Source organism: Anolis carolinensis, chromosome 1 (assembly GCF_035594765.1).
Source record: "Anolis carolinensis isolate JA03-04 chromosome 1, rAnoCar3.1.pri, whole genome shotgun sequence".
Taxonomy (NCBI): Eukaryota; Metazoa; Chordata; class Lepidosauria; order Squamata; family Dactyloidae; genus Anolis; species Anolis carolinensis.
This window is the reverse complement of record NC_085841.1, coordinates 104,618,576-104,762,754: the sequence shown is the minus strand read 5'-3', so window position 1 is coordinate 104,762,754 and position 144,179 is coordinate 104,618,576.

The window sequence follows — 144,179 nt, the reverse complement described above, 5'->3', positions numbered from 1 at the left end:
TGGCTAGTGTTGTATGCCCATTATCAGAATGGGCAGCAGTAGAGGAAGAATGGTGAAATAGTAGTCCCTTTTCAGCATCAGCATCATTTAATTACTTATTAATCACCCTCCATCCAAGATGCTCTAGGCGATTTACAAGCTAAATTGTAAAGGATAAAAATACATACATACAAATATTGATAAAATTAACATAGATCAAAAGCTCTAGTTAAAAGCCAGGTCTTAAGTGCTAGGGTAAAAGGCCCTAACTCACGCATGGCTCTCATGATGGGAGGAGAGACGGTCCCTATGGTACAATGGGCCCTGGCCATAAAGAATTTTAAAGGTCAGAACTAGCATCTTATATAGACCACGGTAATCAGTTGGAAGCCAATGCAAATGCTGCAGCACTGGTGTTATATGGCATTTCATGGGTGTTCTTGTGAGTAGCCTGGCTGCCGCATTCTGAACAATACGGAGCTTTCGGGTCATAGACATCGGAAGGCCAACATACAGGGGGTTGCAATAGTCCAGCCTAGATGTGACCATGGCATGGATGACTGTTGCCAGATCCTCATCAGATAGATAGGGTGCCAATTGCCTCGCTTGTCATAGGTGGAAAAAGGCCTGTTTGCTGGCAGCAGCGACCTTTTCCATTACAGCCCTGTGTGATCTCAAAATTCACTTTGGAGAGTGGAGAACTTTCTCAAACTAATTTACAATATGAGGAAGAACTTCATCAGACTGTGAGGGGAAAGATCATTACACAAATTACAATTCTGGATGACTCTCCGTGTAAAAAAGCATTACATTTGAGTCACCAATGACTCTGTTGTACCCCAGCCTGAGGTTGGGCCTATTCAACCTGTGATTGTTCCTGCTACTGACTCTGGGATTGCCCCTGATTTGTCAAAGGACTCTGGGTTTGAGCCTGAGATTCCTATGCAGCTAGAGTTGGGGAAAACTGCTGTCCCAGGACAGCCAGAGTTTGGTTTGGAGGATTCTGGGAACAGGCACACAATGGTTTCAAGCTGACAGCTTGAACCACATTCCTTGAAGGAGTCAAGGTTGGACCTTCTTTTGCCAGATGGGGATTTTAGTTGTGATAAGTCTAATGAGCTTGTCCAATGAAAGCTATTTATCAGAAGAGAAGAGAAAGGGAGGGCTTTCGGCACAGCCGTAGATTGTTATTGATAAAGAATAATGAACAGACTTCCCACAGAAAGAGGCCTTGAGTTTACCTTTAAGAGCAACTGTTTTCTGAGAGAGATTCAGAGGTGGTAACTTTGCTCATTGAAAGAGAGACCCCTGCTTTATGCTCCATGTTCCTGTGAACTTCCATGTCAATTCATTCGTGCCTTGAGTCTTATTTCAGTCTTGTCCTTGCCTTTGGGGATTTTGGGGTATTCAGTTCATGTTCCAGTAGTTTGCATTTTGGATTCCTGCTCCAGTCAAGATCTTGCCTTGTGTTCCAACATTGATCTTGTTCCTTGGATTATTCTTTGAGTTTTGTCTCCTGCATTCCAGTTTGATCCTGTGGCTTGGACTAATTTTGATATCTTGTCTGGACTCTGATCTTCTGTGTGACCTTTATAGACTCTTGCTTCAAGATTCTCAAGTATTTTGTTCCTTGTGGACTTAACCCTTATTTCATTAACTTTGAACTTTGATTTGCTACTGCTTGCATGTAATCTTCAATAAACAGCTTGCGTTGCTTATATTCTGGGGCTGCAGTGTGGTTTTGAGGTGCCTCTGCAGCCTAGGGGTGCAACAGACTCTTGCAGAAAACAAGGGGTGGTTCTACATTGACTACTTATCCTGGGGTTTAATTTGGCATACTGCACACTGGATTGATCCCAGGATAGTTTGGACTGCAACCTCCTCTGCCAACTGCTGAGGAGGTGGGTGACCAGGAGATCTCCTGGAGAGACGTTGGCCAGAGCTCCAGAGTGATGTGTGGGGAGGAGGAATCCCCCCTTCCTTTCTGATTGTCTCATTGTTCTGACCAACATCAGGTGATGAGTGACCAATACAACCCATGTCTTACCCACTGGCCTCCATAATGAAGAAACCATGATTCTTGGTCTTCCAATCCCAGGGAACACAAGATGGCTATATAAACAGTTGCGGCCAGTGCCACTTTGGCAGAATCTCAAGCAAACACAAAGTTGTGGTTTGCTTGACATTCTGGGATAGAATTCAGAGTAACACATGAATTTAGATGGTGCAGCTCAAGGCTGTGTTAAATAGCTTTGAGCCTGCATTAACTCACATCATCTCCATGCATTTTTAGCTGCCATGAGACTGATTTGGTGGCCCTTTGTGTCAAGTGGACAGTGTAGGTGTGCTCCAGATAACTACTTTGTTTGTGTACCATCTTTTGTCTGTACCTGAGAGAATTATTGGAAATCTGATTTTTCTAACCCATGGAAAGTTCTTGCTCCTGCCATGAGTTAAGAAATACCCTGTGTGAAGATTAAAAGCTTCTTCATCAAGCTTCCTTTCCCATCCTAGAAACTGGCGACCTTCATGGCTGGCTACAGTTATGCTTTTCATTCAGTTTCACATTGCATGGGACTAAACATTTTAAAAGCTTTTAAAAATCTTACACCACAGAATTTCCACAATTCAAAATATTCATAACCCTATCAATGTTGAATGCTCACGGCCAATAATAATAATAATAATAATAATAATAATAATAATAATAATAATAATAATAATAAATAATAAAACTTTATTTATACCCCGCCACCATCTCCCCAACGGGGACTCGGGGCGGCTTACATGGGGCCATGCCCAGGACAATACAATATAGCAAAATATAAAAACAACATATCATAATACAATTACAACAATACAATAAATAATCATGTACAGTACAACACAAAATCAAAAAAGCAATATAACAGGGCGGGCCGCATGAACACTCAGTAATAAAGCAGAATCCCATTTAATTTGGACTTCTCATGGTCATGCTTGCTTTGAAAATAGCAGGAGGGAGTTCTGCCATTTGTAAACTCTTGATCTGTGTAGCCTAGCTATGCTATTTTAAGCTGGGGGTTTTAAAGCTCTAAATCAGGAATAAAATGAAAATGGCATTTAACGTTAATAACAAAGTCAATATGACTTTACACTTTCAATAGATGGCCAGCATTCTATGAAAGAGCTTTTCGATGGAGGCAAAAGGAATTTGCATCTACATTTGTATCTACATCATTTGCATCTACATTTTGAAGATAAGACTGGAATAGATGAGAAAAGCCAGTGAAATTTCTTATTATGTCAAAGTGACACAGGAACTCCCTTCAACAGAATCAGTGGGGGTAGTAAAAATATAGATGCCTCATGGAAAAAAAAATCCAACATAAAATGGATTAACTATTTCTTTCATTATTGAAAATCTGTGTCATTTTACACAGAAATAAGACTTATTTAACAAGTAGCTGGGATGTGAAAATCTCTCCCTCTTATTCTCTTGTGAGTTTCAACTGCATTTTTATACACCTTCTATCTGGATTTCAAGGCTGTGTTTTTTTCACAAGGGAACTCATGTAAGTATTATGTGCTCCCTTCCCCTTCCTGCATTTTCTAATGTAGACTTCTTTGCATGCATTTTGCTTTAGTTAAAATATGTTTGTGCACAGTTTGAAAATACAAAACCTTCATTTTATCATATTTCTTAACTGTATGTTGGGTTTTGCAAACATTATTCTAAATGAAAGGAATCACAAATCTTATAAAAGTACACATTCCCAAGCATAGTTTTGTTCCAGTCTGTGGTTAGTAGTTGCTGAATTGATATTTCCATAAGAAAATGGTTCAACAAATTTCTTTTTCAAATCTACTTAATCAAATAACTATCCAAGTAAATGAATATGGCAACTCGAATCTTCTCTTGTATGCATATAAATGACAAACAAAACTAAAAGGGATATAATGAAAGTATGAATGGGCAGAATGAAAACTGACTAAGGAGAATGTTGTTGAGTTATTTATTGATCCAGTAGATGGTCTTAATGAAATATCTCAGTACTTCAGTTTGGTTTCCACATCAGAAAAAATGGGGTCTTAATTAATTAGAGAAATCAAATATGTATGTTAACACATTGGAAGAAATCTGATTATGAAATCAAGAGCATGACCTATATACTGTCCCACCTGACCAAAATGAAACCTACATCTAAAAACCTATCTATGCTGCCATATAATTGAGCTTGAAACTGCATTATATGGTCAGTATAGACTGATATAATATAATTCATGTTACAACGGCTGTGAAGGCGGAAGAAGTCTTCAACAGACTGAGAAGTCACTCTCGTTGTGTTAACCACACCACTGCTGGAACCTCACTCAGTGAAGACTGTGTGTTGACTGGCCGTGCACCGACCTCCACACATTAAAAAAAATCACGCACTTCCAACAAAAATAAAAACAAACCTACAAAAGTCCCATGGCAATCAGCGAGTGGTGACGGGGGCAGGACTGTGAAATCTGGAAGCCTCTAGTCACAGACTGGCACATGGGCGGTGGATATGGACTCAGTCATTCTACCTCAAGGACCGAGGCAGTTGAGTAGTCCAGCAGCTGTATCCATGACTGAGCAGCCCTTTTTAGGATCCGCTCTGCTCACCCCACATGGAGAAAGGGCTAGAAAAGGTGCCCTAAACATAGTCTGCCTCTCTTATCTCTGACTGGACTGCCGCGTCCAGAGGGATCACCACTCTGCGGCCAAAAAATTAAAATGAACTTTGGAACATGGAACGTACGGACACTGTTGGATAACACTGACAGCGAACGCCCTGAATGCAGGACTGCTCTCATTGCAAGGGAGCTGGAACGCTTTAACATTGACATAGCAGCCCTTCAGGAGACCTGGAGAGCAGGACAGGGACAGCTGAAGGAAGAAAAAGGAGGCTACACCTTCTTCTGGAAGGGACTGCCTGAAGAAGAGCGAAGAATACACAGTTGGCTTTGCTATCAGAAATGACCTGGTGAAGCACCTGACTGAAGCACCCACTGGCATCAACGAACGACTCTCAACCCTTTGAATTAACCTTGCCAAAAACCAACAGGCAACCATCATATGCGCCTATGCACCAACTCTAGATGCTGACGAAGACATCAAGGAAAATTTTTATTGCCAGCTGGACACCATCCTATCAGAGATACCTAAGAAGGACAAAATCATCCTCCTGGGGGACTTTAATGCCAGAGTCGGATGGGACTCCGATCTGTGGCCAGGGATCATAGGAAAAGACAGGGTTGGAAACAGCAACTCGAATGGCATCTTGCTTCTCACCAAATGTGGAGAGCACAACCTTGTCATCACCAACATGCTCTTCCGCCAGAAAAACAAGCTCAAGACATCATGGAAGCACCCCCGGTCAAAGCATTGACACCTCTTGGACTATGTAATTACACGTGCAAGAGACCGCTGTGATGTGCTTCTCACAAGAGCCATGACAGGTGCTGATGACTGCTGGACAGACCACAGGTTAATCCGATCCATGATGGCTATCAAGATCGTCCCCAAACGCAGACTCCAAGGAAGAAAAACAAGGCGTAAAATGAACACCCAAGCCCTTCAGGAGCCCTCCAAACGAGCCCTTCTCCAAACAACACTCAAAGATCATCTACCCACAGAACACTCCGAAAATGTTGAGGAACATTGGAACAAACTGAAGACCTCCATCATCACAGCCTGCGAAGAAACCATTGGATACCAAACTAAGAAACATCAAGACTGGTTTGACGATAACGACCAAGAGATCCAACAGCTAATTGATAACAAAAGGAAAGCCTTCCAAACATGGCAGAGAGACACCAACTGTGCTGCCAAGAAAAATATCTATGCCAGTACAAAAGCTGAGGTCCAAAGAAGGACCAGAGAACGCAAGAACATCTGGTGGACAAAGAAGGCTGAAGAAATCCAACAGTTTGCAGATACCCATGATGCTCAGGGATTTTTCAAAGCCACAAAGATCATTTATGGACCAAGAAGCCATGGCATACAGCCTCTACGCTCATCAGATGGAACCAAAATTCTAAAGGACAAAACATCAATTGCACTATGTTGGAAAGAGCACTACCAGAACCTGCTGAATCGCAGCTCCAATGTGGCCGAAGAGACCCTCTCACAAATCCCGCAACAACAAATCAGGGATGAGCTTGCAGCACTGCCTAGTTTGGAAAAGGTTAGCAATGCCATCAGCCAACAAAAAAACAACAAAGCCAGCGGACCTGATGGGATCCCTGCTGAAATCTTCAAAACGGGTGGACTTGAGCTGATACAACAACTCCACCAGCTCATTGAAAAGGTGTGGGTGACTGAGAAAATCCCAGCAGACTTCAAGGATGCCACCATCATCACCCTTTTCAAGAAAGGGGACAGAACAGACTGCGGGAACTATCGCGGTATCTCCCTTCTAACCTCCGCTGGGAAAATCCTCGCAAGAATCCTTGCAAACCGCCTTCTCCCTGTTTCAGAAGACCCCCTCCCAGAATCCCAGAACGGCTTCCGTCCCTCCAGAAGAACAGTGGACATGATCTTCACTGCACGACAGCTCCAAGAAAAATATAGGGAACAAAACCAACCTTTGTACATGGCATTCATTGACCTTATTTTCCATCTTCATCGCTATGATACTTCACCTTGTTGATGGGAAGCTTCCCACCGGTGTGGAAATCATCTATTGGACAGGTGGCAAGCTATTTAACCTCAGCAAACTGCGAGCCAAAACCAAGGTCACCACAACATCTGTTATAGAACTCCAATATGCCGATGACAACATAGTCTGTGCACATTCAGAAGAAGACATACAAGCCACTCTAGTAAACACCTTTGCAGAAGCATACGAAAAGCTCGGCCTCTCATTGAACATCGAGAAAACCAAAGTGCTTTTTCAACACGCACTAGCTAATCCCTCTGCAATGCCAGGAATACAGCTTAGAGGTGTAACATTAGAAAACGTTGACCATTTCCGTTGACCTTGGCAGCCACCTCTCCACAAAAGTCAACATTGACACTGAAATACAGCACCGCCTGAGCTCTGCGAGTGCAGCATTTTTCAGAATGAAGCAGAGAGTGTTTGATGATCAGGACATCCTTAGAGAGACCAAGGTGCTTGTTTATAAAGCCATTGTCCTCCCAACCCTGCTCTACGCCTGCGAAACGTGGACGGTATACAGATATCACACCAAACTCCTGGAGCGTTTCCATCAGCGTTGCCTCAGAAAAATCCTGCAAATCTCTTGGGAAGACAGGCAGACAAATATCAGCGTGCTGGAAGAAGCAAAGACCACCAGCATTGAAGCGATGCTCCTACGCCATCAACTTCGCTGGACTGGCCACGTTGTCCAAATGCCCAATCACCATCTCCCAAAGCAGTTGCTCTACTCTGAACTCAAGAATGGGAAACGTAATGTTGGTGGGCAGGAAAAGAGATTTAAAGATGGGCTTAAAGCCAACCTTAAAAACTGTGGCATAGACACTGAGAACTGGGAAGCCCTGGCCCTTGAGCGCTCTAATTGGAGGTCAGCTGTGACCAGCAGTGCTGTGGAGTTCGAAGAGGCACAAATGGAGGGCTTAAAGGAGGAACGTGCCAAGAGAAAGGCCCGTCAAGCCAACCCTGACCAGGACCGCCTTCCACCTGGAAACCGATGTCCTCATTGTGGGAAAACATGCAGATCAAGAATAGGTCTCTTCAGCAACCTACAGACGCACTCCCAAGACCCTGTAACTGAAGGACCATCATCCTCGGCCTACGAGGGATCGCCTAACAAAAATAACAATATAATGCCCTTCAACCCCCAGATAGTCCATGGGAGGAGGACTGGTCTGAACTAAAAAAAAATGGTGAATTGGGCAGCTTGGTTTTGATATCTGGTCTATACTATGTTTAGACTATTGTTTGCATCTCTTTAAATACCTGGTTTTAATTGGCCATGTTTAACTCATAAGAGATTTAATATGCTTTTAGTCTTTTAAAACCTTCAGAAATTTAAATATATAAAGTATATTAATAAATAAATGCACAAGCTCTGGTCTCGGATTTTCCTTTCCTTTTCTTCTCATGGCTGCAAAGCACTCAAAATATTCATTTTCCATTTTCAAAGAACTGTGCTTATGCATTATGTTGCAATGCAAACAAATTGTTTCAGTCTTAAATACTAGACTAAAATATGTTTAATTTCAAAATATGAATTTAGTATGCCTCTTGTTTCATTTCATAAGTGTTTCTAAACTATCTTGAGGGGTTTGTTTTGTTTCAAATTCAAAACATAAAAAATTCATTGATATTTTGTTTTGTTAATCTGCTTATTTGTGCCAATGGGAACACTTCTGGGGCTTTTGTTAAAAGACTATCAGGATGAAACCTGCTACACTTGTAAGACACATTTACCATTTTAGGTCCCCTCCCAAGTTTCAGAATGTTTCACTCATCCACTGATTTTTTCAACTTTTTGTACGTTTACACGAATAACTTTTTTTAAAAAATCCTTCAAGAGCTATTACCTTGAATTTATTTTTAATGCTGCAACATTACCAGGGCATAATTCCTCCAAATTTTCAAAAAGATTCACAAATCTACTGATTTTTTAGGGATTTTTTTTCCAATTTCAACACCTTGGCTGAATCCTTAGTAAATTGAAAGCCCCCCCCCCAAAAAAAATGAATCCTAGTAAATGGGGAAAAGGGGTGAGGGAGAAATTTGCTGCCTCCACCATGGAAGAGGCTCTTTTTGAAAATAGTCCCTCTGGGACTACTTTCGGAGGGGAGGGTGGAGCTAGGTGAGGTCAAGTGGTGTGGAGGATGGATGTCTGGGGTCATAGCCTGCAGGTCTACCATAGTTCATGTGAGTATATGGGGCCTAATGCCCCAGACGACCTCCACATGTTTTAGGATTCCCTTCTATTTGGGACCTAAAGGGAGAGACTTTCACTCACTTGGTTTCTTTGAAGGCATTATTTTATTTTTATTTTTCCTCTCACACATTATAGCTCCCTCATTCTCTCCCACCCCCCGGCTGCTGGACGGCAGAGGGAAAGGGTGGAGGCATCCAGGGAGGCTTTTTTCTTGAGCATTTGTATGTACACATGGCAGAGTGCTTGGAAACTGGGCTTTCCACCCCTTTGTTTCTTGGGGCTTCATGGGAGCTGGTAGTGCCACATGGCAGCTGGTGGGCGGGGCTGGATGCGGAGGTCTCACTTCTTCCCACGGTACAGTTTCTCCATCCCTTCATGGCCCTCACAGCTCCCCCCTCCCCGCATCCATCCTGGCAGTGGGGGTGGGGGCTGCTAAGACAGCCCTTTGTTCCCTTTGCAACACTACTTTATCCAGCAAGCCCGAAAGAGGGGAATGCACAGGGGCCTCACTGGCACCTATGCCCACGCACAGCCAGGCACAGAGGTCGAGTCAACCCACTTCAAGTGGTAGCACAGGTACTTCAGGGTTGTCAGCCATCGATGATGAGCAAAACCAATATTGGGGAACGGAGAAATGGCCAGTGGCCCCGCCTCCTATGCGAGCGGTGCGTTTGGGGTCACACCTCAATAAAAAACAGTAGATAAGATATTGAGGAATGAATAAGTAGACATATTTTCCCTCTACTTTAAGGACATGGACAAGAAGGAAAAAGATGAGCTAGATGAGGGCAATGACTGCTTCCTGGCCCGCATTCAGACGGGCATCCCTGCAGCTATAGAGAGCTTGGTGGGGGATAGGGATGAGGCAGACACCTGCCCCTATCTGTGGCGTAAACAGAAATGATATTGAATTCGGAACACAGGCTAGGTGCCCACTTGGAGAGGCTACGAAATATAAACTGGCCACATGATGTAAATAAGTAAGGGGCCGGGCGAAACAGGGGGCCCAGGTATTGGGAAGCAGAAATTGATAATCAGAAATTATCCTCACCAAGTTTATTGCCAAGTTCACTGTCAAGTTCACTGTCAACTTCACGGTGAGTTGTATTTGTTATGATCACATTTTGCAGAATGATTGGGTTAGTAGAGATCTAGTGAATTAATTAGGTAAGGCTAATAAAAGTTGCCCTTAGTTAATCCAATCATGTGTGTGGCTTCTTCATTCTGCGGGGGTGGCATGGCAAAAGCTGGGGTGAGGGAGGAATTTGCTGCCTCCACCGCGAAAGAGGCTCTTTTTGAAAATAGTCTCTCTGGGACTACTTTTGGAGGGGAGGGTGGAGCCAGGTGAGGCCCACCACCCTCCTCAATCTTGGTTCAAGTGGCATCCCGACTCTCCTGCCCATTAACAGTACAACTGAGGTGGTCGCCCCTGGGGGGCCGGGTAGGAATTTTTTTCCTCTCCATCTTGGGGGGGGGGGGGGGTTCACCAACCCTGTACTGTTCCAGCAGGGCAGATTGGGAGGAGAGGGGACACTAAATAGGCTTTCCTGTAAACAGAAATGATATTGAATTTGGATCACAGGCTAGGTGCCCACTTGGAGAGGATAGGAAATATAAACTGGCCACATGATGTAAATAAATAAGGGGCCGGGCGAAACAGGGGGCCCAGGAATTGGGAAGCAGAAATTGATAATCAGAAATTATCCTCACCAAGTTTATTGCCAAGTTCACTGTCAAGTTCACGGTGAGTTGTATTTGTTCTGATCACATTTTGCACAATGATTGGTTTAGTAGAGATCTAGTGAATTAATTAGGTAACACTAATAAAAGTTGTCCTTAGTTAATCCAATCATGTGTGTGGCCTCTTCATTCTGCGGGGTTGGCGCGGCAAAACCACACACTAAAAGAACATGATCCTAAAGAGCTCCTAAGCTGTCGCTAGCTGGCTGGTTGGCTGCAGCTGGTTGGCTGTAGCTGCTAAACTGCTAGGCTAAAAAGCTAGCAGCTGCATGCAAAAGCATTGGAGAATGGACCAAAAATAAGCTCCTAATACCTCAATTGATCTCCCTCTCAGAATGATGAGAGAAGAGGCAGTGTGGCTGCTGACTGGCTGTGGCTGCAATGGAGAAATGCCAGCTGTCAGGGCTCCACCTCCTCTCTTCCCCTCTTCCTCAGCCCTGATAAGCTGGGTAGAGTATGTGACAGAGCATGTTTGGATGCACTTTCTAGGAGAGTTTGCTTGTGCTCAAAAACAAGCTGAGTCATGGAGACATACAAACACCAACAAACTTCTGAACTTGTTGGAGGTGTGTGTTTTGATTTGTCTGTGTTTGGCGGGGGGCAGTTCTGGGTTCCTAAATCACATCGTAAGTACAAATTTGCCAAAATACTTACAACTCATGTCTAAATTTTTGCACAGCTTTATTAAATACCATTGAGATCATGGGTAGATCTAAATGTCTTTGACATTCAGAAAAATCCAATTTGATGTGGGTTTGAGAAATGCATTCCAGAAATGAGGTTGGGATAGTGCCAAAATAATATGGAAAGGACCAGATGTCATCCTCAGCAATGTGGACACTTTCTCACCAAGCATTTATAAGGCAGAGTTCAACTATGTGTATATCTATTCCAGGATAAGCCCCAGTTTTCAGGCTTTCAAAGAACAATCACAGTGGTGTGAAATAGCTTTTTGGAAAACAAAGCAGAGCTCAGTTCAGTGGTGTTCTTTTGCAATCTATAAGCCAAATCTCAGATCTCTGCAATAGTCTCCCATGATTTAATTGGTCTTATATCTCTATCACTGAAATGACAAAAGAAGAAACTGGCAGTCAGATGTGGAATGCATAGAGCAAATATGTCCAAAGAGATTCCACTTAATCATGAGGAAAAGCCTCCTGAGGATAAGAGCTGTTAAACAGTGGAATATGCCTTGGAGTGTGGTGGAGTTCCCTTCTCTGGAGCTTGTTAAATAGAAGCTGGATGACCATCTGTTGGGAGTGCTTTGAATGTGTGTTCCTGCATGGCCATAAATTGGATTGGATAACCCTTGGAGTCTTTCCCAGCTCTATGATTCTATGATGTAGCAGTTAACCATCTTTGATTTAACGACAAGCAGCTATCTAAAAAAGGAATAGCTCCCATTTTCATTTTCATTTCTATTTGTAGGAGAAAAGGGGGACCAGAGTGACACAAAGCTCAATGAAGATGTCTTGGTACTATACCTTCTATCAGTAAAGGATTTAGATGAGGATGAACAAACTGAACCTTAATCCATACAAAACAGAGATACTCCTGGTCAATCAAAAGGCAAATTAGGAAATATGGATTCAGTTTACTGGATGGAGTGACTTTCCCCTTGAAATCCCATCTTCGTAGCTTGTGATTCCTTGGGTCAACCTTGAATCTGGATGCCCAGCTTGAACTCCCTTATTACTAGTTGCTCATTTGCTTCTCAGCAGAATTAAAAAGACTAATGAAAACCTATGCAGCTTAAATCCAAATAATTGGAAATACCTTATTTCTAATATAACTCTGCTCAAGTATTATGTTTCTTTGGGTGATGTTTTCTCTTGGTCCCACCAATGTTACAGGTTTGTCTCGTGAGAACATGTTGCCTTGAAGAGTAGTAGAGTATTCTACTCTGGAGATTTTGAAATAGAGATTGGATGGCCTTCTGTCAGGAGTACTTAGATTGTGTATTCTAGCATTTCATTAGGTTGGACGGCATGCTTCTTGTGGTCTCTTCCAACTCTATGATTCTAACATTGGAGACAGCTGCTGTCTCCAGGTTGTAAAATTCTATCCCACAAGAGATTAGCCTAAGCCTATCTCTGTTCTTCTTTCTCCAAAAGATAAAGACCCCCCTTTTTTTTGGAACAGGCATTTCTTGAGTAATCAGTGATGTAGAAAGTTACTTCTAAATTACTGTTGTGACTGCGCCTTCGGGGACTGTGAATGATAGTGGTGGGATCAGGAGAGGAAGGAAAAACCCTCGTGAGGAGGGCTCATTGGAGGATTTGCACAGGAAGAGGATCAGGGAGGTTGATGGGGAATCCTCTGAGGAGGATTCAGATGGGGAGTCTGTAGAAGAAATGGATGCTGGGGAACAGGTGGTGACAGAGGATGTGGGCACTGACTGGGCACGGGCACCAGAGATGCCTGGGGAGGAATCGGGACCCATGGATACTGCTGACACTGGGGAAGCTTGGGTATCTTCAGAAGCAGACCCCACATGGTCTGCTTAGAGGAGTGAGGATGGGACCACAGGTGTGGATGGAGCTGGGCGTGGGCAGGATTGTTGGGACTCTGATGAAGAATTCGGAACGCCTGACCCAAGGGCGTTAGCTGTGTGGAGTTCTGATTGGGATTAAGAAGTTTGAACACCTGCTTTTTGGGCATTGGTGGTTTAGATGCCCAGGGAGACCTGGATAAATAGGGAATGGTTGGCCACTTTACTTTGCGTGTGGCAAGGTGTTGCTGGGCGCCACTGGGACTCCTGTATGTGTTATTGAAGACTGGACTGGGACTTTGCTTCAGATCTGCTGTTCACCTTCATCGTGTTGGCTCTCTGTGCCATCCCGTTTTGTGAACCTTGATGACTACAACCCCTGGACCATGGCCTGGAACTCGACTCTGCTTCTGCCTTTGCTCCTAAACGCTACTCGGCATCACTCTCTAATTTGTGTCAACCTATGGCTCTCGACTCCTGGCTTGCCTCCCGACCCTGTCACTGCTTCCTTTCCTGACCCTGGACCGACCTGACGACGTCTCTTAACTTCGCTCCTTGGGCTCCTGGTGTTGCCTGCACTCTTGAAGCAGATTATCGCTGCTCTTCCTGCTTTGACTCCAGACCGATTTGACGATGCCTCCTTGCTCTGCCCCTTTAATTCCACAGCCTGGTGTTTGCCTCCGCAGCGGCTTGGAGTCGCTTCCCTTTCGCGCCAGCTTTCCTGGGTCTGGCGGTTGCTTAGCAACAGCCTCCAATATTGCTTACTGAGTTGCTCAGTAGAGAACTCTTTCGCCCAATTTGGGTTCCTGTTTGGGTTTTCTGAGCTGCTATCGCTAGTTTGTGACTTTGGGAATTTTTTGGAGCCTCTAAACCTTTTGCTTTGCTTTGATAGTTTATTTTAAGTCTGCTCAGAACTTATGAGCTAATTTGAAGAACTTTAAATTTAATCCGGATTATTTCCCTGAATGATCCAGTTTACTTATCAATTCGCAATTTTGGCATAGTTTTTGTTTGAACTGCTTAATAACACTGAAAGCTAAGTGTTTTAAGCCTTTTTTAGGTTTGTGACTTGTTTTTTGGGCTATTTCTTGAATAAACTCTATTTTGCTCTCTAGTTGGCGTCTGACTCTTGACAATTACTGTTATTTTTATTTATTTTTAATTATTAGCTTTTTCAGATGTGCTTTATTTTAGTGTATGCTATGAGTGTATGTTGTCAGAGTATATTGATTTAAAATACTTTTTATATAAACAAAGAAATGCTGAACTACAGTTTAGTATGCATTCAAATGAAACTTGTAAGTAAATATTTTCTATGTTTCATTGTTTAAATTATCCTACAATTAACTGGCTTTAATGTAAATTCTTATAAAGGTATTGGGTGAAAGAGGAAACAATGCCACTATGGTCATATGGTATTTAATGTTGCTTACATTATGGAAAATTTTATTCCCTGACAATCAATCGTCTAAAACATTGGGAAACAACTTAATGCACATTGGGAATAAAATATTATAAGAGATGACTATATGGATAAAATCAAGACATTTCTTGTTCTGTCTCAAGCACTTAAGAGTTACTTACAATAATGTGATTGGGGGTTTGACAGCTGTTATTCCATAAGTCAGAGAATGGTATTTGCACTCTTCATTAGCATTGCATCCTTCATCTCCTCTTCAGAAGCAAGAGAAGAAGGTGAATGAGGAGATCTCAGAAAGTTTTTCAAATTAATTTTCAAGAAACTGACATGCTTAGCATCTTTAAGAAGGGGGTCTTTTCATTATGAACACTGTCAAAAGTAGCTGTAACGATGCAGTTAGAATACACAATCAATAGGCAGCAACTGGAGGACAGAACAGAAATATCTGGGAAACCATTCACAGCTGCTTGGCATTCTCCTTCATAAAAGAGATGTTTAAGATAAATTTTCAGTCTGGAATATTGCCAAATGTTGCATATTTCCTTTTAAAGCAAACGTTCGGAAGAACTTTCTGATGGTAAGAGTTCAGCAATGGAACATGTTGTATCAAAGTGAAGTGGAGTCTTCTCCTCTAGAGGTTTTTAAACCATAGCTAGATATGTTGTCGAAGGCTTTCATGGCCAGAATCACAGGGTTATTGTATGTCTTTCGGGCTGTGTGGCCATGTTCCAGAAGCATTCTCTCCTGACGTTTCGCCCACATCTATGGCAGGCATCCTCAGAGGTTGTGAGGTTGTCTGAGGATGCCTGCCATAGATGTGGGCGAAACGTCAGGAGAGAATGCTTCTGGAACATGGCCACACAGCCCGAAAGACATACAACAACCCATAGCTAGATAGTAGGCATGGGCGAATCTTCGGAAAACCTCATTTATCGTAATAAATTTATTATTCAAAATAGATCCAAAAGGGGTTTCCGAGGTGGTTTGGTACTTCAGAATTAACCTTCCAATTCGAACTGTTGGTGCCCATGCCTCTAAATACCTTTGGATAACCTTCGGATATATGGGAAAGTGTTCTAATGCAACCAATCTTTGTTATTCAGGAGAGAAATCCCCATTCCCGTTTGGGAGTGGTTGCTTTCTATGGGTCTCTTAAACTGGCTTCAGGAGTGGAGGGAGCCTGGATTTTGTCTTCCCACGCTCAAACCCAGGCTTGCAAAAGTGGAGGGAGGATCTCCCTTGCAAACCACTTCGTCTTCCTGCGCTTAAACCGGGGCTTGCAGAAGGGAGAGAGCCTGATAATTGCAGTGCTTTAATTTTGCAGGATCTCCCTTGCAAAACCCCTCCTGCCTTTGCCAGAAACGTTAAGTGAGGAAAGGGGGGAAAGGAGGGGGGATCAATCCGAATGTGCTGGCAAAACACCAAACTAGAACTCTCCACCCAATGGGCAGGGAAAGCAAACTATCACCCTGCTAAGGATTTTCCACAATTCCCCCCTATTATTTTAAATTACCCTGATAATAATAATAATAATAATAATAATAATAATAATAATAATAATAATAATATTGGCACCCCACTTTTCTCTCTAGATTTGAGACGGAAAGGGACTTAAGTTATATATATATATATTATTATTCTGGGAAGGGAAAAGATTGCATTTTAAATCTATGTTTTAGTAGTATTCCTGTGTATGTGACATGTATAAGCCCCATCAACTCCTGAGCGCAGGAAGAAACCCACTTCTAGATCATCTTCTTATCCCAGATTATATGACAGTGGGGACATATATTCTCCTCCTCCTCCTCCTCATTTGCAAGATCAGGCTGGATCTACAGTGGCCTATATCCCAGAATCTTATCCCAGATTATCTGATTTAAACTGGATTATATGAGACCCCACTGCCATATAATCTGGGATAAGAAGAAAGGTGATGGATCTTAGCACACAGCTGTGAATCCTGGGGGAGTTTTGGGAGGGTTGACCCAAGACTTTTGGGAATTCTAGTTCACCCACATCGTTATACATTTTCTCATGGGAGCATTCATAAAAAACAAAAGACTGAGGTTTTTTCCCAAGACATAGTGTAACATTAGAAGCGGGCTAAGCCTCATAGGGAAGAAAGCCACTCGTGAGGGGCTAAGCCTCAAAGGCAGAAGCAGTGGGCTCCTTTTTGGGACAGCATGGTGTAGTGTAGTGTTTTGAGAGTTGGACTACTATTGTGGCTTCATTCCCCACTCAGCCATGATTGTCATACACTCTCAGCCCCAGTAAACCCAATGAAACAGGAAATAACACTTTCAAACCAGGAACAAATTTCCTTATTCAGAGGCTGGTGGCCATCTATCAGGAGTGATTTGATGGTGTTCTATGATTTCTGTTCCTGGTTGATAAATGTCATTTCCTAATTGGTTCTGTCATAAAAACAGCAAGTGACATCGTCCTATAAAAATAGCACATTATGGTTTGTTGAGTCTCTCTCCACCAATTTAACAAGGTTTCAGCCACAAAAGCAAAGTTTCTGAAGTAGAACAATTACTTTCAAAGTAAAGACAACCCAATGAAACAGGAAATAAGACTTTCAAACCAGGAACAGATTTCTGCAATTATTAAAAAATGGTTTATGATAAGAGCTATGAAAATTCACCAAACATCAGAGGATAAGGAAAACGTTCTGAAATTTGGTGTGCTAACAGTGGTAAATGTGTTCTACCACTGTAGCAAATTTCATTAGGATAGCTCAAAACATGAGGGAGAGAGAGGTCCCTCAATTTTCCCCATTGACAATAATGTTTTCTTTTATGCGCATGCACATCTGCCATTAACGAAGTACATACGAAGCTTCGGAAACTTTGGAAAGTTTTGAAATTTTTTGCTTCAAAATTCAGAAATGACTTTAGAAATGAAGCGCCAGCGCCCCCTACTTTAGAAGCGAGTATTGAACCATTTTTTTCATGGATCGCACATGCCTACTAGATAGCCTTCTGTATATTCCTGCATAGCTGGGAGTTAAACTGAATGGTCCTTATGGTTTCTTCCAACTCTATTATTCTTGGTTTACTATCTTTCTTGTATTTGGCAAAGAATTTTGTGATTCTTTTTATAACATCCTGCTTTTTCATTAGATTGCTTTGGTAAGGCTCCTAATATAAAAACTATATTTAAAATAGTGTCTTCTAAGGTGAATTTTGCCAAAGTACAATACAGAGCTCTCTGACTTTTTAAAGAAACTTGGATGAAGTTCTTCTGTTCTTCTGCAGGAAAACTGTTGATCTGTTCCTTCACCCATGCAGCATAACATATGACCTTATAAAAACTCAGACAGGACTTCCTCTGCCTATACCACCTTACATCTTTCACAACTGCCCTTCTTCCCCACCTAACATAGAAGACCATGTTATGCATACGGGTCAATGATGTGACCGCAAGCTTTGAGTCCCACCAAACATGTACATTTTATATTCAGAAGGAAGACTTTGTGCATAGAAGTAAAATATGTATCTGGTACACAGCAAGTCTATGAAGCTGATATGCTTGTCTGCCACACACTATTGAGCTACCTACGTGAGTACAGAGAAAGACAGAAAGAGTGCTCATCAAGCAGAAAAGAGGATACATTCTGACTCAGATAAAATTGTTATGCTTTTGATCCACACAAACTGAAATGTATATTAAATATGAATTGTAATTTTATATTTCTATTAAATATGAATCACATACAAAGACCATGATGGATCTTTTCTGTACATGTTATCATTACAGCCGACAGTGTTCTCACTGAGTCTTTTTTAATGAATGTATCTGCTGAGTAGCTAAGGATGTAGGCAAAATAAGGGATTGAGACCCCAATTAAGAAATGTGTCTACATGACAATTAAGTTTAACCATCAAGGTTTAGCATGGCAGTGACTTTAAACTTCCATTGAACATTTTAAAATACAATTTGGTGGAAAGGTATGGGGAGAGTTTCCAAAGGAATACAAAGAGAAAATACAAAGTTCTAGATGTGAACAATTTTCAGTTTCCTTCCATCTACAGTGGAGATAGCAACTGAACTCAGAAGAATGGGAGAAATCTAAAGTGATGGTAGATGCTAATCAAAATGTTCCAGGTCATTGACCATGCAAGACTCTCTTCACTATCACATAAGAGTTTGGTGCCATCTAGAAAAGCAGGTTGGCTCAAATCTATGTGAAATTAGACAGTTTTACATATTTCATGGGGACCGTTCAGAATCATAGTCAAGCTCCTACTGACTACATTTGGAAAAAAATATTTTGCTCAGCTATTTGCAAAACTGGCTACATATTCCTGCTATCTGGAAAAGGGGGGAATTCATTGATTCAAACACCTTTATTTAAAATATTTCTTTATAGCTACATCACTAGGCTTTCCACCTTTTTAAAGGATAGCCGTATTATACCTTTATCTTATCTTATATTACAATGAGTCACCAATGCAAAGATGGTAGTTAATCATTGTATCAAAGTTGGAGAGAGAAGATGGAAAATGAAAAATAGACAATACAAGGGAGAAATTAAAACATAAGATTTTATGCTGGAAATGAAGAAAAAAAATCAGAGTACATTGATGAGTCATGCCACTTACCAAGCACAACTGTTTTAATATCATCAAATGCAAGCAAATAATGTGCTTGTCTGAAAAATTGTATGCTTTTGTTTGGATTACTAAACCAGTTCTTTTGCCTAGGTCTATGGCTGAGAAACATGATCCATATTCATGGAAACCACACCCTATAGCTTTGGAGAGATTTGTTGTTGAGCCAATGAGATGTGAATTGTAGTCCTTAAGTCTCTGAATCCCATGTAATCATTAAATGAAACTGAAGTTTGAGGTCCTAAATTTTAATGCACAGACTGATTGCTCTTGGGTTTTTATTGCTTTTAACAGTTAAGAAGTGAGAGGGAATTTATCATGAAGGACAAAGTGTGTGTCTCTTAATGAAGTGTTGTCTTGGGACAAAGATATCTACAAACAGATGGATTAGTTCACTATGCACTAAATTTAAAATGCACTGAACCTACTGAGCTGCATGATTTGGCTTGTTCTGTACATCTACACTTTGCAAAGGTCACACACAAAAGAGCTTAGCTGTTTAATTAGCAAGAACAACAAACTGAAAGAATTACTGATAAAATTACAATTTCATAAAATATTCTATTTTCTTCAAGATGAGAAGAAAATCTAAATATATTATATTTAGTATGTTGAAGAACCAAATGCACAACTGTCACAATGGAGAATTGACCTGACAATTTACAGAAGATTAAAAGTAGTAGCAATAGAAGTATATTATTTTAAAATTTGAAATGAACAGTTGAAGGTGAAATTTGGAATGAATTTATTGGTTTTTGCTCAGGTAGGTAAAAGGTAAAGGTTTCCCCTGACATTAAGTCCAGTTGTATCCGATTCTGAGGGTTGGTGCTCATCTCCATTTCTAAGCCGAAGAGCCGGCGTTGTCCATATACACCTCCAAGGTCATATGGCCAGCATGACTGTATGGAGCACTGTTACCTTCCTGCCGGAGCGGTACTTATTGATCTACTCACATTTGCATGTTTTCAAACTGCTAGGTTGGCAGAAGCTGGGGCTAACAGTGGGTGCTCACTCCGCTCCCCAGATTTGAACCTGCAACCTTTTGGTCCACAAGTTCAGTAGCTCAGCATGTTAACACACTGTGCCACCGGAGGCACAGTGTAAACCATCAAAAATTTGAAAGAAAGACAAAACATTTTGACCAAATGAATGAAAATTGTCAGGGGAATCGCTAAATATCTCTTACCAAATACTACATAAACACCCTGGTTGTGAAATACACCCTGACAGATTGTTCATGCTGTAACTATCAATGTTAATGGGATGGGAGGCATAATTAAATAAGAAATAAATGTTATGCTCTGTGACAAACTCAATAGTTGTTTAAATCTCTGCTTTCTTTTCACTTTATTTGAATGAAAAACACCCAGAATTCTTGTTATGCAAATTTTCCTGAGCTTTCTGCAGCAGACCAAATGCACTTATCATTTTTAATTGTATACAAGACACTTACATTTCCAGTGTGCATATCTATAGTGATGAAAAAGCACTCTGAATGTAATTTTATTTACTGTTTGTCAAAGTTCTTACTGTGTGTATCTATATTAGAAAATAGAAATCAATGAGATGTAAGCTTCCTCCACAATTGCATTCTTAGAAAAACTGACCTAATTGTCTTTTCTAAGTTAAGATACAAGGTGGAATACAATTAACTTTCAATTTTCATACTTCTACTAGCTAAACCCAGACACACTTCGCTGTGGCTCAGTATTATATTTAATGAATGTGTAAATTACTAATAGTATTGTTGCAAACAGATTCACTGAGAAAACACATCATTCAATTCAATTCCCTGCTTTGCGTTGCTGTGTCTATGTGGAATGAAAGGAAAGGAAAGGAAAAGAGGAGGGGGGTATAAAAATCATTTTTCATTGTAAAGCTAGCAGATTGACTACATTTTTGGTTTGTTTGTTTTCTGCATAATCATTTAGTTCAGATGGTTTACCAACTCTGGAGCATGCAACATATAATTGCCCGGGAGGGAAGCCTTTGTTTCAAATTTCTAACCACACACTTGCAAATATTGCCCCTGTGCTTGATTTATAGTCACTGTGAATGCAAGGCATATTGGTAATTGTGTTCGTTTCTACTTGAACGCCATGTCGGTTGGAATGAGTGGGATTCCCTGGGCAATCATCCCCAACTCTTGCGTGTATGCAGAGTTGGCTATGTTGAGTTTGTGTGCCAAGTTTGGTCCAGATCCATTGTCAGCTGGGTCCAATGCATTCTGGATAAGGGTGAACTACAACTCCCATAATCAAGGTCAATTCCAACATACCATAGCAGTATGTTCAGTTGGTCATGGAGGCTCTCTGTGCCAAGTTTGGTCCCAGTCCATTGTCGGTGGTGGTCACAATTTCTCTGGGTGCAGTTAAACTATAACTCCTGGAAATCAAAGTCAATATCCTCCTAACTTATTCAGTATTTTCTGTAGGTCATGGGGAGTCTGTGTGCTTTGTTTTGTCCTGATCTGTCATTTGTGTGGGTCTCTATGGTCTGTTGAAGTTGGAGCTGAATTGAGTGAAGGACTCTATGTGTATGTAGAGTTGACCATGTTGGGTCTGTGTGCCAAGTTTGGTCCAGATCCGTTGTCGGCTGGGTTTAGTGTATTCTGGGTAGGGGGGAACTATAACTCTCATAATCAAGGTCAATTCTAACATACCACAGCAGTATGTTCAGTTGGTCATGGGGGTTCTCTGTGCCAAATTTGGTTCCAGTCCATTGTTAGTGGGGGGTCACAATTTCTCTGGTTGCTGGTGAACTATGACTCCTGTAAATCAAGGTCTGTTTCCCTCAAAAAATTCCAGTATTTTCTGTTTTTCATGGGGCATTTGTGTACCTAGTTTTGTCCTGGTCTGACATTTATGTGGGTCTCTGTGGTCTGTTGAATTTGGAGCTGAATCAGGTGAAGGTACTGCAAATCCCATCATTCATAGTCCATCCTCCTCCTATTGGCACCAGGAAGTGAAGTAGGTAATGGGGTGTCTGTGTGCTGAATCTGGTCCATGTCTGACATTCGTGGGGGTCGCAGTTGTCTGTGGAAGCCTTTTCGGGCGAAGGTACTGCAAATCCCATTATCTGTGGTCTGTCCTCCTCTAACTGCACCAGGATGTAAATTGGTTCATGGGAGGCTCTGTGTGCCAGGTTTGGTCCTGATCTGTCATTGGTGCAAATTGCAGTGGACTGTGGAAGCTGGAGTAGTACTGATTAGCCCATCATTTGTGGTTCTACCTCCCTCAGATTCATTTGTCTCTAAAAACATGCACATATTGGAATGCAACACTGTATCAAACATTCAAGTTAATTGGCTGACTACTTTTCGAGTTCTGCATGCACAAACAAACGCAGGCTGTATTTTTATATACTTTTTTATGAAGTTCTCCAAGAAGAGGTAAGCACTGTGAGAAGTAAGGTGGGGGAGTGGATCTTGGAAGGAACAATACTTATTTTACACATCTCCACACAAAAGTCAATAAATTGTTTTTTCCTCTTCTTGTTTGAGATAAGGAACTCTCTTGGGACTCTTTAATTCTGGGAAGTGAAAAGCGGAGCCTGTGGGTCCCATATACCTCAAGCCTGTTCCTTGTTATCAGGGAGTTAATTTTTGTCTCCAAATTCCTTCAAGTTGATGGGATGTTTCACCACATTTCAACCACAATATAACAATTCCAGGAAATCATTCATGAAAGATTAGAACATTTGTTTCTTTTGTCCTAGGAAATTGCCTATTGAGTTTCCCCTAGATTCAGAAAATTCAAAAAGTTGCATGAAAGGAATAACTTTTTTAAAAGTAGGAACTTGCAAGGAGTGAAGTTTATATTGCCACTATCCTCACAAACATTAGTGAATATGTACATAAGAGATTCAAACATTTCCATTTGTATTCTTTTTAAAAAAGAAAAATGTTTGAGCTATTATCCACCTGACTTTGTAAGAGAATATGTGTTGTATGTTTAATGTCTGAATGTCTTAACTGTTATATACAACAGAGAAACTATTTTATCATCTCCTCTTAAATTGTCACAAAAATGATGCAATTTAGCATGACTGATTATTCAATGCAAATTGTCTCCTTGGCCCTGGGTATGCTGTCAGCCATGACAGATCTATGACAATGCTGTAGAAGACAAGGAATAATTGAGGCCACAAACATAAATACACTTATTAGAGAGAAGGCCTGAATGAGAAATGCATTCAGTTCACAAACTCAATGCAAATTTTCCAGACCTCAAAATCGAGGCTTTTCTGAAGTTTGTAGTGCAGTCCCTAAAACAGATTAAAATACAAAAATGTATAACTTTAAATAAGTCCAAGAGAGTAAAGTCTATTTATCTGTCTATCTATAAAACTGTGTACACTTTATTCTGTGAAGTATGCATGAAAAAATTGTACATTTGAAAAAGTGTTCATCATATATTTGAAAAAGCACATACATTTAATACCTCACACTTTAAGTCACTTTGGGGCCCCTAAATTAATTAATAAACCACTTTTTTCCTATTATGAATGTTGTAGTTGAGTCAGTAAGTAATGTTGCAAGCAGTAGTAGCAGTACCAGTAGGGGAAGAAAGGGTAATCGCGAGCAGGTGTCAGATGAAGATCAGCAAAGGGAATGGATCCGGGATATACTTATGGCACCTACTGATGAAGACAAATTCAAAGGGTTTTCAAGTGGCAGGGAGTCAATCAGCGAGGAAGGAAATGTGGTGGATGGGAATAGAGGCACAAAAAGGGTTACTTGGGAGCAGGAATCGGCTGAAGAAGGGGAGAGGAAGAAGATCCGGGATATATTTCTACTCCTACAGATGATGAATCGTTTATGGGTTTCTCTGGGAATGATGGGTCTGGGAGTGATGAGGATGGGGAGAACACAATGGATTGGACTAGGGTACAAGAGATTGGGAACATATGTGCAGAACCAACTTCTAGCAACACGTTTGTGGGGTTTTCAGGATGTGAGGATTGGCAAACGGGAGGTACATCCGAGTCGTGGGGAAACCTAAGTCTTGACAGGAGATGGAGGAACTGGAGGGATGGAAACAGGGGATCGTGTGTGAAGACAAGGACAGCTGTTATAGATGATGATGGGGTGGAGGCCAGCTCATCATCGGACAATGATATGTAAGTTAAAAGTAGGCTCTGAAATGGGGAATCTTGGCAGAAGGCAAAGTGTTGGTTTTGTATCGTGTGTATTTTGTCGCTGCCTGTTCTCGTGTTGGGTTTTGGTTTTGGGTTCTGCAGCTTGGAGTTCTGTTTCCTGAGAATTCTTGACATTTGGACTGGCTTATCGTGAGTGTGGCTTTCTCCCTTCCTGGACTCTTGGATTGATTAGACAATGGCTCTGTTTGACCACCTTAGTGACGATGTTTGGATTGGCTTATCGTGAATGTGGCTCTCGTCCTTCCTGGACCCTTGGATTACCTCAACTATGGCTCTGTTTGACCACCTGGGAAACGACGTTTGTTTGGACTCCTTTTACGGTGCCTCTGTGTGATGTCTCATGGGCCATGTAGTCCCCTTCCTAGTATTATTGTGGCGGACGAAGAGAAAAACTTGGGTTTCCCACCGTTTCAGCCAGAATTGGAGCCCCTGCACCTGCAAGATGTTTGCCCACAAGAAGTCAGCCAAAGAAGCCTTGAGCAGAAATCTCCCCCGTTCTCTCGCCGGGATAATTATAATCGAGATAGAGGCGCTAGGGAAGCGAATTGCCGAAGCGCCAGAATCGCTGCCAGACAATTAGCTGATTAAGCCTGTTTCCCTTGGGAAATCTTAAGGAGTCATGCATCTGGACACAGTATGGGTTTCACTTCTTGTTCCCCAGGGAAAGTGTTCCTTGGCGGGAAAACGAGATCCTATATAGGTGTTTACCCGCAAGGAAATCCTTGCGGAGTCAATTCGTCAGCTTCAGGAGTGAGGTCGTGTGTGGACTACGCTACTCCAGTTCCTTGTTTCCAGGACCTTGCCACGGACCTTGTTCTAGTTCCAAGCCTGCCTTGTCCCCGGACCTCGCCACGGACCTCGTTCTTGCTTCTTGCCTCTTGTTGCCACGTATCAAGTCTTGTTTGCCAATAATCTAGCTTGCTTCCAGCCTTGTTGTCAAGCTCCATTGGACTAAAGGACCCTGTCATTTCCCCACACTTTGCTTGGCAAAGTGTGTGTTTCGGTTATTGGATTATAACTTTGGACTCTAATATCACATATTGGACATTGTTTTCCTGGACTAAATTTGACCGTTCCTGAAAGGTCTACTTCTGAACTATATTCTTCACTTGTTTTTATTGACTTTATATATTCCTTTAATAAAGATATTAGATAGAATCTGGCCTCTGCGCATGGTTATTGGTGCTCTGCAGCCTGGGTCCTGACAGTTTGACTCCGCCACCCTAAGCACCAATTACCTTAGGTCAGGATGTCTACAGGAACCGGGGTGGAAGCCCAACCACTCAGCTACACCATTTCCAAGGATGAATTAGACAGAATCCGTGATACACTCCATACGCAGGAGGGAGAAATACGGGGCTTGAAGGAACGCGGAGCCCGTCTCCCTGCCCTAGCGCTACCAACCAAGTTTTCTGGAGAAGCCTCCAAGGTTCATGTTTTCCGTCGCCAATGCCAGGCGTACATAGAAGCCCGTCAAGCCGAGTTTCCCCAAGAAGACGTCAAGGTGGCGTGGATTTACAGTCTCCTAGAAGGGCCAGCGGCCAATTGGGCGACAGCGCTATTTGATGCGGGCTCCATGCACCTAAGTTCCGTGCAAAACTTCCTGAATCACCTTAAGGCGACATGGGGGATCGAGGACAATGTAGAGGCGGCCGGCCATAAACTCCGGCGCCTTTTCCAAGGGGACAGGCCGTTGTCCCAGTACATAGCCGAGTTCCGAGTGCTGGCCCAAAACACCGGTTGGAATGATATAGCCCTCAGAGGACAGTTTCGTGAGGGTCTCAACATCGAGATGCAGGAAGAAATCTCCAAGGTGGAGCCTCCAAACTCTCTTGAGAGACTTATCGACCAATGTTTACGAGCCGAAGTCCTGCTTGCCAACAAAAAACAGTGGCTCCGAGGCCAGAGTGGAAGAGCAGGAGTAAAACCTCCCGCTCCCGCCAGTATTCAGCCACGTCCAGTGTGGAGACCCCCACCCCCAGCCCCATACCCCAGAGGAAGCGAGGAGGAGCCGATGCAGTTGGGCAATGTGCGTCCCAGATTAGATGTTGCCGAAAAGGCCCGCCGCCAACTTTTAAACCTTTGTTGGTACTGCGGGAACGGGGGCCACTTCGCCAGAGAATGTCCAGCCAAGAGAAAGCCCGCTGCTCGCTTGGCGGCGGCGTCCTCCACGGAGACGGAGACGGCCGAGGCGGCTGGCGCAAAGCCGGCGGGGGAAGCCAGCGACCGGGCGTAGAGAGGCTCGCCAACCCGGTCAAGAACCCCACTCAAGAGCCGCAAACCGGGGTCCTATTTCTCCTAGTGGTCACGTTGTGGTCAGCGAAAAAAGGACCCATCATGATCCATGCCATGATAGACTCAGGAGCAACAAACAATTTCATCGATAGAGAGTATGCCAACTCTCTGGGATTACAATATCACGATTTCAAGAACGCCCGGGTGGTGCAGGCTATCGATGGCCGTCCCCTAAAGACGGGTCCAGTAAGTCAATGGACCGAACCCACCAGGATGTGGATAAGGGAACACCTGGAAGAGATTTCCTTCTTTGTTACCGAGGTGCCCCACTTCCCTGTGATTTTGGGAATTCCATGGCTGACGCTCCACGACCCAAACATCTCCTGGACCAACAGAGAACTACAGTTTGCTTCAAAATATTGCCAAAACCATTGTCTAGTAGCCAAGGTCTGCCATGCCACAGACGCTGAGCCCATCATCACCTTACCCAAGAAATATTCAGACTTTTGGGATGTTTTCAATGAAAAGAAAGCCGAGAAACTACCCCCACATAGACCATATGACTGTGCCATTGACTTGGTGGAGGGGGCCCCGATCCCGCGGGGACACCTCTACTCCCTGACTGAACCAGAGCAAGAAGCTCTCAGGGAGTTCATAGAGTCAAATCTTCGCAAGGGATTCATCAGACCCTCTCAATCCCCAGCTGCCTCCCCGGTGATGTTTGTGAAAAAGAAGTAAGGGGACCTACGCTTGGTTGTGGACTATAGAGCATTGAACAATATCATGAAGCGGAACCGCTATCCCCTGCCTTTGATCTCGGACCTATTAGACCGGCTTCGAGGGGCCAAGGTTTACACCAAACTGGATCTCCGGGGGGCTTACAATCTAGTTCGCATCAGGGAGGGGGACGAGTGGAAAACCGCCTTCCAGACTAAATTCGGATTATTCGAGTCCCTAGTCATGAATTTCGGTTTATCCGGAGCTCCCGCAACGTTCCAGCATTTTGTCAATGATATTTTCCAGGATTATCTAGATCGGTTCTTGATCATATACTTGGACGATTTTTTGGTGTTTTCTAGATCACAATCAGAGCATGAGAAACACGTCAGAATGGTGTTACAACGATTGCGGGATCATGGACTATATGCCAAGTTGGAAAAATGCGCTTTTGATCTACAAGAGGTAGATTTCCTGGGATACCGTGTCTCGCCACTAGGGCTCTCCATGGACCCAGCAAAGGTTTCAGCAGTATTGGAATGGCGGGCGCCAACCAACAAGAAAGAAGTGCAACGTTTCTTGGGGTTCGCGAACTACTACCGCAAGTTCATTCCAGACTTTGCCCGCTGGTCTGACCCAATCACCAGCTGCATCCGTGGAAAACAGCCTTTCCGCTGGACGGAGCAAGCAGAGACAGGGTTCCAGCAACTAAAGAAGTTATTCACGTCCCAGCCAATTCTACGGCACCCTGATCCTAAAACCCCTTTTGTTGTGCAGGCTGACGCCTCCGATGTGGCAATTGGGGCTGTACTCATGCAACCAGTGGGAGAACATCTTTATCCTTGTGCCTTTTACTCCCGTCAACTAACAGCCCCAGAGAGAAATTACACTATTTGGGAGAAGGAACTTTTGGCCATAAAGGCAGCCTTTGAAAATTGGAGACATTGGTTAGAAGGGGCCAAATTTCCCATTGAGGTTCATACTGATCATCGTAATTTGGAACATCTAAGAACTGCCCGCAAGTTAAATCAGAGGCAGCAGCGCTGGGCTTTATTTTTTGAGCGTTTTGACTTCCAGATCCATTATGTAACCCCAGCTCAGACCAAGCAAGCAGATGCTCTATCACGGAAACCAGAGTATGCTGCAGGGCGCAGAGAGACCTTCGAATCCCAATTGCTGCAGCCCGAAAACTATGCCACGCTCACAGTGGGAAACACCAAATCCACTGCAGTTGAACCAACTCCCTATACTCCAGGACCCCTTTGTGCTCAAGAAATTAGAGCCAGTCAACAGGCGGATGCCTGGGGTCAAGATCAAATTCGCCAAGGACTACGTTTCCCTTTCTCACTTAAGGATGGGCTACTATGCTACAGAAATCATGTCTACATCCCTCCAGGACCAGGCAGAGAAAAGGCACTTCATCTATGTCATGACTGCAAGCCAGCAGGGCATTTTGGGCTATTTAAAACCATGCATTTGATCCTACGAGATTTCTGGTGGCCCAAGATCCGCAAGGATGTGGAGAAATATGTCAATACCTGCCCGGTATGCCAGCGTTCCAAGACAAGAAGGGAGAAGCCCTCAGGGCTACTGCATCCCCTTCCTACTCCATCTCGCCCATGGGAGATAATTTCTGCGGATTTTATCACTGACCTACCACCCTCCCTTGGATTCACCACGATCCTAGTGGTGGTGGACCTTTTTACCAAGTTGGCCCATTTCATTCCCTGCGATGGCCTTCCCACGGCCAAAGAGACTGCAGATTTATTCCTTCAGCATGTTTTCAGACTACATGGATTGCCCAAGAGTTTAGTCACAGACCGTGGATCTCAATTCACCTCTCGTTTCTGGACGGCACTACAGAAACTATTGGGCATAGACTCTCGTTTATCTTCAGCTCACCACCCCCAAACAGATGGGCAAACGGAGCGCACCAATGCCACTTTGGAACAATACCTTCACTGTTATGTAAACTATCAACAGGACAATTGGGCATCCCTATTACCTCTGTCAGAGTTTGCCTACAACAACGGTGTCCAGGCTTCAACCAAGGAAACCCCGTTCTTTGCAAACTATGGATTCCATCCACGTTTCTTTCCTTCTGTCATTGAAACCTCAGAAGTCCCCGCAGCGGAGGACTGGCTGCAAGAACTCGCAGCGGTGCAACAACTATTGCTCCAACAACTGGACCAAGCCAAGGAGGACTATAAACGCCACGCTGACAGTCATCGCCAATCGGGCCCCGAAATCAAGGTAGGAGATCGGGTTCTGCTGTCCACTCGCTTTTTGCCCTCCCACCGCCCCTGCCGGAAGCTAGATGCCTGTTTCATTGGTCCCTATCCAGTGGTGGCGCAACTTAACCCCGTGACTTTCAAAATCCAACTTCCGCACTCTATGCGCATCCATCCAGTGTTTCATCACTCCCTGCTCCTTCCGGCGGATGGTGTACGCCCTGATGCAGACCGGCCGGCCCCCACTCCTGTTTTGGTGGATGGGGAGGAGGAATTCGAGGTTCAGGACATTTTGGATTCTCGTTTCCACCGCCGCCGCCTTCAGTATCTCATTGACTGGGTGGGTTTTGGCCCCGAAGAAGGCTCTTGGGAAGACGCTTCCACAGTCCATGCCCCCGATTTAGTCCGCCGCTTCCATCAGGCCTACCCTGCCAAGCCGCGGCCCCGCACCTCGGGAAGAGGGCCCATTTTGGAGAGGGGCCTTGAGGAGGGGGATAGTGTGATGTCTCATGGGCCATGTAGTCCCCTTCCTAGTATTATTGTGGCGGACGAAGAGGAAAACTTGGGTTTCCCACCGTTTCAGCCAGAATTGGAGCCCCTGCACCTGCAAGATGTTTGCCCACAAGAAGTCAGCCAAACAAGCCTTGAGCAGAAATCTCCCCCGTTCTCTCGCCGGGATAATTATAATCGAGATAGAGGCGCTAGGGAGGCGAATTGCCGAAGCGCCAGAATCGCTGCCAGACAATTAGCTGATTAAGCCTGTTTCCCTTGGGAAATCTTAAGGAGTCATGCATCTGGACACAGTATGGGTTTCACTTCTTGTTCCCCAGGGAAAGTGTTCCTTGGCGGGAAAACGAGATCCTATATAGGTGTTTACCCGCAAGGATATCCTTGCGGAGTCAATTCGTCAGCTTCAGGAGTGAGATCATGTGTGGACTACGCTACTCCAGTTCCTTGTTTCCAGGACCTTGCCACGGACCTTGTTCTAGTTCCAAGCCTGCCTTGTCCCCGGACCTCGCCACGGACCTCGTTCTTGCTTCTTGCCTCTTGTTGCCACGTATCAAGCCTTGTTTGCCAAGAATCTAGCTTACTTCCAGCCTTGTTGTCAAGCTCCATTGGACTAAAGGACCCTGTCATTTCCCCACACTTTGCTTGGCAAAGTGTGTGTTTCGGTTATTGGATTATAACGTTGGACTCTAATATCACATATTGGACATTGTTTTCCTGGACTAAATTTGACCTTTCCTGAAAGGTCTACTTCTGAACTATATTCTTCACTTGTTTTTATTGACTTTATATATTCCTTTAATAAAGATATTAGATAGAATCTGGCCTCTGCGCATGGTTATTGGTGCTCTGTAGCCTGGGTCCTGACACTCTCGGACTTTGGCTGGCTTTGGCAACTCCTATTTGCAACTGACTCTTTGGGTGCAGCGCTGTCTATTGGAACCCATTTTGTTACAGCGCTGTTTGCTTGCTGTTTATTTTGATTGAGTTTAAATCTGGGTTTTCTTTCTGTTTAATCAGGGTTAATTTCCCGTTGCTTTTTGAAGCCCAGTTTGGGCAAACCCTTTGAGTTTTGGCTTGAGACACTGAAGTTAAGTGTCTCTGAGCATATTATTGTTGCTTTATAATAAACCTTTTGTTGGACTAAAAGCGTGTGTGGCTCTTTAAGGCCTCTGTGTCTCAACAATGAAGACCAAGGTGATTTACAATGCAAGTTAAAATAGAACGTACTGTGTCAAAAGTTAAAAAAATTATGTGAACAATCCATTAAAACAATAATTTAAAATATTTTAAAGCATAATGAAAACATAGTAAAAATATAATACCATAACACACCCCATTAAAAGAAAAATTGACACAAGATGTCAAGAGTCAGATGCCAGTTAACAAACAAAACAGAGTTTATTCCGAAGATAAGCCAAAAATAACATAAACACAAAAAGTATCCTTGAAACACTTCACTTATCAGCGTTTCAAAAGTAGTTTGGACAAAAATAACTCAAAAACAAGCCACGCTATTTTCCCATGCTGGCATACAATAAAAAACTAAAAGACGCTTCAATTCAGCTTTGGAAAACAAATAGAGTGGACTGCAAGAAAATATGCAAAATAAACAAAGGCTAGAAACCTTCCAGAAGCTGCAGAGTATAACTGAAAGTGCAAAAGCCTCTCTTGGCTTCAAACCGTTTCTGAAAACAGACAGCCGGCTCTGCGGATTTAAAGGGACAGTTTCCAAAAGAAAAACAGCAAACTGGCTTGAAAACAAACAAACTAGAAGAGCAGTAAAACTGCTTCCACGGTGCAGATAAAGCCGAAAGCTTCAAAGGGATGATGAATAGCCGTCGTCAGAAGAATCCAAGGTCAGGTCAGGAGGCAGCAGCAAATTCCGAAAGGCAAACCAGTAGTCAGAAGCCGGGAGTAGTCGTCAGTCAGAGGGCGTAGACAGAAGCCAGGTCAAATTCAATCCAAAGTCCGAAGAGGGTGCAGTCATCCAAACCAGGTCCACGATAAGACATAGCGAGAGCCAAGCCAGATGGTATCAGCAGATCTGAATCACAGTCCAAGTCCAGTCTTCACGGAAACACAGAGATCCTAATGGCGCCTCAGCAACACCTTGCCACACACAAAGTGCAGTGGCCAAACATTCCCATTTTATTTCCCTTCCTCCTGGGTGACCAAACACCAGGTGTCCCAAATCTACTCAGAGTCCGAACTCCACACAGCTAGAGCTCATGGATCCAGAGTACTTAACAATTCGTCAGAGTCCCAATCATCCTGCCCACACTTAGCCCCACTTAAAGAACCATCCTCCCTTCTCCAAGCATCCCAAGTGGGATCAGCTCCTGCAGAAACCCCAGGTTCAGTAGTATCCATAGGCCCCAAATCCCCAGACATCTCCGGTGGCTGTGCCCATTCAGTGCCCACTTCCCCAGCCACCACCTGTTCCTCAGCATCCATTTCCCCAAACTCCCCATCTGAATCTTCCTCAGAAGATCCCCCATATAGCTCTCTATGTCACTTCCTGCGCAACTCCTCCAGTGAACCCTCATCACGAGGGTTTTTTCTTCCTCTACGAATCCCATCACCATCAACCATAATCCCCGAAGGCGCAGTCACAACACAAGATAAGAGGCAAAATACTTCCCTTGCTAGAAGAAAGAAAGGAGAGAAGGAGCCAATCGAGCATTCTGTTGAACATAATAAGAAAATGAAAAAATCATCCTATAGGACAAGGTTAGGAATCATGCAGCACACCAGATGTTACTGAACTGCATGCCCCAGCAATACTCAACAATGTGTATGATACTGGATTTTGCAATTCAACAAGGAACTAGCAATTTAGAAAGATAGTGTAGAAACAGGGTTGTTGTATGTTTTCCGGGCCGTATGGCCATGTTCTACAAGTATTCCCTCCTGACGTTTCACCCACATCTATGGCAGGCATCCTCAGATGATGCCTGCCATGGATGTGGGTGAAACGTCAGGAGAGAATACTTCAAGAACATGGCCATACAGCCCGGAAAACATACAACAACCCTGTGATCCCGGCCATGAAAGCCTTCAATAACACATAGTTTAGAAATGTGCATAATTTTCTGGGCTACCATGAGGACCCCAATAGTGCAGTGGGTTAAACCATAGCTGCAGGAAATCTGATGACTGGAGGGTTGGCAGTTCAAAGCTGTGAAATGGGGTGAGCTCCCATCTGTCAGCTCTAGCTTGCAGGGACATGAGAGAAGCCTCCCAGCAACACATCCAGGCGTCTCCTGAGCACCGACTCTAGAGACAGCCAATTCTCTCACACCAGAAGCGACTTGCAGTATGTTTTCAAGTCGCTTCTGACATGATAAAAAAAAAAGATCAGCAGGAAGGTAAAAGTGTGCCCCATGCAGACATGCTAGCAACACAATCATAGATGTCTATGGACAACAGGCTCCTCGGCATGGAAAAATGGAACAAGAGCATTTCCCCATGGCTGGAGTTGAGCATCACCTCCAGATGCTGGAGATGAATAGGGAAAGCCTTTACTTTTGTCTGTGTATTGTACGTTGTTGTTCACTGTGTAAAAGGCATTGAAAGTTTGCCTTATACCGTATGTGCATACTGTTGACCACTCTGAATATAAAGTCTATTATTATTATTATTATTATTATTATTATTATTATCATTTATAATTAAAATAATTTTGAATTAACATATTGAATATGTAGGCTAAAACATTGATTTTGATAAGGGCTGAGTATTCATCAATATTTGAAATGTTGTGTAATCTTACTATCCAGAATAACAACTCAGACCTTTTAGAAATGAATTTTTCAAAAATATTACAATATAATTCAAATGTTGATATAGCTCATCTGCTGCTGGACTACAATTTCTAACAGCCCCAGCCAATACAATTAGTGGTATGGGATAATTTTGGATATCTGGAGGGGCACAGTTATCTTCCCTTGCAATAAACAAACACTGACGTGTTTTAATTATTTGTTATATATTGTCTTATTGCTTAGCTATGTTTTCTCACTTATCATTTGAAGGTTGCAGGCTGGCATTTCTTAATTATTTTGATAGACTTCAGATATTACATTTCAGAAGCTGTCAAAACTAATCATTATTACATGCTAAATTCAGTAAAACATAAAAAGAGCAAGGCAGCAAAAAAGAGAGAAGAAGCCAGAGAAATCTGCAACCTCACATAATGTATTTAGCACAACAAAATGAAAAATAGAAGATCTAAAGCTGGACAAATAAAAAGTGAAATGACTCTTTGTGACAGTGAATATTAAGCATCTTTATACATAAATAAGGTTCGGGGTACATCTACACTGTTGAATTAATGCAGTTTGGCACCACTTTAATTGTCATGGCTAGGTTCTATGGAATCATATGAACTGTAGCTTTACAAGGTCTTTAGCCTTTGCTGCAAAATAATTGATGCCTCATAAAACTATAACTTCCATTATTCCATAGCATTGAGCCATAGCAGTTAAAGTGAAGTCAAACTGCAATAATTTCACAGTGTAGTAGCAACTGGTGCATTCAGAACTGCAGTTTCAATATTATTGGTTCACTTTGCATGTTCATGTTCTTTTCTTTTTGTTTTCCCAAGGCAAAACACAAAAACTGAAGGATCAGTTATCTATATCCCCTCTAAAGCCCACAATCTGAGAAATGAATGCATTTTCCCAAACCTTATCTCCAGGACATAGTGAGACTGTAACCGGTAGATACACAGAAGCGTTAGCAGGGATCTTTTCTGGATCACAGACATGTGAAAATGGCTTCCACATCACTTTCTGCCAATGTCATTTTCCAGAGGTTTCTCTTTTATGGCAAATGAAAAATATAATTACCTCTTAAGTAGGCCAAGTTTTAGTCAATAGTAAAAGATGTTGGTTGGATCTGTACAAATGTCTAGCATAACCTATATCTTCTAATTTATAAAGATATATCTCAGAAAACAGACAGCAGTAGAAGATACAAACAAGAAGGTGTGCAGGGATCTAAAACCAAACAATCTCTTACTTCATATATCAAACTTCATTGTCACATTAATACATTTCCTCTCTTGCTTTTGAGTTCACAATCATGTGATTCAACGATTGATGGAGTATGGTAAAAGCACATTTTGGTAACCTCCGACATAGATACTTGCTAGCCAAGTCTGAGCATGCTGAAGTATTCAAATATAAAAAATGTTTTCATATTCAATTAACTGAATGAAACCATTGGGCAGTTTTATATGCCTCAAGCAGTGTTAAACCCAATGAGAATTATCTAGGGAGAAATTCAGCTATAAAATAATTGCTGAGATGTATCTCTTGTAATCTGTTAGTTCACAGGTGAATGTATTTCTGATGCAGAGTGACAGCAATAATGTATTAGAAAGTAATGACTATTAAAGTTGCTGATGACTATTGAGTGCAATAATTTACAAATTGAGAATTTCAGCTAGTAAACATTGACAAGACAAACAAAATCACAGAAAGATTAATGAGATTCCAGTACAGGCTGTGAATGATTTTCAGATAAATTTGTGTTGTATATCTACACCAGTGTTAGTTCCTTTTGGATGGATTTGTTATTTCCTGCAGCCACTTCTAATATGGCCATAAGATTAGAGAAGACAAAATGCCCTGGAAAAAATAACATGAAATGGACAATTCAAGAAAATGCCAGAGTTTAGAAAAAAGATCAGCTCATCCCCTTTACAACAACTTATAGAATGTCAAAGTGAGCATGGCTGATAGCTGATTCATGGCCATTTTTGCAATGAGGAGACTAGACACAAAGTTTGGGTTGAATAAGGGATACTTTATTTATTATAATTAATTGGACCTGAAAGACACCCAAAGCCCCAAGATCAATCCAAATATTTGGGTTGCTTCTTACTGGAAAGTAAACTTTTCGACATTCCCACCCATGTCACATGTCTTTCAAGTGAGAGCAAAATCTACCCAGGTTTGAGTCAATATTCCTTCCCAAATCTGTGTGACCTGCAAAGTTTGTTCCAGAGCCCAACCCTATATCAGCATGGGTGCCAAGGTAAACATTAAACTCTTAAATTCTCCTCTCCTCCCATTACCTGCCACATGAAAATTTGTTTATGGACACCACCCTGCCTAATCATCAAAGCCCCCAAGATATGCTATGGGGTAGGTAAAAAATAAAAGTGCAGAAAACAACTATGTAAGCTCACACTGCACTGAGGGGAGAAGGGTGGATTGCATTTACAAGTTGAAGATGGGACATCATGTGTAGCATTTTGGTGCCAGTTGCAAAGTCTCCTAGTCTCTGACCATGGAGGTTATCAAAAAAGCTATCATTCCAACAGCAGCTTTGGCATGCTGTCCAGATATGTGATTTCAACTATAGGTTTTTTAAAATAATTTTCCTTGGGGTGTTAAAGCACCCCAGAAAGGAATAGTGTTCTCTCTGGACAAGAGACCAGGCTAGAGCCAGAAACAATTAATTAATCAATCAATCTCATTGATTGACTACTAGGGGTGTGCATTTTTTGTAAGTCATCGTAAGTTGTATCAAATTTGTTATATTCATACTTACAATGTGATATCTGACATGTGGGCATGGTCTGCCCCAAAAACTTAAGAATCAAAACTTACTCAATACTTTTTCGTTTGCATTGTGTAAATCTTGGAAGCTTCTCAAAGTCAGTTTCATTTTCAGTGCAAGGAAGCAAAGAATGTAAGTTTAAAGCCCCTTTCTTTCAAGTGACGTTATTTCTTATTCTTCTCACACCACAAACAGTCTGAAATGCATTTCATATTAAGCTTAAATGCAATGGGATCAAAGTGGCATTTGGCTTCAGAATACAAAATACAAAGTTTCTATCTCTTTTTCCCTGCCCTTTGCAAGGAAACTCAACAGGATAAAGTTGCAGAATGACCATATGCAACTGAAGAACAAACAAGCCTTTCTATCATCTCAACTGATCTGTCAGAACCTGAACCTCAAGGTGTATCTATGCCTCGGCTCAATGCTATGGAACATGGACGTCTTAATTTTATAAGTTATTTTAGCCCTTTTTGCCAAATAGTGCTAGTGTCCCACCAAAGCACAACTCCCATGATTCCTTAGCATTGAGCTATGGCAGATAAAGTGGTATCAAACTGGACAAAAGTGGACTATTTTACAAACTGCTCACCTTTAGATTTGGATGACACTTAATTTCCCCATAATGCATTAATTCTTTGGTGGGTTTCCCTGATTCTGTCTCACCAATAAACATTTCCAGGTTCACAAATCACTGAAAAAGAACTATTAATAGTGTCATATGCACATTATCACATCAGTATGCTTTCTGGGGAGTGCTTTAGAAATATGCAGATGCATGCCACCCAGAAAGAATGCCAATGTAATCATAATCTTAATCTTAACGTTAAGATCACTTCTTTGATATTTTTTTGCAGTTAGTTAACTTTGCACAACTACAATCTTAAGTGAAATCACAAAAACAAATCAAAAGATCTACATATAGAACATACTATGTATCCAACAATCTAATGACACAACACAGAAAATCAAATTTGTCTATACAGTAGAGTCTCACTTATCCAACACTCACTTATCCAACATTCTGGATTATCCAACACATTTTTGTAGTCAATGTTTTCAATACATCATGATATTTTGGTGCTAAATTCGTAAATACAGTAATTACTACATAGCATTACTGCGTATTGAACTACCTTTTCTGTCAAATTTGTTGTATAACATGATGTTTTGGTGCTTAATTTGTAAAATCATAACCTAATTTGATGTTTAATAGGCTTTTCCTTAATCTCTCCATATTATCCAACACATTTGCTTATCCAACGTTCTGCCGGCCTGTTTACGTTGGATAAGCGAGACTCTACTGTACCCAAAGGCAACCACAATGAGATCTTACTCAAAATTATAAAACAGTCCCACTGATTTCGCATCTTTGTTTTGAATTATTGTGAGTATGCTATTTTGCTGGGGTTCAGGATTTTTTTCAAAATGCTCCTGTTTCCCCTATGTTGGTACTTTCACAATGTCTCTGCAAAGCACCATACTTTCAAAACCATCCTAAGACTTCATCCGTCCCTGCTGCTCATTCCCTTTTTGAAGTCAAAATGTTCCATTTTTATTCATCAATGAGTTGCTATAGAAATGATAATCGGGTCACATAAAATGTTTATGAGTTCAAGTAAAGAATAAAGAGCAGGATCGGTGGGGTAGTGGGTAAGGAAAATATCTAACATGTTTAAAAGCATGGCTTATAGCTATATTACAGGTATCAAAGACTTCAAAAAAAGGCTATAAGGTTAGGTACAAACAATACGCAATTTGTTTGCAGAAAATTCCAGCTTTTAAAAAGTAAATAAAAGGCCAATACAAAATGCATTACCTCCCGCATCCCCTTCCTAGTTTGCTTTTTGCTTTGCTGAAAATTACTCTAAGAGACATATGCTCACCACTGAATGTATGATTCCAGCTAATTTCCCCCCAAATCATTCACCATAATTAATAAAGCATGCAACAGCAAAAGAACTGTAATTTGCTAATTATAAAATGTTTTCTATAATTAGATTATGTTCACTGATTTTTAATTAGATATCCTCTGAGTTTGAAATCAGTTTTTCCCTTCTCCCTCAGGAAATATTAAATATGGCCCTCCCCTTCCAAATGACCTGTTTGGAGCAATGTGTCTAATTATTGCTTAGTGTCCTGCACAAACAAGGAAGAAGGTAATGATAAAAGTATTACTGTACTTATCTGATGAGATTCAGGATGCCTTTCTTAGTGGTATTATCCCAATTGTGGCTTCACTATGTTCTGGAAATGTCTTATTCATACTGAGAGCTGTTCATTAACTATGCTATATTAATACAAATTACTGTTCCCAAAAGTGTTGGTCATATTATAACTGTATGTGGCATTTCATGAGACAAGTTAAAAATAAAAATGGATTCTGTTAAAAAACAAACAAACACATAGAGGCAAGGTCAAGGTTCCACCAGCTGGCTGAATTTCCAGATACTGCTCCATCACTTCTATATACTATTATTAATTTAAAAACTCTACATAATGCTTTCATTTCTATGCCATTTCCCTAATTTGGCCTCTCCTTTCACATATACACATCAGAGGCTATTCATGACAAGTTGTAGGTGGAGGGGAAGCATGAAGAAAGCATCTAAAATCAATGACATCGCTATACTTCATAGCCATTCAGTAATAGAGTTATTGAAGAATGTGTGAAGAATACAGCACCATGTAACAATGGTGCATTTCTATAGATCCCAAATACTATAAACAAGTAAAAGCTCATTGTGGATAAGTACACTTTTTTGTCACACACACATCACACATGTAGATGAATTTCTAAGTCTAAAATTGTGTAGTTTTAGATGTAATTTATTAATCTACTGAATTTTTCATACTCTGTTCTGAGCATGGCACTCCACAGGTTTTCATTAGTTTAAACAAGTTGCCATGGAAACTATAGTGTCGGTTTAGGTAAGTGTATTTTTTACAGAAATCTTGCACCCCCACCACCTTTTTGTGCTCATACTTTTCTTTCTTTCCATTATACAAAACACACTAAAACAAAAGTTTAGAATTTTCTAGAAAAATAGAGAAGTTGTAAAAAAACTTGACCCATTCTAGTTGCCAAGATAGTTGCACCTGGAACTCTGCAAACAGTGACAATATTTGCCATTTGTTTTGGGGAGAGGAAAAAATAATTTAACATAAACTCTCTAGTTCCCTTGCAAAGAGTTCAGCCATACATATTGGGTAGAGTTGGTGGATATAATGAAGAACTATTTACAGGTCAATCAGCTCTGCAGAAATCTCAATATAAGCATAGAGAAGTCAGCTTCCATTGCCTAAAAACCAAGAGATGTCAAAGGAAGTATGTGCAATTATGGGAAGATAAACAATGTAGGGGGTGGGAGGAGGGGGAGGCAGATGGGATAATGAACCAGCTTTTCATGGTTCATGAATTGAAATATCAGCATTCTATAGAACTTCATGTTTTAACTGATATTTTAATTGAATATGCCATATTTTACATGTCCTTGTAACTCTTTATCGGTTTGCATGTTTTTTCCTCACTCCAATTCCCTTTTATTTTAATGGGCCTTTAAAAGGATTAATATTTTTTTTTATTTTCAATGTATATATTCATAAAAAAACAATGAAACAAATAAAAATAATTTGGGCTTCAATTGTATCTTTGATTGAAAAAAAAATAATCTTGTAGTGTTTTTTGTATCTTGCCCCATAATTCTTTTGCCTTTCTATAGGACCACAACATATGGAAGAAATATCCTTCTTCTTTACATTTCCAGCACATAGTTTCTTCCCTTATACGTTTTGTTGGGGCCAGGTATCACCTGCTCATCATTTTATAAATATTTTTTCTAAGGCCATAGCACAGAATTTTATGTTGTGCCTGACATTTTGTGCCTATTTAATAATACAGTCTTTTATCAGTTCTGTTTACATCTTCAGTAATACTTTGTATATTTTTTCAAAAAGAGGTTCTTCATTAGTACACAGTTCCTTTTCAAATTCTAATTGGTATCTTTCAAATTCTATATTTTTACTCTCTAGTGTAGATCTTTCTTTCAGTTGCCTATATCTGTACCACCATAGATAAAGTCTTACAATCATCCTTCAATTCTTCTTGAGTTTTAAATCTGTATTTATCATCTTCAGGTATTAAATCTCTGTATGTAATCCAGTGTTCTCATTTCTTCTTATCTGACTTGTAAAAAGCTTCTTCTGTTGAAATTGATAATGGTGTTTTTGGACATAGTTTAATTTTCTACTTGTTCCAAATCCTTAGTATAGCTTGTTTTATAAAATAGGGTTTAAAATCTGTGTGTATTTTTGCTTTTTGATACCATATGTAAGCATACCATCTAAAAAGTAAAGCATGACCTAATTTTAACAGTCTCCCATTTCTTAAGGTTAGCCAATCTTCCATCCAAACTAGTATGCATGCTTTGAAGTACAATTTCAGGCCAGGTAATCCCAATCCTTCCCTTTGCTTTTCATTCTGAAAAATCTTAGTTTTAATTCTAGGCTTCTTGCTCTAGCCCTAGCATATGTATTTGGTTATATTTTTTCCATTTTTAAAAGGTACATAAAGGTAACGGTAAAGGTTTTCCCCTGAAATTAAATCTAGTCGTGTCTGACTCTAGGGATTGGTGCTTGTCTCCATTTCTAAGATGAAGAGCCAGTGTACCTATTAATAGGAGCGGTACCTATTAATCTACTCACATTTGCATGTTTTTGAACTGCTAGGTTGGCAGAAGCTGGGGCTAACAGTGGGAGCTCACCCCGGTCACTGGATTCAAACAGCCAACCTTTCGGTCAGCAAGTTCAGCAGCTCAGCGGTTTAACCCACTGTACCACTGGGGCAATGTTTTAAAGGTCCATCATTTGTTTTAGTTAGAATGCTCTGAAAAAAAGAAATAGATTTTTTGGTAGCATATTCACTTTGATAGCTGATATTCTTTCCAATAATGACAACTTTAATATGCTCCATCTTTGTATATGTGATTTTATTTCTTTCCATGTCTTTTCATAATTGTCTTGAAATAGTGTTGTTTTCTTATCTGAGCGTGTTATTCCCAAGTATTTTACTTTTTTTCAATTTGTAATTCTGATATTTCTTTTAGCTTTCTCTTCTCTTTTTCTGTTAATTTTTTGTAAGAACTTTGGTTTTTTGTTTGTTTATTTTAAAATCTGCTATTTTTCCAAATTCTTCTAATATATATAGTAAATGACATGTATTCAAATTGAGTGAAAAGAGATTCCACTTAACATTAGGAAAAACTTCTTGGCAGTAAGAGCTGATTGACAGTGGCATATTCTGCCTTGGAATGCAGTGGAATCCTTCTCTAGAGGTTTTTAAGGAGAGGCTGAATGGTTATTTGTCAAGGGTGCTTTGGTTATATTTTCCTGCATGGCAGAATGGGGTTAGACTGGATGGCCCTTGTAGTCTCTTCCAACTCTATGAATCTAGGATTCTATGATACTGACATTGTGCTCAGCAAGGAATAATTTCAGAAAGGTAGAAAATCTTATTTCAGAGCCAAAACAGGCATTTTTATTTCATGACAGATAAAATTATACACATGGTATATCTCAAAGTGAAGTCTGTGTGACAATGTTACAGCGGGATCACAAAAATGTTGCTTGGGTGGCTCAGAAATCCTCAGAAATCCTTAAATCTTTTTGTTGATGAATAGGACTAGTAGTGAAAACTGTTGCTCTTCTGTGGCACATGCAGCTGATCAGATTAGCAATAAAAATCCATCTTTCCCTCAGTGGTAGGGATATTGATTGAACTTTTATGCAAATGTTTAAAGGTTAGACCTTCTGGGTGCCCCAATCTTTTTGTATAAAAGAGACTTAAACATGATGCTACTTCTTCCCAAAGTAAAGCCAAATGGTATGCGTAGGGCTACTGACTCCTTTCACTTAAGGCCTCAAAGCTCCTAACAAGGAAAAAAACACCCTTTCTCCTTGCTGAAATTCCACATTTATTTTTAAGAAGCCTGTGGCTTTTCTCAGTATTAAAATATTAAACATGACATGAAATAAATAAGTAAAAAACAACTTCAGGAAAATGCAGTAATTCACTAAGATAAGTTCATATGGGGGCATTGTCAAAACTCCTTTTTGTCATAATAGACTATGAATCTAATATTATTGAAAACATAAAAATAATGTTGAAGATGATGTTTTTGTATCCTGCATGAAAAAAGAACACATATATTTGTATTATATTGAGAGTTGTAAAGACAATTCATGATTTTCTAATCTTTAATAAGAAAGTATGAAAACACACTGCTAAAAATAAACTGTCAAGACCTGTGAGAGTCCTTGACCCCACATCAAGGTGAGGCATTCATAAGCACTAGAAAAATAAAACAGGGTCATGAAACTTTTACAAAAGTCCTGAAATGAAAATAAAGCTTGAAAAATATGCAAAAATACATGCAATTTTATCAACTTTTTTAAAAATATGTTTTTTTATGACACTCATACAAAGCAATTACAATTTCTGCCCCCATCACACGGATTGTTTTATTTTACATATTGATTCTTTTTGAAATGATCCTTCTAGACTTTCATACTATGTAACATTTGTATCCTATTTCTTATGGCCTGATCTCTAGACTTATTCATAATATAATTCATGACACAGTTCCATCTTTCTTCAAATTCTCGCATTCTATTTTCATTACCTTTTGATTCATTTAATTTTCCATCCATAATTTTGAACTCCATTTCATCCACCATATACTGATATCATTTATTTACTGTTCACTTTGATTTGTATTTCCATCCCAAACTATCACCACTTGTGTGCACTCAATTATTGCTTCCTTTACTTCCGTGTAATTTCCCATTCCTTTTCTCTGTACTAAGACCACCATTTCTTTTGTTATAACCCAATTGATTCCTAATATTTGGTTTGATACATTTTGTATAGTCTGCCAGAAGCATTGTACCTGTTCGCATTTCCACATCATGTGCATAAACCACACTTTCTGTTGACATCCATGCCAGCACTGACTGCTCCCCTTTTTATAATAGTACACTTATTGACAGGGTGTATGATACCACTTATGTAATATTTTCCTCCTAATTTCTCTTACTATTGTATTCCTTATTGTTCCTATTGTCTCCACCACTTGTCTCATATCTTGTTTTGTAATTTGTAGCTCCATTTCTCACATACTTTTCAAATCCTGTATCATACACACATTGGCCTCTATTAGCACTGTACATATTTTACTGGACTCGTACTCTTGGTCCTCCTGCCCTGCAATCCAATAATTATGTTTCCTATCCCATTCTTTTAATTTTGCCAGGGGAGGAGTTCCTGGAAGTGCCTGGAATAGATATATCATTTTCAGAATTATCAACATTTTCAGTGCTCTTATCATAAACATCTGTCTCGGGTTTTGATTCTTCCAACTACTCATTTGTTTTGCCATTCTCTTCCATACATTTCTTTAATTTCCATCTATTATTTTTTCTAATGTTTTATATATACAAATTCTCAAATACTTCATTTTTATGCCCAGTTTTAATCCTGATTCCTTCCTTATTTTGAATTTTTCCCTTGGGGATATTTTATCAATCTTGATGATAACTTTCGTATTTAATTTTCACACATAAAATGGAATAATCAAAGATTAACATTTTTTGTTTGCATAACAGCAATATGGAATTTAAATAACCACTTTTCTAAAATTAGCCCAGTTTTCCTAAAGTACAGCTCCACTTGCACAAGTGAAGACTGATTTTAAGATTAAGTCTGTACCCAGATTTAGAAATCTGGAAAATATCCTGATATTCATATCAGGACAAAATACAGATCTTGTATTTAAATATAAGGAGTTCTTTGCAGCATCTATTGCCGTGATGGGACAGGGTACTCCTCACTTGCCCACTCCAGTAGGTAGGGATAGGGAGAAAGAAATGGGATGGAAAGTTCGATAACAGAAGACTGATGCTATATAAATGGAGGGAGCAGAATGGGGACAGAGGAGGAGAGAGCCAGTGCAGGTGCAAGTTGGTGGCAGCAGGAAAAGGACAAAGGCAGTGAAGAGAAAGTGCAGCATTATTGGTGGCAGTGCTCCAGCTTTCTATCCCAGAGACCCTCTACCTGTCTATCATCCTCCCACACCCCTGTCCCATCTCATTCCACCCCAGCCCAACAGGCAAATGAATAAGTGCATGAGAAATATGCATACGACCAGGCCCAGAAACCCTATCAATATAGGTACTGTGTGTGTGCGCATTAAATATGTTTTTGGGGACATATAGATACTTATAGTCATGGTTTTTCCACTTTCATAGGACTTCTACACCCATAAGCCCCGCAAACATGGAGCGTTGATTGTATTTACTAGTTTTGCCTCTCTTTTACCTTGGCTAGTCACTCTTATTATAATATGCAACCAGCTCCCACTAAAAAAGTAAAGCTATCGACCCGTATTCCTTATTTTGGAGTCTTCTTTGCCCTTTTTTGGTGTTTGGAACAAATAGACTTTTCATTTGACTACTTTGAAGAAAACATTAAAATCAAAATTGAAGCAGCAGAAAGAAGACAGAAAGAAAAGTGAAACTAAAGAGAATTGTTTAAACCATAAAAAAACTGTGATGTCGACATTCTAAGGTAAGTTTTTGTCCAGTTGACAGCTTTTTTTACCGGCTAAAACTGTATGCTTGGGGATATGAAAGGGAAAGACAGATGTAAATATACAAAGGAGTTTTACAGTCGATCACTGTCAGCCTGTTTCAACATTTTAACTGACAGCTTCCTTTCTGCATGCTCATGTCAGTGTACATGCTATCTCCTAAGACTGGAAAGTTACTTTTCAAAGTAATTAATTAACAAATTAAGTAAATAACAACAACAACAACAACAACAACAACAACAACAACTTTATTTTTATATCCCACCCCATCTCCCCAAGGTGACTCAGGGCGGCTTACATGGAGGCCAAGCCCTGTAATACAGCAATAAAATGTATCAACATAAAATACATTTCAATTACAATGAATTAACACATAAAACACATAAAATATCATAAAACAACTCAACAACTACCAATAACAAATAGCCAAGCTGGAGGCAGGGTAATAACAGGACAATATGTTATGATACCACTGGTAAAGGTGCTAGTAATAAAGTGCAGAGGCTGGGTATTAAGGTAGAAGTCAAAGCATTAAGTCAAGTTGTAGCTGATTAAACAAAGGCACATTGGAATAACCAAGGTTTCAGGTCTTTCCAGAGGGTGGCCAAGGTGGTGGCTAGTCTAAATTCTCTCAGGAGGGAGTTCCAGAGCCAGAGGCCACCACTGAGAAGGCCCTCTCCCTTATCCCCACCAACCGCATTTGTGACAGCGAAGGGAGTGAGAGAAGGGCCTCTCCTCAGATCTTAAAGTTCACACAGGCTCTTACTACAAGATGCGATCGCAAAAGGTTGAATAGGTTTTCTTGAGAAAAATTGACTAGAATTCTGTACTTAATTAAGCAACTTCACTTGACCTGACCTCCTGGCCCCACCTCCCCCTAAATCTTCTGGAAACATCATTCAACTGTGCTCTGATCATTGCCATAATGAACTTCTCCCAAAGCAGCCTATGCCCAAGAAAGTAGGAGCAGGAGGGGACAAGTAACAATCTTAGCAATAGGGTCAAAATTTTAACTAAGTAGTAATTGTGAATATGAACCAGTTTTCCCCAAAGATTTTACTTACTAAAGGACTTTTCTTTTCAGTTCTGTTTTTGTTGATATCTATTTATATTGAGCTAAACTGGTGAAACTGATGTTAAGTAAAAGTATATAAGACTAAAGTTTTAACAAGTTACAATAGGGTTCTTTAATTTTTTTTACAGCTGAGTAAATACTAGGAATGTGCAATCCATTAAAAATGGTTCAAAGTCATCACAAAACTAGTGGCCCTGGCAATTCATTTCTAAAGTACAGTTAGTGAAATATTTGTTATTCTAATGATAGTAACAAAATTTCATTACTATTTCATTACAGTAATTCTGCATAATTAATTACTATAATTGAGGAAACGTCAGGGGCTCCTTTCCCCCTCATTTTTATAGCTGTTGGGGTGAAACTCACTATAGTAGTAGAACACATTTGCCACTCTTAACCCACCAAATTTCATAATGCTTTAGTTATCCATGGATTTTTCGAAAAGTTTTTGGGAAAGTTTTCATAAGCAACATTTTTAATAATAAAGAAAACATGCTCCTAGTTCGAAAGTGTTATTCCCTGTTTAATTGAGTAGTCCTTACTTTGAAACTAGTGTTTCTGCTCCGGGAACTTTGTTTTTGCAGCAACAACTTTGTTAAATGGGTGGATGATGATGTTAAATTGGTTGGACTGAAGACTACAGCAAAATGTGCTATAAAATGATGTCCCTCGCATAAAGGCAAAGTTTTGCAGTTTAATAAACTTTTGCCATGTTTCTATGATAGAACCAATTAGGAAATGACATTTATAACCCAGGAACCAAAATCATAATGTATAATATTAAATTTATTGGAACTCTGGCTTGCTATGGAGGGAAGGGGCAAATCTCTCTGATACTGAGTACTGCATTCTGGAAAATGTATGTTAGGGCAGGCCTTTTGAATTCTCTGGCATAGGGCCCTTTGCCTTCCTGAACAACATTTTCCAGATGTTTCATCATAGGCCCGGAGCCACTTATGATCATAGCACCACAAAAGAGTCCAGAGTGCAAACAGTTTATTGTAAAAATACAGAAAAGATATGAAAAAAACAGGAATAAAGAAAGAAGTGGTATGATCCAAAAAAAAAAAAAAAAAAAAGAAAGAAGAAGCTTCGCAATAGAAGCTATCCACATAGGAATCTAAATGTCTCATACAAATCCACAGTCCAGGAATAGCCAAAAATCACAAGTACAGCATAAATCCATAAACAAAATGTATTCTTAGAAACCTTGAGAAGGAATCATAAAACAAGAATATAGAACTTTCAGGATACTTAAATCAAAAACCAGGACTTGACACAGGGACCAAAGAACTCAGGCCTAGCTTCTCCCTTGAAAACCAATGTTGTCTGAACTAATTCTAAGGTAAAAACAGGCTGTTACTAAGCACTCATGAAATCATTTTGCTTCCCATGACTTTTCTCTGTCTCTTTCCCACATAACCTCTCAGACCTACGGAGCCAGTTATCAGCTCTGAATTATAAACAAAGGCAATCTCTGTAATGCCAGGTGCATTCCCTTGAGAACTTTCCATTTCAATTAACTCATCACCCAACCCCTTATCTAAAGATGTTTTTTCTGGCTGCACTGTCTGAGTCAGTTTCATTTCCCTGGCCTGGATCATCAACACTTTGAACCTTGCCTGAATCTTCATCACTCTGAACCCAAGGAAATCCCACAATCTCTCCTGATTCATCAGTGAACCCATTAGCCTTTGGCTGAGCCCCTGGCTAAGCTATAACACCAAAGTCTGTGCATTTTCCAGCAAACTCTGCTTTCTCCCTCTTTTCTGGCTCCTCTAATGGCAAGAGGCCATTAATTTACAGAGTAAAGGCAAGACACTAAGGTCAGTTCCAGACAGTAGTTTAACCCAGGAAGCATCATTTTTTAAAAAATGCAAAAGCTTCTGGGTTTCTAGCCCACAAATGCCCCCAAAAGTGTGTGCTTTCTGGGCCAGGTGTCCAGATGCCCTCCCAAAACCTTTTGGGAGGACAGGAAGACAGCCCCACTCCTTCCGACCTCACAGAACAGTTCCTGGAATGTACCATTACACATGAGAAAGCGAGAGGAGGGCAAATTGACCATGACTCCCCCTCTCTTTCTTATGCATAATGGTACATTCCAGGAACTGTGCTGTGAGGCTTAATGGAGGCCAGTAAGTTATTTTTACCTTTCCCTCTGTTTTTAAGGGATTTTTAGGAAGGGGTGGAGGCAATCTTGTGCCTTCTGGGCTCCCAGGACTCCCCATGGGCCAGTCCACACAGGGAACAAGAAGCCCATTAGACTCAGGCCTCTCACAAATAGGTTTTTAATTGGTTTAAAGGGTTTAATTGTTTATTTTTAATATTGCTAGTGTTTAATTCTATTTTAATTTTTGTATATTTTTGGGTTTTGAATTATATTGAATTGGTTTTATTGTGAGTCACTTAGAGTTTCTTTTTTAGAGGTGGGATACAAATAACATTAATAATAATATATTCACATTTACTATTCTGCTTCCACTATGTCAAAGACTCTGATGACATCTCAAAATTACACACACACACACACACAGAGAATATAGGAGACAGATGTATTGCCTCCCCCTCTCCCCCATTAACAGATCTATGCTCAACCTTTTTCATCTGGACATACCCTGATGGTATTTCTAAAGTATACAGAAGCACAGCAGAACGAAGATGAGACTTTTACTAAGCAGATAGATCTCTCCTGGCTTTAGGATTCAATACTTACAACACAGCTGCAAAAGGGAATGTCTGAAATAGTCTAGCACATTCTTTGCAGGTGTTCATTACTTTGAAATTGTTCTCATTCTTGTCTTTCTTTGGATTTATCAGAATCCATATTGATTAGCTGGAGACCACTTTCTGCTCTAGAAGGGAAGCCTGTCATAGCTGTGCAAAAAGTAATAAGGTCCCCAGAGAAATTTTATCTCAGCAAATGTGTTTTATCCAGACACAGGCTACTGATTGCTTATCCTTGGGTGGGGAGGGATTTTCTTGCTTCTTTTCTTTCCTTTTCATTTTTTGGGAGAAGGGTATACAAGTGTATATAAATGTTTATCACTAATTCAGGCTACGTTTCTGTAAAACAATAAGATTTCCTGGATTTCTGCTATCTACAAACAACAATTGGAAAACTTCTAAGTGATTTCAGATACTACAAGACACACTAAAACAAAAATCCAGTGGTTCTGAATAGCAAATACAACATATAAAATATCTGCATCCTACTCCAGAAAAAAAAAATGTATGTACAGTATTTATTGACTGCAGCTACAGAAAAGGGATGCAAATCTTTGCTTGTTTTATTACTGAATGGGAGAAAAAGTGTATAGTTTTATTTCCCACTGAGCAAATTTACAAGAGTGCACGTTTAATTCAAGCACCCTTTATTGGAAAACAAGAGTTTTTTTTCTGCAAAACAATTTTGAATGGAATGCAATATTTCACCACCAAAAAACAACATCCCCCCCCCCCCCAATGTTGACCAAAATATATCTGGTATTTCTGCTGTTATGTAAACAAAAATTGCATGGCATGGAATAGTCCTCATCTGGCAATTCAAGCTGAGATATAAGTTACATCTACATTGGCACTACATTTTGAAGTAGCCAAGAGTCAGTTCTATGGCATTTGCATGATACGCGGAGCCAGCTTGCCCCCAATACAGGGCACAGCCACTTAATAAAAACTGTTAAAGAAAGTCAGGGAATACTCTGGAGTGCAAACAGAACCTTCTGAACCCTTGTTTTTGAAGTCATCAGATTATATATACAAATTTGGTAAGATACAATTTTCTACCTTCCCTTTTTGTCGAGAAAAATAGGCTCTCCACTTCCAAGCAAGAGAGAAAATCATGGTCAACCCAGGTCTGCGATCAACACCATACTTTTGATACTGCATTGAAAGCAAGATTGCAACCCAAGTGTCACTATTAGAAACAGCAGTGACAACAGCAGTCTGGTCACATCTATCCTTAAATATTGTGAATTGCTGGAATATAAAAAAACTTCAGATTTTAGCCCCACTGTAAGTGACTGGTTATTCTATTGGAAATTAAAGTTTTGAAACAGATGGCTTCATAATAGAGGCCAGCAGGAAATTACAGAAAGTGACTTGAAGGACTTAGGGTTAGGCATGATCAATGCTACTGAGAGAGCCAAAATCAAATTGCTATTATGGCTAACAATAATCTAAAAGCTTTAGAGCTTTAAAGAGCTTTAAATTGAAAAGCAATAACTTGTTTCCAAAAATGTTCTAGACTCTAACTTCATTGAATCAAACAGTATTTTTTCCAACAAAACTCTAGCATGCTGTGGCTGAACTCTTAATGTACACACACAGCTATCTTGAATGTGATAAGAATATTATTACAAGCAAATCTAAATATGAAATGTATTTTATCATTGGAAGATATATCTGAAGCCAAGGGCTTGGCTCTGTTGAATTGCTGGCGAACATAAATAGCTAACACAGAAGTATATCATCTCCACAATACTTACTGGAGAACCAAAAGCTAGCAATGCATAACTATGAAACATTCCCATGTGCAAAATCTTTGGAATGCATGAGGCAGCTATGCAGTGAGATATCTCTAGGACCAACATTAACTCTATGCATTAGGCAGGAAGGAATATATGAGAGGTTTCTGCTCAAGTTGAGCTTTGTGTGGATAGCATGGTATTTCTAAGATTTGATATATCTAGGTATTCTTTGTTGTTATTTCATCCAGATTTGGGAATTATTTCTGATGTGCCCTGTGGTTTGGGACACATTCCACAAGGTTACTTACAAGTCTCTAAACACATAGGCACTAGAGCACTTTAATCAAGAATTTTATTCCCAGAATTGTGTAATGAAGATCATAATAGTTAACTATTGTGTAGTCCTGACTACTAGGCTAGTGCATTTCAGGTGAACCTCAATCTGTTTCCACGCCCACCCCTCTAAGCCACACCCTCTTTCCAGGGGGCACCGAGTCATATTTTTTCTGGAAAGGGCACGGTAGGCCAAATCAGTTTGGGAACCACTGTGTTACATCAACCAATGGCAGGAGATGACCTATTTTCTAGTTAAATGTCATGGTGTTGCATAATGTTGGCTTTTGGGAGGCATATGTCTATTTCACTGTCTTCAGTTATAGGGAATGGTACTCTCTAAAATTGCTTCTGTGGGTACTTTCTGTTTGATGAAACCTTTCTGGGAGGTAGTTAACAACCTTCATTCTTTGAAATGAGAAAAACCATTGAGCAATTTGCAAACTTACATAATAGATCTCCTGTGACATGGTTACATTGTTCACGGCAGTTTGTGGTATATTTAGATGGAATTACCCATTATGAATGGGTATCTTTCACAATTTATAATGTATCTGTTTTTGCATCAATATTCAAATATATTGGTGCTTTAAACAGTGATACAATAAGGGCAATATGAATAATCATGTCTTATCAGACTAATTAATTCATATCGAAGTTGATAGATAAAAATCTTCCTTTCAATCATTTTTTTACTTGCTATCATTCACTACATGAACATGTGGAGGCTGGCACATTTGCTCTGCTAATACCATATATACTCGAATATAAGCCGAGTTTTTCAGCCCTTTTTAAGGCTGAAAAACGCCTCCTCGGCTTATACTCAGATGAGGGTTCTGGTGGGAAGGCATGGGGCTGAAAGAAGGGCTTCTTTCAGCCCCACGCCTTCTGTCCAGGACTCTCACCTCCCTGCTCAGCAACCTAGCTTTCCTTTCTTTCCTCCTCCCTCGCCCTGCGCGTGCCTTTTTCTCCCTCTCCCTCCTACTGCTGCTGTTGTTGCTGCTGCTGCTGCTTGGGAGGTCTGGAGGCAGATTCCACCCTTGCCTGCTTTCTTTCCTTCCTTCCTGCCTGGGAGATCTGCTCCATTGCTTCACTGTCTGGTCTGGCTTCCTCTAGCTCTCTCTCTCTCTATTTCCCCTCCCTCCCTCCTTGATTACTGGCTTTAGACCTGGCTGGGAGATATGCTCCATTGCTTCTCTGTCTGCTCTCTCTCTCTCTCTCTCTCTCTCTCTCTCTCTCTCTCTCTCTCTCTCTCTCTCTCTCTCCCCCCCCCCCGATTCCTGGCTTATTTATTTATTTATTTACAGTATTTATATTCTGGCCTTCTCACCCCGAAGGGGACTCAGGGCGGATCACATTGTACACATATAAGGCAAACATTCAATGCCATATAACATAGAACAGAGACAGACGCAAAGGCATTTAAAACCTTTTTCAGTTTCCAGCTTCCAGCTTCCTAAAGGTATGCTTGATTCCAGCCACAGGGGGAACAGCTGCTTCATCATCCACTGTGACAGCAACTTCCTCATTCCAACAGCGGCTGGATGATTTTTATGGTGTCGTAAATTAGCCTCCCCACATATAAATGGTACCTAAATTTCCTACTTGATAGATGCAACTATCTTTCGGGTTGCTTAAGTCAGCAATGAGCAGGGGCTATATTTATTTTTAATTGTTGAGTGCTCACCCCGACATGGGCTGGCCTCGACCGCATGACATCTTGGTCAGAGAGATTTATTGCTGCTGGCTGCTAACCAGCCTGTGCCACAGCCCAGCCCCATAGCCAGCTTCAGTCCTGGCTGGGAGATCAGCTCCGTTGCTTCCCCTTTCTGATCTGGCTTCCTCTCTCTCTCTCTCTCTCTCTCTCTCTCTCTCTCTCTCTCTCTCTCCCTCTCTCCCTCTCCCTCCCTCCCTCCCTCCCTCCCTCCTTGATTCCTGGCTTCTGTCCTGGCTGAGAGATATGCTGCATTGCTTTCCCTCTCTGGTCTAGCTTCCTCTAGCTCTCTCTCTTTATCCCTCCCTCCCTCCTTGATTCCTGGCTTTAATCCTGGCTGAGAGGTATGCTCCCTTGCTTCTCTGTCTGGTCTGGTTTTTCCTCTTTCTCTCTCTCTCTCTTTCTCTCAATCTATCCCCTTGATACTTGGCTTCAGTCCTGAATGGGAGATCTGCTCCCTTGCTTCCCTCTCTGGTCTGGCTTCCCCTCTCTCTCTCCTTATTTCCTACCTTATTTTACTCTATTTATTATTATTATTATTATTATTATTACATTTATTATTTTACTCTATCATTATTATTATTATTACATTTATTATTTTACTTTATCATTATTATTATTACATTTATTATTTACTCTATCATTATTATTACATTTATTATTATTATTATTATTATTATTATTATTACATTCATCATTTTACTCTATTATTGTTATTCTTACATTTATTATTTTACTCTATTATTATTGGAAGGATACATAAGCACATTTACATTGAAGAAGGTTAGATTAATGATTTAATCAGAGTTGGACAGTCTTATTTTAAATTATGTATTTTAAATTTATGTAAATATTAAAAAAACTTTAACCTACTGATGCCTCAATTAATGTAATTTTATTGATATCTATTTTTATTTTTATTTTTGAAATTTACCTGTAGCTGCTACATTTACCACCCTCAAGTCGATAAGTATTCCCAGTTTTTTGAGGTAAAATTTGGTGCCCCAGCTTAGGTGCCACAGGGCTGTGGCGCAGGCTGGTGAGCAGCCAGCTGCAACAAATCATTCTGACCAAGAGGTCATGAGTTCGAGGCCAGCTTGGAACCTGTGTTTGTCTCTGTCTCTGTTCTATGTTAAGGCATTGAATGTTTGCCTTATATGTGTGCAATGTGATCTGCCCTGAGTCCCCTTCAAGGTGAGAATATAAATAGTGTAAATAAATAAATAAATAAATAATTCAGGTCGGCTTATATTCAAGTATATACAGTAGTTCAGCAGAAATATTGTTTTTTCTTTTAACATATAGTCTTTTGATTTTTTGTGTGAATTAGAATAATAGAATCTTAAAATCATAGAATCATAGAGTTAGAAGAGACCTCGCGGGCCATCCAGTCCAAGAAGCAGGAAATCGCATTCAAAGCACCCCTGACAGATGGCCATCCAGCCTCTGCCTAAAAGCCTCCAAAGAAGGAGCCTCCATCACACTCTGTGGCAGAGAGTTCCACTGTTGAACAGCTTTCACAGTGAGGAAGTTCTTCCTAATGTTCAGGTGAAATCTCCTTTCCTGTAGTTTAAAGCCATTGTTCTGCATGCTAGTCTGCAGGGCAGCAGAAAACAAGCTTGCTCCCTCCTCCCTATGACTTCCCCTCACATATTGCTATCATGTCTCCTTTCAGCCTTCTCTACTGCAGGCTAAACGTGCCCAGCTCTTTAAGCCACTCCTCATAGGGCTTGTTCTCCAGACCCTTGATCATTTTAGTTGCCCTCCTCTGGATACATTCCAGCTTGTCAACATTTCCCTTCAATTGTGGTGCCCAGAATTGGACACAGTATTCCAGGTGTGGTCTGACCAAGGCAGAATAGAGGGGAGTTATTAGACAAGTAGTGCCGTACATCCTGATGCAATAGTTTCAGAAGACTTCAGTTCTAATGTTTGTTGTTGTTGTTGTTGATTATGTTGTATCTCTAGAAGTAATTCCTGACTTATGGCAACCCTAAGATAAACTTAGCAGAAGGTTTTCTTGGCAACATTTGTTCAGAAGATGTTTGCAATTTCCTTCATCTTAAGATGAGTGAGTGTGCCTTGCCCAAGGTCACACAGTGAGTTTCATGGCTGAGCAGGGATTTGAACCATCTCATTGCAAATGAGAGAAATGGAACGAACCAAAAGGTAATTGCTTCTTCCTAACACTACTTCCTATTAACTTTTCTTCTCTCCCATATACCAGTCCATAGGCACCAGCCACTACTAAATCAAGCCATCACCAATATCCTTCCTTTGAGCAGTGTTTCCTGACATAGTTGCAAGAAAGGAAGACAACAGAAGTATGAATTTGCTTCAGATTACCAGGTTCAATACTGCTCTTTTACCACAACAGATGAATGTTGGTCTTGCCCCCTTCATGTCTTCTTGTACACAGGGGAAGGCAAACAATTGAGTTTGTCCTGAAAGGTATTTCATCTCACCTTTGTGTGGAGCAAGGGAAAGAAAACTACACTTAGAAAAGAGAGGGGGGGGCTGCTATAACTTGGAATTGTTGGGTCTTCTCCCTACAAGACCCTGTCCCAGTTCAGGCAGACCTCAGATCAGAGGTTCAGCACTGTTAAAGTGTTCATTCAACTCAGAGCAGCTGTTGTACCAGCAATGACAAAATCAAGCCTACAGCAGTGGACTGGGCTCTCGTCAGGGCTACCATTTGCAACCCCACCCCAGACCTTGTTGCCCAGAATGATTTGAACTGTGTAGAGAGATTTCTGTTTTCCACATAAGATTCTTTCAGCAGAAATTATGTCACAGCAGTTAATACTGCCTAGTAGATTAGGCTGGTCCTCTTACAGGTGATAGCTGTGCTTCAGTTGTTTCGTCTGCCAACTCTCTGACAATTAATAATCCCTTATCATAAATTCACTAGCTTATATAAGAAACAAATTAATTTCACATGCTTCAGAGCATGAAATCCTTCAATTAATTAATAGCATATTAGATTGATAGATTCCCCTCCTTCTAACAATATATGCATCCAGAATTTTTCCTGATATATTTAGAAGAGGTTTCTTATTATGGAGAAGTAAATTCTAAAAACAAAATTTTGGTTTAGGGCTAATGTAACTTGAAGGTAAAGGCTGAGGATATAGAGAATGATTCTATAGGGACAGTTCTGAAAGACAGTAGATTCTTTTGAATTAGCTCTTTAAAGTAGTAAAATTTGTTAAGTGATAACTAGATGCTTTCATGTGAGTGGGGCAGTGAGCGTGTGGCGGGGTGGGTGGGGATTAAAAGGTCCTTCCATGAAAATTCTGAATCCATTCTTGCACACTTGCAATTTTGGGCCATAAAGTTGCAGGAATATAAGCTTACTTCCAGGTAGCCAAAGAGTTAATAACATTAGGAATGAGTTACATTTAGACATAGCATCTCATAACTTCTGTAGAAGATCATGAGAAACAATCATAAACTGGGATAATCTACTTGTGAGAATATTTGGAACCTTCCAGAAGCTTTGATGGTAACAAGTTATAAAAATACAGTGCCTCACAGTGAGGCAGATTCTCTTGGGACTGATGGTACAGCCTGCCTATCCATCCCCATGGAGAATGATCAAAAGCTGGACAAAGAGGTCTGGACACCCTGCTTCCCCAATAAACATTTGAAGACTCAGATTGCCAATTACATTATGAGTAGAACATATGCAATTACATTGTTAAACAATTGTAGCACTTTGAGTTTACTGGGATTGCAGATCTCTTATGAAATATTGGGATTTACAGTTTAGAGAGGGATATTTAGAATGCTCACCCAGAGAGCTCCTTTGGTATCTCACCAACCTACCCACCTCAGGTTTCTACAAGAAACAGACATGGACATTAAAGTATAATGCCATAACTGTATGATGTGCAAGGGGTCTGAAAAGGAAGAAACTTGTATGTTACATGTGTTCCTCTGAATTCCAAATGGTCAATATCTAAATTGGCTACTAGAAAGCATTTTTTTTTATTTCTCATATTTTTCAAGGTAAAGGTAAAGGTTTCCCCTGACGTTAAGTCCAGTCATGACTGATTCTGGGGGTTGGTGCTCATCTCCATTTCTAAGCTGAAGAGCCGGCGTTATCCAAAGACACCTCCAAGGACATGTGGCTGGCATGACTGCATGGAGCAGTACCTATTGATCTACTTACATTTGCATGTTTTCAAACTGCTACTGTGTTTCCCCGAAAATAAGACAGTGTCTTATATTAATTTTTGCTCCCAAAGATGTGCTAGGTCTTATTTTCAGGGGATGTCTTATTTTTCAATGAAGAAGAATTCACATTTATTGTCGAACAAAAAAAATGAACATTTATTTATATACTGTACAGTAGGTGCCATCACAAATCAGCATAACCAGACAAACTGTGAATCCTATCAAGAATTTCTTGTTACTACCATTATTTCCATGTACAACTGGTATGTACATTTACCAATCCTGCATGCTCTGGTGTTGTTTGGCAGGTGCTGGGCATACTTCCAAACAAAAACTTTGCTAGGTCTTACTTTCGGGGGAGGCCTTATATTTAGCAATTCTACTAGGACTTATTTTTCGGGGATGTCTTATTTTCGGGGAAACGGGGTAGGTTGGCAGGAGCTGGGGCTAACAGCGGGCGCTCATTCTGCTCCCGGGATTTGAACCTCGGACCTTTTGATCCGCAAGTTCAGCAGCTCAGCGCTTTGACACACTTCGTCACCAGGGGCCCCCATATTTTTCAAGGGAATAGTAATAACAGCAGCAGTAGCTTACTGGGCAACCGTAAGGGTAACGAAGTTATTACTGTTGGGTTATCCAAGTAATGAGCAAATTGAATAGTTCCTTTTTTTTAAAAAAAATGATTTGCTGGAATTTACTTGGAAATCCTTTAAGATATATAGCCAGTACCGGACTGCTGTTATGAAAGAGACACAGAAAAACTATTCTGTGGGAAAATTTATATTTTATTTTTATAAGCAATTCTGGCAGATTCCACATTTCTAGTTGTGTTTGTTTTGGTGCCATAGACTCTTCAGATGTTAGTTTTGGAGTTTATTCTATATAGTGGATCATGCACCTCCTGATCATGTCCTGAACACAATGTGTCTGAAAAAGAATACTATGGTACCGAATCAAAGATTGGGAACTGGTATTTTATGGAGATCCATAGAGCTGCACTGATTTTTTTTGAAAACATATTTAGCATCAGATTTTCCCGGTCCACATAGAGTAGACCCTGCAATAAACCTGTTATCACCACATATATCATACACACTGTGATGAGATTGTCATAACCAGTCACACGTTTCTCCCTGGTGAACTCACCTTGTTGTTGGGCAGTTCACATTTCTACTCCATCACATTATTTTTAACCACAGGACTGTAGATGCTTTATCCCCCCCCCCCCAAAAATAAATAAATAAAAAAGAAACAAATACTGGAATATTGATATGTGAATATCTTTACACATGAACCCTTTTTAAAAAACGAAATTCAGCCTGGGAAAGAACCACTTCCTGACAGGAATGCTCACCTCCCACCAATCAATTCTGTCCATCACTTACTCATCCTCCCCAAAAGACAGCCACGTGATGCCATCTAGAGGGCTGGCCACATGCTGGAAAGTCCAGATTTTATGAAAAACTTCAGGGTAAAAGGTAAGAACATATGAAATCTTATATAGCTCAACTTACCTGTGACCATTCGCCCAGTCACACATTAATGTAAACTATTATTTTAGTATTCTGAGGCAATAGCTGGAAAAACGCAAGCACATTTACTCATGAAATCGCTTACCACTCCATAGATGATCTGATTTTTTTAACTTACTGCAATGAAAAACAAAAAAAAATATGAAGTAGGACTTGACTATAAAGCTTGAAAACCTTGCTCTTTACTCAGGCCTTTAGTTAAAGATTGCTAATTCCTATAGCAATCTGTATCTGTGACCATTCCTGTACCGGTTTACACTTTTTACCTATGTCAACTTGATAAAGACACAGGGTCTATTCCCATCCCAATTTGCACTTCCAAGAATTTGCAGCACTTTATCAGTCACTTCGTGTTTACAATATTTATATGGTGCACCTTACCCAGTCTACTTTTATAACCTCTCCATTTTAATCCATGTTTTTATTAGCTCTTGTCATTTGTTTTTACTGGCTAATGTTTAAATTTTTATAATTGTGCATGTTTTTTGTCTATTGTTGTGTTTTATATTGCTATTGTTTTTATTCGGGCTTGGCCCCATGTAAGCCGCCCTGAGTCCCCTTTGGGGAGATAGAGGCGGGGTATAAAAATAAAGTTATTATTATTATTATTATTATTATTATTATTATTATTATTATTATTATTATTATAAATGAATAAACGGACAAACCATGATTAGTAATGCATGCTGTATTAAACTGAAATGTAACACATCTTTAAATCAGAGAAACACACTGATTTGATTTGATTACCATAGATAATTATTCTGAAATATTAATACTTCCTGTATGTTTTGTATTTTTCAGGAAATGAGATTGTTTTGTAAGCTAAGCAGCAAACCTATTTTCATTGTCAATAGTTTGGCAAGGGTATCTTATATCTGTGATTTCCTCTATGCTTTGTTTCACATTATGCTCATGTACATCTCCCTTTTAATGTGAAATGCAATTGCCTAAAACAACTTTGGAAATCAAATTTTATTACTTTCTTTTGTTATTTATGTGGCTTCTATGTGTATCTTTCTCACACACATGTTGATGCTTAATTTCCCCTTTTTGAGCAAAACGGGGAATATATTAGAAAGCTAATATATTTTGCTTCAGGATCAGTAAATATAAGGATATCTCCTTCCTTTCCTTCTCATTTCTTCCGAAAGTAGCATCAAATATTTTTCACTATTTGCATGTGCATCAACAATGTATTAAAATAACAAACCTCTTAAGTAAGTGAAATGAATTGTCTACTCTAGATTCATGGTAAACATAAGATAATTTCTGGCCTATATATAATAATCCTATGCATACAGCAGATTAATGTTTTCTGTGTTCTTTGTAAATTCTTTTCAGCATTATTGATTTTTTAATGATACATGGTCTCAAATGTGCTTGCAACATGTTTTCAAGGACTGTGTTAATAGCAAAATGATTTAAGCATTTTTTTCTTAAAGGTAATAACTTGAGAAACCATCATGTATAATCTAATTTCTCATAGATGTTGTGGTATTATACACATTATGTATATTTTCTATGCCAATGTTTTTGGCAGATGTAATGCAGCCATCCATATTAGATGAAGTAAAAAGAATTTGTCTCTTTTCAAATTGTAAAGACATTGAAAAATTGGTGAAATGCTTGTCCATTTTTCATTGGATCTAACTTTAATGTCATAAAATTGCTAAGTGCTGCTCTTCTCTTCATTTTTTAAATCTCTGATATTCCTCAATGATTCCTGGAATGACCTCAATAATTCCTTGGCAGCCCAAGAAGATTCTACTTGAGACTCCTGCAGTGGTTAGAATAGGCATGGGCAAACTTCGGCCCTCCAGATGTTTAGACTTCAACTCCCACAATTCCTAACAGCCTACCGGTTGTTAGGAATTGTGAAAGTTGAAGTCCAAAACACCCAGAGGGCTGAAGTTTGCCCATGCCTGGGTTAGAGGATCCCTCTTATCCTTTGCTGAATGTAGCATTTGTACAGCTGCAAGACCAAGAACAAGCCATGGGAGTCAAGACAAAGATACACCTAGAGGAAAAGTGATCTTGCCGTAAATCAAAGGAACCACTGACTGCATAGGGAAGCTGATGAAGAAACATAACCTACAAAAAAAATCTACAGACCCGCTTAAAAAAATCCAACAAATGCTACATTCAGCAAAGGGTTAGATGGATCTTCTAACCAGTGCAGGAGTCTACCATACACCATGCAGCTGTGGACAAGCCTACATAGGGACCACCAAATACAGCACTCAAACACAAATCAAAGAACACAAAAGGCACTGCAGACTAATTCAACCAGAGAAGTCAGCTATAGCGGAACACATAATAAATGAACCAGGACACAGAATATTATTTGAGAACACACAAATTCTGGACCACTTTGACAACCATTATGTCAAATTACACAGAGATGCCATTGTAATCCACAAACAAAATCTGGTTACTAGTATTAAAAAGAACACCAGAATCAAGACTGTAAATAATGATCACCACTCAGAAACAGGAGAAATCCAGACGACAAGCAATCAAGGGGCCAGTTAACACTTCCCAAACAGAGGATGCCTCCAGACAACAAAGACCAAGCTACCACTATGCAGATACCTTCACTGATTGACTTTACAAACTTCATGGCTACTCAAATGCTAATTCAAGCTTGCTAATTGCAACATTCACACTTGCTTTAAACAGACAAGGGTTCTTTCTCCCACCCTGGACATTTCACAGATATATACACTCCACTTGCCTCACAGTTAATAGAGCCTCTGAAGCCACTGATGCAGGAGAAACGTCAGGAGAGAATGCTGATGGGACATACAGCCCAAAAGTCTCATAGCAACCCATTACTAAAATTATTTCTTGCTTCCTTCAAGAAGAAAATGCTTGAAGAATTAAATTCCCAGTAAGACTAATGTGTTTCAGGTTGAGAATTATGCTTCTAAAATGAGGACTGCCTTTTGATGACCAGGGATTGCTCTATTGATGGCCAGTGTAAGTTGATAAATCTGTAATTTAGATTCTTCCTCCTCCTACTCTTACTCTTTTCTCCGCCTTCTCCCTCTCCCTCTCCCTCTTTTTCTTCCTCTTCTTCTTCCTCCTCCTCCTCCTCCTCCTCCTCCTCCTCCTCCTCCTCTACTGTCTCCTTTGCTAATCTGATTGGTGCTGTCCATTTTTAAGACACCATCTCGCTGGCTCCTGCACCTCCAGTAAAAGCTTCTTTTGCAGAACAAGTTGCTGTTGAAGGCTCACAAATAAGTCAAGCTATTTTCACTTGGTTAACTCTGACAAGTCTTGCCAAGCAGTTAAATAAGCATGCTGTAACTTGCTAATCCCACTGCCATATGCAAAAATTTCTGGATTAGAGCAATCATGTCATGTCTTTGAGTGTTTTCACATTCTTTGCCAATTCATATTCTTACTCCTTGGAGAACTAGTTACAGGCATCATGTAAATTTGTCCTCTAGGACTGATAGTTTGAGTGTAATGATCTTTCACTCATTCCTGATAAAATATCAATTTTTTAAAAAATAAAATAATCACCCATTAGCTTATAAAAGCATATTTCTGTTTTTTGGGTCTATTGAGCAACCATGGAATGCTGAACAATGGACAAGGGCATCTGTAATGAGAAATCAAAGAACCAATTTGAATTGCTAAATTTATACTTCACAGAGACTATTCTATAGCGTGCTAATAATGTGGGCACCACCATGATGATATTACATTTTAATGAGCCTATAGAAATTTATTCATCTATAATAATGTACTGTTATATCTATCACATTGTCTCTCCCTTTGAAATATAATAGGGATTCTGCTTGAACTTGCAACAAAAAGTATGAAATTGAATGAGTGCAAGGCTAACATTTCAACCCTATTCATGTCTGTTCAGAAGTATGACCCACCGACTTTAGTGACATTCCCAGGCAGGTGTAGATTGGATTGGAGCTGAAGTATTAAAATGCCATTTAGAATTCAGAAGATCTCTCTTGACTGTTATAACTGATAGACCTTGAATGTTTGAGAAGGAACAAAGATTTCAAAATATGACAGTTGCCTTTAAATTATTTGCTGAAAACTTTGCTTGACTCCAGTTTTATTTTTAAAAAAATAAAACTGAATTGCCCACAGATGTTCCAAAGCTAGAAATTTTATAAGACGCAAACTCTTCTAGTTGACTTTATTCATTTTTTTTTTCGAGCATGGGAGTCTGAAAAACAGGGCTAAGAAACACAGTGTGCAAAAAACTATAACGATAAACAATTTCCAGAAATGTAATTTTTAGACATGCCCACAAGTTTCAAGGTGGGGAGCTCTTCAAGAGGATAGATTATATATGGAGAAACAGTCCTTTAGTTTCTTTCCAGCTCAGAAACACAGACTCTTCTCTCCACATAACACCTATATTTCCAGACTGAGATACTGGAAAATTTATGCTGAAGGTAACAGCCATGAGATGACTGTCTCATGTCTGTTTCTGACAGTTTCATCCACCATGAGTTGTCTATGAAAACTATTGGTAATTAGAATATATGTACTGTCTGAGCTCTGGCATGGTGTGAGGAGCTGAGCTGACTGCTGTTTCGGGCCTTTCAGAGGCTTATTGTGGTACATACATAATTGCTCCAAGATCAGTTTTATTGATAGCAAATGATTTAGCCAAAGGTCTGCCAGACAGGAAGTATCATATTCCCTTAGCTGATGGCTCCAGTTACTTCTTCTCAGCAAGTGACAGAATGGAGCCAGTAAGTTGCTAATTCTCCCCAGACTATGTCATGGTCAACACTCCAGTTCTTAATGGCTGACTAATGGGAATCCCTGGGTTAGCAAGCCCCCAAGGTGAGGGACTCCTAAGGCTTTTATCATGTAGGTTAAAAATTGACATGGTCAGGATTCACCCATTTCTCATGCCAATAGCTATATTAACTGTACAAGTGGGGTGCTAACAGGAAAGTCTACTTCTGTAGTTCAGTCTCAGTTGCCAGTCCATTCTTACCCATCAACTGTCAAGCTAATAAAACCATCAAGCAGAGCTTAATAAATATAAACAAACCCTGTTGTGTTTATTTCAGAACCACTGGCAATTATCTTCGAGAGTTTTTGGAGAACGGGAGAAGTCCCAGCAGATTGGAGGAGGGTGAATGTGGTCCCTATCTTCAAGAAGGGAAAAAAGAATGACCCAAACAATTACCGTCCGGTCAGCCTCACATCAATACCAGGCAAAATTCTGGAAAAGATCATTAAGGAAGTGGTCTGCGAACACTTAGAAACAAATGCGGTCATTGCTAATAGTCAACACGGATTTACCAAAAACAAGTCATGCCAGACTAATCTGATCTCTTTTTTCGATAGAGTTACGAGTTGGGTTGATACAGGGAATGCCGTGGATGTAGCGTACCTGGATTTCAGTAAGGCCTTCAACAAAGTCCCCCACGACCTTCTGGCAAACAAACTAGTAAAATGTGGGCTAGACAAAACTACGGTTAGGTGGATCTGTAATTGGCTAAGCGAACGAACCCAAAGGGTGCTCACCAATGCGTCGTCTTCATCATGGAAAGAAGTGGCAAGTGGAGTGCCGCAGGGCTCCATCCTGGGCCCGGTTCTGTTCAACATCTTTATTAACGACTTAGACGAAGGGTTAGAAGGCACGATCATCAAGTTTGCAGACGACACAAAACTGGGAGGGATAGCTAACACTCCAGAAGACAGGAGCAGAATTCAAAACGATCTTGACAGACTAGAGAGATGGGCCGAAACTAACAAAATGAAGTTCAACAGGAACAAATGCAAGATACTTCACTTCGGCAGAAAAAATGGAAATCAAAGATACAGAATGGGGGACGCCTGGCTTGACAGCAGTGTGTGCGAAAAAGACCTTGGAGTCCTCGTGGACAACAAGTTAAACATGAGCCAACAATGTGATGCGGCTGCTAAAAAAGCCAATGGGATTCTAGCCTGCATCAATAGGGGAATAGCGTCTAGATCCAGGGAAGTTATGCTCCCCCTCTATTCTGCCTTGGTCAGACCACACCTGGAATACTGTGTCCAATTTTGGGCACCACAGTTGAAGGGAGACGTTGACAAGCTGGAAAGCGTCCAGAGGAGGGCGACTAAAATGATTAAGGGTCTGGAGAACAAGCCCTATGAGGAGCGGCTTAAAGAGCTGGGCATGTTTAGCCTGCAGAAGAGAAGGCTGAGAGGAGACATGATAGCCATGTACAAATACGTGAAGGGAAGTCAAAGGGAGGAGGGAGCAAGCTTGTTTTCTGCTGCCCTGCAGACTAGGACACGGAACAATGGCTTCAAACTACAGGAAAGGAGATTCCACTTGAACATCAGGAAGAACTTCATCACTGTGAGAGCTGTTCGACAGTGGAACTCTCTCCCCGGGGCCGTGGTGGAGGCTCCTTCTTTGGAGGCTTTTAAGCAGAGGCTGGATGGCCATCTGTCGGGGGTGCTTTGAATGTGATTTCCTGCTTCTTAGCAGGGGGTTGGACTGGATGGCCCATGTGGTCTCTTCCAACTCTACTATTCTATGATTCTATGATTCTATGATTCTATGTCACAGGACAGTTATTAACTTTAGCAGTGATGTTGAGAAGGGCTCTGGAACTAATTTATTAAGTAGCATAGGCAATGCTCACTACACATGCTGAGTGGGTGGAGTTACTCCTAAAAACTTGTTAGGTTCTTTTCACACTAATAGTGAAGGGAAATCATCCTTCTTGCCCTCTGTTTTACTTAAGGCAAGCAGTTCTTTTAGGATTTGGAGACAAGAATAACTCCAGTGGGTGAAAAGTTTAACAGATTTAATGATACATACAGCAGATATAAATCTTAAGAAAAGGCAGTCAAATTCCAAATCCTACTAGAGCCTATATATTTCTCCCTTCATCTGTTGAAAGCATTAGGAGATAACAGCAGAACTATCCTTGACCATCAAGGTATAGCATCCTTGCCATCTGTCTTGGTTTGCACTGAGTTTTCCAATAGCAGGGATTTCAAGGATTTGTTATAGTGTGATATCTTACCTTTACCACCAACTCACCCCAACCATGTGCTCTTAACTACTTACACTTGTGTTCTCACTTATGCAGGTGAACAACCTTGTTAAACAGATAAGCAAGTTATCACGTCTGTACGTTATCTCTTAAAGATGTGTTCTGGAGGTGTAAGGATCTAAAAGGATTTCATCACATGAAGCTGCAAGTGTCATAGGATGCTTGTGCTCTAGTTGATACATGGAGGCCCATGCTGCTCATCACATGATACACGCTCACTTCCAACAGGGCTCCATTGATTAATTGGGGTGCAAAGGTCCTACGATGTTGCACCCAGAACATGGGGGGGGGGGCTTTCCGTGTTCCATTTGTAACAATGGGGGAAGTACAGGGGAAAGCTTTGCAGTGACACTTTACCATGTGTGATGGGAAAGTGTTGCTGTGGACAATGCAGGGTGCGGGGCACTTGGATTACCCTGCTGCTCTGCTGAGGTCATAGGTTTCTCCTTCCATTCCAAGACTACATCAAAGATAAACATATGAGTTCACTCATTCATAGTTTCACTTATTCACTTGGAATCTCCTGTAAAAACTACACTCACTTCTTGGTATCTCAATTTTTTAGAATCAAAAACACAATTGAGCATGAAATACAGATAGCACGTGGGGAATATCTAAAGACTAGCCCAATTTCTAGCAATTAAATAAAAATGTTGAATATTTAAATATATTAAGCATATTTTAAAGAGACTTTTTAAGGTAAATCCATTTTATATTTGAAAAATATAACAGTGTTAATTTAGATCAGAATGCAAAGCTATCTTGCAGCATCTTTGAGACAAATGGAGAGAAAGAGGTTAGTAGCATCATATTTCATAGGGTGCACCTAGATTGTAGAATTAATGCAGTTTTACACCACTGTAACTAACTGACATGGTTTGAGGCTTTAGAATCCTGGGAATTATAATTTTATGAGGACTTCAGACATTTTTGCCAAATTGTGTTGGTACTTCACCAAACTATAACTCCTAGATATTATTCTGTGTATCGACTTTTTATGACTGTTTTTCTTATGCTGATGTTTTTATGGTTGCTGATTTGTCGATTATTTTTGTTTTTGTTTTGATTTTGTACTGTTGCATTGGGCAAAACCCCATGTAAGCCGCCCCGAGTCCCTTCGGGGAGATGGGGCGGGGTATAAGAATAAAGTTATTATTATTATTATTATTATTATTATTATTATTATTATTATTATTATTATTATTAGAATTCTGCTAGTACCATTAAAGTGATATGAAACTGCATTACTTCTACAGTGTATGTGTACTTATACACTTAAGTGTACTTAAGCTATTGAAGTCTACAGGCCCTTTTACAGTCATTTGGGAATCAGTCACGAGCAGAGAAAATCCTCACTGGGATCCCCTCAATTGCCTCAGAGTACCTGCTGCTCAGCTGCACCAAACGCAGTCCCCTGCCCCCTCTCCCCACAACCCCACGTTGTAGTCCCTGGCCACAACACGACACCTACTTGTTCCTAGCACTGCCTCCTCTCCCCCCCTATCTTCCTTGGTGTGCTAACACTTTGCCCGACATCAGGGCCAGTATGAAGAATAAGGCATGTGCTGTGTTGCAGCTGGGAGGGGGGGACAGGGAAGTGCCATCTCATGTCCCCAGTTCAAATGGGGCATGGAACTTGGGGTGGTAGTCAGGAACGTTGAGGCCAGTTCCAGTTGCCAGTTGAGGCCTGTGTTAAGGTGGCCTTTGCTCTGGATTCCCCGAGATCAGTCCCACGTTACATATAGCCATCACAGGGCTGATTCATATCTACATCGATCTGCATTGTCATTGTCGATCTTTGCTATAAGTTCCCTTTGCATACTTGTTTTATTTTTGTTCTTGTGTACTCTGTTTAAAGAAACCAGTTTCATATTTATTATTTTATGTTTATAACCTTGCTTTAAAAAGGGTTGATTCATGAAAATGTAAGGTTTTCAACTGACTCTACTTTTTTCCTTTCTTTAATTCACACTGAGCTTTTAAAAATGTTATTAGTTGAAGAAGATCATTATTTATGCTGAAGATATGTCATTAGATCTGTAAAAGTGATATTAATAGAACCTTATTTTTCATATTTTCAAGTATGCTTGCAGTTTTTATAGATGATTCCTTTATATCATTTATACTCAAAATTAATTAATGGTGGCACACTTGTAAAATATGTAAAGCTTTACCTAGCCATTTAGGGTTAACCGCAGAATGACCTATTTTCTAATAAAGATAACATGGGTACTGGTGCTTTAGACATGCATATTACAAATAACTGCTGAATGGCATTTCTTCTGAAGTTTTTAGAACTAGATTGGAGTTCAGAAGAAATAGTATTATGAATATGCAATTATGGCATTTCACATTTTGCATATCATACCACACTCCATCACTAGATTGTAGCATTCATATCATAATTTAAGTCTAAGGCTTTGGAGTTGTATCTCTTGGCATACAAAGGCCAGAAGATTATCATAATGCAAATATCATGAGAATGTGCAAATGCTCATTCATGTAAGTGTTAAGTATAAAGCAAATACCAAATGATTCTATTTCATCATGCTGATTCACTGTCTAGTTGGACCTGTGGGATTTTTATGTGCACAAATAGTTTGCTCCACCCACGTGAGAACATTATTATAGTATGAGTACCATTTTCCTGACTGTTGCAGGATTGCCTTGCTTCAAAGGACAGGTGAGATGAATTCCATCCCAGCAGAGCCGTCCTTAGGTATTTTAAAGTAGTAGGCAAAGGTAAATTTTGCGGGGGGGGGGGGGTGCCGCGCGGTGCTGGATTCATGGTGAGGCCAGGTCGCGCGGGCCACATGGCAGCAAGGCCCAGGCTGCGCCGGGAAGGGCCAGGCTGCGCCGGGAAAGGCCAGGTCACATGGGAGCCGTGGCCAGGCCATGCGGCGTGGGAGGCGTGGCCAGGCCACGCGGACTTGGCCACGCCGCATGGCGGCAAGGCCCAGGCAGCCAGGCCGCAGCGGGAAGGGCCAGGCCGCAGCGGGAAGGTCCATCCCAAAAGTGAATGAGGCGGGACGTGGCGCCACCCACCCAGGGGCCTCAACGGCGCCCCTAGGACGATGGCACCACAGGCAAATGCCTAGATTGCCTGGTGGTTGGACCGCCTCTGCATCCCAGCCAACCTGATGAAAACACTTTTGGGAGCAGTATAGGCTGTGAGATGGATCCATCTGTTTTGTTATTGCTGACAAATCAGAGGAATGAAGACACCAGACAATTGAAGTGAAAGAAATTAAGTGCAGCTTTATGCATTGTTATCAATTTAAATGTTTTTTGGTGGTGATTAGTCAAATTTGTGGGAGCAAATGTGATATGGAAACAGCTGAAGCAGTTGATCACCTCTGATTCAAACCCCCAGCCTTCCCTGGGAGAAAAGCCAAAGCTTCTGAGAGCAATCCCTAATCAACATGGTTGCTCAAAGGTCCAGCTCAGATACCGGAAGGCTATTTAGAGGATGTAAGCTGCTTTAACCCCAGTGAGGGCAAAGACCATATCTCCATGATTATGTAGGGTAACGGTCTGGCTCAACCCCTGGATGCCAGCAATTTAATGTCCCACACTTCCACTGCTTTATAGTGTGGTAACTGGGATCATAGTGGGATCTTGGTATCTGCTGGGATTTGATATGCCAAAACCTAAAGATAAAGGTAAAGGTTTTTCCCTGACGTTAAGTCCAGTCATGTCTGACTCTGGGGGTTGGTGCTCATCTCAATTTCTAAGCCGAAGAGCCGGCGTTGTCTGTAGACACCTCCAAGGTCATGTGGCCAGCATGACTGCATGGAGCGCTGTTACCTTCCCGCCGGAGCGGTACCTATTGATCTACTCACATTGGCATGTTTTCGAAGCTGGAGCATCAGTGGGCACTCACTCCGCTCCCGGGATTTGAACCTGGGACCTTTCACTCTGAAAGTTCAGCAATTCAGTGCTTTAACACACTTCGCCACTGGGGCTCCTATGCCAAAACCTATGAATGATCAATTCCCATTATATACAATGGCATAATAAAATGGCGTCCCTTATATAAGATGGCAAAATCAAGCCCTTTGTGTGTGTCGGGTGGGGGTTGGAATGGTATATTTTCAAGTCATGGATAGTGGAATCTGTGGATCCACAATCCATGGATATGGAGGGATGGCTGTGCTATGCAATTTGTTTAAATGTGTAGTTAATCACTTCCCATGATGTGAACTGTGACTTTCCCATTTTCTCCACTTAGTTTGATGTTAAGACATTCTTTTGTTTGTGCATGTAATGGTTTAGTGGTTAAAAGTTTCAGTGGGATATAGAGATTATGAAATTTTACACAGAAAAAAAAGAATACATTTGGGGAGGAAACCAGCTGTTAGCACAAATTGAGAGAGATGGGACAAAGCAGGAATTAAGGAACTGGTTGACATGGAAATAGTATAGTATAATCAGTGGATGTTTTGCTACTTTGTTCACATTGTGTGCCATAGACAGTTTAAATTTTAAACATTTTCCCTGCTAACATTTTTCTTTGGTACCCTCAAAACTTTGGGTATACTGCAGTCTTTTTTCTCCCATATAGACCACAATCTCAGAGTTCATCCTTATATTACATTTTGATATCTCAATACTCTTAGATTCATAACTTGTATTGTGTCTTATTACTTTTTTAAAATGTCATGACTTTTAAACATTTAAATCATAATTAAGCAAATGGTGGTTACTTGCATAACAAATGAACATACTCATTTCTGTAACTTATTGTAGCTCAGTCTCATAGAATCAGTAAAAAGGTAAAGGTAAAGGTAAAGGTATTCCCCTGACGTTAAGTCCAGTCATGTCTGACTCTGGGGATTGTTGCTCATCTCAATTTCTAAGCTGAAGAGCCGGCATTGTCCATAGACACCTCCAAGGTCATGTGGCCAGCATGACTGCATGGAGCACTGTTACCTTCCTGCCAGAGCAGTACCTATTTATCTACTCACATTGGCATGTTTTCGAACTACTAGGTTGGCAGAAGCTGGGGCTAACAGCGGGCGCTCACTCCGCTCCCAGGATTTGAATGTGTGACCTTTTGGTCTGCAAGTTCAGCAGCTCAGTGCTTTAACACACTTCATCACCAGGGCTCATAGAATCAGTAGCCACTTGTAATGAAAAAACTAATTATAATGGGGATTTTTTCTAGGTTTAGTAAATGTTGATATTATGGCAAGGGCAGGCAGGAGTTGACTACATCTGATTGGTCAATGCATCACCATAGTTACACAGCCTTTGCGATAGAAATGTTTCAATTTTTGAGTGGCTAGCAAGAAAAAGGCGTGGAACTAGCTGGGAGGAAAAAGAGGGAACAGTTTGAAATTAGTCAGTCTCTAGCCAGGGAGCTAGAGGGGAAAAGATCTTTCTTTAAGATCATGGCTTCAGTTGTAGTACTGAAGGAAAAAGAGACTACTTTGAGTCTGAGTCTCTAGCCAGGGAGCTAGAGTGGAAATGATCTTTGTTTAAGACCGAGGCTTCAGTTGTAGTACTGAAGGAAAAAGAGACTAATTTGAGTCTAACCCTTCAGCCAGATGAAGCTGAGAGACAGAGTGTCCTATGGGACTAAGTTTTCATTCAAACTATCGATGGAAAAGAGTGGCTATAAGATAAAAGTTATCCAGCCGGATGGCTGAGGAGAAATATACATTAGAAAGAGAAGAAAGTTGCATAACCAAATCAAAATAAGGTAAACTGTGCTAGATGTTATATAATAACAATTTTATATATTCAAAAGAGTGAAAGAAAATAGCAATAATACCAATTGGAACTGAAGTGAAATACTTTGTAACAAATACGCTTTATGTATGTATTTATGTATATGCAATGGAGGTGAAGAATAGATTTCAGGGACTAGACTTGATAAATAAGAGTCCCAGAAGAACTATGGACAAAAGTTCACAACATTGTTCAGGAGGTGGCAACAAAGTACGTCCCAAAGAAAAAGAAAACCAAGAAGGCAAGATGGTTGAGACACTGGAAGTAGCCCAAGAAAGAAGGAAGGCGAAAGGAAACAGTGATAGGGGGAGATATACCCAATTAAATGCAAAATTCCAGAGGTTAGCCAGAAGAGACAAGGAACTATTTTTAAACAAGCAATGCATGGAAGTGGAAGAAAACAATAGAATAGGAAGGATAAGAGACCTCTTCCTGAAAATCAGAAATACCGGAGGTAAATTTCAGGCAAAAATGGGCATGATCAAAAGCAAAGATGGAAAGGACGTAACAGAAGCTGAAAAGATCAAGAAAAGGTGGTGAGAATATACAGAAGATCTGTATAGGAAGGATAATATTATAGAGGATAGCTTTGACGGTGTGGTGAATGAATTAGAATCAGACATCCTAAGGAGTGAGGTTGAATGGGCCTTAAGAAGCATTGTTAATAACAAGGCAGCAGGAGCCGACGGGATCCCAGCTGAGTTGTTTAAAATCTTGGAAGGTGATGCTGTCAAGGTGATGCATTCCATATGCCAGCAATTATGGAAAACTCAAGAATGGCCATCAGATTGGGAAAAATCAATTTATATCCCCATACCCAAAAAGGGAAATGCTAAAGAATGCTCAAACTTCTGTACAGTGGCACTTATTTCCCATGCCAGCAAGGTAATGCTCAAGATCCTGCAAGGCAGACTCCAGAAATACATTGAGCGAGAGTTGCCAGATGTCCAAGCTGGGTTTAGAAAAGGCAGAGGAACCAGAGACCAAATTGCCAATATCCACTGGATAATGGAGGAAGCCAGGGAGTTTCAGAAAAACTTCTATTTCTGCATTATTGACTATTCTAAAGCCTTCAATGTGTGGATCATAATAAACTGTGCCATGTTCTTGGTGGTATGGGGATACCAAGTCACCTTGTCTGTCTCCTGAGAAATCTGTATAAAGACCAAGCAGACACAGTAAGAACAGACCATGGAACAACAGACTGGTTCAAGATTGGGAAAGGAGTACGGCAGGGCCGTATACTTTCACCCTCCCTATTCAACTTGTACGCAGAACACATCATGCGACATGCAGGGCTTGACGAATCCAAGGCTGGAGTTAAAATTGCTGGAAGAAACATTAACAACCTTAGATATGCAGATGATACCACTCTGATGGCTGAAAGTGAGGAGGAGCTGAGGAGCCTTATCAGCAAGGTGAAAGAATAAAGTGCAAAAGCCGGGCTGCAGGCCAAGATTATGGCAGCCGATTGATTGATAACTGGCAAATAGAGGGAGAAATCGTGGAGGCAGTGACAGACTTTATATTTCTAGGCGCAAAGATCACTGCAGATGCAGACTGCAGCCAGAAAATCAGAAGACATCTAATTCTTGGGAGGAGAGCAATGGCCAACCTCAGTAAAATAGTGAAAAGCAGAGACATCACACTGGCAATAGTCAAAGCAATGGTATTCCCCATAGTAACCTATGGATGCGAGAGCAGGACCATAAGGAAGGCTAAGCAAAGGAAGATAGATGCTTTTGAACTTTGGTGCTGGAGGAAAGTCCAGAGAGTGCCTTGGACCACAAGAAGATCCAACCAGTCCATCCTCCAGGAAATAATGCCTGGCTGCTCACTGGAGGGAAGGATATTAGAGGCAAAGTTGAATTATTTTGGTCACATCATTAGAAGTCAGGAAAGCTTGGAAAAGATCATGATGATGGGGAAAATGGAAGGAAAAAGGAAGAGAGGCTGACCAAGTGTGAGATGGATGGATGGTATCCTTGAAGTGACTGGCTTGACCTTGAATGAACTGGGGGCAGTGACGGCCGACAGGAAGCTCTGGCATGGACTGGTCCATGAGGTCACAAAGAGTCGGAAACGACTGCGTGAATGAAGAAGAAGAAAGTGCAAAAGATTTCATAAACAATTCTTTATTTTCAACTTATATATTAAAGTCTCGTGTCAATTTACAGGACTAAAGTTACATATCTGAAAATCATCTGGAGATTGTATTAATGTACCTTGTGAGGAGAAGTTGGAAGCTACATATTGTCTCCAGGATTAAGTTGCACACCAAACAGATATATACAAACATTTAAAAATTGAATCCTGTAACAAACATATAAAATTAATGGTAATACAGGGATAGTGATAGCGTATTCAGGCATGAACTGTAAATCACAAGAGTTTGTGAGACTTCCCTCTCCCCTTTTAGGATGCATCACATTTACATCAATTGGCGGCAGCGGTGGGATATCAAAATAAAATTTACACCACTGAAATGAGAATGGGATATTTGCAGCCTGGCAGTCACATGAGTCCCATGAACTCTACCTTTGAGAGCCTTAAAGTGACCTAAATCCTAAGCTACCCCCATTTAAAACAATCAGATTTTGGATGATTTTGGCTAATGTGATCTTCAGGGACCACAAAAGTTATTGGACTCCATCCCTAGACAGTTGCCCACCCCAGTTTTATATATCTGGCATGCCTTGTTTTCTGATAAATATCTGGAAAATCTAGCTACGCCAAATGCCAAAAAACACTGTACTAACATAGAAACTCACATACATCCACAGTAAAGTAAAATTAATTTCATGGCTGCTTGTTCTATGCAGAATTTTTGAAGAAAGTATTTGAAGTCACACTTCACATTTTCCCCTAGTAGCCTTTCTTTATTAAATCTATATGCTTCTGTTACATTAAAAATTCATCTGGACAGAGTTACACAGATATGAGTTCAAGATGGTTGGAAATGGCACTAAATATCTGAATAACTTTCAGTAAAATGGATAGAAAATTCTTATCCATAAGTAAGCAGCTGCCTAGAAGAGTAAAGGGTAAGTATCTTTATAGTGTCAGGTAATCCTTCCTTCAAATCAGCTTTTTCTCAGGGTAAATTTCATCCAAAGAGGTTCAAAAGTTACATTTCTAAGCTATATGGGATATTTCTTGACCATGACTTTCTCTGTTCTCCTCTCTCTGGCTCCATGTTTATTGCCTTCAATTATTTTCCCCAATCATACAAGATTAAGTGTTTTTATACATAGTAAGGCTAAATTACATTTTCCATTTTTGACTTGTGTGTTGCACTGGGAGCCTCTTCAGGCTTCTTTTAGCTTTTTACTGTAGAGCTATTGACGATACAAACTGTACCTGCACATCTTTATTATTTCCTTATGACAACACAGGTGACACTTCAGATCTGAATGATCCTTTCATTTTGAGATACTGTCTACACCTGGTCAGAGTCTAAACACGTACTTGATATAAATTTGTTACAAAATTGAAGTGTCAAAAACGCTTTCCAATTTCTCATATCAAATGAGATCTGATATAGCTGCTTAAAAAACAGAACTCTTTAAAATATGACTTCTGCAAACCATTGCAAAACACTGTAAATCATCTCCAAGCCTATGGTGACCTGAATCACTTTATGAGTTAAGGAATGCCAGTGTTCTCTGTGGACTCCTGGGACCAAAATGAAGAAAAGGAAGAATAGAAAAATGACGGAAACAGCAGCAGACATCCTATCCTCACAGAAAATGAGTGATATCTTCACCCAAGGCCCTCAAACCAGACAAGGTCTAGGATTTTATATCGGTTGCAGCAGCACATAGAGAATAGTTTGTAGAAGTTAACCCTCAAGTTGTATCTAAAGGTACATGGACTCCGAGGGGCATGTGTTACAATCCAATTTCTTCAAACACACACGGAGAGGGGAATGTGTCTCAAACACTGAAAAGGTGATAGAGAAAATTAATCTCTAAGAATCAAGATTAATGTTCTCCACAGATGAGCTGGTTTCATTTGTCAGATATTTTCTTTTCAGTTGCATTGAAAAAAAAGGGAAACCCACACTGAAGAATTTTTTGAATTCTCTACCAGTTTTGTTGCCATTGATATCTCCTAACCCTCCATCCATTCTGGAAGTATAAGGGTTCCTTTGGGGTGTTATGGAAAAGATATGATAAAGAAATATGAGTGGTATCCTTGCTAATGGGGAACTCCCTCATCCTGTAAAAGATTTTTTAAAAACACTGGAATATTCCTTTGCCCCAGAGCAATTAAGTAAAACAGAAATTTCTTATATCATATATCACATGGAGAATTTCAAAAGATTATTTGAACATGACTGCCATATTTTTGATCCCATTATGCCTATTGACAAATTTTCTTAAAAGGGGCTTCCCTTATTGTTCAAATGATACATTTGGTCAGGATTTCTTTATTTATTGTATTTTATGGCACCTTTCTCCCATCATTGATGCTATACCTTCATCTTCTATACCTTAAACTACTAGCTCGGGGGGGGGGGTCATCTTTAGCCCATTAACCAGACCAATTCTATATAAGCACCCTGTGAGAAAGATGTTACCTTTTCTGACCTACATTATAGATCCTAGCTGAGCTTCTGTTATTGACTTTATCTAATTCCCAGGTGTTCAGAAGAGATTTGGCTCTTGACTTTCCATTTCAACTTTTTTTCTACAAATCCTCTCTTTTTTCCTCTTTTGAATACTTTGTACAGTGACTTTATAATTTGCAGACATTATTCAGTGAACAGGTTTGAAACTAAAATACCCCTTCCCCTGAAAATAAGACACACCCTGAAATTAAGTCCTAGCATGATTTTTCAGGATGCTCAAAATATAAACCGTAGTCCAAAAATAAGACTTAGTTGCAGTTAATAAAAAGTCAGTTTAAATAGTGTCCACTCCGGGCAGCTATACATGCAAAAAAAAAAAAAAGTAAAATCAGTTGGCAATAGAATGCAGCAAAACATATAAACCCTCTTCCAAGGAAAGCAGACACCTCCCCCCCAATCACGCTCAAAAGACCCCAAGAACCCCAAAACAATAAGGATTGACAAGTGCCAGGCTCTCACATACAGATCAGGCAGTCCTGCAGCATCACTCCTGTCACAGGTCCCTTGACTTTCCAGCTGCTCTCTTCCATGTTCCACTGCGGCCAAGTGTAGCAGTTGGCTCACCAGAATTAGTCACAATACTAAAATATAATGGGCTGTGAAGTGGAGTGGCACCACTCCAATCTGTGTGTGAGAGCCTGGCACTTACCAATCCTTATTGTTTTGGGGTTCTTGGGGTCTTTCGGGTATGCTTCTTTTGGGAGTGTCTGTTTTCCTTGATAAAGGGTTTATCCACTATTTAGTACAGTACAGTAAAGTATATAAACAGATGAACAAGAAACATGATGGCATGACTATATTTGAATAAATATTATTTTTTGTTCAAGAATAAATGTTTATTGCTGTTCATTGAAAAATCTCCTGAAAATAAGCCCTAATCCATCTTTTGGGGAAAAAATAATATAAGTCCCTGTTTTATTTTTCTGGAAACAGGGTACTACATCCAAACAGAAAGACATCCATCTCTATCAAGTAATTGTTGATGAGAAGCCTAAAACTTTTGAAAAAGTTAGCTCTAGTGCATGTAACAAGAGAGCATTCAAAACTTTTTATCAGTCATTATAATCAGTTCTCAGGAGATGTAAAGATATAGTATAGAAAATAACACTGTATATATAGAAAATAATGTTATATATATATCAAGAAATTGGCATAAATGAAAAACTGGTGTTCTTGTCTAAGCTATGAAAATATATATATTTGTTTATTTTAAACTGTTTCAGAAAGAGATAATGGGGGTGGGGAATAGGTATTTCTTTTGTTCTTTCCAAATATTTGTTGGAAATCTAAAGAAAAAGAAAGAACCTTTTATTACATGTGATGGATATATACAACACTATTTGGAAGAGGCGTTAAAGACAAACATTCAGTTGAAACATTTTTGTTTTGGACTAATGGAAGATCAGCTTTAAAAGAAAGAGGAAAAATCTCTTGTGTGTGGTAACTGTAACTGGAGTGATTTTTCACAAAATAGAAAAGAACATGAGGAAAGAACCAGTGTGAATAGAATGGATGATAAAATATCATGACTATGCAGATATAGACAAATTAAGAATGCTTTAAAGAAAAAATGGAAAAGATTTTAAAGAAGAATGGAGCTTAGTAATTGAGTATATCAAGAAATTAATCTAATTAATTTTAGATTTTGGGTAAAATATGTAGCAGTGCTTATATTTAGAAGTAATATTTAAAGTAGAAATATGTATTGGTGTCATGAAAGTTTTTTTTTATAAACTATGGTGGAGAAAGAACTAGTATATCTACAATTACAATCTGGCAAGTTAGAAGAGACATATCCATTTTTGTATAGTTTAGAATAGCTATTGTAGAGGTGGTATTTTGTAGTATGTTAGTTATAGAGTATGTACATCTATGCAATTTTTGAAGGCTGTGACATTTGTCCCCCCACCACCCTTTTGGTGTTATTTTTCTGTACCATAGTTTTATATAGTTAAAATATACATGTTAACAAATAAAACAAAACAAAACAAAGAACTTTCCAAGATTTAGAGACTTTGTAGACATGATGGACAGAAGTGTTGGAGAAAATAAAGCTAATAGATTAGCCTTTCAGTATATGGGGACACTTAGAATGAGTCTACATGGGCATGAAAACCCAAAGTCACCCTGAGTTGACTCCTGACTCCTGTTCCTATACCTTCAGTGAGTATCACAGCTTATTAATTATATCAGCTTTGCCCCACTTCATGCAAATCTGGGGGATATTCTGGAGTTTGCTTGAAACTCTGGCATATCATGTGGGTTCAGGGCAGTTTAGACAGCTGCATAAGGTCAAATTCAGACTGGTCCATTGTCTAGATGGGAAACTGATGCTATCATCCTTTCCCTGCACTGATGAGAACAGGGAAAAGTGGATGGATCATGCTCATATAACTGTCATTGCCATAGAGCTGTGTGTGAGCCCCTGGCCATTGTGGTCACTCATTCTTCTTCCTGATCACATGGAGTTTTCTATCTTACTGGGAACAGAAACAGCAGTAAGAAAAGTAAGGTGACAGTCTAACAGGGTTGATGTAGTCTCAGCCTAGCTGGACCATAATGCTAGCACACCACTGCAGCAGGTTTGGCAGAGTGTATTGGGCTGTCTCTGGAGTCTGCCTGGATCATTTGTGCTCCAAACTAGCTAGAAATTGAACTTGCCCTTAGATCTTAAAAGTTTACATTTGAATCTATTTGAAATTCTAATGCTAAATTAGGGTTGTTACTTATTTTTCTGACACACCCCTTTTCTTTAACAGCTAAACTGGTAGACAGGCTAAACCAGGCAGTCAGAGTTGGATCTATTACATTGGTTTGTGTACATGGCTAGGATGCCTCCTTGCAAAATTTTGGAAGCATACAGTCCGTATTTATTTTACTAAAGTTTCATGTCCAGATTACTTAATATATTTGAATCTCTTCAGACTAATTAGGGTAGAGTCTGAACCAGTTAAAACCCACCTCAAATACTCTAGTTTTGACTTGAGAAGAATTTATTTCAAAGCCTTAGCTGTTGTTGTTGTTGTTGTTGTTGTTGTTAATAATCTTTATGCTTTTTGTTGTTGTGAACAGCTGGAAAATTTAGCCAATGGGTTAAGTCTTTCCTGGCAAATTTGGGCAAACAACACCATTTACTTACTTCAGAAGACTTGGTTTGAATTTTGGTCTAGAAAAACATTCATAGCCCATAATTCCACCCCACCCCACCCCCACACACCCACAAACACAAGCTGACAACAGTTTTCTGAAAGCCCCACTCCCTTTTACCAACTGGTTACAATTGCATTGTGTAGATTTGATTGTCTAGTAATTCCATAAGGTTACTTGGGTTTTGTGCTGCTGAAAAGAACTGGACTTTGACTTTGATATTCAAGGGTCATTCTGTAAGAATTCTGAGAAAAAATGAACCGCAGCAAAAGAGAAAGAAGGTTTGTTTATCAACGTTATAATTAGCTCACCTGATCCATATGAACCAAATTTTCTCAATATGTATTTTATTATACTAAGTCATGTGGAAACATTTCAAAATGATAACAGTATTATTGAGCTGAGATGCCATACTGTTTCTACAAACATATATCCATCACTCACAAACAAAATACTGTCTTGTCATTCTGTTATCATTTGAAGATACTTCCACATGAGTTCATATGGAAATTAAAGTGTAGTTGCCTACTCATCATCAGTTTCTCAAGAGCAGCCATTCCTGGTTATTCCTCCAGAATTGCCTATAGTTCATCAAGGATGAAATGCAGTATTTATAAAGATTTTTTTTTCTGAGCTCATGGTACATATGTTCACTGTCCTCATGGAAGACCACATGAACTTTATAACTGTAAAAGCTTCTTGAGCAAAAATATCAAGCAAAAGCATTCATTTGCTATTACTAGATCTTCAACCAATTTTTAAAGAAATATATTTTTATTTTGGTCAGAATAAAGTATTCAACCATGAGTGGAAAGGAAAATCAGTAAGCCAGCAAAGGCAAATGTTGTGAATGAGTCTTCTGAGGCTGTGAGTAATAATGGTGAGATCAGGAGAGGAAGGAAGAATCCTCATGAATAGGGCTCGCTGGAAGATTTATATAGGAAGAGAATCAGGGAGATTGATGAGGAATCTTCTGAGGAAGATTTATGTGAGGATTTGGGAGAGGGTGTTGAGGTGGAAATGGATGCTGAGGAACCAGTGGTGACAGAGGAAGCTGGCATAGATTGGGCAAGGGCTCCGGAAGGGCTTGGGGAGGAATCTGGATCCATGGATGCTATTGATGCTGGAGAGGCTTGGGTATCTTCAGAGGCAGATCCCACATGGTCTGCCTGGAGGAATGAGGGTGGTTCCACAGGTGTGGACAGAGTTGGGTGTGGGCAGAATGATATTGATTCTGATGAAGAATTTGGGATGCCTGATCCAAGGGCATTGGCTGTTTGGAGCTCAGATTCTGATGAGGAGTTTGGGACACCTGATCCTAGGGCGTTAGAAGTTTGGGAAACCTAAATAAATTGGGGATGTTTGGCCACTATGCTTTGTGTGTGGCAAGGTGTTGCTAGGCGCCATTGGGTTTCCTGTACGTGATTCTGAACACTGGCTTGGGACTTTGCAACAGATGTAAGTTTGATCCGGGTTATTCTGCAACGGAGGGCTGGAATTGTGTGGGTTTCCCTGGACTGCATTGTTATTACTATTTTGCATTAGCTGCTGTTCGCCTTCGTTGTTTTGGCTTTCTGTGCCATTCCGTGACGTGGACCTTCTTTTGATGACTTCAACTCCTTGGACCTTGGACTGGAATTCGACTCAGCTTTGCTCTTCGCTCCCAAAATGTGTTTTGGCATCGTTCTCAATTCCATGGCTGCTTTCTGGTGCTGACTACTGGCTTTGCGCTTGACCCTGATGCTGGCTGCTTACCCCGACTTCGGACCGGCTTGACGACGCTTTCCTGCTCTGCTCCTTCAATTCCTGGCTTGGCTTTTGCTCCTGCAGCGGTTTGACACTGCTTGCTTATCCCGACTTCGGACCGGCTTGACGACGCTTTCCTGCTCTTGTGATGACTCATGGGCCATGTAGTCCCGTTCCTAGTACTATTGTGGCAGATGAAGAGGAAAACTTGGGTTTCCCACCGTTTCAGCCAGAATTGGAGCCCTTGCACCTGCAAGATGTTTGCCCACAAGAAGTCAGCCAAACAAGCCTTGAGCAGAAATCTCCCCCGTTTTCTCGCCGGGATAATTATAATCGAGATAGAGGCGCTAGGGAGGCGAATCACAGAAGCGCCAGGATTGCTGCCAGACAATTAGCTGATTAAGCCTGTTTCCCTTGGGAAATCTTAAGGAGTCATGCATCTGGACACAGTATGGGTTTCGTTTCTTGTTCCCCAGGGAAAGTGTTCCTTGGCGGGAAAACAAGATCCTATATAGGTGTTTACCCGCAAGGAAATCCTTGCAGAGTCAATTCGTCAGCTTTGGGAGTGAGATCGTGTGTGGACTACGCTACTCCAGTTCCCTGCTTCCAGGACCTTGCCACGGACCTTGTTCTAGTTCCAAGCCTGCCTTGTCCCCGGATCTTGCCACGGACCTCGTTCTTGCTTCTTGCCTCTTGTTGCCACGTATCAAGCCTTGTTTGCCAAGAATCTAGTTTGCTTCCAGCCTTGTTGTCAAGCTCCATTGGACTAAAGGACCCTGTCATTTCCCCACACTTTGCTTGGCAAAGTGTGTGTTTCGGTTATTGGATTATAACTTTGGACTCTAATATCTCATATTGGACATTGTTTTCCTGGACTATATTTGACCTTTCCTGAAAGGTCTACTTCTGAACTATATTCTTCACTTGTTTTTATTGACTTTATATATTCCTTTAATAAAGATATTAGATAGATTCTGGTCTCTGCGCATGGTTATTGGTGCTCTGCAGCCTGGGTTTTGACAGCTCTGCTCCTTTAACTCATGGCTTGGCCTTCGCTCCAGCAGCGGTTTGCTGCAGGCTCGCCAGCATCTTTCTTTTCCGCTTGCTTTGCTGCTCTCAACAGAGAGTTCTCCAGCCCGGTTTGGGTGTTTGTTTTGGTTTAAAGCTACTTTCGTACTCCTGAATTTTGGGAAGGTTTTGGGGACTTCGTAGCTGTTTGCTTTTGTTTGTTTCACCATTTCAAGCCCGTTTTGTGCTTTTGGGCTGAGTTCAAGTATTTTATGTTTAGTCCGGATTTTATCTCTAGTTAATCCGGATTATATGTCAGTTCGTGTTTTTGGCATTTCTTCTGTTTTAACTACTTAATAACACTGAAGTTTAAGTGTTTTAAGTTTCTGCTAATTCTTTGAACTATTTTTGGACTATTACTTTAATAAACTATATTTTGCTCTCAGTTGGCGTCTGACTTCTGACAGCAAATATTTCTTAATGAATCCAGTCTCTTGGGTTTGTGGCATGCCGTGATAAAAGACTTAATACTCAGCTTTACTGATTTAACAACTGTCATGTTACTTTGTGTTCCTGCACTATGCCAATGCAAAATTGATGGCCAGAATCCTATTGGGCAGTTCTGAATGTATAACCTAGAATTGTGTGCTTGTGATGAAAATCTAATCTATAATTACACTTACATTTCTATTCATGATCTCTATGTAATCCCTGATGCAGAGGGACCATGAAAGCCGATCACCAGCATGAGGGGGAACTGCAAGAGATGTCCTGCTTATGCTAGTTGCATCTGAGGTCACTCATGGAAGCAGATGGGATCAGTTACTTGCTTTCGAAGAGACAGGGGACCCCCCCCCCAATCGATCATAGTGGCTGCTTCCTGTATATTGGATTGGGGAAACTGGAATGGGATTCACTGCATAGTACCATGTCTGTAGACTTTATGTATACATAAATCCAATACAGAATTTTGGCCTATGCTTTGTCCAGTATAAAGAATAGATTTCTGAGCTTTGTGCCAGCCTTGTGTCCTGGAAAATGGATAGGGTCCACAGCCTTTATTCCAATGCGTGGTCAGAGGCAATCCAAGATTCAAGACGTAATCTGTCTAAGGAAAGGGCGTGAGCAAGGCAAATTCCAATGTCCATTCCAGAACGTCAAATACACAGAGTCTCATCAAAAAGTCTAAGTCCAAAATCCAAAGAGCATGGCCCAAGATTCATGACACGAGGGTCACCAATAAGGTTACCAGCTTTAGCTTTAGGATTACTTCCCACAAAGAGCTGTTACAAATGCCAACCCTTTATGCTGTTCCTTACGGATGTTAGGTCCTCTTTGAAGCTACCTGATTGAACCTTCTAGCTATATGACATCAACCCTAACCTGAAGCCAGGTGAGGGAATTAATGCCTGCTCTTTCTCCTAAAGAGCCTCATCCTGCTCAGACTCAGATGCCTCAATTCCTGGAGGGTCTTACTCTTGCTCAGCAGCAGCAATCTCTACAGTATCAGGTGGATACCTAGGACTCAGATTCTGCTGCTGGGAGGAAACTCTCCTCCCCATTCTCCATTTTGCCCCAAGGTCCCTGACACTTACCTACCATAAATAAATCTTACCAATGCTCTTACTTACTGAAGAGTCATCCAATCCCCAATATTCATGTTGGGAGAGAATTGAGCTGCCGACCTATCATCCAAGTTTGTCTGAATGAGTGAGACTAGATGTCTTTTTTGTTTATATCCTGTCTCTTAATTATTTTGTATCTCATAACATGAAGAGTTCAAAGTAATGCAAAAACTTCTACCTATTTGTGGTGATGTGTTGGTTCTGCTGAAGTTCCCACAATATATTTTGTCTTCACATGTGTTCCAATTATCCCCCAAACACTCGTGAGGTCCATGTCTCTGTGGAATACATTTCTCTATAAAGATTTCCCATTATCTCCTACTTTCTGCTAGAGAGAAGCAAAAGAGTGCAGCTATAATGAGGCTTGGCTCTATGGGGAAACTCCATAGCTTCTCCAGCTTTCCCTCTTCCTTCACATGGAACACTAAGATTACTGTAATATGCAAATCTAATGTGCACTCTAATTTTCACAATGTAGTTGGGGCAAAAAAGATGCACACTAAAATTGCATAAATATGGTACTCTAACAATTACACTTTTCACATGACATAGCAATAGTGAGGGAGAGCAGAAAAACAACTTGCTAGCTCTAAGCACTGAGCAGCTGGCTTTGCTCCCTTTACAGCCACTGAGCCTATTACCTTTTAAATTGTGCCACCACTTCTGCCATCATTAAATCAATGCACCAATTTATTTTGGCCCAAGCCCTATCAGAGGACCCTTGAATTTCCAGAGTTCATCTGTTTGACAACATGGGTGAAACAAAGAAGCTAAAAACATCTGTGCCTAAATCCTATTTTAATTCTTACTAAAGCAGAGTCATTGAATTAATTAGATTACTTATGTATGAATTGATCATTGAACAATTGGATGAACAGATCTATTGTGGTTAGCATTAACCAAAAGGATTTTAGGCCTGAACATTTATCCTCTCTCTATAATTTGTAGGCTAACTGCAGAGCTGGCCCAACATAGCGGCCAATGTAAGCGCCCACTTGTGGCGCATTGTCCCCGGGGGCGCCGTTGAGGCGTCCCCGCGGTGGTGGCAGTGGCGGGAACTATCGGTTCCCTCCTTGCCGAACGCGGAAGGCCTCAACTCAGTTGAGGCCTTCCGCATTTGGCAAGGAGGGAGCTGATGGTCCCCGCTGCCACCGCTGCCACCACCAACGAAAGTATATGCGTGGCCTTGGGGGGGGCACTAGGTTCTCCTACAAGGCGAAATTATGTAGAGCCGCTTCTGGCTAAGTGACAAGATGATCCTCATAGGGTGGAGAACTCTGGACTTGAAGATCTTGTTAGGCCTCAGCTCCAATCAGCCCAATGCTTAGGGCTACAAAGCAGCAAAAAAGAAGGGCACAAGTTCCTTACTGATACACATAGATTGTGATTCAGAATTTTTTATAAGGATTTAGTTGTACAAACCTATAGTTTTAACTTTTAAATTGACAAATTATTTAATATGTTTCCATGACTTACCATTTTTATATTTTAAACACTGACTTATTTCATTGTACACTATCCTAAGAACATTTAGTTATTTGGAACTTACATTTTGTATGAAACAAATTCATTAAGAAAATCACCCACCTCTAGATGGTATGCCACCAATTGATAGATAAAATTCTTTATTATTTCAAACACATTCTTAAATATTTCCTTGTAGCTCTTAGATTTATATAATGTTATCTAGACATCCAACAGCAATAACATCCAAATGAAAAACTGAAATATATTTTAAAAACAAAGTAGATACAAAAGCAGTTATCAGAGGTAATTATGACTGCTCATAATGTTTATGCTATGTACTAAAAAAATTATTCATGCAGAGGGAGGGAGTAGTTGATACTTTGGTATCTCACATTTGTGAACTGGGGAAATACTCACTGGCAGATGTAGAATGAATAGTTAAAACAGAGTTTATATTTATGTTGAGAAGAGAAATATCAGCCTACTGAAATTCTTGATCAGTTCAACATGTTGGCTGGGCTGCAGTAGCAATTGCTTGGCATTTTTTCAATAACATGGATTCGGTATAAATGAATTGCTTTTTCATCTTTTCTACCCTGTGCAAATTATCCATTAATCTTCAACAGAGATGAGAAGAATATTCTCTATTATTCATTTTATGGATGAAACATGAAATTATGTCAGGAAGAGTCATAAAGGAGCCAGACTTTTGCACAGTTTTCTCCTGGCATTTGATTTTCCCATAATGTTTTGGGAAAAAATATTCTGAAGAGGAATATGTAGGGTTTTGTGGGGGGGAAAAAGTGTTTCCTCTCCGGAGCCCATTTTTATTGAAGAATAAACTCATTTTTGTCCAGGAAGCATGTTTATTTCTTAACACAATTGGTTTTTGATATTTCAGGATGTTCCAAATCAAATAGAATAATAAGGATAATTATCCATTTCCTTCCACAGTGAGGTAATGACTTTAGCTGGTATTCTGTTCACAAATTCAAAATCTTTAGTTACAGATCCATAACTACTCTGTAGTTGCTATTGCCACTATCACAAAAGCCCTCTGAAATCTACAAGACAAGCCAATAAGCTTTAGGCTTGTATATTTTGGCTGGACCTCAATCCATTTCTGCTACCAAAATTCAGACCGGGGGTGAGGGGCAGTTCAATTTTTGCATGCTTCCCGAAAATGGCCAGCTGGCTGAATACCTGTTTTTGGTCTGCAGCCATAAAATGCAGCAAGATCCATCCCATTGCCGGCAATGGGGGAGGCTTCATGGGCTCCCCCTCCCAGAATTTTCAGGGCTATCAGGATAAAAATGGCCACACTTGGAGGACACATCTACCACTGCTGGCCCACCAAGTTTCAGAACATTTGGGTTATCCCCTGAGTTTTAGGAATTGTTTTCTTTTTAGAAATATTTTCTTTAAAAATTCTCAAAAAGGTATCCCCCACTGGCCCTGCACTGTGACTTCTCCAGGAGCAGCAGCAGGGCACAATTCCTTTCTTCTAAATGTCAAAGATGCACTTCCACATCAGCCAAATTATTATTATTATAAATTGAAATTAAGAAGGCAGAGAGATTGCAAATGATAGGTTTGGTCTAAGGCAGGTAGAACTTGATATTTTATTTCTAGCTGGCATATTCCTTTGGAAGAGTATTAACAACAATAACCTTTTATGTTCTGAATCAGGGATGATGGGTTCTGTTGGCTTGGCAAAGATTCCACAGAAACCTAACACTTTAGTTATTCTTATTATTATAGGCGGCAGCAGCCAGATGATTATGATGATTATATTATTTATTACTTGAAATTAACAAGGCAGAAATCTCCTATTAGCAGGCAAGGTGCAGAAGGGATATCTCCAAGCCAATGAGTGAGATTTTGAACATGAGAAGAAGGACTCCATGACAATTTCTTGTTTATTGGTGTTAGGTGATGGAAACATCAACCTCCTGCAACCCGATTGCCAGCTTGAACATACTCCCATCTTGGATTGTACATATATGCACACATTCACAAATAAAAGCCTAGGACTCATTAAATAATTGCTGTACTCATCATATGTATGTATCCTTGTCGTGGTCCATATTAGTCCAAAATTAACTTTAAAATGCACTTTTATCCTTTTTTCAGTTATTAATTTGTTTGTTCAGGACACAGTCTGTCATCCTCCTTCACTGCCTCTCCCTTGATTGTACATTTCAAAAACTTGTGCAGGAGTCAGATATCCCACTGAGCTCAAGATAAATTGGTATTAATAAACACATTGATTTTCTGTTACACTGGAGGGAGGCATTGTTAGGTTTTCCTCTGTGCTTAGACAAAAAGCAACTGTACTCAGCATGTGCATCTTTCATGGACTAGACTGTTAACATACATTTTAAAAATTCCTGTGTGTGTGTGTGTGTTGATAGATTTTTTTTCACCTAATGTATTTTATCTGGGTTTTTTTTTTGTCTATTTCCTTAGTAATAAAATGATGAAGTTAGGGACTCAGGACCCTTATGAAAGTTAAAAAAAACTACAAATAAAAATTGTATGGTTTTTTTTTACCTGAGAAAACACCCTTCTAGGAATGTCTAAATCTTCCAGCATGACTCTGTGGTTGATTTCTGATGGAAGCTGGCCATATAATCTCTCTGGAGGACCTAAAGAGGTATTATCTCTAGAAATCTCTAAGTCCCTCAGCATGGATGGAGAAAGTTGATCATACAGTCACACTGGAGGACCTAGAATGGTTTGTTACCGCTTTTGTTTTTTGTTACATCAAATTGCCTCTGGCTCTGCCCCTCCTCTGACCATAGAGGCTATAAAAGTGCATACTCAATGCAGTGTCATTAACCGTGTACATAGGTGACTGATTGCATGTACTCTATGCTTATAAGCATCCACTGATTGCTTCCATATTGATACAAGCAAATCAATGATCCATAAAAATTACTCTGATCATTCCATGAGTAAAAGAGGTAGCACATTTGGTGCAACTACCTCCCTTAATTAGTTTTAGTAACACACACTTGCACATGTACAAAGGGGGGAAGGAGGGAGAGAAAGCGAGAGGAAGAAAATGAGGAGATTTTCAAAGAATTATTTTTTATTGTTTTTCAGGTTTGCAAGCAGAAACTGAGAATTAATGTTTGTAATTGATGGCATCATGTATGAAAGCATTGTTGAAAGTGTGAATATAAATCCCTGTTCTAATATGTAATGAAGTATAAATAATGTTCCTTCCTGAGTAAGTGGAAATGTGCATTGTTGTCACTGAAATCTATCTGTTTAAAAAGCTGGGCTATTTACAAACAGCATGTAAATAATGGTGTAGGGGTGGATTCATTAGTTTTCTTTTGCAATAACTGATTGACTGGATTCCATTTTTCTGCTATCTTTGTTCTTGCACTTAATATGCCATGGCCAATAATCTTCTCAATGTCCTTTTCTGTTTGTGAGTTTTCTTTTTAGGTTATGTGAACATTCTGACTAAATGATTAATGATGAAAAATGTTTTGCATGAAATTTGTCAATGCAGACATCTTGATTTCTAGATACTCCTGACTTCCAACTGAAATGGTTGAATCTGGCTCTCCCATGCTATTATGGTCCCAGATGTGCACCACAAACAGCACTGTGGGGGAGGGTGGTCTTTAATGGTCTCCATAAAAGAAGATGCCAGAAGTATTTGCACATGCCTCTTTAGATCTTCAACTTCACAGACCATCCTCCTACTTCAGGTACAATGTGAGCTTTGCTGGTTGCTTTAGAACCTGGTTGAAATTGTTTCTTCTTTATCTTTTCTTGCCTTCTTGCTTTGAAAAGTTTAGCTTTGGTTGGTGTTGGTGAATAGGTGAACATTTGATAGAGAATAGAAAGAAGATAAGAGTTTTGGCATACACTTTGGAACTCTTTTGCTGAAGAGCAGAGTTTTGGAACTGCCTCTTTATGTCATGGAACCCAGGAGGTGGGAAAGGAGCCTGCCTCTAAGGTGGCCCTTGGAATTTTGCTCTCATATATAAATTCCTGGGATTTGAGGGAAGTGCCCTGGATATTCTGGTCAGGGAGTAACCAAACTTGGAGCTCTGGTGTTTCACTCATAGGAAGGCTAAGGAGGTCATCAATTGGTGACCCCTGGCCTCAGCTGATCCTGCATCAAGTTGTACCCTCTCTTGCTCCTTTCCAGGTCCAATACAAAAAGGTTCTAGGAAAATACAGTTTCTTTTATTTATCTGACTTTTTGTACCTGGTCTTGTTGTTTCATGGCTAGTCATCAAAACAAATATAGTTAACTAACATAAAAAACTACATTTTTTCTTACACTAAAAGAGACACTGGAATAAGAGGACAATTTCAAATAAAAATGAGCCAATTCTAAGGGATTCTGGTTATGCGTAAGCCTGTCCTGCCGGGAGGAATTTTTTCTCCTGATTGAAAGCCTTCTTGTTCCAATAGAACCCTCCTCTGCTGGTTAGTCTCAGAAATCTGTCAAAAGACCAATTTACCAGCACATCTATGGACATATATTGATTTAAAAGCATTCAAACAAGTGTACTTAGCTGGTGTGGTGCATAGGAATTTTAATTTTAATTTTTTTTAAAGAGGTTTTCAATCTTAAAGCAAAGGGATGCTTTTCACTCATCTGTTACTGTATCCCTTCAAATCTTTTCCATTTTATGGCAACCATAAAGTTAATATTTTGTGGCATTTTCTTGACAAAATTTATTCAAAGGTGATTTGCCCTTGCCTTCCTCTGAAGCTAGGGGAGCATGATTTGCCCAAGTTTATCCAATGGGTTTGTAATATGGCTGTGTGGATTTGAATCTTGGTCTCCAGAGTCAGAATTCAATGATAAAACCACTGGACCACGATGACTCATAACTTCACAGCCTATTTTTGCAAACTATAATGGAAATTTTGATTGAATCTTAAGCAAGAGATCTTTCCTCTAACCTTCTTTCTGATTGGGCTAGAATTTTTCCATATCCTTGCTCAGCTCATAGAAACCAAGCCATTCCTTAAATTAATCACTATTTTCATGTTTACTCTGTTGTTTCATCCCATATGATTTACAACATGAAAATGTCCTTTTCCCCTTCTATAATTCATAGTACAACTCATCTTATGACCTGGTATCATTATACATTCTTTTTTCTTCTCTGCTCCACAATGTCAGCTGCTGTCAAAGGGTGTGAAAACATTCATTCTAAAGATGGCATGATATTCAGTAATCTAGAATTGGAAACACTGACAAAGGAACATCATTTTTAGTAGATGTGCTTTTTCCCTCCTTAAAAAAAACAAAGCTCTCTTTCTCAAGTCTCTTCCAATTCACATTTCAGTCCTTTATTCCGAGCAACTGGCTTCGTGTGAGAAATTTCCATCAACCAGTTAATCTTTCCTTTTCGCTTTGGATCTGGATTCTTGAGTGCTACATTTCTGAGGTATTAGAATGCTTGCAAATGCTTATGGTGTCACGAGATCTCAGCCAATTGCTGCCAGGAAATTTGTTTTTTTTAATTGCTGTTCACCTTATTTGATTTATTCTTTATTGCACTTCAACACCTGTGACCTAGCAATTTCTCCAGGCAATTCATCTGTCTATTCAAGTTGTTGGCCGCCAGCTTATGCCACAATAAACCAGTTAGTAGTTGATAGCTCTAACCGCATTCTATTGTGAAAACTATAATTTACACTACATGTCCCAAGGCAGACAGCTGTTAAATCACATGCAGTCTAAATTATAGAGTAATTATTTTATGCTCATTTGACAACATATGTATATAATTTGTTATGATCGTTTGAAAATGAGATTCCCTGTTTTGATAAGACTTAGTTGCCGTTCTTCTCTTTCATCTCTGTTACACACCTACTACAGATCCTTTGATCCATCTTTTTATTAATAGCTGGCATCACCCAATTCCCTCCCATTTCAGATACATAGACTGAAAAGGACTCTTTCACACTAGTTTTCATTTAATCCTTGTCTGTTTTCCTTTATGTCTTTGTTGTCATATTTTTGATGTCCCTTTGCTGCTTTCTTTTTATCTTGTTATCTGCTTCTAGATAGCTTTTAATCTTCTAAATTCTCTCTGTGGCTAGGATCACTTTTAATCTTTCCTTAATGTGGATTCTTCTTGTCATGCTTTATCTTTTTGTTAAAGGTACCAATATCTTTAGCTTTCAAAAAAGAAAAGAGGGGAGGTTTTCAAAAGTATGTAACTTTATAAAGAGTTCATAATCATTCTTAAAAATTTAAGCTGTGTACACATTATCCTAAAAATGGGAATGAACCCTTATTTCTAGCGGATAACTAGAAAAAAAATGAAACCATGGCCAAAATTCTTTGTTACTTTTTACTTAAAAAAATATGGCACAAAGCAACTTCTTCTGACTCCACCTTGACAAGGGTTTTTACCATGTATATATACGATATACGACATTTCTTTGTGAAAAATTTGCAGAAAAACTTTGAGATTGTGAAAACTTATACAGAAAAATTGTGTAAAATCAGGCTTTCATATTTGGTTTGAATTTTACAGATTTGATTATTCTTTGATTTTATTAAAATGTTCTCTATAGAAAAAACAAGGAAATGGTAGGACCTCTTTGTGAAGATGGTGGAATGCTGACAGGGGAAAGGCAGAGCTACTCAACACTTTCTTTGCCTGAATCTTCTCAAAAAAAGAAATCCATTTTCAGCAATATGGAATGGTAAAATAGGTAAAGAAGTAGTCCAGAAATACCTAGCTACTCTAAACAAATTCAGGTCTTCAGGGCCAGATGAACTACACCCATGAGTATTGAAGGAACTAGCAGAAGTAATTTCAAGCCACTGGCAAAAATCTTTGAGAATTCTCAGACAAAAGGAGAAGTCCCAACATACTGGAAGAGGGAAAATGTTGTCTTTATCTTCAAGAAGAGAAAAAAGGAGGACTCAAACAATTACCATCCAGTTAGCTTACCAATTAGGTAAAATCGGGAATAGATTGTTAAGGAGGCAGTTGGAATCATTTAGAAAGGAATGCTGTGATCACTAAAATTCAATGTGGATTTCTCAAAAACAAGTCATATCAGGCTAATTTTATATATTTTTCAATAGAGTTACAAACTTGGAATGCTGTGGATGTAACATATCTTAATTCCATTAAGGCATTTGACAAAGTCCCCCATGACCTTCTTGCAAACAAACTAGTGAAATGCAGACTAGGCATTGCTACTATTAGGTGAATTGGTTAAGTGACTAAAACCTAAAGAAGGCTCACCAATGGTTCCTCTTCATCCTGGAAAGAAGTGACTAATTGAGTGCTGCAGGGTTCTGTCCTGGGCCCAGTACTGTTAAACATCTTTATTAATGACTTGGATGAAGATTTAGAGGGCATACTTGTCAAGTTTGCACATGATACCAAATTAGGAGGGATAACTAATGTGCCAGAGGACAGGATCAGAATTCAAAATGACTGCAACTGATTAAAGAGCTTGACCAAAACCAACAAAATGAATTTCAACAAGGACACTTAGGCAGAAAAAAATGAAATGCAAAGATACAGAATTGGTGATGCCTGGCTTGACAACAGTCCATGTGAAAGAAACCAAGTTTTAGTAGACCACAAGTTGAGCATGAGCCAACAATATAAAGCAATGGGATTTTGGGCTTCATCAAAAAGAATATACAGTAGAGTCTCGCTTATGCAACATAAATGGGCTGGCAGAACATTGTATAAGCGAAAATGTTGGATAATAAAGAGAGATTAAGGAAAAGCCTATTAAACATCAAATTTTGTTATGATTTTACAATTAAGTACCAAAACATCATGTTTTACAACAAATAGATAGAAAAAGCAGTTTAATACACATTAACGTTATGTAGCAATTACTGTATTTACAAATTTAGCACCAAAACATTGCAATGTATTGAAGACATTGACTACAAAAACATTGACTACTAAAAAATTGAATACAAATAAGAATAGAATTACATAAAATGAACTTGACAACATTGTTGGAAGTTAAATCCGTAAAAATATCAGTCCTTATGCCTAAAGAAACAGCTGTGGATCTGGGTGGGAGGCAGACTGCATTGGATAATCCAGAACGTTGGATAAGTGAAGGTCTGAGAAGTCAGACTCTACTGTAGTGTCTAGATCAATTGAAGCTATGATGCCCATCCATTTTGCTTTGGTCAGACCTCACCTGGAATATTGTGTCCAATTCTGTGCACCTCAATTTAGAAGAGATATTGACAAGCTGGAATGTATCCAGAAGAAGGTAACTAAAATGGTCAAAGGTTTGGAGATCATGTACTTTAAGGAACATTTTAAAGATTTGGATACATTTAGCCTGCAGAAAAGAATGTTGAGAGGAGACATCATACTCATGTATAAATATGCTAAAGAATGCCATTAGGAGGAGGGAGGAAGCTTGTTTTCTGCTGCCCTGGAGATTAGGACTCAGAGCAAGGAAAGGAGATTCCACCTGAACATTAGGAAGAACTTCCTGACTGTAAGAGCTGTTCAGCAGTTGATCTCTCTACCTTGGAGTATAGTGGAGGCTTCTTTTTTGGAGGCTTTTAGACAGAGGCTGGATGGCCATATGTCTGGGGGTTTTTTATTGTAGTTTTCCTGTGTGGCAGGAGATTGGACTAGATAGCCAATGCAGTCTCTTCCAACTCTATGATATGAATCTCTAGGTCATCCACTGTGTCTATATGGTTGACTACAGAGCCAAGCTGGGAGACCTAGAGATTCCTAGAGAGAAGTTCTCTCATGCAAAAAAGGCATTCTTTTTTATTTACAGTTTTCATTTTCATAGAATAATAGAGTTGTAGGAGACCAAATGGGCCACCTAGTCCAACCTCCTGCTATGCAGGAAAAATACTAAACAAACTTTTGTAGGGGTTCTGTGCCCTAAACACAGGAAATGTAGGGGGTTATTTTCCTCTGTGGAAAAATGCTGAGCTTAAACTTTTCACATTAAACAGTACTGGGTTAAATCTTTGTTAATTTATTATCTTGGTGTGTTGCAATTTTTTTTCCAAGTAAGGGGGGAAATGAGAAGTCCTTATGGCAGAGATCTATTAAGCATTCTTACAACTTGCTGGCACTAGTGATGGAAATTTGTTATTTAAGTATTGATACCAAATTTCCACTTTACTTCACTTACTGACTTCATTTAGGAATGCTGTCACAACATACAATGGTAGCACTACGAGTCCACTTAAACTTTCATGGTCCCATCTCATAGAGTTTTTGGATTTGCAAAATTAGGGAGGGTATATGATTTCCCCTCCAGAGTGCTCTTGTATCTCACCAAATTATTAACCTCAGTGTAAAAGTGAGCTCAATAGTGTTGTAATGGTGTAAAGTGAAAATGCCCTTAAAAAGATATGAACAACATACGGTTTGCTCTGCATGCCTCATAACTGACATGTATCCGTGTTTCATGTGAAGCTGTGCTCTTTGTCTGTTAGAACAAAACTACACTATATTGAAGGCTATTTTCTCTGTATTATTACAATGGATATTCGAACAGTTAAATATAGTCTTTTAAATCATGGCAGTTCCCATTTCCTGATGGGTTGTTCCTTATTATAAGCAGTAAGCCTGTCAGCATGTGTGAAGATTCAAAGCAGAAAGTTCTGGCTTTATGAAGTTCTTACAACAGAATGCTGGAAGCCCAACGGAGAAGCTGTTATTAGTTCTGATTAAATCACACTTCTTTAAGTTATATAACGATCTGCTTCCATTCTTGGGAATTCCCACTCTGGTTCTTAGACTTTCTTCATAGTAATGTTGAGCCAAGTCATTTGATTTAATTGCAGTTATTTTGCACATCCAAGGGTAGCACTGCAGGACAACACAGTTGGAGCAGGTCAGAGTATTGATGTACTCCTTTAGAAAGTCTGGTGGCATGACTGATTAAAGCATTATGATATGTGACACATGGGCAGAAACATAAAGTGGGGCTTTTTTAAAATTGTGAGAGAAAGAAAGTCTGCTGTTTTGACCCTGAAGTCAACTCACTCAAGAAGTTTGTTTTTCTGACCAATGCCCTGCCTGACACTAGATAAAATATATCTTTCAAATTAGAGTCACTTTACAGACAAGTATTAGGTTTGCATGTTGTCAAGCAAACCCGATGGAAAAAATGATCATTACAGTCCTTTTCATATCACACAATCAAAACACTACAAATCCAGTTTGATTGTCCATGTTGCATCCTGCGGAATACTGGGGTTTGTAGTTTAGTGAGGCAGTAGAGTGTCATGGAAAAGAATTCTAAATGCTCTCCTTAATCTGCAAATTCCAGGATTCCATAGGATACAGCCATAGAAATTAAAAATGGAATGACAGTGTAATGAGAAAGGGCCCAAAGTCTCTTCAAACAAAGAAGCTTTACTTGGTGTTCAAACAACATTAGTCAGGGTAAAGTTAGAAGTAGGGTATAGACAATGGGAAGGAAGGACAGCTTGTTTGCCACTGCATTTATTTCTATACATTTACCTCAGGTAGGTATGCACTTTTAAGGGCAGTGGAAGGAACCCTCAATTCAGTACAGAAATTGATTCAGCCATTTGAATCCAGACGCAATTTAATCCACTCATGCATCTGCTCATAAATTGTTCACACATCTCCAGTCACAACCTTGCAAACACAAGCTGTGTAGATGAATTGTACAGATACTATAAACATCCGTTTGCTCAGTAGTGGCTCTTGCTATGGTGTATATACATAGCCTCTTGGGAAGCTAGTAATCTGTAAAGTCCTGCCAAGTGATGGGATTGTACTACTCCCTTGTTTCTTCTGATTTCTAATTAGGCACAGGCATGAGATAATGTTTTCCTCAGAATTTGGCAGGATATTTCAGAAGAACAGCTTTCTATTTGATTATATACATACTGTGAAAATTACCACTTAGTAAATGATATCAGTATTCTCTCTGAGTTCCTTGAAAACACAGCATTGCAAGCAAAACCTTCTGTTGTGTTCATAAATTCTTCTATTGGAGAATAGACATTTTACATAGAAATGCTAGTCTTTCATTTTAATTCCTCAGTTATTGTTCCCATAACTGGCATGATTTGTACATGATTTGATTGGAATCTTTTTAAGGGGTCAAAATCCATTATGGATTTGGCAATGAGAATTAATTTTAAACTTATATTCTAGGACACGTTATAGCAGTATTTATTTGGCTTAGATTAACCACCAAAAATCAGATGCAAAATGTGATATAAATTTATGTCAAAAATTATCTCATGTGTGTTAAAACGTGGCCAAATATAAAGTTCCTCCTGGTATGAAAACCCGCCTGACACGAAAGCAAGTGGGAGCCGATCATTGGCTCCCCTTCTGCTTTTTGGGAGCACATTGCGCTCCTCACATGGCATGCAGAGAACTGCTGTGTGCTCTTTGCACAGGGTTTTCCTGGGAGCCTTGTCTGCTGGACCAATTGAAGGAGAAAAATGCTGTGATGTGTCTCACACAAGGTGAGTCCTTGTCTGCCTTGCTTTTGCTGTTTTGCCACCACTGCTGCTGCTACTCTCAGCTTGATTTTGATTTATTATTGGCTTGCCTTGGCTTGGCTCAATCTTTTTGATTTCTCTATTTTATTTTATTCTTTTTATTTAAAGGGATTACTGGGAGTTGCGTGTGCATATTTGGGGGCTTGGGTTGGGGGAAGAAGAGTATCTCTTTGCTCTTAGTGTTGCTTTCTTTTCTTTGCATTTCTTTAAAAACATTTAAAAATATTTGGGTGGCTCTGAGTGCCTTGAGTCACCTTTTTTTCTCCCCCCTTACTCTCCTTCTCAAAATCCTTTCTAAAGTTAATAATAATAATTATTAATAACAGCAAACAAAAAGAAAATATCCATTTTTCTAGATGGAACAAAAACGTCTATTCAGGAGTGCACCCATTTTTGGGAGGCACACGAAAATGGATACAGAGGGCTTCCAGTTGCAGCAAGCAGAAACTGATAGTGATTCTCCCAAAATGCACAAGCATATTAGATAACCCTGCCACCACTCAAGTGCAGTCAAAAGATAATAATATTGACCTATACTATTGCAACAATGAAGTGCTTTGGTCATGTGAAGGAAGTGTTATATGAAGTTTCAGTGTAAATTGACTTAAAGAATTAAATGAAATAATTGTGAAAAAATAATTGATTTAAACAGATAACACCTTTCAGACAATTTGTGTTAAAATGAGGGGAGCCTTTCCAGATGTGACAGAAATTCCTTCATATGGGTTGGTTCATTAATTCACTGCCAAAAAGAGTATTCAACTAGATGCTTTAGGAATTTCCAGTGAACGGATGATATAGACATTTCTGTAGCAAATAACTAGTGATATAGTGAAGTCAGACCTAAAGGTGAATATCTTATTTTCACTATGAGTGAACTCCTGCTACTGCTGCTGGGTATTCAGTTCCCTCCATTTTCCATTAGGACTCCCATTGTTTTGCTTAGGTTTTTGGTTCTTTCTGTTCATTATCTACTGCTAGTTCCTTCCTTTGATTTACAGCATCTGTAATTGTAACTTCTATTGCTCTGGGAATGGCTTTATAGCCTCTGCTACTGTTTGACATTTGTTGGTTATATGGCTTAATAAAAGACACTTGTTCTCACTTGGCATCCCTTTGCTGAGTTCCAAAATAAATCACAGCCTGTTGGGAATTGGTGAATTGACTCCATCCACCAGCTATAATTGTGTAAATCCTTAAGAATCAATTAGAAACTTATTGGGGTTTAAATTAGGAATCAAAGGAAACAGTTACAATAGAAGAGGGGGGGTTTACATAACATTATTAAATAAGTCTTAAGTAGAGCACAAAGGAAATAATCTGATGAAGATGAGGGATAAATAATTCCTCATAAGGACATTATGTTTTAGAGGCAGCAGAAAAAAACTAGTAGCAGGTTGGAATACGGTTTTTTTTGTTCTGGCATATGAGGAAAAAATAACGAGAATAGCTTTCTCCCCTTTGGAGGAGGGGGGATATCCACAATACTCTCTCTATATTGGAACATGCCAAAGGATTGTGCAGGAATTATATTGCAGAGAAAAAAGCATATTTTCTTGTGCAAAATACCTTTATCAGGCAAAGATGTTAAAAATCATACATGAGGAAAATGGTGACAATGTTAGAGTCACAGGCCTATGGTTTGTCAGAAATGTTGTCAGTTAAGATGGCACTGGATGATTTTAGTGAAGGAAGAGGCCACTCCCATTATTTACTATGTGAGCACTAGATATAAATTTCAATAAAAGACAAGTAATACAATTTCAGATCCCATTTTTATGTCCATTTTAATTTTTATAATTCTATTTCATGTCTGTGTTTTATGCCTAAGGCACTGATAAGTACCATTTGTAAGCCGCCTTGAATCCCCTTCGGGGTAGAGAAAGACAGGATATAAATATGGTAAATAAATAAATAATAATAAATTAGCATACCTTATCTAAAGTACATTATTTTGCTAAGATCCAGATGTCAACCATAGTCTCTTATTTTTACGAACTAGGAAATATTGTTCATGGCTTCAGATCACTGAGTTTCCTAAAGTGACTTCAAACAATGGTTTAATATCCTAGATTGTTCATAAGTGAGTCACCATTTTTTTAAATTTGGATAAAATATGAAATTACATTTTCTTAGACACTGCCTAGTTGAATTTATGTATATTGTGACTGGAGAAAAAACTGGAACTGACAAGAGGTTCAGGCATAATATTGAGCTCATTCTCTGAGTTTGCAACCTTATGCAAGTAAACCATCATTTCCCCCCTCTCCTACACATATACAATTAGGGTGGCCACATTTCAAAACATGGGCTAAAGTCTCAGCATATGACTGTACTTCTGGGATATTCAAGCATAGAGAAAAAAAATCAAAGCAGGTGGTAGTGGATGAAAAAAAATCAGATGTGTTTATGTTGTGAACTAGACCATTACAAAAAATGTGTTGTGCTTCTGCAATTTCAGTGCATCCAAAATCCATGAATGACTGGAAGAGATGGGTATAATTAGTGACTGTCTTTTGCTGGCTAGCTGGTAAATGAAAACATGCTTTATCGTTTTCCCAGGCTCTCATTTTCACATTCTTAATCAGATTCTAGACATTTGGCATTTATACCCATTTCCACAATTATCTGGCCTAAAGACAAATGACACCACAAGTTTCCACCATGATGATATTCTCTGGTTTCTGGTTTGGACCTTGACATTTTAAAAAATGGGATGTTGCAGATATGGCAATCCATGGGACACATACAAGAAGATTTAAAGAGACCCAAACACTACAGAAGTAGGAGTAGAGCTTTCTTTTGAAAGAATTTGGTATATGCTAAAGAGATTATTATTATTATTGACACAACGACATTGTATGACACAGCAAACAAGATAGATATGCTGGATTTTGTATCACAAAATCACAAGTCGAACACTTCCCAAGTGTCTAGGACTGTGTGATGTATTTTCAGATGATGCACGCAGATCCCAGTAGGGTGGCCTTTTGCAGTTGGCAGACCGTAATTTTGTCAATGTCTATTATTTTCAAATGCTGGCTGAGATCTTTTGGGACGGCACCCAATGTGCCGATCACCACCGGGACCACCTGTACTGGTTTCTGCCAGAGTCTTTGAAATTCAATCTTGAGGTCCTGATAGCGGTTGAGTTTTTCCTGTTGTTTTTCATCAATGTGACTGTTACCTGGGATGGCGACATCAATGATCCAAACCTTTTTTCTTTTCCACAACTGTGATGTCTGGTGTGTTGTGTTCCAGAACTTTGTCAGTCTGGATTCGGAAGTCCCACAGTATCTTTGCGTGTTTATTTTCCATTATCTTTGCAGGTTTGTGATCCCACCAGTTCTTTACTGCTGGAAGGTGGTATTTGAGGCATAAGTTCCAATGAATCATTTGGGCCACATAGTTGTGCCTCTGTTTGTAGTCTGTCTGTGCGATTTTCTTACAGCAGCTGAGGATATGATCAATGGTTTCATCAGTTTCCTTGCACAGTCTGCATTTTGGGTTATCAGCTGATTTTTTGTTCTTGGCCTTAATTGCATTTGTTCTGATGGCTTGCTCCTGGACTGCAAAGATCAGGCCTTCTGTCTCCTTCTTAAGTGTCCCATTTGTGAGCCATAGCCAGGTCTTCTCTTTATCGGCTTTTCCTTCAATTTTGTCAAGGAACTTTCCATGCAATGTTTTGTTGTGTCAGCTGTCAGCTCTAGTTTGTAGTGTGGTTTTCTTGTACTGATTCTTTGTCTCCTGTGCTTTGAGGAGTTTCTGATTTTTGACTTCAATCAAAGCAGGTTCTTCACTTTGCTTTACATATTCTGCCAGGGCATGTTCTTCTTCTTTGACTGCTTGTTTTACTTGTAAGAGTCCTCTGCCCCCTGATCTTCTAGGCAGATATAGCCGGTCAACATCACTGCGAGGGTGCAGTGATTGATGAATGGTCATGAGTTTTCTTGTTTTTCTGTCCAAATTGTCTAATTCTGCCTGTGTCCAATTTATAATGCCAGCAGTATATCTTATGACAGGTATGGCCCAGGTGTCTATGGCCTTGATGGTGTTGCCCCCATTTAGCTTGCTTTTGAGAATTTTTCTGCCCCATTGTGTGTATTCTTTGCTGACCACAATTTTCACATGTTCATGCTTGATGTTGTCCAGCTGTAATATGCCCAGATATTTATAGGCCTCTGGCTGGTGACACTTTATTGTTTGGCCATTAGGCATATTTATGCCCTCACTTTCAATGATTTTTCCCTTCTTCAATGCCACTGTTGAACATTTGTCCAAACCAAACTCCATGCTGATATCAGTGCTAAAAATTCGAACAGTGTTGGTCAGAGACTGGGTTTCAGTTTCCGTTTTCCCATACAGCTTCAGGTCATCCATATACATCAGATGTGAAATTTTGTGAGATTTCTTAGATGTTTGATAGCCGAGATTTGTTTTTTGTAAGATTGTTGGCAGAGGGATCATGGCAATAATGAAAAGCAGAGGGGACAATGTGTCTCCCTGGAAAATTCCTCTTCTGATGTTGACAAGTCCATAGGTTTCATTTCCAACAAACAGTTCAGTTTTCCAGTGCTCCATCATGTTTTCAATGAAGGTGCCAACGTTTTTACTAATCCCGATGGCGTCCAGGCACTTGATGATCCAGCTGTGTGGGAGTAAGTCAATGGCCTTTTTGTAGTCAATCCACGTCATGTGAAGATTAGCTTTTCAGCTTTTACAGTTCTCCAGAATCATTTTGTCAATCAATAACTGGTCTTTTGTGCCCCTGCTTATCTGTTTGTTGCCTTTCTGTTCATCTGGCAAGATGTTTTTTTCTTCAAGATAGTTTTGAATTCTGTCAGCTACGATGCCAGTCAGTAGTTTAAACATAGTGGGCAGACACGTTATTGGCCTGTAGTTCCCTGGTGTTGCTCCTTTTGCTGGATCCTTTTGTATTCCCCCCCCCCACACACACACACACACACATGTAGGTGCCACCTTGTCGTGGTGGGGGGGGGGCTTAACTGTTCCAGTGATGCTGAGAGCTGTGCTGGTAGTGTAACTACCAGCAGGTCCAACCAAGCCAGAGAGGTCTCAGCTGAGGGGTGGAACTAACAGCACCTAACCTATTAGCATTATGGAGAATCAAACCCAAACGAAGTCTATACTGGCTCGGTCGTCGCCCAGGATAAAAAAGACTGCAGTGGATGCTGCCGATTCTGGACATCCACCGACAAGTGGGCTACAGAATCAAAATACAAATGAACAGTCACAGAAGCGGCAGAAATATACAATGCCAGAAAACCGCACAGTCATGAAATAATAATAATAATAATAATAATAATAATAATAATAATAATAATAATAATTTACTTTATTTATACTCCACCTTTCTTTTAGAGGGGACTCATGGTGGCTAACAGACACAATTTGTTTGTTTGTTTGTTTGTTTGTTTGTTTGTTTAATTTATATACCACTCTTTTCCCCAGGGGGACCCAATAAAGACTAAGCATGTTTCATGCACACTGAATGCCTACTGTTTAGAGAGACAGAACAAAAAGAATGGAATGGTATGCAGCATTATAACAGGTAACATGGTAGGACAGAATAGATTTTGCTTCAGGAGATTCCACTTCACAGTTTTGAAGCACTGTGGTCTAAATCAGAAGTGGGAATCACGTGACCTTCCAAATGTGGTTGTACTGCTTTCTCTTTGCAGTCTGCACCACTGGTTATGCTGCCTAAGATTTGCTTCATTTTTTTTATTGTTTTCCTGATCTTTGTATTCTGAGTCAAGAACTAAAATCCTGGGGCCTATTCTGTATCTTCTATAATCCAATAGGGTTCCAGAAAAGTTATTCTATCTCTTGGCTGACACTAACCCTGTGATTATTCTTTTTGCTCTGGCAGCAATGAAAATCTGGGCAAGATTCATTTCTGATACTGCAGTCAACTGTTCTGGGGATGCTTTTACCTAATCATAGTGTGGTTTTCTATATCCAAAATTCTTTTTTGCTTAAATTTTTAATAATACTGAATTTTGCTTGTTTTTTTTAACTATGCAAGAGCTAGTTCATACAGTATTTTAAGGGTAAATCTCACAATTGATTTAGGTAGCATTTTAATGGTTAATGTAGTATTTTAATGGTGTATTTTGTATCGTAATCTGGTTTTTATGTATTTATGTGTTTGTTCTGTATGCGAACGACCTATGGTCTAAGCATTAAATAAACACGCCTAAGGGTTGATCAGGGTTACAGTGCAAACATCTCTGAAAGGTCACATTAACGTCATCCTTGGCTCAGATCTTACTGTTAAAGTAAACTCATTAAAACCATTGCTAAATGGTAAATCAACACTCCTGTATATGTAACTCAATGGGCTTCCAGAATTTGGATATGGGTTTTGACATATTTAGGTGAAACACCACAGAGTATCATAGCATGGTATCACAAAAGTTCTAAACTCTAGTAGATGTCATTTTTAAAACACTGAAAGGTTTGTTGTAGATTCTTTTGTATTCCTTAAGTTACAGTTCTAACTCTTGAAGACTATCAATAATTTAGAACACTCTTGTGGCTGCCTCTAATTTGTCTCTGTTGTAAATAACTTCTAATAAAAATAATTGTGGTTTCCTCATTTGGGTTAAAGAAAGTAGTAGTAGGAGAAAAAGAGGATGGGTAAAAAGAGGTGAAAGCAGTAGCATTGTAGTTGGAGTAAGTAATTCATGGTCTTTTAGTTTCTCTTGGTTTGCAACTCCCATAAATTCTCACCATTGGTTATGCTGCCTGGATCTGATGGGAGGCAGAGCCTAATAACATCAGAAAAAAATGAATTGTATGCCCTCTTCACTATAACATCACACGCTAAAGTATTGAATAAAAAGTAAGAAATACTTGAACTTGTCAGCATCACTCTTGTTAATCTGCATTCAGCTTATTTTTGAACCATTTGTCTCATCTTTAATTGGTCTCCTTGCTTGAATAAGCCTAATGACAAAAATCTAGAGGTATTTGGTGAAGGAATGAATTATAGATGGATTATTTCATCGGCATTAAAACATTTGTCTTTATTCAGCAGCAGTAAGAGCATCAATGTATCATGATGAACAGTTTCTTTTGAGTGATTATAATTTCATAAATCTTATGTAATAGGCTATTAGATTACTTGCAAAAAAATAAAGGGGATTTGTGTGTTACACCATCTTCTCAATTTTACATTGATACATTCTTTTAAAGAAAGAAATATTCTACTATTCTGAGTATAATGCTACCAAAGAGTTGTGTGAAAGAGTCCATTTGTCAAGGCAAACCTAAGGGCTATGCACGTGAACTAAGCTGAAACACAGTGAAAGTGACAGAAATAAATAAAATATTATGTGCTATATGTATGGAACATCTTCATACCATTCACACAGTCACATTGAAGTGTAAAAGTGATGACTGCAGTGCATATTTGAATACATCAGTTACAAGGGAAATAATGCATATGAATGCATAGGCAAGGTCCATATAGATCCCTGGGACATCTGTTTAAAAGGATTCGATAGCAAGTGGTCAGAACATTGTCTGCCAGAAAGTTCCTACTGGATAGATTGATAAATAACCTGACTTCGATTAGGATAGTTGAATTCCTACCACAAAATACTGAGACAAGACACAAAAGAATAGAGAAATAAAGGGCCATTTATTGACCCATTTAACTGAAATCATAACTAAGTAACTTTTGTCGGGGTGGAGGGAGCACTGTGAAATGAGCAATGGCACAAGGCCAGGTATCATTCCTCGACTACCTGCCGAGCCAACCACTAGGCAAAGACCAGGCCACGGGTGCCCTCCATGGTGATGGTTTGCTATTGCTGGCCTGTCATTACTGAAGGGCCACCCCAGGGGTTCTCTGTCCCGAGTTCCAGAACCCAATAGAAGAGAGGTAACTCACCCAGATAATCCCCAGAATCTATAGAGGCTGTCCCAAAAATCCCCCTTCACCCCAAAAGGAGGTGCCAAGGTGCACACCGATCCATGTTCTCTCCCCACTTCCTGCCACAGGAAGATTCAGGCATCTGCCTAATATCTTTCACCCATCAACAATTCCAATGCAGCCTCAATACCCCTTTTAAAACATGCTAGTAGTATATTATTCCCTTCTATAGACAAATGTACACCATCTGCCCTGTAGAGCTCTGGCTTTTGAAATATGGTATCTAGATGGAGTAGGTAACCCAATAACTTCTCCAAACTTTTTTGTTATTCCCTATTTGCCTTTCCTCTAACACTTTCAAGTGCCAGAGGGTCCCCTTCACACCAAATGTGGCAGTATAGCAGACTAAATAAGGCAACCCCCAGGCCACATCTTAATGTAACAGAAATTATACTGAGCCTGTAGATTCAGTGCTTTTCCTTTTAACAGGCCCAGATCACACACCCCCAGGTAAATAAGGAGGATATCTGGAGGTGGCCCCTTGCGTTCCTCAAATAGAAGTGGCAACAAAGCATTCCAATAAAGACCATGGACCTCATCACAGTAGAGTTTGGATCCATTACTTTAGGGAGCGGTCTCTAAACAGCTCAGCGAGAGAGGTCCTGGGCCTCACCAAACTACAAACCTCAGAATTCTGCAGGAGGCAGAAACCGGATTTACAGTGGATCCATGCTCTGGTGTGATGAAGCACCATGTTTGCCTAAGCATTCAACATTGCTGAACTCAGCCAGGCCCAGCTGAGAGCCAACAGGGCTACGATTGGCCTGCCACTTCACCCAGTAGATCATACTGTGGCTGCAGATCAGGACCCTTCAATGTAATATGCTGGGCCTGGAAACTATTTCTCCCCATTCTTTGTATTAGGTCTCATTATTCCAAGGTGGGCCATCAACACTTCATGGACCAGGGTGCCTGCTTGTTTGGATCATTCTATTCACATTCATGACAGCATGTAATGAGCTCCCCATTAGACCTTCCTTCTCACCATAAGAAAATTAATGAAACAGTGGTAGGCCAGATATGCAAGGAGCAAGGCCAGTTTTTACCACAACACAAAAGAATGCCAAAGAGGACTTTTTATGTCATTTCAACATCATCCTACTCTCCATTGAAAATGGATCAATTAAAAGGCATAATGATTTCACAATATTGTGATAATTTTATTTTACACTAGCTGTGCCCGGCCACGCATTGCTGTGGCGATGTCTGGTGGTGTTGGTGTGAACTTGTTGAGGTAGTGGTGGTAATTGGCTTTCCATGAATCCCTTCTTATTATCCAACATATTCACTTATCCAACATTCTGCCGGCCTGTTTATGTTGGATAAGTGAGACTCTGCTGTATATTTATCTTATATTATCTGCTTAGAACTGGATTATATGAGGCCCCTTCTACACAGCTGTATAAAATACACACTGAAGTGAATTATCTGGCAGTGTGGACTCAAGATAATCCAGTTCAAAGCAGATAATATAAGATTATAAATGGGTAATATAGCCGTGTGGAAGGGCCTTGAGTCTACACTGCCATATAATCCAGTTAAAATCAGATAATCTGTATCTTATAGGCCGTGTGGAAGAGGCCTGAGGCCTAACTGTGCCTGTCCCCTGGGCTGAGTAGGTTGCTAGGAGACCAAGTGGGCAGAGTTTAGCCTTCTAACTGGCAGAAATTGGATAAAAAACAATTATTCCTCTCCTTCTAATTAGGACTTTATTTTTCTTTTCTTTTTGCTGTATGAACTTAGAGGCATGGATGAGGGGTTGTGTTGCCAAGTTTAGTGTTTCTGGGATGTGTACTTTTGTTGTTTTGTCCTAGGCCGAATTTTTTTTAATCATTTTATATATATAGATTGAATGGATCAGATTTACTATTTGTTAATGGTACTCTCCCATCCGATAGTGCTTCAGTTAAACCAAAAATAACACATGTGTTGTGTCATGTAGACAATGCAAGAGAAAATAATTATAATATTAAAAACCATGCAAGACAACTAAGCAAATATGAAATAAGGATTAAAAAAAACCAGATTAGAGGTGACATTTTCACTAGGAGGCTTGCCTTGGGCTATGGAAGATAAGCGTTAGATGTAAGAAGAAAAACAGCCCATACATGAAGATGAAAGCAAAGGAGAGAGAAACATGCTATATATTCTCAGAATTTTTGTTCAAAAAGACACGTGGAATTAGTTGGTGAGATTGTCAGACTGCCTGCAGAGGAAGAGAAAAAGGAAGTAATCAGAGGGCAAAAATATTGCTTAGATGATCAAAAGATAGATTTCTAAAATAGGGAATGATTAAAATGAGGCAGCCAGAGACGATTAGAATAGAGAGGTGATAATTAGAATAGGCTTTTCATTTTCCCCTGCTAATTCGCATACCAGTGCTATTCTCATTTGCAAGTTTATGAATTTTTGGACTTTTAACCCAGATTTCACACAGCCTATTTGCTCACATTTCAGCTAGAAGGTATCTCAAAAAGTCCCTCAGTCACGAGTACTGTACATCTGCTGTTTCTTATTACTTTTATGTTTTTGAAGAGGTTCCAGTTTTTCATCTTTTTAGGTTCATGCCATTATTGAGTTAGACATACAGCACAGAAGTGCATTTATCTAAATAATGAAAGAATGTATTGCTGCTGACAGTGAAATTAGTATCCTTTTATTGTAGCTGGGCAAGCTATCATAGTCGTCAACATAGATTTTCATCTACAAAGCCAACAGAAATTTGTTTTTCCTCCTCACTGAGCCTTGTAGCTATCATTCACAGACACACACACACTTGAAAACAATGTTAGTCTTTTTCTTAGTACATATATTATCATGTTTCTTAGAACAGTGTATATTAATGAACTTTTCTTAACATGATTATTATTACCACTCCTTCTTCAGTGGAAGTCTCAGGATTGTCACAGGTACTTCAGTGTGTTTCTGACTGTTGTCATTATCTAGACCATGGTATTTTTGCTCCTTGAGTCAAAGAAACAAATTACATCCTTCCATTTGCCCAATTCAAAAATATATCATGTTAATTTTTTATATGAGACAGAAAACCAAACAAGTATCTGTCCAACAAGTAGCAAAGATGGATCCAGGGGTGCTAACTGGCTCTTTCATTAAGGAATATGCCTGCTACCTTCAAGGAGGCTATAGTACACCCACTCATGTATCACCCAGAGATAAATGAGAACTGCCATCTTATGGATATTGTCTCAATTTCAGATAAGCGCCTAGTGGTTAGGCATCTTCAGGTGATTTGGGGAAAATGTATCTTTGGATGCCATTCCAGTCTGGATTCAGTCTAAGATATGTTACTGAAGCACTGATGACCCACTGCAAATGAAAGTCAGGAGTTGGCCTATCTTAGGACCCTTCCACACTGCCATATAACTCAAAATATCAAGTAAGAAAATCCCATAATATTTGCTTTGAACTGGATTATCTGAGTCCACACTGCCATACATTTCAATTCAAAGCAGATAATGTGGGATTTCATTCAACTGTGTGGAAGGGGCCTTAGTGATCTTCATGGATGTCTCAACAACTTACGATACCAGTTGTTGGAGTAGTTTTAGTCCCATCAGTGGGGCCTTTCCCAAAGACCAACACTGAGGGGTTCCTATTCAATCCCATAGCAATTAAGCTGTGAGACACAAGAAGGATGTCCCTATGCAATTCAGTTGTAGGTGCCATCTTGATTCCCACATTGTACAATATCTATATGAAGTTGCTAGGGAGGTCACGAGGAGATTTTGTGTGGAATACTATTGGTATATTCATGATGCTCACCTCTACGTATCTTTATTGTTGGAATGAGCTGGAACTTTGCAAGTGCTGAAATAATGTCTGGATGTTGGAATAGGATAGATAGGGCCAATAAACTGATGCCGAATCCTAATAAGACTCTGAGGATTTCTGTTTTTCAAGAACAGGAAGATGTCTTTCATGTACAGGCAGTGATATATCGATGTTCACAAGACAAGCATACTGTATTGAACTAGATAATTGATTCCCCTTGTCTAGTTATCTGTAATTGAAGTAGATTGTGAGATTCAATCACTAATAGTGATCAACAAATAGTAATATTTCGTGGTTCCAATATATGCAACTAAGATAATATTATAACAAAAATAAGAAGATAGGATTTATGGAAAAAGAGGTATTCTTGGATAAAATAATGCAGACACGAAACAAACTAATCATGAAACTATGTAAGAAGTTATTAGAATGGTCAACAGAAAAAGAAACTATCAAAGAATGCATGGTGAAGTGGGAGGCAAATGTAGGTGAAATGCTACAAAAATATGAATGTAAAATGTTGGAAATCTGAAACAGAGAGAGGTACCTTTTTCCACATGTGGTGGAGTTGGAAAAACGCAAAGAGCTTTTGGAAAGAAGTACATGGTGCTATTCAAAAGATATTAAATATGAAACTTCAGCTGAAGCCAGAATATGTTTATTGTGTATGATAGACATTAAACTAGAGAGAAACAAAGACATTTTAATTATTTGGTCACAGCAGCCAGAATAGTGTTTGCGAGTCACTGGAGAGTAAATGAAATCCCCACATTAAAGAAATGGTTGACAAAAATGGTGGAAATTATGAGTATGGATAAACTTATACATCAACTAGCACAATGGAAAGGTAATTATGAAAAGGTCATGGACTGGACTTTGTTAACTAGATAAATGAAACAAGAAAAAATGAAGAGATTACTGTGAATATGTACCAATAAGGGTACATATCTCCTTGGTATCTGAAAAGGGAAGTGTTGTGACTCAGCCACAGCATAGCCAGAGTGAGGATGAAGAAGGGGATTCTGGGTTTCAGATACAAGAGCCAGATGAGTCAGACAATGGGATGCAGGATGAATTTCAGGATGATGACATGGGAATGAGAATATAGGCTGATTCAGAGGCTCAAGAAATGCAGTTTGAGCAGAATGAACTGTTGACCCCACAAGCCATAGATAACAGCCAGAATGACATTCCCATGGGAATTAATGAACAAGAGATGTCTCAAGTCCCGGTTCAGATGCAAGATAACGAGGACCTTGAATTATTTAGGGTGGACCAGTTGTTATGGAAGGGAGTTCAGCCTCGTAGGAGTGTGAGACTGGCGGGGAAGAGAGAGGCCTCCACAGGAAAGAGGAATGCATTTCTGGGGTGCTTTTAAAAGTGTGTGTTTGCAGATAGATTTTTGTCAAAGCAAATCCTCGCTTCATCTGTGTGGATGTGCTTGCTTCATACTTAAGAAAAGATTATTGTTCCTGGATTTTTGAAACCTTTGGGCCTTGGTTCTTTGGGAATTACCGGTTACTGTTTTGGCTTATGGACTTGTGGATTATTATGGCTCATGGACTAATGGATTTTTATTGACTTTTTATTGCCTGCTTTGATTTATATCTGCTTTTGCTCAATAAAACTACAAAAGACTTTCTCCTGTGTCTGACTGGGTGTCTATAGCAAGGTGAACTATTCTGCGGTGCGACAGGAAGAGGAAGAGAATAAGAAGAAATGTATGAGAATTAGAGACTTATAATCATGACAAAGAGGATTGAAAGCCAACAAACTACCCCCCAACCTCCCCATCCCCTCTTTCCTCTTTATTCAATCCTAAACTTTTATCTTAGTACCCAACCTTATTCCCTTTTCCATGTCCCCAGTATCCCTTCCCCTTTTCCCTATATTCCTAAGGTTTCATTATATTTGTATCATTAAAAATACTCAATAAAATTATTTTAAAAAATAATATTTTGTCTAAGACAGCAAAATGGCATAAAATGGCATCGAGATGAATTGTTTCCCTAATGCCCCTTCCACACAGCTGAATAAAATCCCACATTATCTGATTTGAACTGTGATATATGGCAGTGTGGACTCTGATAACCCAGATCAAAGCAAATATTGTGGGTTATATGACTGTGTGAAATGGCCCCAGGAATCTGTTACCTGATCCTGCATTCAGTATCACTTATATTAGGGGGGGGGGGGGGATCTAATTAAATTCTGATAGGTAGTAAAGTTTTATTTTAAACAGAAAAATAGAAGTAATTTGGAGATAAATGAGGACCCATCCATATATATATATATATTTATGTTCCTGCAGAGTGTCTTTTTCTAGTAGCACTAGGCATGGTAATTATCAAGCTTCTAGCTGTGTTATATAGCATATAACAGAACAATACATTTGGAAAAAGAAATATAATTAGTATTTCTGTTTGGAAGGTTACTCAAAGTTTGATCAGTTTCTAAAGAAAGAAGAAAATCCTTTTCAAGCTTCTTCGGTTCAGAAAACTTCATTTTCCTACTGGGCAAAAAGAGATGGGAACTACATTTTAATGATCTTGAAAAGCCTTTGATTTTTCTTTCATGGACGTGCAAGATGAATGTAAAATCTACATTTTAAAAAGTATTCACCTCCGATTAGTGATCCAAAATCAGCACTTTTTCAGTTTACTATTTTGCTATTGTGATTTATCTTTCTTAGTGATGATCACTCAGATGATCAACTGCATTCTTTTATCTTGAACTTAACATAAATTAACAAAAAAGCAACCAAAATATTTACTTAATGATACATTTTCTTTAACTGCATTTGCATGGTTATACTTTTATACTGGAATTAGAAATAATGTTTTATAGGTGCACATTTCTTATTTTACTCTCATAAAGCTTTTGAAAACTTTTGTCTAGTTTTATTGCATTTATTTAACAACATGATTCCAAACTTCCTTTGACTTCTCCAGATTGATTAGAAACAGCTTCCGTCATGTAAGAAATACTTTTCTATTAAGTTCCATTAGCAACAAAGTGACTGAGATTCTTTGCATTCCTATTGTTACAAAAAGAAAAGAAAGACACAACAAACATACTTCTAAAAACAAATGTTTGTGGTTTCCTTAATATGAGCCTTCTATGGTGCTTTCAAGCTCTTCCAGGAAAACGGTCTTAAACATGAAAGTGAATTTCAATGTGATGAGAACATTGGTGGGATTCTGTGAACCATGATGGAAATTACAGTTTGATTTTCACATCTCTTCTTAATACTGGCACCCAACAGATTCATCTTGTCTTGCTTTAGCACTAACATCCTTTTTACCCAATTGTTTCCCTGGATTTTTTTTTTTTTGCTTCCAAAGTATTTACATTTATTTTTCAATCTAAATCAGAGTTTCTTAGACTTTTTCCACTCATGATGCCTTTCTGCCTGATAAATTTTTACATGACCCCAAGTATACAGGTATATAAAACAGGTATAAAAGTTAAAACATTTACTGATAAATCACTTGCTAAACATGCAGATTTTTCTTTCAGTGCAAGATTACAATGAAGCCTTTTTTGCAGTGTTCACTGTAAACACTGCACATTGTTGCTAACAGATTTGTATAAATGGGTGATGTTTGGGAACCTTTTAATGTTGCCAAAACTTTTGTGACAGTAATGTTGACCTAAGAGGATCTCATTTGGGGTCAGAATCCACCACTTAAGAAGCACTTTTCTAAATCACTGTTTCCCAGATTCTGGCTTCCCAGGTGATTAGGACTTCAACTCCAAGAAACACTGATCATTGACCAAGGCAGCTGAAACTTCTGGAAAAAATACAATGGATACCTGAGAGGAGTAATATTTTACTATAAGATTCACCATGACAGGGATATTAAAAAGTAGGCTTGGGCCTGAGTAAGTTTGAATGAAAAGGATTTGTAGGATTCGGTGGTCTGTTTTATACAATCTCTGAAAACAGAACAGGGAGGAGGGAGCTGTAAAGCCTGGAAAAATAGATTATGGGAGCAGGATTTTATTTGGTGCCTGGATAGGAAGGAGTTTAATCTGTAGTATACCTGAGTTAGGGATCTGCCACATCTCTTCTCCTGGCCCAGCAGCAGTAGTGTCCGTCTATTTCTTTTTGGAAAGTTTCCTAGGCTCCTCTCCAGAGAGGGCCCTGCTGGGAACTCACTTTCAAAGGAGTTGAAGTTTTTTTCTCTCTCTGATTCCCAGCCAATAAAAAGCCAGGTTGTGTCCATGCTCTGATTTGCTGAGAATGGACACAACTGGGTGATTACAATTTCGAGAACTCTCTCTTGCTGCTTATTTTATTTTTAAAAATGTTATGGTTAATATTTAAAATAATTCTTAAAAATCAGTAGATTGGTGAATTGTTTTGAAACTTGGCAGGCCTGCAGTTGTAAATAGGGTCTAAAACTGAGCTAGATTTCATGCAGATAGGCCTTAAAATGACTGAGGATAAAGTCTTTAAAATTTCCCATTGTAGCCAATAGGCCCAATCTTTGCCGTATGAAAATGGCAACACCCCTCCCCTTTCGTGAACTTCCCAGTAAACAGAATGAGAAGTCAGCCAACAATGGACCCTGAAACAGGATGCCTTCTGGCCAAAATGCACACCTCTATTTAAAAGTAATAATAAGACAATCCAAGGATTGCGGGAGGGGGAGTATTTTTTTTACTTTCCCTTTCATCCTCTTATTGTCTACCCTCTTGTTTCTGAAAGGTCTTCCTTTAGGATGACAAATATAACTGTAAATATATCAATTCTATAGAATGATAGCAGACAGATTATGCTTGCACTGCCATGGACACATCATAAAGAATCTTTGAGTCAATGATTTAGTCAGGAAAAAAGGATTCAATAGTAGCCACTAGGCATGGGAGAATTAATCAGAATTGTGGTTAATCGTAATAAATTCGTTAATCGTAATAAATCCGTAGGGGGTTCTGAGGTGGTTTGGCACTTTGAATTTAACTTTCTAATTCGAAGCATTGATATCCACACCTGAGAATACCTTCGGATAACCTTCAGATATATGAGAAAGTGTTTTATTTCAACCAATCTCCTGGCTAGCATTGGGGTTTAAGAGCCCCTGTTGCACCCCAAGGCAGCGTGAGCACTCGAAAATCAGTCAGGAGCCAATCTAACACACAAGCTGTTTATTGAAGCAGAGTAAATATATAGGTCTATGCACATTTAAGGTGGAAAGTCAAAGTAAGAAATAGTCCATAATATATAGTCTATTGCAATTCAGAAAGAGTTCATCAATGTCCAATTTGTAATCCACAAGTGAAGCTCGATAGCTTCCCTTAGATATCAAAATTTGTCCATGAAACAATAGTGGAAAACAAGCACTGCAAATCCTCTTGAAAAGTCCCGTAGCAAAGTCAAAGAAGCAAGGTAAACAAAGCGAAATCTACTCGGGAGTCGTGGCTCGGCGCAGCTCTCCTGGAACTGGAAACTCGGCATGGATTCAGAAGACAAGGCAAGGAGGTGGAAACTGGAACCTCTTCCAAGGATAGGAAAAGTTGACACCGCAATGAAAATACAGTGCAGAGTACTTTTAACAGAATCCCAAGTCTGTAAGAATTAGGGAGTACAGGGCCCACAAAAGTTCTCATGGGAAAACTAATCATTATTTAGCTTGAGAGCGAGTCTTTGACTTCTCAGTCCTTGTTTTCTACTTCTATCTTGGGTAACAAAATCTCTCCGATTAAAACTTCCATTCTCCCCCAAGTCTGTACCATCTGGTGTGGTTAACACTGGAGAGAATTTGGAATGTTTGCCAATTAGCGTATCCAGCACCTGCAAGGCCATGGGGCCTGAATTCTGAGCAGGAATATCTTCAAATTCCGCCTCCTCATCTGTTTCTGACTCCAACTCTCGATGAAAACTGGGCCATGATGACTGAGCCATAACAGCCCCATAGAAACCAAGCCTGGAGCGTTTTCTCTCCTGGCTATCCAGGAGAGAAATCCCCCTTCCCTTCCTAGTTGGTTTCTATGGGGCTCTTAAACCCGTTGCTATCTAGGAGAGAAATCCCCCTTCCCGTCCTGGTTGCAGAAGTGTAGGGAGCCTGTTTTGCAAAGGGCATTGGTGGCTCCTGCTTCGCCTCTGCAGGATCTCCGTTGCAAGCCACTTCATCTTCCCCTTCGCAGCCTTCCCCTCCTGCCTTTGTGAGAAGCTTTAAGTGAGGAAAGGGGGAAAAGGAAGGAGGATCAATACCAATCCATGATCCTGATCACTTCATCCTGGTTTTGTGCTGGCAAAACCCTAAACTAGACCTCTAACTAAACCTCCACCCAGGTTGGTGTGTGAAATGGGCAGGGAATGCAAACTATCACCCTGCTAAGGATTTTCCACAACTCCCCCCTTTTATTTTAAATTACCCTGATATTATTATTATTATTATTATTATTATTATTATTATTATTATTATTATTATTATTATTGGCACCCCACTTTTCTCTCTAGATTTGAGACGGAAAGGGACTCACATTAATATATATATATATATATATATATATATATATATATATATATATATATATATATGTGTGTGTGTGTGTGTGTGTGTGTGTGTGTGTGTGTGTATATATATAATAGTATCATTCTGGGAAGGGAAAAGGTTGCATTTTAAATCTATATTTTAGTAATATTCCTTTTAAAATTCACTCTATATTTGTGTGTATGTGTAAGCCCCATAGGAAGAAACCCACTCCTGAGCACTTTCCCTCCTGGTTAGAAGTGGACTAAGACCCATCAGAAGAAACCCACTCCTAGATTATCTTCTTATCCCAGATTATCTGGCAGTGTAGACTCATATAATCCAGTTCAGAGCAGATAATCTAGGATCAGATCTTGGGATATAGCAGCAGTGTGGAAGGGGACTCAGGCTGGATCTACACTGCCCTAATTCCTAGGATCTGATCCCATATTATTTTCTTATCCCAGATTATTTGGCAATGTGGACTCATATAATCCAGTTCAAATCAGATAATCAAAGTTTCTGAAGTAGAACAAGGACTTCCAAAGTAAAGGCAACCCAATCAAACCAGAAATAAGACTTTCAAACCAGGAACAGATTTCTAAAATTATTTTTAAAAATGGTTTATTATAAAAGCTATGGAAATTCACCAAAAATCAGAGCATAAGGGAAACATTCTAAAATTTGGTGAGCTAGCAGTGGTTTTTGTATTCTACCACTCTACCAAGTTTGATCAGGATAGCTCAAAAATGAGGGCAGGAATGTTCTCTAAATTTCCCCCAGTGCTGCTTTTCGCCATTGTGCATGTACGTCCGCCATTAACGAAGTAATTATGAATATTCCAAATACAAATGCGAGTTTTCAAAGCTTCACTGGCTTTTTCATCAGATAAAGATATTAAAAAAAAATATGGGAAAAAATAGTGAAAATGCTATGCCTGAGATTTTTTCAATTAAGACTGGTATTAAATACAGGCAGAAGCCACTCCTTTTATTGATCATGTAAGGACTAGAGACAAAGAGCAATTAAAGACAGGTAATAACATGTCAACTCTGTTAGCAACAGAAAACTAACATTTCTTGAGATCCAGATGCACATGCCCTGTGCAAAGCTAACTGCTCGTTTATTAGGTGGAGAACACTGAATTACTCAATACCTTTCTGTATTGTTACATCTGGGAAAAAACCTTTCGGTGTTGTATAGGTAAATCATGACAAATTATAGTTTCAAATTTTAATCCAGTGAAAGATTGGATGGAGAAAGCCATGAAGAATTCATTCCCAGTCCTTCAGCTAGTCATGCTGGCCATGTAGCAAAATACAACAAGATCAAAATAAAAACCAACAATATCTCAGGATTCTGTGAAATGGAGCCATAGCATCTAAAGTGGTATACAACTACTATAAGAAGTGCAGATGCATTTCATGGTGGCACTTCATTATTTGGCAATATCTATTTATCTACAAATTGAATTTCCACGTGATCACTCTGTCTTACTGGTTTCACAGCCCTTACTTTTCACATTAGTTGTGAGCATGACCAGGAATATGTCCTGGGTCACTTCACCCTTGATGAGTTCCTTAATCAGTATTTTTTCCAGATATCTACACCTTTATCATTTCTGTCATTGGAATGTACATGTATGAAGTCTGTGTAATAGGAAAGGGACTTATCTTTTGCTACTGTGCTTGCTCCTTGGGATCTGTCTCAAATTTTATTCTTCATTTTTGCTAGAATTGTGTGTGAAGGTTTGAAATTCTTCTCTTCTTACAAAGAGAAAACATTCATAGAAACATAGAAGCATGGAGTTGGAAGAGACCACAACGGTCATTTAGTCCATTGCACTGCCATGCAGGAATATACAATCAAAGCTCTCCTGACAGATATTATCTGGCTTGTTTAAATACCTCCAAAGAAGGTGACTCCACAAAACTCTGAGGCAATGTACTCCACTGTCAAATTAACATTCCTCATTTTGGAGATAATTATTCTCAAAATGGTCTTTGCAACCTCTTTGTTTCACCTGACAAGATAACACACATACACATATGCCCCATTCCATAGCCATATTAATTTTGCAATTCTTGACAGAATACAATGTGGCTGATTACAAAGATTTTGATTCAGTTTGTGTGTTTGAATCTTGCCTCTGATGTAGTAATCATAGTAGGCATCAACAAACAACAGCTGGAGAACTTGACAGAGAGTATTGTGTTAGTTGCAATCTTTTGATCTTTAAATTATACATCACTAATGTCAACTTGCCCCTATGGTAGTTCTTTAATAAAAGGCTTCTTCATGGATCCAGATGATGCCAAAAAAAAAGTTCAGGGTTATGCTGCTATTGTTCACTCTCTGCTGTCGACACAAGCTTTCATGTACCTGGGTGGTACTCATATGCAGGATACAAGATGATCAAAGGTCAGTTTTAATGAGGCTTCGTTTACTTCACAGCAGTTTCCTGCCCTTCCTAAACTTCACAACCCATCTCTTTATAAAAAAAAAGAGGGAGCTCCCACCTCTTCTTCAGAATCATGACTGCTTTGATTTTATACTTAGGAAACAGGTGTACAACCCACTATTCCTGCCAAAACAGTTGTCTGTTCTTGCATGCTCAGTAAATTATGTAATCCACAATTAATTATGTGGTTGTTATGTGCCTTCAAATCATTTCTGGCCTATGGCAACTCTAAGGTGAGCCTTTCAAAAGGGTTTTATGCAGTATTTTGTTCAAAGGGAGTTTGACCTTTGCCTTCATCTGGATCCAGATGATTTGTTGGCTAACAGAGTATTAACAAAACTATACCCATATCATAACCAAATGAGATGGGACAGAATCAGCTTGCTTTGACTTCTTCCTTTTAAAAACAAGTTTATAATTTTTGCTACAAAAACAATCTTTCCACTTCTGAAACTTCAGAGGCACTACAATGCCCCTTGATGCATTAACAGTCAAGTCCTAAATAAGAATGGTGCAAAACCAAGAAAGATGAATAACAGCAATGCAGCAACACTGTAATAATCAGGGGCCCAATTGCAAATTAATGTAATTCTTGTTCTGGCACCAGTGATTTACAGCAAGGCTGCTCTATCAGTTCCTTACCCTGTCAACGACCCGGCTGCCGAGGTAATTAACAACTTAAAGACTTTAAAAGGTTTGCCCTATTCCCCAACCTCTACTTCAAAGGAGGAGAGAGAGGGACGAGCGGTTCCATTGGCAAGCCCTGGCGTCTTCAAGGACACTGCCGCTGTTGTGCTGTTAGTTATTATTGCAAGGAGTTGCCTGCTATCAGCCACTTGGTAAACGCTTCTCTCCCCAATTACTGGCTACTGGCCTCTCCCACCTAAACCCCTAATCTCACCCTTTCAATCTGGGGGTCGGGGGTGGAGGAGAGTGGCACAAGAGAGCTGCAAAGCAAGAGGGGAGAGGAGGAAGATCTGAAGGGAGCTGTTGGCCACCATTCTCCAGCCTAGTGGCCTTTTCACCCTCCTTCCTTATTTCCACCTTATTCCTACCTCTGCTCCGCTTGACTGGGCCCCGGTGCGCCCCCACTAGGGAAGCGAGGAGAGCCCCAAAGAGACTGCTCAGAGGGAAGAAGGTTGAGTATCGCCACCATTACCATCCAACTGGTGGCGAGGAAATAGCTCCGGCTATATGCACAGATGTCTATTATATACAGTAAAAAGGAAAAAAGGAAAAGTATGGTATATATTGTACTTTAAAGTAAGTTATAGTTCTATATTTCCTCAAGTGATATAATCACATATATTATGACTGTAATATCAATTTATATATTCCAACTGTACAGATAAGTACATATTTCAATGTCCAATTTTAACAAATACAATCTTGATAGTGTTCTCAAGGTTTGTAGTACTCTTCTTCAAATTCGATCATTCAAAGTAAATCAAAGTTCCATGTCAATAGTAAATCAAAGTTCCATATCAATAGCAACAAAGTTCCATGTCAATAGTAACGACTGGTCTCCCAGGTATGCATCCAGTTTCGGTGACCTTCTTCAGGTAGACCTTCTTCAGGTAATCCTGGAGTTCCCTCTGTTTGCTGCTCTGCTGTCTTATTTCTTTTCATAGAATTAAATGTAAATTGAGTCAAAATAATACAAACCATACTAGAAATAATACAAACCATACTAAAAATAGACATGTATAATACACCCCAATAATATCTACTATAGTATATAAATATCAGGATTCACAGCAAAAAGAACTTACATGTCCTTGGAGGATCCTTACATGTAGTATTCTACCTCAGGTTGCGAGCATTCAGCAGTAGTTCTGTAAAGACTTAAGTATTTTTTTTTATCCCATTATAAGAAGCAGGTGAGATCCAGCCTATCGTTTAGGCCTTGTGGGGTTAAGGTCTTCAATTTGTGGATCCAAAAAGCCTCCCTGCAGAGGAGTAACTTCTTGATGTCAGTGTTAATTGGAGTCTGTAGTTTTTCTAAGGCAAGGTACTTAAGGTCATTACAGGAATGAGTGTTGTCTTTAAAGTGTAAGTATAGTGTGGATTCTTTGTTTCCTTTTCTAATTCGTGATCTGTGTTCACAGGAAACACAGAATCCACACTATGCTTACACTTTACACACTATATATGTGAATCCTAATATTTATATACTATATTAGATATTATTGGGGTATACATAACCCAACCAATTCGCCTTCCGAACCTTTTGCATGACAATACTCTTTTCCCCCCACCTCTGCGGCTTTCTTAGGTACCCTTGGGTCCTAAGTTAGTTGATCATTATAGTTCCCTTTAGTTGGTATTTTCTTTATCCATATATTCTTTCACTGGACACCAATTGGTCTCCCTTCTTGGAGCGTCGTCCTGTTTTATATACTGAGTCAGTAAATCCATATTCTTAATGTCTATAAGTTTTAACAGCCAATTTCCTTTGACGGTGTTTCTTGTGTTTTCCATAGTTTGGCCAGATTTATCCTGGCTGCCGTCACCATGTATGTAAAAAGTTTTTCCGTATTCTGGTCCATCGGGAAGTCCGTTATTCCTAGTAGGAAGTATTCCGGTCTCAGGTCAAATTTTTTTCCTATTATCTTTTCCATTTCTTTATGTATAATCTGCCAAAAATTTCTCACTTTCTTACAGTTCCACCACATGTGCATAAAGTCCCCAATGTGTTTCCCGCATTTCCAACATTTACCATCTCCCTTTCCCTTGCTCATTTTAGACAGCTTAACCGGCGTAAGGTACCATCTATAAAAGATTTTATACCAGTTTTCCTTTAGTTCTACTGCATATGTGTATTTGATATTTGTGTTCCATATTCTTTCCCATTCCGACATATTTATCGTACGGCCCACCTCTTTGGCCCATTTTATCATAACTTCTTTAACCTGATCTTCTTCCGTTTCCCAAGTTAGTAACTGTTGATACAATATTTTTATGATTTTTTTGTCGGATTTCAACACTCTATCCCAGCCTGTGTCTTTTTTCTCAAATCCTATTTTCTGATCTTCTCTAAAACTTTCTTTTAGTTTCTTTTCTTTTAGTTGCCAGTAATTTAACCATGACATAGATGGTTCCAATTGTTTAATTTCCTCGTAGCTTTTCAGCCTATATTCTTGGTTTTCTGTGTTTAGTAGCTGTCTATATGATAACCATTTTCTCTTCGGGAGTTCCCTCATATGTTCCGCCTCCATCGGCGAGAACCACATCGGAACAGTGTAAAATCTTCTTTTGTATTTGTCCCATGTTTCTATCAGCGCTGCTCTTATATAGTGCTGTTTAAAACACTTTTCCTTTTTGCTTTTCTCCCTCCATAGATAGCTATGCCATCCTTGATTTAGATCATATCCTTCCAGATCTAACATTTTTTTGTCTTTCAAGTTTGACCAGTCCCTGACCCAGCTTAAGCTCGTTGCCTCGTAATATAGCAATAAGTCTGGGAGCCCAAGGCCTCCTCTTCTCGTATCGTCTTTCAAATATTTAAAGGCAATTCTGGCCTTTTTACCTTCCCATAAAAATTTATTAATTTCTTTTTGCCAATTTTTTATGATTTTTTTATTTCTCAGAATCGGTATGTTTTGGAACAGAAAGTGGACCTCGGGCAAAATCTTCATTTTAATTGTTGCTATCTTTCCTAGAAGGGAAAGTTTTAGTGATCTCCACCTATTCATTTTATCTTTCATCTCCCTCCATCTCTTTTCATAGTTATTTTTTTGGAGTTGAGCATTACTTGCCGTTAGCTCTATCCCTAGGTACTTGATCTTTTTCACTATCTCAATGCCCGTTTTTTCTTTAGATTCTCCTTGTTCTTCTGTGTCATATTCTTTGTTAAAATTTTGGTTTTTTCTCGATTTACTCTAAACCCTGTCACTTCTCCAAAGTTGGCAATTGTTTCCCACCAAAGGTCGAACTGTTCTAAGGGATTCTCAATTAGACAGACGAGGGATACAGAGGCAGTATTGAATGGGCCAAAGATATGAATCCTACATGATCCCCAGGGATGGAAATAAAATTTCAAAATATTCCAAATATATTTAAAATGTGTTTGTTGAGTGTCAAAAAACTCAGATGAAAAGAATTCAAAATGAACCAGAATATTTGCAGTTCAGGACTTATTTTGTGCAAAAATGTCTCACATGCAATTTTGTGTCAAGAGGATAAATTGTAAAATCATTTGTTTTTGCCCAGAATTTATGAAGATTTATGTTATTAGTTGTATTCCTCTCATGAAGATAGTTGATGCTTTCTTTTTCATTTTTATATTTGTTTTGCTTTTTTAATTGATATTTCAATTAGCATTGTGAACTGCGTTAGGAACTGTGTCACTAAAAGTAGAGCTATAAATATTTTAGCAAATAACTGACAAAAAACACACACACAATGAACATAACTTATTTTCCAGTTCACAGTGTTAGAAATCATTGAAATATCACTAATTGTGGCATAATTTATCATTTTAGACAATTGTCAGGAGGATCAAATAAATCAATTTATTCTTACCCTCACCCCTCAAAATAATGTTCGAACTACCTTTGATGTTAATTAATGTCATCAAGTAAGAATGAGAAAACAAGCTGTCTATACCAATGTTCAAAAACATGATCTCTGTAAAGAGCTATGTTGATGAAATATCAAAGAATATGAGTGCATTCACCTGTATCATGGCCACTGTCATTTCCCAGCTGCATTGAGTATAAAAAGGAATGTAAAAAAGAGTAGCATTTCCAAAACTCTCAAGACCTGTTTTAACAAAGTGTACATCTGGACTTGAGCATTCATATCTATGACATTTCTGAGAAATAAGTCTTATAGAGACAATGTGACATGACTGTGTGATCGATTAAAAAGGTTTCAAAAGTCATTACAAAATTAGGGGTGTCGGCATTTCGTTTATAAAGTGTTTCAAAAGACCTATTAGTTGTGAAGATTGTGTGTTTGTATTGAATTTATTAATATGTCAGCTTTAAAAACTGATGAAAATTGATGAAAACATTGCATATGACCATATTTATTTTGATTTGTTGTCACATTCATTTTTGTCTTGACAGCCACCAACAGTCTGTTGTTATGAATCACTGTTTAGTTCTGATACCATGGAACCAAATCATTCTGTCTGTTCCAAGGTTTTTGTTTGTCTTAGAAGATAACTGTGCATGAATTTGTTCTTATGTGTGGAGATCCAGGCATAGCAACCAACTCACAGTCTTGAAAGAAAGAGGTTTTAATCCAACTGCATAGTCAACACAGTTTCCAATGAGCTTTTATCTATTGCAGCCTTCATCCATTGTCACAGTCATTGAACCATGTACCATGTCATCTTTCGCCTGTTCTGCTATTGAGATATTTGGTTTTCAAATGCCAATGGCCATGGGATTTCCATCCATCAGCAAGAGAGTCTATTCATTTTTAAAATATCTTTTTCTACATGGGTTTTGTGTAAATGAGATATTTTGCACAAAATCCTGTGTTCTCAAGTCAAAAAATGTTTTTTGCTCAACAATATTTCTTTTTTTCACAAAGTGTTTTTGTACAAAAAAGTTTCTATTTTTTTTTTTAAAAAGCACTTTGAAAGATGGAAAAGTACTCAAAATGTGCAAAAACATTCCTCTCGTAATTTCACCCAGTAGCAGGGTGGCATGGGAAAGAGAATGAAATAAGAAAGAACAAATTAATGGGAGGTTTATATCCCTTGTGTAGACTCTTCATGTTCACAATCTTAAATTACTTTGGGAACTGAGGAGCAAAAAAATGTTCTATAGTTGCTGTGACTACATTGACAGAAACACAGCAACTTTTCTGAAATAGCTACGCCTCTCAATGAAAAACCAATTGTTCTGTTAATTGGGAACACTGTTAATGAATGGAAATATGAATCTATTCAAATGGGGTTCCATTTTGATTTTGACTGCTTCAGTGAGTGATACAGCTAAAGGTCTATTAATCCAACATTTGAGGTCAAAAAAAGTACCTTGCAATTGAACAAAGGCATTTTCTTACTCCCTACATAAATTACAAACTAAAGGCCAGTTTTATCAGGCAATAAAAATGGTACTTCCATATTTAGATGCTTTTTCTTCGTCAAAAGATGTTGATTAAAAGTTAAAAGACAATTAAATGTTCAATTCAGTCCTATGTTCACTTCAAAGCTTATAATATTCATGCGGCTTCTAAGGTGTAATTTGAAAATACATCACTGAACTGGAACAAATTTTCATTTGGATCAAATGGACCAGATTAATTTGGACCATATTGGATGGGCTCAACCAAAGGTTAGGAAAGTTAAGGGTGCAGTGACACTGTATAACTTCTCATTCATTGCTTAAGAGCATGATATAAAGGTCAATTTTAGAACTATATCCAGTGTTAAGAACATGGTTGACGTCTTTGCTGATTTATTGTGACTTCTAAGTTGGAAATGAGTTCACAGCATGAGCTAAATCAACCTTTTCCAAATTTCACCTCTTCTGAATTGATCACCCATTCCTCCAACCAGCCTGTAAGCATCACTATGATAACTTTTGCCTTATACTAAAATAAAACAGAAGGCATATCAGCACTGTTTGTTACATGTACAGAATCTATAAACAACTATTATGAATTTTTTGCAAAATGAATTGCTGATGCAGTTTACACATTAAACACATAGACATAGACATGAATCAAGAATACACACACACACACAAACACATACATACAGAAAATAAATAAAATTATTGAATCTGCCAAGTAACTAAGTATTAATAAAAATCTGCCCTAAGTGGAAGTTCTGTGGTTAATTGTGTATCATATAGACATACTGTTAGGCAGACATTCAAGGGGATTGCAGTTGTGGCTTTTTAAAGGGAGGATAAATGTTTTAAAAATTCCCAAAAATCAGTAGATGTGTGAATCTTTCTGAAACTTCTGAGGATTGATTCCTTGTTATTCTTGTGTATTGTATATAAAACTCAAGTAGATAGTTCTTGTAGTTTTTTTAAAAAAATGTTGTTTATGAACACTTTGAAAATTCCCCCAAAATCAGTGGATAAATGAAACATTCTGAAATTTGGTGGGCCAAATTGGTAAACATGTTCTACCATTATAGCAAGTTTCACTCCAATAGCTTTAAAAATGAGGTAGAAAGGGGCCCCTGAAGTTTCCCCAATTATAGTAATTATGTGCAATTACTATAATGAAATAGTAATGAAATTTCATTACTCTCATTATAGTAACACATTTTTCATTAAGTGATTTTCCCCCCTCGATGGATTGTCACCTTGCCGTGGTGAGGGGGCTTGCGTGTTCCGATGAACCTGTGGGCACTGGAGTGATGCACTCCCAGGAGTGGCCGCAGGGGAGGTTCCAGACCAAGCACAATCCGAAGACCCAAAGACCTCAACGGCGGAGCAGGCGGAGGATAACATGGTACATGTTACAACGGCTGTGAAGGCGGAAGAAGGCTGCAACAGACTGAGAAGCCACTGTCGTTGTGTTAACCACACCACTGCTGGAACCTCACTCTGTGAAGACTGTGTGTTGACCGGCCGTGCACCGACCTCCACACATTAAAAAAAATCACGCACAGGCGTCTTCCAACAAAAATAAAAACAAACCTACAAAAGTCCCATGGCGATCAGCGAGTGGCGACGGGGGCAGGACCGTGAAATCTGGAAGCCCCTAGTCACAGACTGGCACATGGGCGGTGGATATGGACTCAGTCGTTCTACCTCAAGGACCGAGGCAGTTGAGTAGTCCGGCAGCTGTATCCATGACTGAGCAGCCCTTTTTAGGATCCGCTCTGCTCACCCCACATGGGGAAGGGGCTAGAAAAGGTGCCCTAAACATAGTCTGCCTCTCCTACCCTGACTGGACTGCCGCGTCCAGAGGGGTCACCACTCTGCGGCCAAAAAGAAAAATGAACTTTGGAACATGGAACGTACGGACATTGTTAGATAACACTGACAGCGAGCGCCCCGAACGCAGGACTGCTCTCATTGCAAGAGAGCTGGGACGCTTCAAGATCGACATAGCAGCCCTTCAGGAGACCCGGAGAGCAGGAGAGGGGCAGCTGAAGGAAGAAAAGGGAGGCTACACCTTCTTCTGGAAGGGACTACCTGAAGAAGAGCGAAGAAGAATACACGGAGTTGGCTTTGCTATCAGAAACGACCTGGTGAAGCACCTGACTGAAGCACCCACTGGCATCAACGAACGACTTTCAACCCTCCGAATTAACCTTGCCAAAAACCAACAGGCAACCATCATATGCGCCTATGCACCAACTCTAGATGCTGACGAAGACATCAAGGAAAAATTTTACTGTCAGCTGGATACCATCCTATCGGAGATACCTAAGGAGGACAAAATCATCCTCCTGGGGGACTTTAACGCAAGAGTCGGAAGGGACTCTGACCTGTGGCCAGGGATCATAGGAAAAGACGGGGTCGGAAACAGCAACTCGAATGGCATCTTGCTTCTCACCAAATGCGGAGAGCACAACCTTGTCATCACCAACACGCTCTTCCGCCAGAAAAACAAGCTCAAGACATCATGGAAGCACCCTCGGTCAAAGCATTGGCACCTCCTGGACTATGTTATCACACGTGCCAGAGACCGCCGCGATGTGCTTCTCACAAGAGCCATGACAGGTACTGATGACTGCTGGACAGACCACAGGCTAATCCGATCCACGATGGCTATCAAGATCGTCCCCAAACGCAGACTCCAAGGAAGAAAAACAAGGCGAAAAATGAACACCCAAGCCCTTCAGGAGCCCTCCAAACGAGCCCTTCTCCAAACAACACTCAAAGATCATCTACCCACAGAACACCCCGAAAATGTTGAGGAACATTGGAACAAACTGAAGACCTCCATCATCACAGCCTGCGAAGAAAGCATTGGATACCTAACTAAGAAACATCAAGACTGGTTTGATGATAACGACAAAGAGATCCAACAGCTGATTGATAACAAAAGGAAAGCCTTCCAAACATGGCAGAGAGACACCAACTGTGCTGCCAAGAAAAAGATCTATGCCAGTGCAAAAGCTGAGGTCCAAAGAAGGACCAGAGAACTCAAGAACATCTGGTGGACAAAGAAGGCTGAAGAAATCCAACACCTTGCAGATACCCATGACGCTCAGGGATTTTTCAAAGCCACAAAGATCATTTATGGACCAAGAAACCATGGCATACAGCCCCTACGCTCATCAGATGGAACCAAAATTCTGAAGGACAAAACATCAATTGCACTACGTTGGAAAGAGCACTACCAGAACCTGCTGAATCGCAGCTCCAATGTGGCCGAAGAGACCCTCTCACAAATCCCGCAACAACAAACCAGGGATGAGCTTGCAGCACTGCCTAGTTTGGAAGAAGTCAGCAATGCCATCAGCCAACAAAAAAACAACAAAGCTAGCGGACCTGATGGGATTCCCGCTGAAATCTTCAAAGAAGGTGGACCTGAGCTGATGCAACAACTCCACCAGCTCATTGAAAAGGTGTGGATGACCGAGAAAATCCCAGCAGACTTCAAGGATGCCACCATCATCACCCTTTTCAAGAAAGGGGACAGAACAGACTGCGGGAACTATCGTGGTATCTCCCTTCTAACCTCCGCCGGGAAAATCCTCGCAAGAATCCTTGCAAACCGCCTTCTCCCTGTCTCAGAAGACACCCTCCCAGAATCCCAGAATGGCTTCCGCCCCTCCAGAGGAACAGTGGACATGATCTTCACTGCTCGACAGCTCCAAGAAAAATGCAGGGAACAAAACCAACCTCTGTACATGGCATTCATTGACCTTGCAAAGGCATTCGACACAGTGAATCGCAGCGCTCTCTGGACCATCCTCCAAAAAATCGGGTGCCCTGACAAATTTGTGAACATCCTGCGGCTCCTCCATGATGACATGATGGCAACAGTCTTGGACAGCAACGGCTCCCAAAGTGACCCATTTAAGGTTGAATCAGGTGTCAAGCAGGGATGTGTTATTGCCCCCACCTTATTTTCCATCTTCATCGCTATGATACTTCACCTTGTTGATGGGAAGCTTCCCACCGGAGTGGAAATCATCTATCGGACAGATGGCAAGCTATTTAACCTCAGCAGACTGAGAGCCAAAACCAAGGTCACCACAACATCTGTTATAGAACTCCAATATGCTGATGACAACGTAGTCTGTGCGCGTTCAGAAGAAGACCTACAAGCCACTCTAAACACCTTCGCAGAAGCATACGAGAAGCTCGGCCTCTCACTGAACATCGAGAAAACCAAAGTGCTCTTCCAACAGGCACCAGCTAATCCCTCTGCAAAGCCAGGAATACAGCTTAACGGTGCAACATTAGAAAATGTTGACCATTTCCGCTACCTTGGTAGCCACCTCTCCACAAAAGTCAACATCGACACTGAAATACAACACCGCCTGAGCTCTGCGAGTGCAGCATTTTTCCGTATGAAGCAGAGAGTGTTCGATGACCGGGACATCCGTAGAGAGACCAAGGTGCTTGTTTATAAAGCCATTGTCCTCCCAACCCTGCTCTATGCCTGCGAAACGTGGACTGTGTACAGACGTCACACCAAACTCCTGGAGCGTTTCCATCAGCGTTGTCTCAGGAAAATCCTGCAAATCTCTTGGGAAGACAGGCGGACAAATGTCAGCGTGCTTGAGGAAGCAAAGACCACCAGCATTGAAGCGATGCTCTTACGCCATCAACTCCGTTGGACTGGCCACGTTGTCCGAATGCCCGATCACCGTCTCCCAAAGCAGCTCCTCTACTCTGAACTCAAGAATGGGAAACGGAATGTTGGAGGGCAGGAAAAGAGATTTAAAGATGGGCTCAAAGCCAACCTTAAAAACTGTGGCATAGACACTGAGAACTGGGAAGCCCTGGCCCTTGAGCGCTCTAATTGGAGGTCAGCTGTGACCAGCAGTGCTGCGGAGTTTGAAGAGGCACGAACGGAGGGCTTAAGGGAGAAACGTGCCAAGAGGAAGGAGCGTCAAGCTAACCCCGACCGGGACCGCCTTCCACCTGGAAACCGATGTCCTCACTGCGGGAGAATATGCGGGTCAAGAATCGGTCTCTTCAGTCACCTAAGAACACACGCCCAAGATACCAAGGTTGGAAGACCATCGTCCTCGAACGACGAGGGATCGCCTAAGTAAGTAAGTAAGTATAGTAACACATTTTTCATTAAGTATATTTTAGAAACACTTTAGAAATGAAGCACCAGTGCTCCCTCAGTTTTGTTTTTATGAATCACATATCCCTAAAATGTGACATTGCATCACAAACCCATTTTTTTCAAAGTGATCCTCATAAATTCTTCACACCAAAAAGGGATCATACTCTGAAAACTGCTTTTCTATTAACCTTTCCCATTGCTATGGATCTGACCCTTGAAAATCTTGTCTATTTTTGAAAGCACGTGTATCTGAAACTAATGTTTCAATTATGAAATAGAAGGAAAGTCACTGACAAGATTTTTTTTTATTTTTGTCTTGCATCTTCTGAATTGAAAATTGATTTTGATATTCTAGTTGTGCAATGTAAGCACTCACAATGTTTTTACTAAGGAGATTGATTAATGCTGATCCAATTAGAGATCATTAATGCAATTTCTGTTTTGATTCTGCATACTTCTAAGACAAATATAGTAATTTTATTATGAGAGAATATTTCAGATGAATATATATATGCAGATGGAAGTAGATGTGAAATGGAAAAACAGTCTAACAATCCTTTAAAAATATGACCTGAGGTTTTTAGACATGAATAAACTCAAAACAATGTTTACCACAAAATAATGGTTAAGTTACTAATAGAGATGCACGAAATAGCTGAAATCTGATTAGTAATTCATTTTGGAAATTTGGATGCCCCCTGCCTTGATTTATAAAGATTTAGAAGGGTCCCGTTCTGACTCGTAATCTGAATCTCCAGTTAAGATTCGTTCCATTTGCAGCAATGCGGAAAATTTTGAAGCCCATTTCTCTGTCATTTTATTGCTAGCAGTATGACACTTGGCACACTTTCAAGTGATATTTATAACTTTAAGACTGACAAGTATCTGTGATGACTCATGGGCCATGTAGTCCCGTTCCTAGCGCTGTTGTGACAGATGAAGAGGAAAACTTAGGTTTCCCACCGTTTCAGCCAGAATTGGAGCTTTCACAGCCAGAGATGGAGCCCCTGCACCTGCAGGAGATTTGCCTCCCAGTAGTTTCCCAAACAAGCCCTGAGCCAAAATCTCCCCCTTTTTCTCGCCGTGATTATTGTCAACAACAGAGAGGAGCTCAACAGGCTAATCGCAGAAGCCTGAGAATCGCGGCCAAACAAATGGTTGATTAAACCTGCTTCCCATGGGAATCTTTAGGGAGTCATGCATCTGGACTCAGAGAATGGCTTTCGGTTCTGGTTCCCCAGAGAATTGTTCTCTGGCGGGAAAACGAGACCCTACTTAGGTGTTTTGCCCTCGTAGGAATCTTGCGGAGTCAATTCGTCAGCTTCGGAGTAGGTTGTGTGTGGACTACGCTACTCCCGCATCCAAGTCCTTTGCTCTCGTTTCCAGCCCTGCCTTGCTTTCCAGGACCCTGCCTTGCTTCACGGACCTTGCCTTGCTTCTCGGACCTCGCCACGTAATTTCCACGGATCCTGTTTTTGCTCCTTGTTCTTTGTTGCCTTGAATTAAGCCTTGTATCCAAGAATCAAGTTATTTCCTTGCCTTGCCTAAGTTTCATGGACTAAAGGACCTTGTCTTCTCCCCTCACTTTGCTTGGCAAAGTGAGTGTTTCGGTTATTGGATTACAACTTTGGACCTTAATATTTCATATTGGACATTGTTTCTCTGGACTAATTTTGACCTTTCCTGAAAGGTCTACTTCTGAACTATTTTCTACACTTGCTTTTATTAACTTTATATATTTCCTCAATAAAGATATTAGATAGATTCTGGCCTCTGTGTATGGTTATTGGTGCTCTGCAGCCTGGGTCGTGACAGTTTGACTCCGCCACCCTAAGCACCATTTAACCTAGGCCAGAATGTCTACCGGAGCCGGACCGGGCGACCAACCACTCAGCTATACCATCGCCAAGGATGAAGTGGACAGGATCCGTGATATGCTCCATGCGCAGGAGGGAGAAATACGGGGCTTGAAGGAACGTGGAGCCCGTCTCCCTGCCCTGGCGTTGCCCACCAAGTTTTCTGGAGAGGCTTCCAAGGTTCATGTTTTCCGTCGCCAATGCCAGGCATACCTAGAGGCCCGAAATGCCGAGTTTCCCCAAGAAGACATCAAGGTGGCATGGATTTATAGTCTCCTAGATGGGCCAGCGGCCAATTGGGCGACGGCACTGTTCGATCAAGCCTCCCCGCACCTAAGTTCCGCGCTAAACTTCTTGGATCACCTTAAGGCGACTTGGGGGATCGAGGACAATTTAGAGGCGGCCGGCCACAAACTCCGGCGCCTTTCCCAAGGGGACAGGCCCTTGTCCCAGTACATAGCCGAGTTCCGAGTGCTGGCCCAAAACACCGGCTGGAATGACATAGCCCTCAGAGGACAGTTTCGGGAGGGTCTTAACATCGAGATGTTGGAGGAAATCTCCAAAGTGGACCCTCCAAACTCTCTTGAAAGACTCATTGATCAATGTTTACGAGCTGAAGTCATGCTTGCCAACAGGAAGCAGTGGATCCGAGGCCAGAGTGGAAGAGCCGGAGCAAAACCTCCTGCTCCCGCCGGCATCCAGCCGCGTCCAGCGTGGAGACCCCCGCCACCAGCCCCATACCCCAGAGGAAACGAGGAGGTGCCGATGCAGTTGGGCAATGTGCGTCCCAGATTGGATGTAGCCGAGAAGGCACGCCGCCAACGTTTAAACCTCTGTTGGTACTGCGGAAACGGGGGCCACTTTGCCAGAGAGTGTCCAGCCAAAGGAAAGCCTGCCGCTCGACTGGCGGCGGCGTCCTCCGTGGAGACGAAGGCGTCCGAAGCGGCTGGCGCAAAGCCGGCGGGGGAAGCCAGCGACCGCCCGTAGAGAGGCTCGCCAACCCGGTCAAAAACCCCATTCAAGAGCCGCCAACCGGGGTCCTATTTCTCCTAGTGGTCACCTTGTGGTCAGCAAAAAAAGGACCCGTCATGATCTATGCCATGATAGATTCAGGAGCGACAAACAATTTCATTGATAGAGAGTATGCCGACTCTCTGGGATTACAATATCACGATTTCAAGAACGCCCGGGTGGTGCAAGCCATAGATGGCCGCCCCCTCAAGACAGGTCCAGTAAGCCAATGGTCTGAACCCACCAGAATGTGGATAAGGGAACACATGGAAGAGATCTCCTTCTTTGTTACCGAGGTTCCTCACTTCCCTGTGATTTTGGGAATCCCATGGCTGACCCTCCACGACCCTAGCATCTCTTGGACCAATAGAGAACTGCAGTTTGCTTCTAAATATTGCCAAAACCATTGTCTTGTAGCCAAGGTCTGCCACGCCACAGACGCTGAACCCATCATCACCTTGCCCAAGAAATACTCAGACTTTTGGGATGTTTTCAATGAAAAAGAAGCCGAGAGACTACCCCCGCATAGGCCTTATGACTGTGCCATTGACTTGGTGGAGGGGGCCCCGATCCCGTGAGGACACCTCTACTCCTTGACTGAACCAGAGCAAGAAGCTCTCAGGGAGTTCATAGAGTCAAACCTTCGCAAGGGGTTCATCAGACCCTCTCAATCTCCAGCCGCTTCCCCAGTGATGTTTGTGAAAAAGAAGTCAGGGGATTTACGTTTGGTTGTGGACTATAGAGCACTGAACAATATCACCAAACGGAACCGCTACCCCCTGCCTTTGATCTCAGACCTATTAGATCGGCTACGAGGGGGCAAGGTTTACACCAAGCTGGATCTTCGGGGGGCTTATAATCTAGTTCGTATCAGGGAGGGGGACGAGTGGAAAACCGCCTTCCAGACTAAATTCGGATTATTCGAGTCCCTGGTCATGAATTATGGTTTATGTGGAGCTCCCGCAACGTTCCAGCATTTTGTCAATGATATCTTTCAGGATTATCTAGATCGGTTCTTGATCATCTACCTGGACGATTTTTTGGTGTTTTCTAGATCACAATCGGAACATGAGAACCACGTCAGAATGGTGTTACAACGATTGCGGGATCATGGACTTTATGCCAAGCTGGAAAAATGCGCTTTTGATCTACAAGAGGTAGATTTTCTGGGATACCGTGTCTCACCACTAGGGCTCTCCATGGACCCGGCAAAGGTTTCAGCAGTATTGGAATGGCGGGCGCCAACTAACAAGAAAGAAGTGCAACGTTTCTTGGGGTTCGCGAACTATTACCGCAAGTTCATTCCAGACTTTGCCCGCTGGTCTGATCCAATCACCAGCTGCATCCGTGGGAAACAACCCTTCCGTTGGACGGAAGAAGCAGAGAAAGGGTTCCAGCAACTAAAGAAATTATTCACGTCCCAGCCAATCCTTCAGCACCCAGATCCTAAAACCCCTTTTGTTGTGCAGGCTGACGCCTCCGATGTGGCAATTGGGGCTGTACTCTTGCAACCAGTGGGAGGTCATCTTCACCCTTGTGCCTTTTACTCCCGTCAACTAACAGCCCCAGAGAGAAATTACACTATTTGGGAAAAAGAACTTTTGGCCATAAAGGCAGCCTTTGAAACTTGGAGACATTGGTTAGAAGGGGCCAAATTTCCCATTGAGGTCCATACTGATCATCGGAATCTAGAGCATCTAAGAACTGCCCGCAAGTTAAATCAGAGGCAACAGCGCTGGGCTTTATTCTTTGAACGTTTTGACTTCCAGATTCATTATGTAACCCCAGCTCAGACCAAGCAAGCAGATGCTCTATCACGGAAACCAGAATATGCTGCAGGGCGCAGAGAGACCTTTAAATCCCAATTGCTGCAGCCCGAGAACTTTGCCACACCAAATCCACTCCAATTGAATCAACTCCCTCTTCTCCAGGGCCCCTTTGTGCTCAGGAAATCAGGGCCAGTCAACAGGCGGATGCCTGGGCTCAAGATCAACTTCGTCAAGGACTACAATTTCCCTTCTCGCTTAAGGACGGGTTACTTTGCTACAGAAATCACATCTACATCCCTCCCGGACCGGGCAGGGAAAAGGCCCTTCGTCTGTGTCATGACTGCAAGCCAGCAGGGCATTTCGGACTATTTAAAACCATGCATTTGATCCTAAGAGATTTCTGGTGGCCCACGATCCGCAAGGATGTGGAAAAATATGTCAATACCTGCCCGGTATGCCAGCGTTCCAAGACAAGAAGGGAGAAGCCCTCGGGGCTATTGCATCCCCTTCCTACACCATCCCGTCCATGGGAAATAATTTCTGCGGATTTTATCACCGACCTACCTTCCTTTGGATTCACCACGATCCTAGTGGTGGTGGACCTTTTTACCAAATTAGCCCATTTCATTCCCTGCGATGGCCTCCCCACGGCCAAGGAGACTGCAGATTATTTCCTTCAGCATGTTTTCAGATTACATGGATTGCCCAAGAGTTTGGTCACAGACCGTGGGACTCAATTCACCTCTAGTTTCTGGAAAGCACTACAAAAACTATTGGGCATAGACTCTCGTTTATCTTCGGCTCACCATCCCCAAACGGATGGGCAAACCGAGCGCACCAATGCCACTTTGGAACAATACCTTCGCTGTTATGTAAACTATCAGCAGGACAATTGGGCTTCCCTGTTGCCGCTGTCGGAGTTTGCCTACAACAATGGTGTCCAGGCTTCAACTAAAGAAACCCCGTTCTTTGAAAACTACGGCTTCCATCCACGTTTCTTTCCTTCTGTCATTGAAACCTCAGAAGTTCCCGCAGCAGAGGACTGGCTGCAAGAACTCACAGCGGTGCAACAACTTTTGCTCCAGCAACTGGATCAAGCCAAGGAGGACTATAAACGCCACGCTGACAGTCATCGCCAGCCGGGCCCCGAAATCAAGGTAGGAGACCGGGTTTTTCTGTCCACTCGCTTCTTGCCCTCCCACCATCCCTGCCGGAAGCTAGATGCCCGTTTCATTGGTCCCTATCCAGTGGTGGCGCAACTAAACCCCGTGACTTTCAAACTCCAACTTCCGCGCTCTATGCGCATTCATCCAGTGTTTCATCGCTCCCTGCTCCTTCCGGCGGATGGTGTGCGCCCTGATGCAGACCGGCCGGCCCCCACCCCTGTTTTGGTGGATGGGGAGGAGGAATTCGAGGTTCAGGACATTTTGGATTCTCGCTTTCATCGCCGCCGCCTTCAGTATCTCATTGACTGGGTGGGTTTTGGCCCCGAAGAACGCTCTTGGGAAGACGCTTCCACAGTCCATGCCCCCGATTTAACCCGCCGCTTCCATCAGACCTACCCCGCCAAGCCGCGGCCCCGCATCTCGGGGAGAGAGCCCATTTTTGAGAGGGGGCTTGAGGAGGGGGATAGTGTGATGACTCATGGGCCATGTAGTCCCGTTCCTAGCGCTGTTGTGACAGATGAAGAGGAAAACTTAGGTTTCCCACCGTTTCAGCCAGAATTGGAGCTTTCACAGCCAGAGATGGAGCCCCTGCACCTGCAGGAGATTTGCCTCCCAGTAGTTTCCCAAACAAGCTCTGAGCCAAAATCTCCCCCTTTTTCTCGCCGTGATTATTGTCAACAACAGAGAGGAGCTCAACAGGCTAATCGCAGAAGCCTGAGAATCGCGGCCAAACAAATGGTTGATTAAACCTGCTTCCCATGGGAATCTTTAGGGAGTCATGCATCTGGACTCAGAGAATGGCTTTCGGTTCTGGTTCCCCAGAGAATTGTTCTCTGGCGGGAAAACGAGACCCTACTTAGGTGTTTTGCCCTCGTAGGAATCTTGCGGAGTCAATTCGTCAGCTTCGGAGTAGGTTGTGTGTGGACTACGCTACTCCCGCATCCAAGTCCTTTGCTCTCGTTTCCAGCCCTGCCTTGCTTTCCAGGACCCTGCCTTGCTTCACGGACCTTGCCTTGCTTCTCGGACCTCGCCACGTAATTTCCACGGATCCTGTTTTTGCTCCTTGTTCTTTGTTGCCTTGAATTAAGCCTTGTATCCAAGAATCAAGTTATTTCCTTGCCTTGCCTAAGTTTCATGGACTAAAGGACCTTGTCTTCTCCCCTCACTTTGCTTGGCAAAGTGAGTGTTTCGGTTATTGGATTACAACTTTGGACCTTAATATTTCATATTGGACATTGTTTCTCTGGACTAATTTTGACCTTTCCTGAAAGGTCTACTTCTGAACTATTTTCTACACTTGCTTTTATTAACTGTATATATTTCCTCAATAAAGATATTAGATAGATTCTGACCTCTGTGTATGGTTATTGGTGCTCTGCAGCCTGGGTCGTGACAGTATCAGAACATTTTGATCATCCACTGACTTTTAGGACTTTTTAAAAACAAACTACAAGTGGTACATCCTTGAATTTCTGCACAATGAGACAACATAAGCATTGCATCAATCCTTCAAAGTTTCAGAAAGATTCATTCATCTACTGATTTTTAGGAATTTTAAAATGTTGCTTCTATTACAAAATTGTTTTTAAAAACTACAAGAGGTATCCCGTCAAGTTGTGGCACAGTGAGACAACATGAATAGGGCAGCAAGCATTCCAAGTTTCAGAACAATTAGTCTATCCACTGATTTAAAAAAAATTCAGATTTAACCACATGTGATAAACTTAAACTTGGCCTTTAACATGGGCAACCACGTTCTTCTGCAGCAAGTAGACTTCTGGGAAATGTAATTTTGTTGTAGCCCAGCCTGAGATTGGCCCCATTCAGCCTGTGATTGTCCCTGCACCTGCTTTGCCAGAAGACTCTGGGTTTGGGCCTAACTCTGGGTTTGGGCCTGAGATGCAGCCAGAGTTTGTCCCAGTGGATTCTGGGACCAGAGACAGAATGGTTGCAAGCAGGCATTTTGAATCACATTCCTCTCAGCAGTCAAGGTCAGATCTCCAGGTGCCAGATGTACATTCTAGTTTGGATGAGACTCTGGAGGGGGATAATGAGTTTGACTTCATACCTTGGACTATCTTGGAGTTAATCCTGCACTCTAGTCTTGTTTTCCCGTGGTTATTGTTTGACTCATGCCTTGGAATTAATCTTGTTTGGACTATTTGTGATATCTTTCTTGGGACCTATTTTGATACCCAGTTTTGGACTATGTTCTTTGAGTGGCTTTTACAGACTTTTGCTTCATGAATTTCAAGTACCTTGATCTTGTGGATTTAAACCCATTTTATTGACTCTGAACTTTGTTTTGCTTTTGCTTGCATATAACCAAACTACATTTTCCAGAATTCTGTTCACACCAGAAGAACGGGACTGCAGTTTGGGGTTGGATATAATTTCGACAGAGGAAGATTGTATACTCAATGAAGGGACAGAAACAAACAGAATTATCTAAAAGCTACTATAAGTTTAAATTTTAAGAAACACACACAAACAGGACAGACTTCCAAAACATATGTTTTTCTCCTGCAAACACCACAAAAGACACTGAGGAGATGCTGAGCGAAATATACAAGACCAACTTTGCAGAAAGTCTTGTGATTTGGCTTTCTTCTTCTGATTGGCTGACAAGAAAAAAAAACAGCATACAGCTGACCACCCCCTCTTGCCCCAGTCTTCACCCTCTCCCACCCAGACAACCACAGCTGACAGAGTGTTATATTGAAGAAGAAAAAAGCTCTGGAACAACAAATCTTTACGAATCTCTCTGAAAGTTTCAGAGGCTTGTGTTTTGATGAGTAAATGTTTTGAAGGGGCCCTTTCCAATTAGTAATTCAGAGATTCAGATTTACGAATCATCAAAATTGCCAAATTACAAAATGGAGCGCTAAAGCTTTGCACACCCCTAGTTACTAATTTCAATGGAATTGGAAGGAAAGCACTTCCCCATATCTACTACTTCATGCTTTACATTCCCAGATGGCACAACCTGACTCCAAGTTTTGTCTAGTCTCTGTAAGCCTCAGGGTGATGGGAAGAGTCTGAGAGCAATAGCACTGTCTAGAAAAATAAAAGTATTTAAGACTGCATCCACTGACCCTTGATGCTTAAGAATGGCTGTAACAGATTACGATGGGCAGAGTTGGCCAACTACTGAAGATTAGGAGCCACATATGCTCCATACCATTCCTTGTGGAGCAATGCTCTTTGCCCCATAATGTCAAAATCACACGGGGGGCATTTTGTCATGTTCACACTAGCTGTTTCAGACTGAGCAGGCACACACATCTGTGGTTCTGCTCCACAGGGCACAAAATGGAATTGTGGGGTAGGTGATGCTCTTAACTGGATATAGCAGAGGTGGAAACGTCCCTAACACGGTAATGCTTTTTGTCAAATAATATTTTGAGCATTCTGTTAGTTTAAGTGCAAAATTTCTCTCTTTTCCATTGCAGTGTGTATTAGTCTGTGTAGTACTTTTTTAGAGTGACTGCTGAAATGTCTGTTCTTCTATACCATCTATATATATAAAAGAGTGATGGAATCAGGGCACCGGACAAAACAACAAAACTACAGGCCCCCCAACCTCGAAATTTGACAACACAACCCATCATCCACGGCTCTAGGTTGATACAACAAAAAGAAAAGAAAAATAAAGTCCTAATTAGAGGGAGAGCAATAATGGTTTTTATCCAATTGCTGCCAGTTAGAGGGCTAAGCTCCGCCCAACCACCACTACCTCAACAATTTCTCACCAACACCACCAGACAATGCCACAGCAACGCGTGGCCAGGCACAGCTAGTCTATTAATAAAACTGAAAAAGATTTTTAGTGATAAGCAAATGGACCTTTACACAAATTCTGCCTCCTGGAGTGCAGTTTCTGCTCTTACACAGGTTGCACGACCTCCCAAACCCACTCCTGAAACAGCCAAAATCAAAACCAGAAGTTGATTAATTTTGCTTATTTCTAGGCTTAGTGAGACCAACAGAGTCCAGGATGTAGACCTTTGGTCTGTAGGTTCCCCACCTGTGTGAGTAGGTTGTGGTTTGTAAAAATACATCATATCAAGCTTAACTTTATTTGTTTATCATTCATAAACTTTCATAAACACATTTAGCTTCTTGAAAAATACAATTTTAACAGACTTCATATTTGAAGTAGCCTAAGACTCCCTGTTCCCAAAAGGCAGATCATGAAAAATGTTTGTGAATGTCATATCCGAAGCAGGTGTGTTTTCCCCTAGATTAAGCCCATGTTTTTACACATTGTGTGGAGAATTGACAGCTATAAGTAAAACTAGTCCTTGTCTGGAGAAGATGTGGACTCTATATACACAGACAATTATAGAAATGTGGTACTGAAGTAAGAGAAAAAACCACACCACATCACACTCATAATATTCCCTCATGATGAATGTTTTCTACAAAGAGAAATTTAGTATAATATGCCAAGTAAAGCACCATTCTTTGTGACATAACAGTTTTCTTCACCTGTACTCTAAAATAATATATCTTATTTACCTATCTCAAAACTGTGATCTTTATCACATTTTGCTGCATGTACAGATTAGACATGAGATGTTCAATAGTTATGGGTGGAATAATTGTGTTCTATACTCAAAACACCTCTAATATCCTCTTACAATGTTTCCTAAAAGTCCCATTTGTGACAACTCAGTATGTTGGATAGGTTTGCCTGGGACAAAGGATTCACTTAATTTAATGTAGAGACTTGGAAAACTAGAGTTTCTGCTGTATTGCCAAATGATCTAATTATTAAGTTGCAGAATGATGAGGTCTCTATAAAGGCAACCTAGATTTCATGTGACATTAAAAATTTACTTAGCTGGTCTTGGGAAAGGCATTTTGACACAAGAATAGTAAATGAAATTTATTTCATCATTTCTGTTTGGTTTGACAGCTAGCTAGACAGGTTGCTATTGATCTAATTGAATGTGGGAGCTAATAAGAAGACAGTAGAAGCAAAGACCAGAATGAATGTCAACACCAAATTGTAGAAATTCACAAGAGATAACAACTGAAAAGGATATGGAAAGGCTACAGTGAACACAAGAATAACATGGTTATATATAAAGCTGAGATGACCAATTAAAAATGGAAGAAATGCATCTCCAGAAACACATTTAACCATCTTGATTTGTGTCAAACTGTTCAAGAGACGGCTAACTTACTATATGTGGTGCAGTTGAACAGTTTTCCTTTGATATTAAAAGTGGTCTTGTATGTGTTGCTTGCATAAGGCCACATATAGGATTCCTAATTTGCATTCAAAACAATCAATGAGGGCATCCTTCTGGATCCCCTTTGCCACACAACACATGGGAGGTTTCTATGGGTCTGGGATATTTATGTGGTGCTGAGATATTCTGGTCCTTTCTAGACCTTCATCCTTTCATCCTCTTTCCAACCTCAAAGGGCTCCCACAAAGGGGCAACCTCATTTGGGGTTCTTGGAGAAGACAGTCCCCATAGGTGGGTGATGGAAACAGCTACAAATGTCTCTTCTCCTGAGAAGTGGAGGTACTGCAGTATCCTCTCTTTGAGTGATTATATTTAGTTCTAAATATGGACTAATAAAAATACAATGGAAAACAGGTGCTCAAGTTCTCTTGCTTATGAGTTGGGATGATAATCCTTCCCTTGCCATTGACTACCATTATTTCACTCAACTCTGTTGTGAACACAACTACCTTGCCCACATAGCAAGTTTATATACTAGTACTGACACCTGTGATATTCTTGGGATGAGAGAAATAGGAAGTAGAAGTAGTAAATGAAGTATGTTCAAAGCACCATTAGACACACAAACTAGCCAACACTGTTCTCGGCAGTCCTGGCCAGAATAAAATACCTGGCCTGTTGTTGGCAAGAGCACTGAATATAAAATCAGACATTTTAGATATGTTTGTACTTTTCTGGAAAAAGCAGGCTTGCTGATCTCTATGTTCTTAGATACAGTTAGGCTGTGCAGGTAGTAGCAATGTATCAAGGCAAATATTAACTGAGTGCCCAACAATGTCTATTCTTAGAGATAGCTCATATCAGTATCCTGAGGTCTGACTTTTTTCGTATGGTACATGGGTCTGCACTTGAAAATAATTAACAGTGCTGCTGCTAAAGTTCTGTCTAGGTCTAACTATTAGAGCATATAACTGCTATTCAATTGATACAGTCTGCTGAAATGATTCAGATAGGACTCATCTGAATGTACTGATTAAACCTTTAATCCACCTCTGAAACACATGTGGACAAAGTACAGCTTTTGACTGCTTTCTGACTATGCTGCCTTAGAGGGGAAAAGAAGGTGATTTGTCTCCACTTCAGTATAATAAGAGGAAAATCTGAGTCGTAGTCTAGAATTTCAGCAGGCATTTCCAGGAAACTCCAGAGTATCAATGGATTTTTGTGATAATCTGGACAGGTGGATTAGATCAATTTCACCCTGATTTGTTGTCCATATGGACACTCATGGGGATAGGTCATCCCCAAGTCATCACCATTGCTGCTCCTCATCAGATATGGAGCTTCCTGCAAGTGCTTGGATGTTGCATTTGCTGGGGTCAGAATGGGGCATCTGCTCAATCAGAAAAAAGATGGTGTTACCTGGGAATAGTGGTGGTAATATGGAAGACAAAGTGATGAGACAGAAGGATAGCAACATAATGTCATAGAGTGTTTGTCCTGGTGCATCTAGCCAGCATCCAGATCATTCCACATAATGCTCTGGAGTGCTTCTGGATTAAGTGACTGGCATATGTCAGCGGGGATGATGGGTAGCAGAGTGAAATCCAAAAAATTCACCATCCCGGTCTGCCTCCTTCTCTCCAGACTGTTTCCCCCATGTTAAAACACCACTGGACAAACTCACTCCAGTAGATGAGGGTTCAGTTGGTAGTCCAACGGCAAACAACTTTATTTACATGATCTATTTACAGATAGAGCAAATTCAGTCCTTTCCCCTCCATGAGTTCTTTCCGAAAGCACCATGCACACACACGCTGCTCATTGCTCATCGCTGTTCTCCGCTCTACACAGGAAACTCCCCCCCTACATTCCACAGGAACCAGATAGTAAGTCCCGGTCAAAACACACTTGACCCCATTGGTCCTGTGATACATCAATTATAGCAGACTCTCATTAACTCCATAATTGCTGAATCCAGATTGATTTTAACATTTCACAATACACAATACCCTGACAATTCCCCTCCGAAATGTTCAAATCAATTCTCCACATATACTTTAACACTCTACACATTTGATTAATCTCTCTTGAACTTCCACAAGATAAAACATGTATACATACAGTCATTTTCAATCACATGTAAATTGTTTTGATCACAATACATCAACTCTCTTCTTGCATCTTTATTAACACAATCGATGCCAGAACCATAACCTAATACACTGATGCTTCACTTCATTAATCAATAGTTTTCCCAACCTCTGAAAACTTAATTCATTGTGCCACATAGATTCATTAGATGCTGCCAGACTATATTACAACCACTGCTGGCTTAACCATGGATTTCAATTTCTCTTAAAATCCAATTTCTTAAAACCAATTCATTACATAATCAAACTTCACCCAAAAAACTCTAGAGAGTTCTTTCTCTCACTCTCTATCTCTTTTACATCTTTATTTTTCATCACAATTATTCACAAAACTGATTTAACTTTCTCTGAACATATATACATATTTCAACTTCCGTTCAGACTAATAAACAGGCACAATGTTTTTGCATCTCTGGCGCTTTGGCAACACCTGTGCCAATTGACAAGTTGGAGACCACTGATCAACTGATTCAATCTCGGTCTCAAGAAGAGATATATCTTCACTTTTTTCTGTCACCTGCTCTTCACTCTCAAGCTTAGGTGATTTTTTACCTTTACCCCCTCTCTTCTGACTTTTCTGCGGAGTCTGTACTTCCCCATGTTTCACTGGAGTAACCATCTCCTCCTTAATGGTTCGTTGCATATCCTTTTCAACAACAGAACCCCCTCCACCTGAAGTTTTCTGTACCTCCGCTTCTTTTGTGGAATTGTTATTAAACAACATCTCTTTGTTCAAATGCAACCTGTCCCAGCCTTCATCCTTCTCAAAGAATGCCTTCTTTGAGAAAATAAGCCTCCCAAGACCACTGTGAAATTTAAGCTTGTCTTGGTAGTAGCCTAAAAATTGCATCCTCCTCCACTTAGGGTCACCCTTTTTCCTTTGGTTGGCTGGAACTAATACATTAGCATTTTGACCATATACTTTTAGATATCCTATATTTGGGGTTTTTTTTGTACATTCTCCTAAATGGGATGTCATCCAATTCCTCATCCCATAACCTGTTTAAAATGTAATTACTTGTGTGTGAATACTCTGGCCAATTCTTAGTTGAGCTTTTGGAATCTCTAATTAAACACTCATTCATGTGAAGAATTTGCTTCATCCTATTTTGAGCCACGCCTTCTTCATTTGACTTATTTGACTTTACATTTTTAAATCCTATATTCCTTTCACTCAACATTTTCTTCATCTCTTCATTACACACATTAACACCTTTGTCAAAAACTATTTGACCTACATGCTGTTCATAGACCCTTTGAACCATGTCTATCCAATTAGACACCTTTACAACAGCTTCCTTCAAATCCTTAAGGAAGTAAATATAACCAAATCTTGTGTGTCTATCTACTAACAGCAAAGTAAATTGAGAACCTCCCTGGCTTTTTACATCAGATTCTGTTACATATAGATGGACCATTTCAAACATTTCCTGGGTCTTAATTCCAGATCTTTTTGGATGCTCTTTTGATTCAATTCCCATCTCTGAACAAACTGCACAGTCTAATAAATTTTCACATTTCTCACACTCAAAATCTGTGCATATTTCTAAAGTTTTTCTGAGCACCTCTACACGTGCATGACCCATCGCTCTGTGAAGATGATGGATACACCTGTCATGCATAATCTTCTGTTTCACACAATAAACTTGTGCCCCATCTGGAAAGTTATTTTTGTCAAACATCATATACATTTTGTTCCTTTTTACACCTTTTGCGACTACTCGTCCATCTCTCTGTATATAGCAATAGATTCCGCTAAAAATTACTCTATATCCATTCTCGGTTAAGGTAGCCACATTTAACAAATTAGAACTTAATTCTGGGATGTAGAGTACATTTTCCCAATCCACATTCAAGCAAGGGATGAATACAGTGCCACATTTGTTGAACTTCCTCTCAGTTCCATCAGCCAAAGTCACTGCTGTTCCAGACACATCCCTTCTGTTTTTCAAAAGTTTAAGATTTGTAACAACATGGTGTGTACAACCTGAGTCCAAATACCACTTGTTCTTTTCGGTGATCCTTCCATTCACCGCAGCCATAAACACTTGGGGCTTAGTTGTTGTTGACAAATTCCTTGCCCCTCTGTTCCCACGAGAACTTCTTGCCTTGTTGTTTGGGCAACTCCTGGCAAAATGCCCCGGCTTGTTGCAGACAAAACACTGCCGTGTTTTGACCTGATGTACTGCAACCTCCTCACGATTCCCAGGAACACCATCAGGACCAAAGCCAACCACTTGCGCCCCCTCCTGGTCGCACTGCACCATCGTCTGCTTCTGGGCTTGTTCAAATGCCCTCCGGTCCACTTCTTCTTGGATTCTCCCACAAACTGAATCCAAAGTAAATCCTGGACTCTCACATTCTGGAAAGAATGTACCAGAAAGTCCCAGTCCTCAGACAAGCTGCACAGCACCAGATAACACTTCTGTGCTTCAGAATATTGTAGGCCTCTTTCCTCAGCTCCAATCAATAATTGCTTTACATTGTCCAAATGTTTTCTGACATCTTGGCCCTGAATAAGTTTTGCTGAAAACAGCCTCTTAGTCCAAATCATTTGAGACATGCAAGTCTCTCTCTCATGGACATTTCTTAAAGCTTGCCATATCTCCTCAGGAGTGTCCTTGTTTCTCACATGGACAAGTTGGTTTGGTTGGAGGCACAGTATCAAATATGCTTTGGCTTTCCTTCTGTGCTCAGCATTTTGATCTGTTCCATCTAGGGTATTATGCAAACCCTCTGCTTC